General features: G+C 39.1%; 1 protein-coding gene across 2 annotated transcripts; it reads left to right on the forward strand.

Annotated features, from left to right (window-relative positions):
* The first annotated feature begins 17,541 nt into the window (after positions 1-17,541).
* LOC149195980 (transcription factor IIIB) lies at positions 17,542-103,701 on the forward strand. 2 transcript variants are annotated; one of them, XM_089405448.1, is made up of 5 exons: positions 17,542-17,872; positions 17,970-18,025; positions 20,458-20,578; positions 102,968-103,078; positions 103,178-103,701. In XM_089405448.1, exons 3-5 carry the CDS (start codon positions 20,462-20,464, stop codon positions 103,481-103,483), a joined length of 534 nt encoding a protein of 177 aa, XP_089261574.1. In that variant the 5' UTR covers positions 17,542-17,872; positions 17,970-18,025; positions 20,458-20,461; the 3' UTR covers positions 103,484-103,701. The 2 variants fall into 2 exon arrangements, with proteins under 2 accessions (XP_089261574.1, XP_089261575.1); XM_089405449.1 differs by having other exon boundaries at positions 17,975-18,025.
* Positions 103,702-144,179: the final 40,478 nt, after the last annotated feature.

Here is a 144,179-nt window from a genome sequence, read left to right on the forward strand (position 1 = left end):
TACTTATTAAATGCAACAAACTGCTAACTAGACATTTTAGAAACCTAAGACAATTAGGAGTCTAACTCCACATCATGCTGATAATAGCATTAATTACAATCAAATCTCATTCTCTGACAAGTGGTCTCCTTCAATTTAGCTGTGGTGGATGTTTGGAGTTCCTTACTGGTCCTTACTGTCTTATCCCTTTACTGCTGCTGAGAAGTAGGAAACTGCCCCTGTTTTTCTGCTTTTGGTTTCCTCAAAGATATTCGAAACCAATTAATCATGTTGATCTTCTTTAATTACCCAACAATCTATTGGAGTGCCATGTTCTTCATGTGTTGTAAGCCTTTCCCATATACATGTGTGATGACAAAAACTTTTCAAAGCTGATTGAAAAGTCATTTACAATACTAGCGGTGATCATTTGTATAACAAAAAGTTTAAAGTTCATATAACTTCCTTCCGCTTGTTTTGCCCTGGCTGGTTTCTTGCACATTGTAAATGGCCTTTTTCTGAGACTTCCTTTCAAAAATTTCCCCTCGGTCCCTCAAAATTGGTCGACTGAGTTTTAATTATGCAGCTACAGCAGTTTCGTAGTGCGCTACGAAACTGTTGTGCATTAGGCATCATCTTCAGCAGTTTCGTAGCGCGCTACGAAACTGCTGTGTAATCACCAAAACACAGTTTCAAGCCAAAATTTGACTGTCTTGGGTTTCTTTGTATTGACATTTCCTTTTCAGCTGCCCTAAAGCTATCCAAAATTGAACATGGTAAATCATCAAAATTTGGAACTTAACCTTACTTGCTGTGAGATTTTCCTTAGCTAAGGAAGTCTTTCCTGTTGGCCTAGTTGTATCTTCAGATCTTCAATTTTCTTTTTCATAACTCTGATTCCAGCTCCCAGTTTCGTGTTAACCCTTCTGATGAATATTGGTTCCTTTATTTCAGGGACTGTCCAGGTATAATATTGTGCATTATAGTCGACCACCTCGGGTATTTGAAATGTTTTGTCTTCCCACAGAGCTTGCATTTTGTCAAAATGAGCTTCCCTGATTGCATGCTTCCTAGAGGCTTTCTTCAATCTAGCAATTTCAAGATTTGCTAACCTCAACTTATTTTTCAATTCTTCAACACTATATTCCTCTTGCGGGATAATTGCCTTTCCTCTATCTTCTTTATGCAGCTGTGATGATGTTTCTAACGAAGTCACAAGTCTGTCATGAGTTTTTACGATCTCCTCTGTTTCACATGTTTCTGGCAGCATCTCCTGTATCTGTTTGAAATTCCTCGTCATGGGTCTTCTTGGCTTAAAGACAAATTGAAACTCATAAAATAAATAAATAGAATAGAACAACTTGGTACACTGTCAAGAAAAATGGAGACAAAAATTAAAATTAGATTAATTATAAAATAAGAATTATATTATTTTATTATAAAATCGGTGAAAATATCATCAAAGTAATATGTATTATTATTATATGATATTAAAATATTTATGCAAAAATTATAAAACAAGTTTAGAAGAAAGACTAATGATAATAAGTTGTATAAAATTTACAAGTAATATATATATATATATATATATATATATATATATATAGGGAAAAAATTACCAAAGAACGGATTAAAAAAAAAAAAGGAGTGGGAGGGGGAGGAAGAGACACTCAAGAAGAGAGAGCAGGAATCCAACTCCTACTTAATTTCCAACCATCATCCCTGTTGAGATTAACATCATTCTTTTCAATCTTGATGGCCTCCCTTAACTTCCTATGGTGGAAGTGATCAATCCTCGCTATGATCTTGGAATTCTCAATGCAAACCTGGTGTTTAGTTTTATCAGTATGTTTAGCTATAGATGAAGAACGAGAACGATTGTGCTTAATATGTGTTGCATGCTCTTGTATTCTTTTATTAATAGAGCGACCAGTTTCCTCAATATAGGGAATCCTAAAAGAACAAGGGATTGAGTAAACCCCTTACATGTCTTTAGGGTTAATTGGGTCCTTAACTGATCTAAGGGAATTTCTAATGGTATAAAGGGGTTTTAAGGTAGCAAAAATATTATTATTTTTAAGGATATGAGCAATCTTATCAGTGGTCCCATGGATGAATGGAAGTTGGACCTTGGAAACTTGTTCATCACGAGCATTTTTTATTCTCGGTTCTTTACTGAATACTGAATCTTTGAAAAGCTCTGAGACCCTGCTGCTTGCTATATTCATTCCTTGCGAAGACTTCCAAAATATGAGATTTCTCCTTTTCCAAGTGATTTTCATCAGAAATCCTTAAAGCATGGGCAGCTAGCATGTTAAGAACTCTGAATTCTTGCACCGGAAAATTGTGAGAATTGGCATGAAGATATTGTTATGTGTGAGAATTTTTATGAAAAACTTGGTGGGATACAGAACCATCTTCCATTCTATAGAGGATAATATCAAGGAAAGGAAGGCTATCGTCAACCTTAACCTCCATTGTGAATTTGATGGAGTTAGATTGGGAATTAAGATGGGGAAGAATCAAATCTAATTTCTCATGACCATGGGGCTAGACAACGCAAGTATCGTCAATGAACCTTTTCCATCGCTTAGGGCGGAATTGGGCAGAGGCCAATGCTTTGGTCTCAAATTCTTCCATGAATAAGTTAGCAACCATGTTGGAATTTCTAAGTCTAGCTGTTAGAAATCCTTCATGTACTTTCTGATTTATTTCTTCCTACTTGTTCTGTTAATTAACAAGTTATTTACCATGTAAATATTGAAAATAAATACAAATACATGCTCAACACATACATATCATTAACTGAAGGAAAACAAGAACATAAGTGACACTGTTATTTTTGGACTAATGTCCCTGAAAAAACCCAATGCGGGAAAACCTGTGCAACTATCTGAGGGTTTTATTATTAAGCAATTTCAGAATACAATATGGGTGCCAGAAATGGCTCACCCAATAGAGAATGCTCGCAGCAGTAGTACCTCTTAGTCGGAGACAGATATTCCGGCTAAAAACCCCAATGAATAATCCCATAGCTCTCAGCTCCAATCTGCCCCATGAAATCTCCTAATGTCTTCCTCTAGGTACTGCGTTAGCCACTCTGTACTAGCGTCAACCCAACTAGCCCTACGTCAACCTCTGGAGCCTTCGCGTCACCCACATTGGTTCTCTCCTCAGGCACTGCACAACTCCTGGCTACCTCTGCGTGGCCTCTAGTTGGCTCTATGTTCCTCTCTCTCGGCTTCTGCGTTGATGCTCCCTGTGCCCTTGCTGCCTCTCTGCTTCTTTATTCACTGCCCCTTGGTTGCAACTCTGATCACTCCTTCGATTTCCTCAGCAAGCCTTGCCCCAGAAAATCGAATTCTTGATCAACTCGGTGTGTTCTCCAAGTGACCCTCAAGCCTCCTCTTATACTTTTCTCATTGACAATTCAACGGCCAAGATTAAGACCCTAATCAACGGCTAAGATTAGATCTAACTTGATCCATGACTTTTGGACCATTCTAACTCAGTTTTATATTAATTCACATTAATATTTTATTTTCCCTAAGTTTAGACTTAGGGACTCCATTAAAAATATTAATTATTTTAATATATCCCAAACTGGTTAAATTCTGCCCAAATCATTTTTGGGTATTTGAGATCTCATGTGCTTTAGCCTCTCCACCAATTTTTGTGGCTAGAGCACATCGATGCTACTCTAAATCAACACTCCTAATCATCTGACATCGATCCTTATGTTGATGCTAGGCCTGTTGCCTAACATCCTCTGCACTGTTGCATCATGTACTGCTATCCATGGCCCTTCCACTCCCACTGTTGCATCTATACAACAACTCCCTTTACGATTGTGCTTCTGCCCATGGCCCTACCACTACCATTGTTGCATCTGCACTATAATTCCTCTCATCATGTTGTATCGTGCTACCCATAGCACTGCCACTACTAACTACTGCACTGCAACTCAGTTACTAAGAAGTAAGTAACTAATCTCCCAACTCTAACATCTCTGTCCATTCTGCTACTCCTCTTCTGGGCTCCCATAACAAGGTATAATCCAAGAGGTTGGGTACCTCGAGGATCCTGCCCCTCATCGCATGTTGTCCATCTGACTACAGCTCGATGTCTCCCCACTTCCTCTCACAAGGTGCATGAGCACTCATGGCATAATCATCATCTGTCTCCACTTCTCTCTCTGCTCTTGCTAGTGTAGCCTTGGTCTCAAAAGCCTCTCCCTTGCTCTTCTTCCTCAGACACTGGCTTGCATAATGACCCAGTTCCCCGCAGTGGAAGCATTTGACCTTGGAGAGGTCCTTCTTCTTTTGTTTCTCCTGCTTTACCTCATATGCTAGGGCAACATACTCCTCTTCCTCCTTCTTGATTCTGACCCCCTTACCATTGCTTCCTACCTTGGTTAGCCTTCTGATCTCTTCCTGACAAAAAGCCGCCCATAGTTCCTCCCAATCTAGAAGGTTCGATCTGCCTAGTATGCTTTGAAAAATACCCCCTAGTCCTCTGAGACTGCATTCAATATGGTCCTCACCATTAATTCCTGATCTGACGTGACCCCTATGGAAGTCAATTGATCCCATATCTCCTTCAATCGACCAAGGAAGATGTCGATCTATTCTCCTTTCTGCATCTGATATGACAGCAACTAATTTTCTAGTAGCATCTTCCTCTACACAGAAGTATGCTGATACAATTTCGTCAAGGCCTCCCACATCACATTTGTTGTGTCCTTTTCAGCAATATGTGGTACTACATGGTCCTTGACCCCGTCAAGGATGATGGTCTTGGCTCTTGCCATTGCCTCCTCATACTTATCATTCTCAATCAGGTCAACCGCGATCGCTATCGTTTTCAAGGCAAAGTCCTTGAGACGATTCCTGTCTAGAAGGAACAAGATCCCGGCCTTCCAGACTACGAAGTTTGAGGCTCTGTCCAGTCTGTCCTGATCTCTTACTTTGTTCACTGCCATCTCGCTACTCCTCTTTCGCCTCTTTTGAGTCCCTCTACTTCCCTCTTGGAAGTTCTCGGTGTGACTCCCTCTAAGCCTCGATTTCCCTCCTAGAAACCCCTCTGCCAATGTCAAGATGCACCCACTCTGATTGTTAGTGCATCTACACCACTGATCTGGATTTCTTGGCTAGAAATCCTCGGTAGCAACTCCCTCCTCGTTGGTCTTGCCCTATTAGCTATTTTTCTGACCAAAGTACTCCACTAGCTTCACTCTGCAACTTCTCCACAACCTCCTATGCCTCAACAAATTGAAGGTTAGAGCCTCTAGACTTTGCACAATCCCAACACTAGCAAAATCCTCACCTCCTGGCCACAGGTGTCAATCCTTCCTGACTGAGACAAATGACCGAGCACTGCATAGGTCAGGTTTTCTCCTTTCTACCACTGTGTTGATCCTTCTTCTGTCTCAAACTTGATGATGCAGGCACTACGTCACCCCTTCCTTGCTGCTTTTCCGGTAGGAACAACTTCTGTCACTCGGGACAACTATTTTTGTTGTTGCTGCTCTGCTCAGCTGATGCCCTCAGTTTTCCTATGATCTGCAACCATGCTCTGATACCATGTTGGAATTTCTAAGTATAGTTGTTAGAAATCCTTCATGTACTTTCTGATTTATTTCTTCCTACTTGTTTTGTTAATTAACACTTATTTACCATGTAAATAATGAAAATAAATACAAGTACATGCTCAACACATACAAAACATCAACTGGAGGAAAAACAAGAATAAAAGTGACACTATTATTTTTGGACTAATGTCCTCGGAAAAACCCAATGCGGGAAACCCGGTGCAGCTATCTGATGGTTTTATTATTAAGCAGTTTCAAAATACAATCTAGGTACCAGAAATGGCTCACCCAACAGAGAATTCTCTCGGCAGTAGTACCTCTCAGTCGGAGACAGATATTCTGGATAAAAACCCTGAATGAACAATCCCACAGCTCTCAGCTCCAATCTACCCCATGAAATCTCCCAACGTCTGCCGCTAGGGACTGCGTCAGCCTCTCTGGCCCAGTGTCAGCCCAACTAGCCCTGCGTCAGCCTCTAGATTCTCTGCATCACCCGCGTTGGCTCTCTCCTCAGGCACTGCGCAGCTCCTGACTGCCTGTGCGTGGCCTCTAGCTGGCTCTGTGTCCCTCTCTCTTGACTTCTGCGTCGATGCTCCCTGTACCCTCTCTACCTCTCTGCTTCATGCCTTCTCATACTTATCTAAGAATTATTAAGAAGGTTTCATGCCTTCTCACAATAGTTGCATTATCATCTATTAGGTCATGCATTTATTAACATTTCATTTACTAACCAAAACACGATGAGCTGCATAAATCATGTATGTCTGAAACCATGCTTATAACCAACATATAACCAAAGAAATATCAATGATGAAACAACCATTAAAGCCACACAACGACAAGTATAAATATTCATGATATACAATAGAAACTAGATCTCTTATTAACATATGCAAAATCAACCAAGTCAAGGACTTCCATGTACCACTCAACCATAGATTGGGATAAACCAAATCTCTCTTTTAGCCAATCACCCTCGTGCCATATTTCAAGTGTGGATGTGGGATCTCATGGAGTAAACCAAAAAAAATCCAAACTAGGGTTTCTAGAGGAAAAGCCACCTCAACCCTTAACCAACAAATCCACCTCACGGTCGGACATCACTAACCATAACCAGATCAATATCTACCTAAGTTGTCTAGGGCTCTAGAGCGTTTGTTCCAACCCGGCTCCAGGACTAGTAACTCAACCAACAAATGTTGTAGGGCACCGGAGCATTTTTCCAACCAAGGCTCTAGGACTAGTAACTCAACCCACCAAGGGCTCTAGAGCATTTGTCCAACCAAGGTTTCCAGAATTAGTAACTCATCTCAAGATGTTCCAAGGCTTCCAAAGCGCTTATCCAACCAAGGCTCTAGGAACTAATAACTCAACCCATAGCCATAAGGAACATAAGCATCAATCATAAAACAAATGGGAAAAACCCACAACACCATGGTTATCTAGGAAATGGAAAGGCTAGGCAAAACCATTGCCAATCCAAGCAATCCTCCATGCCAATGACAACTCATAACCAAGAAACCACATGCATGCCAAAACTAGCAAGGAAATCATACATGCAACTGATACTTGCAAAGCAATCTAGTTGTAGTTGTTGATCTCACTATTCCCTTGCTCTTTCTCGCTTTCCTTTTTCCTTCTTTCTCCAAATCCAATGTGCTCCAAGAATGCTCCAAGAAAACTCTAAGTGTGTAAGAGTATGATAGAATGAGAGAATAGAAGAGAGATCCATAAGTGAACTGACAAAAGCCATGAACTGGTCCTCATAAGCCTTTTTATCATTGAGGCCTCTATTTTCTTCACTTTCCTTCATTTTTTCTTCAATTTCCTCCTCATGCAAATATGTGACTTTTCACCTTCCTTTTCTCCTATTTTCCTTTATTTCATAAATAAAATACCAATTAATGCCTCTTTGCCTTTGTAAATGCCTTTTCCAATTTCCTTATCCATAATAAACCGAAAGTGACACCCACTAGCATGTTTTTTCCCACCATTCAGCTTGGAATATGTGTCCCGTGGACTTGGTCTTATTTTACCTTTATTAACTTTATTACACGGATTTTTAACCAATGCTGTTACAGTGGGATCGATAGATTAAAAAAGGGAAATGCATCCGGACATGACTCAAACATGGATCGCACACATAAATGCGATCAATACAAGCCAACGGAATGCACAGGACTCATGAACAACAATCACACCTTAAAACATCAACAAAGCGACACCTATTTCTAAGTGCAATAGTTGAAACAACATATTACAACACTTAGAACAAAAGTGACAATTGTGACAAAAGGTGTGTAAGTTGTAGGAAAGTGTCTAGCGCATATTATAATGATATTTAAGACCATGTAATGTAGGAGGGTGCACCATAACTAACTTTGGTGATACACAAAAGTGCGACACATGCAAGAGTGAAAACAACAAAAGTGACACTTGCGATAAGAGGAAAACATGAAGACGACACTTGCAAAATGCGAACGAACTTGAAAGAGACACATGTTAGAGTGAATAAAACATGAAAATGACACTTATTAAAATGAAAATGAGCAAAAGCGAAAATCATGAACATAAAAACAACACTTGCGAAAGCGAGGGTGTGGAAAAGAGGCAGTTAAGAACACTCAGCGAAATAGAAGTACAAACGCAACCAAAGTGAGGGAGAATTTCAATAGAAGTGTGCATTGATTATCGACATGGGTTGAACATCACATAGGCATTGTCTTGATGGATGGTGCTATGCATGTTCAAGCTTGCATAGAATAAGTGTTCTCATGAATTCAACCAGAATTGTGCATGCCTGAGCAAGTGACTTTGAAAAGTAAACATATCGCTAAACATCAATCGACCATGGAACAATAGATCGTGAGATCCTCAGTAGGCTCCAAAATTCAAGTATGAGCAAAATTTAGGAGTGTGTTGATTACAGTGATAAAAAAAAACACACACACAGATACATATGGCCTTACTCCCATCATTATAATCACACAATTACAATGTATATATACTTTGATTTAATACATTTCAAAAATTCAAATCAAAATATTACCCAAAAACTTATACCTTATATATTGTTACTATGCAACAAAAAAATTGAAAGTAGTGTTTCTTTAACTAATACATGAGTTGGTTGTGGTACTAATTTTAATTGCATTGAGAAACATAATGTACAATAGAAGAAGATAATAAAACCAACATAGACGCATCTTAACTCCAACTCTACCAAGCATCAAGAGGGATCAAATCTCTCAAGATGAAAACCTCTTGTTTCAATGAAAAACTCAAGGAAAGGTTTGCACCCTAAGAGATTTGATCCCTCTTGACACTTGATAGCTATAGGGTTAAGATGGATCTATATTTGTTCTCTTTCTTCCCATGAGAAAAAATCATTTTATTAAAAAAATGAACATACATGTTGCTTAGGCCAAGAATGCCTTCCAAAACTACTTACCTCATTGCAGACCTAAAATAGGCTTTCCTTAAAACATGAGAAACTTAAGAAACCCAAAACCCATAAGAATTATTACATACATACAAATATTTGTATGTTTTCCAACCTTCTTAAAAGAGTTGAATTCCGATTACATCCTCATACAACATTATTGTCAAAAGACAAAAAAAACAAAAATGAATAAAAAGAGCCATATCTTGATATCCACATCCTCTAAAACTTCACCATCAATGGATTCCCTCAGACTAAAGGAGCCTGCATGAAATGAAAAAGATTCCTTAGAGAGCTTATTCACTTGCTCATTCAATTCCCTGAAGACGTGTTTGAAAGATGTCCACTCAAAAAACCGTAGAGACTCTAGAATGATCTGAAGGAGGGTGCTAAGATCTAGGTAATATACTAAAATTCGTTTGTTTTCCCATTTGATAGCTAATTGGAAATCTCTAGGGACCTACATTTTTTTATTCCTTTGTCTTTTTCCACCTCCAACATTTGCAAAGGGTAAGGATATGAACCTTATTGTTTGATCCCCCACTAGGATCATATTGAATATTGATATAATTGTAACACTCCCTTCCACCCACTTGGTCTTCCCAGATTGATGGAAGGTGTTACTTTCAACTGACTTTACCTCCAAGGCCACACTATGAAGATGGGGTTACAAAAATTCTCCCTTTCCCAAAGATTGTGAAATTAACTTTGGACAACACCATTGCGTTTTGGCTCGTCGACAACTTTCCAACGATATAAATTTCACCAGCAATCCAATCTTTGGATTGAAAGTTATGCCCTTATAAGGATTTACCATTTAACCATTGCCACCTTAGCAAGTCATTGCCACCTACGTGACGCTACCATGTCACCCATGACCTTCTGTGGCATTTGTGTGACCTTAGTCATTCACTCGTGGTGATTGCCACTTCATCGTAACACGTGTGTCCCACCACACTCAACCCTTCGCGCAATGGATAGAATCCCTTTATATCCGACTACAGGAGATATCCGGGTGCACACAAAGTTTGCACTTGACAAACCTCCCAAACCCCTAAATCCCTGGATACATTCGGATCACCGATTTCCACAACCATATCCAGACCTAACCCACATATGGGGCTTCACACGTTAGTGCCTTATCCTGACCCCTAGATGTCTCAGATTCTTGGATACATCCGCCTCTTGCAAAGAAATATGACCTTGCACCAAACACTTATCCAACGGTCCCATTTCAAATTTCATTTGAAATTCACTTTGCAGGCAAACTCGACTTCAAGCTTTCAATCCCCGAATGGGTCTGACGTTGGATTTGACCTTTCCCCTTGCTTCCTTGCAAGTCATCTAGGTTATTTCTAAATTCAACGCTCTCACGAAAACACACCAATGCAAATTTACCGGATACCTAGACTCCTAAATACATCTGCTAGTCTTAAGATACATCCAACCCATATGCAAAATCTCACCAGCAGCACATTCGATGCCAGATACAAGTCCAATCCTCTGTAACACTTATACTTAGAACTTTGAGGATTTCAGGGACTTCACCCCAACTTTCCTTGGAGCCTAGTGTTGCTCAGAACACTAATACTCACAATAATGAATCCTTCATTCCACACTAACACTCTAGGCATAAACCATGGGCATAAAGCAGTAAATATATTCATGTACATGCCTACTATTAGGCATAAAAACTAGCTAAACCATAGCCAATAAGCTCTATGAATTCATTATAACAACACCATATTAAACCACATGATGAATCCCAAGCAGGGATATCAAATCTACTGATTAATCATACATTCAAATATTCATAGTCCTTTACCACAAAAGATAACCAATAGTCTTAACACAATCAAATATACATGGCCATGTTGGACAATGAAATCCACACTTTATAACAATTAATGGAACACATTCAACATTCATACAAGACCATGCAAATAACTTTGCAGTCCAGGAACATACCAACAAACACAGGCTCTGCAAGCCCTTCAAAATCATAAAACACATATCAATATTTCATTATAGGCAACCAGGAATGTCACATTCATCCATTAACAATGTTAATACATTCATTATTATCACACATCACAACATCATTCATTATTCGCAATGCAACATATATACAAGTAAATACACTTATCTACGTAGCTTAAATGACTAGCAACTGAGGGAGGGACTTCAACTCTCCACCTAACCATATGATCCAGGTGGATGTTGGTGGCCACCCACCTATCCCATTTGGACCCCCATGACTGTCTCTTTCAGTTTTTCAGTTTTCGTAATTGTAGCACAATTTACTATTTTTAGCAGTTTTTCGGGTCCTGAACTTTTGAAGCCGTTTTGAGGCCCTAAACGATGTTTTTTGGGAAATCTCGGAGCAATGTATGAACTAATGTTGTTCTTCCCAAAGTTATATTTCTTGGATAGATCTTTCTAACGAGCTATTGTACGCATCAAACAGAGATCAGGTGCCAAAGTTACGACCCTAGGAAATTGATGTACCAATTTACCCAAACGGGGCCCACAATTTGGCGTTTCATCTTCTAGGGTTAGGTTTTGGGACATTAAGGGTTTTCCATTGTTTCTCAACAATAAATAGGCCTTTGAGCCTCATTGTAACACAGTTCATAGGCATGTAGCCGTCACATCTCTTCTCAGAGATAAGCTACCATCGCCCTAGCTGGTTTATTTCCATTGTTGTTTGTAAGCATATTTCAGTATTCTACATTAATGAAATGAAATATTATTTTGCTGCATCTCTTTGTTTATGGTTATCTCTGTAATTTTTTGCATTCTTGTTTAAATTTGAATCAGTGGTATCAGAGTGGTATGCTTTTTCTTTGTTTTTCTTTGCATGTCCCCAACGAGGTCGGGATATAAGGAGTTAGGGCTTGAACTAGTCGAACCTTTGCAAGACCAGCCTCGCAAATCCTGATGGCCTCCCATGGCAGATGAAAAGAAAGATGAGGGGGCAGGATATCCTATCAAAATCTTGCTCGAAGAAGCCCTCAAGTGGCAAAGAAACGCGATGATGGATAGCTTTGCGCAGATCCTTCAGTGGCTACCCATAGACGCATCGGCTTCCAACAACTACTATGGAAACACCACACCATTTAAGGTACAAGTTAAGTTTGAAATCCCCATCTTCGAGGGTCAAATAGACGTAGATGCCGTAGATAAATAGTTAAATCTGCTAGATGGGTATTTTTTTGTTCATGAACTTTCGAGTCGGGAAAAGATTGTTTTTGCTCTTCTCAAAGCAGCCCCCCACGTCAAGTACTGGTGGCAAACCTACTGCGAGCAGAAGAATGAAAATACGAGCTCACTATTTTCAACTGCACCCACTTGGGATTCATTCCGGGGTGCCGTCAAGGAGCAATACTACCCTGTCAAAAGCTATGAGGACAAATACATCAAATGGACCACACTGCGGCAGGGAAGGGACCAAGATGTGCAGGAGTTCACAAACATTTTTCATACCCTCCGCACACAATTGGGTACAAGGACTTTGAGCTGCATTTGGTACTCAAATATCGCGGCTGCTTACATAGATACATACAGGAAGAGATGGAGTTCCTGAACATCTCTTTACTCGACACGGCGTACGGATATGCTGTCAAAATCGAGCAAAAGTTCAAACAGAAGAAGCGAGACTTTGGATTTGCGAATCAAAAGACCAAAGGACAAAGCCAAGGTGGGGTGACCCAAGACAACCCGTCAAAGCCACAAGACAAGAACAACACCACGAAGTCGAAGAAGGACACATGAAAGTGGTGTGAGTTCCACTCACAACACAAGTGAGTGTCGGACCAAGCAGTCGCTGGTGGCTGAGTTGAAGGCTTCAGAATCAAATGCATGTTCCAACCCTGAGTCAGAACCCAACAAGGGGAATGACAAAGGGAAGCAGATCATTGATGCGGAGCCCAGTGTCACTGTTGCCACCGCCAAGATCCAGAATAATGAGCTTGAAGATCTAGAGGAGGGGGAACGTCTTTTCCACTCACAGATGTGGGTGAAGGGTTCGCCGCTGCAATTCATTGTCGACAGTGGCAGCCAAAATAACCTCATTTTAGCAGAGGTTGTGAAGCGGTTGGGCCTACCGACTACACCACACCCGTAGCCATACAGTATCAAGTGGCTTCATGAAGGACGAGATCTCAAAGTTCGCCAACAATGTCGCCTTCCCTACAGCATCAAGCCCTTCACAAATGAGGTATTGTGTGATGTTAAACCTCTGGATGTTTGTGATGTATTATTAGGCATACTTGTGGAGGCGACATGTTGTGTATGAGTCAAGGCCTCGCGTCGTTATTATTTCATTGGGTGATTCATTATATAGGATACTGGAGGTAGCCCCAACTACCGCCACCTCTTTAATCACTGCTAAGAAAGGCAGCAAGCTCATCTCCCAGACTAGGAAATTCATTTTCTGTCTGGTTCGCTCCCAAATTAAGGGGAAGATCGTCACCACATCCATGACCCCTGCAAAGGGTTCCTCCACGTAGCAGTAGTAGCAAAGGAATACGGTCATGACAGAACACAAGAACAACTTCTCCTCACCCACAGGGGTACCACATAAGCTTCAGGTGGGCAACAAAGTCTAGTTGCATCTGCAGAAAGAACGCCTTACAAGAGCCCATCAGAAGCTCTGACCACGCGACATGGTCCTTACACCATTACTAAGGTTATGGGAAACAATGCTTTGGAGCACAACATTCCTCCATTCCTTCGCTTACATCGAGTGTTCAATGTGGAACACTCTCGACCATGCTTCCCACCATTACTGGACACATCAAAGATTGTAGAACAGCTCACTAAGGACCAAGTTCAACAGATGGAGGAACTCAATGCAATGGGGACCATTGCTTCCTAAGGGGGAGGAATGATCCTGGTGGATGTTGGTGGCCACCCACCTATCCCATTTGGACCCCCACGATTGTCTCTTTCATTTTTTCAGTTTTCGTAATTGTAGCACAATTTACTATTTTTAGCAGTTTTTCGGGTCCTGAACTTCCGGAGCCTTTTTGAGGCCCTAAACGACATTTTTTGGGAAATATGGGAACAATCCATGGATTGATGTTGCTCTTCCCAAAGTTATAGTTCTTGGATAGATCTTTCTAACGAGCTATTGTATGCATCAAACGGAGATCAGGTGCCAAAGTTACGACCCCGGGAAATTGATGTACCAATTTACCCAAACGGGGCCCACAATTTGGCGTTTCATCTTCTAGGGTTAGGTTTTGGGATGTTAAGGGTTTTCCATTGTTTCTCAACAATAAATAGGCCTTCGAGCCTCATTGTAACACAATTCAAAGGCATGTAGCCGCCACATCTCTTCTCAGAGATAAGCTACCATTGCCCTAGCTGGTTTATTTCCATTGCTATTTGTAAGCATATTTCAGTATTCTACATTAATGAAATGAAGTATTATTTTGTTGCATCTCTATGTTTATGGCTATCTCTGTAATTTTTTGCGTTCTTGTTTAAATTTGGATCACCATAGGCCAACTACATTGCAATCTTTCTTGCAACTAACCATCCCAAAGCTGGATTCAAAGTTTGAGGAGTTAAGTGCTCAAGGGATTTCGCTCTAGTATGAGTCACACAACTAATCAAGAACATGAGTCGATTGTCCAAGTGGTTTATCAATTGCCTCCTATAGCAAGCACCATAATGAACCTCCATTCCAATTCAGCGTATCAATAAGGAGAGGGGCCATTGTCCAAGTGGTTTATCAACTGCCTCCCATAGTAAGCACCATAATGACCCTCTACCCCAATGGAAATCAATCACAAGGATTCGTCCAAGGCTTAGTGAGATACAATTTAGTTCCAAGAGGATGAGTACACTATATAGGTGGCTTATCCGTTGGGTCTTCTAGGCAAGCACTGTAAGAGTAAAAAACACACTATCCAAGTGGTCTATCAACTTACTGATCAAGCACATAAGTGGTTTATTAGCCCCAAGACAAGCACTTAGTGGTTTATCAACTCCTTTTAGCAAGCACCCCAGTGGTTTATCAACCCTAAGGCAAGCACTGAGTGTTTCAACTCCAATGAACTCTCACTTGGAAACCGATTAACAAGCACACACCATTGACCTAATAAAACACAGGGAATGTTGTCCCAATATTTGAACACAAGCTAGAAAGAGTCATTTATTCCTGGGAGTTCCACGTCAGCCACCAATACTGTGCTCTGCATCCTCTCTCTCTATTACCATCTCTCTCTCTGTTACCATCCCCTATATCCATGCATAACTAAGCATAAATTAGCATACTTGCCCCCTATCTCTGGTTGGACTCCTTGCTTCACCTCCCCCCCTGCGTGTTGGGCACACCAACATGATCCACAAGGATAGGGATTGTATGGGCTAGTCCTTCACTCAAGCAACCCATACTTTTTCTTCAACGCTTACACCAACACTGTCATTAATTAGGGAGATAGGTGATGAAATAAATGCAATGGCTTGGGTTTACACTCAACACCAACAACTCCTCCTCCTTAGACCTTTGAAATCATGTCCACTCCTTAGCCTAGTCATTATTTACATTTCCTCAATATTTACATGAATTACCATTCATAATGATGTTTGCAAGAGGGGTAGCAAAAAGGGTTGTCACAATAATGAATTTGCGAAAGGAATAAAACAACATCAACATTGCATAGAGGGGGTTGGCACCAACTTGCTTGACAAAAAACCCCCAAGGGATGTCATTTTCTAGAGCTGACATAACCACACACCTAGGTTTTTTTACTTTTGGTTCTAACATAAAATTCCTTCGCCATTTTTAAGATAGATGCAGTTGTGACTTCATACAAAATGTCAAATTCTAAAAACACTAGAGTTCCTTGCCCACAAGATGAAAAACATGAAAATACAGGGAACACCTTCACACTAGGACACTGACTTGTTCATAAGCTAGGGCCTCAAACACTCATTTGGAGTGGCCTTGTCCCAAGAAGTATTCTACTGAAATTCACACTTGATTAAAGAGGACACCTGCATAGCATAAGAACAATTGAGAAAGAGATGTAGAGTTGATTCGTCACCAAATTTGCATAATGAGAAATGAGTTTGGCCTATCTAATCCCTCTTTTTGGAATTATCCCAAGACAATAACCTATTATTTAAGGCTAACCATAAACATATTTTACATTTTAGGGGAGCATGTAACTTCCACAATTGACTCCACCACCATTGAATGGCCTTTGTGAATTGATCTTCACTCTAACTTTTGTATCCCATCTTTACCATTTATTCACTACTGCTCACATTCTTAGACTAGCACAAGGTGTCTACGTCATCATCCCTTATTCAGATAAAATTGGAAGATAACTGGTCTATGTACTCCTTCTATTCCTTACCTCGTTTGCCTGATAAACCCAACACTTCTGAGGATTTCTGTTAAACCCAACCCAATAATTGTGGAGATAAGGCCTTAGTGTCGGCCAAAACAAATATACTAGTATTATTCAGAGCATGGACTAAATCCTATGAAACTCAAGCTCTTCAACTCCTAACTATGAATCCTCGCTAATTCTGACATTAACACCATTACTAGTTTTCCAAACGACCTAGTTTCCAGCTAGAGGAAAAGAATCCACCAACACTTTCCATACTACAAAGCCTTTCATTGACTTGTTTGGACTCCAAAACCAATTAACCATAGAGAGATTTTGTAGGTACTTGGATTGACTCTGCCCCAATGATCATCATTTTGGGCCAAGCTTGTACTTGCATACTCGCATGACATGGGGTCAATTCCAACTGCTGGCACTATAACCTTTGGGTGTAGTTTCACTACCAAAAAGGATGACACACAAGCCTATGCATAAAGGATTTGAACAAAGAACCTCATCACTCACATAAGTTTACATAATACAAGCTTGCCAAATGAACTACCCAAAAACCTATAAAATATCATAATTATGAATACGAATCATTGCTATTATTATTTTTTTAATATACATATCATAAATGGTGTTGTCTAAACATGCTATATTTTGAAGTTTTTGACCATAATCCAACAATTTTTTTGGGCCAAATAATAATTTTTGTCATTTAAAATGAGTTTTTGACTACATATGAATTCAACACCCCGAAAAACTTCGAGACACTCAAATTATAGAGAGTTTACAACTCAAACTTGTGTTTCCAAAAATTTCTTACCAAATTCTAAAAAACCTTCCAAAACATATAACAAACAAACTACCCCATTATAATTTTTTCCCACACTATTATTTATACTTTTAACATTTCTTACATTTCATTCCTATTGCTTAACCGTGCTTTGAAACAAAATAATAAAAAAAAATCCCAAATATTCAGAAAAATTGATACCAACGAATCATTCATTAATCAAATACACACCTATTGCTTTACAGTTCTAAGAAAATAACCATAAAAAAATCCCAAATATTCAGAAAAATTGATACCAACGAATCATTCATTAATCAAATACACACCTATTTCACTCCTATTGCTTTACAGTTCTAAGAAAATAACCATAAAAAAATTCCCCAAATATTCCGAAAAATTGATACCAATGAATCATTCATTAATCAAATACAAACCTATGGAGTTTTGCAGGGGTATGGACACAGCCCAAGCAATACGCATGAAATGAGTTGTCATTCAAATGCGCAGAGCATTGGTAGTGGGGGTTCGAACGAAGTCCACCCAAGGTTAAAACGCATTACAAAGGACGAGCCAACGATATACGACAAAGGAGAGCGTGCATTACAGACTCAGAAATAGTACACAGTTCAACAATCGGGGTTTGTAGGGACACACGTGGTCGAGATATAAGAATTGCTTATGCACAAAACTAAGCCAAGGTTGTGGGAGATTCGGTAAGAGAAACGCAGAACTAAGACAGGAAATATTTGAAAGAGTTGTTCTTCTACATTACATTATTATCATTTGTGTGTTTGTTATGGAGCTTCAAAGTGCAGAAACTAGCTAGCGGAATCCAGCGCGAAGTCAGGAAAGATATCATTTTTAAGGTACAATTTCGCTCTCAGTCAACGAGGATTGACTCGGTCTCTATGAAACATTGCTAGGTGCCGCCTCGAAAATTTTCGATTTAAAAAAATAAATCGAATCAAGTTATGCAATATTGTAAACCTTAGTCACAGTATGGCTAGGCTAGCTTATGTTTGGAATCCAGGGTTGCTTAGGCTTGGAATCCAGGATAATCATGTTTAGAGTTTTGTTAGGGTTTAGGATGCGATTAAATGTAAAGTTGGGATTTCATTTTAAAGAGAAATTGTGCTGTGGCTGGCTGGACCATAAGTATGTTCGATTACCTTGAATTTTTTAACTATCTTTTTAGTTGCAAATGGAAATTATGGGTGAGTGCAAAGCTGACGCAACCAACGGTGTGAATACCTTGCCTTCTTTTTCTTCTTGATATTGTGTGTACGAGACTTTGTACTGCGCAGCATCTATAAACAAATGCTGCTACTGTTAGTGATCCAATAGTCTTAGCTTCATGCTGCGTTTAGGAGGAATGATATTTAGCACTTTTGTGCAGACTCAATATTAAGCACTTTCTAAGTTCTATAAACAATGTGGCTGGAATGTCTTCCAGGTTGAGAAAAGCTGCATTGGATGATAAGAAACAGGGATATGTGATTGATAATCTAGCTACAAATCACATTTCTACTTGAACAGAGCGTCCCTTTCTTGTGTCTCAAATTTTGGAAACTTACGTTTTAAAAGTGGAAATTCGATCCCTTCATTTTTTTAAATGTTCTATAAACATCGTAGAACCTTGTTCCTGGGCTGGAACACCTGGCTCTAGTTTTTGGAAACTATTTTTGGCAACCTTTATCTTTGTGGGTTGTTTTGGCATTGAAACCATGCTTTTGGCAGTCTGATGTACAGAACCTTCGGCTGAATGGCTTTCTCAATGACTTAAATAGGTTCAACAAGGTTTTGAGATAGGTTGACAATAATGCACATATTTACTTATTCTGTTGCAAATAAAGCAGCTGGGGGCCTGACACAGAAAATTACCCAAATGCCCTGCAACCTTTTTCGATGCCACTCCACATGGGTATGGAAAGGGGATAGGGCAGTGAAGTGTATCATAAGTCTTAACATATCAAGCATCATACAGTAAGAAACCAGTGGGACTCGATTTGCAAATCCATGGGCCTCTGGTGGTCATTTTGATTAATACTATGGCAGTGACTTGAAACAGCAGGTATCCTGGTTGGAGAGGGAATTTGGAGCAAACCTTTCAGCCCACGTATAGTGCATCTAGTGAAGTACCCTATCGGAATATAATTCTCTTTAATACTGCAAGCATTGTAATAATGTTTTGGATTGATTAAAATCACTGAATTCAGTAGATCACGTCATGTTCATCTTCCGGAACAAACTTCCTAGCTTGAGCTGCTTCCATTGAATGTTACGAGTTGGACCTTCTCATTCTTGTGCTCTCGCCCCTTAAGATCATGTAGCTAGGCCCTCCCAGAGGGCATCATCTGACAGTGCATAGGGACCTTCACAGTGACTGATTACTCTGATGAGAAGAGGCTCTCCTCACTTGGCCTTGAGAGCTATTTCCAGCATGCATTGACATCCTCTCTTTTGTAATACACCTAGCTTTGATTTTTCGTATTTATCATGCACTTGTACCTTTTCTCATAGCTTCTTTTAGCTGATACTGGAGACCTTTATCTACTTTTGCACGTTTTCCTATAGCTTCTTTTTGCTAGATACTTAGATCTTTATCTTTATCTGCCTTTGATGGCATCTCCATTGAAGTTGCTTTTGCGTTCCACTATGTACCTACACTGGATGTACCTCTTTTAGTTGCCTTGACCTATTTATTGTGGTCATTCATTGTGCATTATTGAAATTATCTTATATATATTTGCATTGCCTACAATATGGAAATGAGCGTCTAATAGCTTCTTTGCTGTATTTGGACTCATCAAGGTAACTATGACATTTATATTTTGTTATTTATCTAGCTATTGGTTTATGTGTTAATTTTAAATGATCATTGTTGATTTAATGAACCCTAATATAACACCGCTAACTATGATGACTGAGTTCAATATGATATTTTCATTTTGTGTAAATGCCCCACTCTGAATGGCCATCCTTGTTTATTACAAGTCTATTGATCTTTAAAGCATAAGTGAGTTTTAACTTTTAACATCACCAATTGAAATGTGGGCTAGAGGTGCTGAAGAGAGTCAACATTATTTGACTGTGTCTCAGACCTTCTCATATCATCCTAAGTCTGTCAGTAATTTTTTGGTGCTTTATTGTAACATTGTTCCTTTCTTTAGCTACCATTTAATGCTGGTATACTTTTAAAATTTGAGAAATCACAAATTTCTATCTCAACGAATGGACATTCTGTAACTGAAATGCAATATCATTTCTAAGTTTCTAACTGATTTGTTGTATTGCTTAGGAATATGGATCGATTTCTAGGGTTTGGGAGACGATTATGGTTTGTGTGTAGAGTCATGCTTGGTATTGAGGAGAGAAGTATCCGAGCTCAAAATATAGAACTTCAAAAGAAGCTCATGCGGGTATGCTCTGTTTCAGTTTCTTTGTTTGTTTTTTAGAGAATGAATCATATTCTGTTCTGTTCGTGGGTTGGAGTTGTTAGCTGGGGTTAAAATTGTGTATAAACTAAACACACTTTCCATCCTAATAGATGGCTTTCCAATGTAGATGATGTTTATGAGCATGCTACATGACAGAAAGGATATTAATTTTTTCTGTTTTACTTCCTATTTGGGCAATTTTTATACCGGGATGAAGAATGCCTATGGATTGATTATGAAAAACCTGGGAATGATTAAAAATCATAAGTGACTACTTAGGAATCCTCTCAAGCTTTTATTGTGTATGAGGTTTTTAATAATCTAAGCTTTTAAATTGTCATGGTAACTTATGTTGTTGAATAAAGCATTGTGCCGAATTACTTAATTAAACACTTGAATAACAATGTTTTCCTTGGAAAATACACCCTCAGGATACCCAAGCACATCCCCTAATTCTGAGGATGTTAGCTAGTGTAAAGCAGGTCACATAGATTTTTGTATGCTGATCCATCAAGGACAACAAGTGAGGCCCACATATGCAGAGGCAGTCAGCCTGTGGACTTGATCCCAAGACCTCCTGCTTGCTATTCTCAGCTCTCAACCACTCGGGAGTCGAGCTAGCCCACTAGGCTTAACCAGTTGAATTCAGCTCGGGGATTTGATTCCGAGACCTCTTTCTTGTTATTCTCAACTCTCAACCACTCGGGAGTTGAGCTAGCCCATTGGGCTTAACTTGTTGAATAACTATGCAAACAGCTTGACCTATGGTTCTACTGGTAACTCCATTGGTAGTTCAACTAGCTATTTCATTGATTATTCCATTGAAAAGTGCCCTAATAATCTTATGGACTTGTTACCACAAAATCTAGCAGGCCTAGTGCAAAGCCTCACTAGGCAATCTAGGTCTTACGGGAACAAGAGATTGGCCACCATTGTCACCTTAGTGGCTTCTCTCCAACTATTTAGTGAATTAAATCCCAGAAGGGAGGCTTCTCTATAAAGATCACCTAAGGATATTCTATGAAGGACTTTGAGATGATGCAAGGTCTAATGATTTGAGGGATGGTACTAGCGGAGCCTAGAAAGGCTAATATACGATTTACCAAAGTCCAAGTACACTTTCCTAAGATCCTTTAGATATATTAGCAAGCTGTTATAAGTTAGTGTTTTAGAAATATTCAATAATATAGCATGCAATGTCATATAACAGCTAGAAGAAATACCCTTTTTAGCACAAATCAATGCAGGGGTAAGGCTACCAATTAGGTATGCAATTTTTAGTGTAGGCAAGTGAGTTTTATGGCTGAAACATGCATAAAACAACAATAAAAGAAATGATATCAGCCCTAATCATAGGTCTTTACCATGCAATTATTGCTAGATTTGCCTTATTTAAATTATTAAATGCAACCCCTATCAAGAGGGCAATTACACATCAAAATAAAATTGCTTTTATATGTGGTTTCAAGAGAACCCTAACCTCAACCCGAAATACCTAGATATTGGAGGAAAGAGAAAAAATAGATAAAATGATCAACTACTAGACTAGTGCCTTGATCCAATTGGGCAATGGAGTCCTTTAGGGAAAAATCTATGAAGAAGGTCTTGATGAAGAGGGTGAGAGAATGATTCTCTACTTAGAAACCCTAACAACTTCCTTAAATGGGAGATTTTAAGTTCAAGAGATGCATATATCAAAGTTCTCTTGAAGGATTCAAGGAAAGCAATTTTACATACCATGAAGAATCAAGATTTCAAGAATAATATTGCAATTTTAACATGGTACATATAGAAACTCTAATTCACATAATATAGCATGCAAAATGGAAGAAGATCAACAATAAACTTACAACATTCAATAAGAATATCTTCAATCAATCCCAAAGAAGTCTCCTCATGCAAAATTTCTCCTCAAAAGACAATTCGCTCCATAAAATTACATTTCGTTCAAGTAGAAAAGAGACCAATAGCTAATGCACACTTCTAAAGAGAGAATTGTGATGAATAAGTGAATGAGACTCCTCTATATTCGTATGAGGGAAACCAAGTCTCATTTCACTAATTTTACAAGCAAAAGCCCTAAAACAAGTTTATTTGAGCATTCAACTAGGTCAAAGGTCACAAATTGACCATGAAATAACTCTAAAACATAATAATAAGCCAAAAATAACCCACACATGTGGGAATAAATGCTCTCCACCATGACATCATCCTCAAAGAATGGTCAATAATGTGTCAAGTGATGAAATGGTCCAAGAGTGCTCCTCAATCCAAGAAATCCTCAAAGTGCATGTGTACATCTCCAAAGGCACCTCTTGTTGATTTTGTAGCCTCTGAAGGTCTTCTACATTGGCTTGGTGTCTTAGCATGTAGAAGATATTTGATTGTCCCTTCAGGTGGTTGCTTGGTGGAGTAAGTGATTTATGATTTCTTTGCTAAGGTCAACTTAGGAGAAGTATAATAATTATTCTAATTAATTATTGTGGACTATTAGGCCAAAGTTCTAAGGATAAATAATAAAATTATTTAAGTGACTTAGATATAATCTCAACTGTTGATCTCAAGTGAGGCTTAGGATTTAATCCTAGCCATTGATCATTTAGGAGATTAGGGTTAGGGATTTTGGCTTAATGAAATTATAAAATAAGCCTAAGGGAGAGTGAAGACACACCGTTTGGGAGAAAGTGATTTTCGCTAGAGCGAGAGGCTTGATTAGGCTGAAGGGAAGTGCAACAGGGAATGTTGGGAGAAATTCAGGGAGGCTAAGTTTAGGAAAGAGAGAGGTCGAGTTGCTGAAGAGGAGGTCCGAATTGTGGAAGAGGCTGAAATATCCAGAGAGGCTGATTTTTCAAGTGTGTTAGGGGCTGTACTAGGTGAGAAGAAAGGGGGGCAATTTGCTGGTGAGACATGTCTACTTCTGCAGGGCCGAGTTTCTTTAGGAGAGTCAAGTTCTTGAGGCTGATTTCCTTGAGGCCAATTTTCCTAGTGGGGCTGAGTTTCCAGGTTCCCAATAGTTGTATTTTTCTATGTATTTTGTGGGTTTAACCCAGAATTTTCGAAAGTTTAATAATATGAAGGAAGATTGTGTTGCGTACAAATTTATTGTTGTAGTGTGATTGTTCTCTCCATTTTATTGTTGTAATGTGATTGTTCTCTCCATTTTATTTTTGAGTTAATATACTAGTCTGTTTATTTTATCAACAATTTCAGAAATATTTAAAATGAATATTTTTTGGGTTTTTAATAAATTGTTGAAGTAAAGTAAATCATATCAGGTATAAAAGAATTTAACACCTCCTCCACCATGATGTCATCCATAAAGAGGCCTACATCACCCTTCCAAGGCATGTAGGAGTGACGTGGCACCATCCAAGACAAGTGTTGGCACTAACGAAGAATGTCCTAGCCCTCCCAAGTCACCTCAGTGACAAGCGTCCTCATTTGGGCTTTGGAACAAGGCATCGTCCATCAAGTAGGGTCAAGGCTAGCCTGGGGGCGTCTTGGGTCCGTTTGGGTACATCATCAAATAGTCCAACGCTCAAGCTCTCAAGCTTAGTGTTTCAACATCTGAAGACATATCAAGAGGTGTAGAGTCATGTAGAAGCTGCTCAAGGCCCAACGCTCATCTCTGGAGGGGCAACGCTGGGGACATAAGGTTATATCTACTCTCAGAATGGGGCAAAGTACCCTTTAGAAAGGTGTTGGAAAAAAGTCAAGCCATCCCTCAAGGGATATCTGTTGCATGTATGATACCACTTTAACAAACCTCTCAAGATCAAGTGAGATCAACATCATTAGGGATGTAAAACCATTAAAGCATAATAATGGACCATATCTAATTCTAGGGGCACAAAAATACTTCACACAAAACTTGTTGAAAATGTAACTATGTTCAGTCTTCAATAATGTACATGAGTCATCATGTAATGTACTTGTCAAAAGAATAAAGAAAATATTTATTATTATTATTTTTGTGGCTTATTAAAGCATGGGTTTCATGCTTGGGTCACCATGTTTTAGGTCAAAGTCCCCATTGAGGATTTCTAGGATTTATTTTGAGTCTATAGAGTTATTGTACATTTAAAGAGACCCTTCTTGGGCTTTTGAATCGTGTAAAAAGGTTAAGTATTAAGTCAAATATGAATTATGGAACCTCCACACCATGTTGGCCTAAGAGAAGATCAAGTCGGCCTAAGGACCCTATTCGACCCCACACGAAGCCTATAAATGGAAGGTGATCGAATTCATTTGGAGCATCATTCTCTCATCAAGTTCGAATTCTCTTGTAGCCGGGAAGAAGTGCGAAAATCTCTTGTTGCTGGGCATAAGTGCGAAGTTCTCTTGTAGTTGGGAAAAGGTGCGAAGTTTGTTGCCGGGAGGCCGAAGTGAATGTGAGTTTGGGGAAGTATAGGGAGACAAGGAAAATCGAAGTTTTAGTATCTCTTTCTCTCTGTTTCGTGTCCTGGATTGGGAGATCAAAGTCTTCCAAGTTTCATTGTTGCTGGAAGCTGCCAGTTGTCGTAATTTGCTGCATTGTCGAAGTTGTTGGGAAGAGGTCGAAACTCTGGGAGGCTGACTTGGTGTGGTGGGAAGGTCTGGTCTTGGTCTAGGGTGAAGAGTCTCAAAGAATACTATTGAAAGGAAGAATTATCTTGACTGAGTTTTCCCCTCGAGGGGGGTTTTTCGCTGGCATGTGCCTTCATCTGGTGTCTATTGTTTTACGTGTTGCCGCTTTTGGTAATTGCTTGATGAACTAAAGAAAGAAGATATAAAGAATCGTAATAATAAGAAACATCACCAGTAATTATCAAGATCAAGAAAATCTTTACTGCCTTTTTGATTTTCTAACAAAACTTACCTTCAAATGTCTAACTAGCTCAAGACTTGTAGACAAGTTACCTCACTTATGTTAGGGATGATTAGATCAACAACCCTATTAGTTATTTTCAACCCATAAAGGGGAGTGACATGTCCTAGTTAGACCCATCAATTCATAGTTCTGTGTGATAAGGTGGTCATGGAGTTAGAAAGACTTGATGGAAGATAACACCACAACCATGAAACTAGCTAATGGAGGTTCAACATCCTGAGTGTAATTATGCAAGGAGGGAGCAATCATGGAGGCATGAGTTACCTCTTTCCACGACCCTCTTTTCCAACCCTTTGGTGCACCTTTTGCTTCTATGTTTTATCTTTCTTTGGTGCATAACTTAGGAGCCTAAGCTTGCTTTGCACTTTTCTAATACCCCTTAAAGATATAGCAATTTCTTGCTCTTCGAGGTTGGGACATTGAAGAGTTCCTTTCTTTTAGATGAAGCAATAAATGCTTGATGAATTGGGTGATGGCTAATGAGGGGGGTAAAGCTCATGCTAGGATTTTGCCCACATGCTAAATAAGTCTTAACTATCTTTTGCATTTTACATTTTCTTTTGTTGGGGCATTGTTCTTTCAACTGCATCAACCTCAAGGGCCAAGTTTTTGGGCTCTAACTCAAGGATGTGGATATAGAGTGCCAATCCCAATGAACAAGGACAATCAACCCAAAGACTTGAGATGAATAATCAAGAAGGATGGAAAGTGGTATGTATGGATTACCTTGGACACGCTATATCAATCAGTGCGCCTCCCCAATAGTGCCCTTCATAAACCATAAGGCCTCAAAGCAGGTCCCACTGGACTAGAGTCAAAGGCTACCCCCTAGCTGCAGTGTGGGAACAAGGATACAATCAAGAGTGGTCAATCATCCAGTTTTCCTCATGATTCATATTAATACGCTTATAACATTAAAGGAAAGCACACTATTGCTTGAATGGTTAGAGTACATGTTGATAGATGACCCATTTTCCTTCAAGAAGAATGCTAGATGGGAGAGAGCACTGACTAGAGCAATAGGTGGAGAACTCTGGCATAATGCTATCTGAAGACCATCATAGGGTTGTTGGCTAGCAAGCTGTCAAATGAGGAGAAAAGTTCTCTCCTATGGGTTACCCACTTTTGGTGGGTAATAGGGCCATTCCATTGTGGCATCTTTTGTTTTAAGATTGGTTCACTTACAATGCAACAAGATCAATGTTACATTTATCATTATTGACAATTTATCATTGGGGGTCCGAAATTTAAATTATTGACAATATTTAGAAAAATATCGGGAAACTTAAAAAAATACGAAGTAATCAATTTTTTCAAAATTTTAAACTAATAAAGCAACATCAACATCAAACAAACACATTGCTACATAAATATGAACATAAAATTGATAGATAAGATGTATAATATGTCATAGTGGTACGTCAGATATCGATATTGAAATATGATATTTGTCCTTAGTTAGAAGTTTTGATAGGATGATCAAAATCACGTAAAAACAAAAATAAATGTATCTCATGAGATGAATCATGGCAATGAAAACCATGAATTTCCCTTTGTTTACTTGATTGTGAATGGTCACCATATCATAAGTAATGTTATCAAAATCAGACTGATTAACCCCAAAAACTTGATCCGGACAGGAACTGGGAAAAAAATAGACTAAATGGTCGGTTGAATGAAAAATGCATAAAATATTCATATTTTGACAAGAAAATCATATAATTCATGTGTATCCATACAAATTCAAACCATTATACATAAATATGCAAAGTTTCTCATGCATATAGCAAGGGTGCATATAAACAAAATAGGACAAGTGATCTGAATTGGATCATTATATTGTTTGTTATCCATCTCGATGCGTTTGGAGTGGAAAAAGTGGAGGAATCAGCGTAGGGGACCGTTTTTACCTGTGGGACTTCGTTTGCCGAAACGAGGTCTGAAACCTTCCGGGAGTGTTTTGAGGCATCAAACGATGTTTTTTGGGGGTAAAACTTTATTGCTCAAGCGCAACAACTTTTCATGTTATTCTACACAAAGAACTTTCCAACGGCGAAAGAATCACGTCAATTGGAGTCCGTATGCAAAAGTTATGCCACTCAGAATTTAACCTTCCTATTTTCACACCTATAGTTCGGGAGGATGCCACGTTAGCCCCCATTATTCATGGAAAAGGGGCTAGCCATGTGTTTGTGATGTAAAAGACTCTAGAAGAGTCTATTTGTAACTTTAGTTAAGAGTTGATGTAGTCAAACTTAACCACTAGTAGGCTATCGGGTTCCATAGCTGAGCAAAGATAGCCAGGAGAGATAGGAGATATAGCACATAGAGAGGATCTGTGCACTGTAGCACCCCATGGGCCACAAACATTACTTCTTTGTATCTGTAGGCATATTTCCAGACAGAGAAAGAGAGCGAAGTGACCTCACCTTCCAGCTGGGTTTTCTCCCGAAAGGGTTTCCCAGAGAGCATATCTCGTGTATTATGTGTGTGTGAGTTTATTTTGTCGTTCTCTACTTTTTTGCTTGATTTACTCTACATGCATGCACTAATTACAGTTAATTTTTACAGATCTAGAAGTTAAATAAAATTGTAATAATGTAGAATCTCAGATTTTTAATATAATATTATCATATATGTTGTGACAAATTGTCGAGTGGAATATCCACAGTAGTTTATGGATCATTTGGTATCAGAGCAAGTTTATTTGGGTATTTTGTGGAGATTGCAGGGATTTAGATTGATGAGGCCAAAAATCGTAAAACCCTAATCATAGGCAACGAATTTGTAAACGAACCTTGTGATCTTGCAGAGGTGAGGTTTTCGCGGCTCGAAAAACAAGTCGCGGATATAAACCGCAATGTGAACCTCCTCATGGTGGCCCTAAGCGATAAGCTGGGGATATTTGGAGAAGAAGCGGGTTCGAATGTAGGGCACTAATCAGAAGGGGGATTGGGAGATAGGGAAGACGCTAATAACTAGCCAAAGAAAGAACCCAGAAAAGATCAACCTAGTTCGAGTGTCGTGAACCAATCCCTGTTTAAAGTGGAAGCAAAAGTTGATATCAAGCCATACCACGACGAGATCGACGCTTTGAAGCTGAACCACTAGTTGCAGCAATTGGAAGTTTATTTCAGTGTCCATTAGATCGAGGAAGGGCAGAAGATCTTATTCGCACGGCTGAAATTGGAGGGACATGCACTGACTTGGTGGGAGAGCCACATGGAAGCCTGAGGTTGGAGGGAGAACCTCCAGTGACTAAGTGGGAGGATTTCAAAACCCTCATTAAGTCACATTTTTATCCCATTGGGTACGTGGAAGACTAATGGATCCGGTGGCATTACTTCAGTCAAAAGCCGGGCCAAAGTGTGCAAGAGTACACCACATAATTCAAAATGATGGCTATAATGTTGGGAATTTCTCCAAAGAACCTAGATGTACTCCTCAAGTATTTGGGGGGTCTGCACAACCATTTGCGTGAGCAAGTGATGTTGTTCAAGCCCAAAACAGTGGACGACGCTTGTGTACAGGCACAACCTAGAGAACATAGGCCTGAAAAGAGCGCAATCAAGTGGATCAAAGCAAAAAGAGCAACGAGACGCTTCTAAGGAGGGGAAGAAGAAGCAAAAAAGGGGAAAAGATAAAAAGATGACAACCACAACACACCAGTGCAAAGATCCTAGCAACCACTGCAACATTGATGGCCATACAGAGGAAAAGTGCTGGAAATTGCATCCAGAGCTAAACACAAAGAACAAGAAGAAAGATAATAAGAAGAAGAATCTCATTGCCACAGATTCGAGCAACCAAGTTGAAAGCAGCTTAGAGGTGGATGAGAAGATCGTCTGTACATTAGTGCAAAAGGAGGTGAACTTGAGTAGCCTTCAGCAATAGGAAGAGAAAGAAATGACCAAAATCTTCCATGTAAAGCTACAGGTCAAGAAGACGAAGATTGATGCTCTGTTTGACTCAGGATCGCAGGCAAATCACTTGCAGCAGATTTGGTCAAGAAGTTGGTGCTGAAAGTTCGTGACCATCCAAACCCATATCCGCTGGGATGGGTGCATAAGGATGCAGAGCTGAAGGTAACAAAACAATGTAAAATTAGATTTTCTATTAGTGCTGATTTTATTGAAGTAGATCTGGATGTGGTTCCCCTTTATGTATGTGGAGTCGTGTTTGGGAGTCCATACATGTACATGTGTGATGCAATATTCATGAGGAGAGCTAACCAGTATCGACTCATCAAGGATGGAAAATCATTCATCATCAACGCGCACAAAGGCAAGTCGAAAATTTCACTAGTAAGTGCCAACCAAGTCAAGAAATTGATTAGTTCTAGCAAGAAGTATGTTTTATTGTTTTTAAGGGAAAATTAGTATGTAGAGGAGTCAATAAGAGGCAAGGCATCCCTAGAGGGGTGTACTAAGAAACAAAAACAACAATTGGAGGAGTTGTTACAGGCATACAAGGACGTGTTCCGAGAGCCTAAAGGGCTACTCCCTAAGAGAGAAGTGGAGCATGAGATCTAGCTATTGCCAGACTCCCCATTGCCAAATATTGGGTTGTACAGACAATCTGATATAGAAGCAAGTGAGGTGAAGAAACAGTTGCAGCAGCTACTGGAACAAGGTGTCATTCGATCGAGTACATCACCATGTGGGTCATCCATCATCATTGTGCTAAAGAAAGATGGGAAGTGGTGGATGTGTATAGATTAAGGGCGTTGAATAAAATCACGCTCAAGAACAGATACCCCCTGCCAAGGATAGACGATTTGCTAGATCAGTTACAACAAGCAAAGTATTTCACCAAGCTGGACTTGGAGTCTGGATATCACCAGGTTCGAGTCAAAGAAGATACATGGAAGACCGTCTTCAAAACCAGGCAGGGTTTGTATGAATGGTTAGTTATGCCATTTAGGCTATGTCATGCACCAGCTACATTTATGAGATTAATGAATGATGTACTGCGCCCTTTTATAGATTCATTTGTTATTGTCTATTTGGATGATATACTGGTATATAGTGCTACTTGGGAGGAGCATATTTCACATTTGACGTAGGTGCTAGAAACATTGAAGAAGCACCAACTGCTAGCAAATCTTAAGAAGTGCGAGTTTGCGCAACAATCCTTGGTGTATTTGGGATATGTGATTGGTGGAGGAGAATTGAAGATAGATCCTTCCAAGATGGAGGCCATCATGAAATGGCTGGTGCCTACTAATGTTACTGAGGTTAGGAGTTTCATTGGAGCAACACAGTACTTGAGGAAATTCATAGCCTCGTTTTCAGTAGTAGCAGCATCGCTCCACACCATAACAACAAGTGGTAAGAGTTTCCAGTGGGGAAAAGGGCAGCAGAAGGCTTTCGATGAGTTAAAGAAGAAGATCAGTGAAGCACCAGTTTTGGCATTACCAAACTTGCAACGACCCTTTGAAGTGGAGATAGATGCGAGTGGGTATGCTATGGGAGCTGTCTTGATGCAAGGAGGAAGGCTCGTTTGCTACCATTTTGAAGTATTTCATGGGGCAGTTCTTAACTACCCTACCTACGATAAGGAGCTCTATGCCATGGTGCAAGCTGTGAAGAAGTGGAAGCACTATCTGATGGGAAAGGAGACAATAATCCACACGGATCACCAACTGTTATAGTACTTGCAGGCCCAGAATAAGCTACAACAGACCAGGCATTACAAGTGGATGGGGTTTTTACAACAGTTTCATTTGGTGATCAAGTATAAGAAGGGCAGCACAAACAAGTTGGCTGATATGCTTTCAAGGCCACCCACATCAAAGATTATAGCTTTGGGGACTCTTATGCACATGGAGTCATTCACCCATGATGCATACAGAGAGGCATATTCAGAAGATGAGGACTTCAAGGAGGTGTATCAATAGTTGTAGAGTCAGAGTCATGTGCATGATGGCGACAACACTGTTGACTACCATCTCTAGGATGGGTTACTCTACAGGCTGGATAAGCTATGTGTTCCTAAAGGTGAGCATTTGCAGCTGATTAGAGAGGCTCACACCTCCAAGGTTGTAGGGCACTTTGGTGTAGGGAAGACGTGGCTAACTTGCAGAGGTATATTGTGTTATCACTCAGGTTGTCCTTTTGATCAGCGCAAAAGGATACGGTCGAGGTAACCACAGACCAGTCTTTGGACTGCAGGTTCTAGCCCACCTGCAATCAGAGAGGGCTCTCTCTTTCTGATTTAGCTTTGTTGAAGATGATTTTAGGCTAGCTATTGAGTTCAAGGGGGTTTTGTTTAAGTTTTGGTGGGAAGGATGATACTTTCAGGTAAAGAGGCAGGGATAGCATGAAAGTTTTAGAACCATTGGGCGTGGAGTCAAGGAGTAGGACTGTTGGTGCGTTTTCTTGGTCGCCAGAAGGAAAATGGAGCAAGCTAGTTGTATATGAAACAATTATTTAAGGTAAAAGAGATGGATTAAAGGCTAAGGAATGAGGGGCAATTAAGAATCTCTCATTCAGATTAGCAGAAAGAAAACAAATGAGCCCTATCTAGGAGCAGTTAAGAATTCCTAGATAATAGTCATTCATATGTGAAAAAGATCAAACATGAGCCACAAAGGAATTCATGTTTATGCCTAAATCGAGAAGAAAACATTAAAAAGCCACAGAAACTGAGCATAGAGTGCAGCTAAGCAAATTCTAAACCAATCCTTTGTTCTGCAACTTGAGCTTATATGAAATTGAAATAACAGAGGTAAGAAGCACTTATTGATTCATACTGCAGCACAAGAATTCCACATTCAATTCTTCAGACCATTAGACACAGAGCAGACAGTCATTTCTCCAAAGCTTTTCAGCAATCTTTGATTAAGTAAAACATCTTAGATATCCCGTGCGAGTCTCTCCTCTAGATTATCAACCAACCAACCCTTAAAACAATCTAGAGGGTGGTATAAATAGGGAAAAAATATCCAAAATTGTCTATTACAACTTGACCTAAACAGGTCTGAAAGAAAATGATTACTTTAACCTAATCCTATCCAGAAATAAATGCAAGAAAATATCTTTGAGCTGCACTGAGGGCAGCCGTATCAAAACTGAGTTAATGTGTTGTCCTTGGTGGCTTGGTGCAGTGTTTCTGCAATAACTGTGCTTTGGGCTTTGATCCATTGCTGTTCGGCGGCTTTAAATGCTTTAACTGTGATTTGAGAGCTTTAATGGGCTTACACCGCTTTATTTGACTTTGTTGGAGGCCATTCAATGCTAAGCTGCCTTGGGAAATGAAGATTTTGATTAAAACATCCAACTGATACTCTTTGCCGCTCCATCTTTCCTCTGATACTCTTTCGCAGTTGAATCGGGCCGTTTCTCTCTTTCGCTGTGTATGAAATTGTCAAATCAATAGTTAATGGCCGCTGTTCGGCCCTTTGTTGCTTTAAAAACTGCGTTTGTCCCTTTCTAAATGCTTCGCGAAGAAAAATGGGTCATTCTGCGCCTTTCGGGCTTGTTGGGGGCTGCGCGATGAGGGTCTTTCCACTTTGGCCCATTTCTCGTAGCCATGCGCGATTAGTGCTAGGTGCTAATCGCGCATGAAAAACTGCCTCAGAATTTGAATCCGGGCTTCCTAAGCACGATTTTCGCCTTCGCGCCTTTTTTGCTGATGACGTCAGCAGGTGGGACCCAGTACGGCGGTGACGTGGCAGGGTGACGTCAGCATGTATGGCGGGTGATGTGGCGGTACACGGTGGCAGTGACGTGGCAATGGTGAGTTGGCAGTATGGTGGCAGGAGGCCGACGCAGGCAGATGACGCGGTAGGATGACGTCACTGGGCGGAGGACGTGGCACTGACGTCACCCAGGGGAGGGCGGTTTGGCGGTTTCGGGCGCACCGCCTTTGCACTGAAGCGGTTTGGGAGGAGGGGCTTCGCCACACCTAGGAGGGCGACGCGTGGCGGGAGTACGACGGTAAAACCGCCGAACTCCCGGACGCTAACCCTCGGGCTGTTGGCGCGAGAAAACACCCGCCCATCGTAGATCTTGGGCAGGCCAGATCTAACGGTCGACGGGACAGGTAAGGTGATGGAAGGTTAGGGCGGGGACCCGCCCGCTATATTTAATTTTTTGTATGGCGGGGGGGGGGTTTAAAACCTTAGGAAAGTGGGTTTTTGTGGGTTTTGCGCGCCGGGGTAGATATTTAGAGGCAAAACTTTAGAATAAAGGCGGAAAAATAGGTTTTCCAGGGTTAGGATTTAGGGGAACTGGTTGTTATTCTGACCAGATGTCAGAGTAACTCCAGGACACGGATGGGCTAATTAACAGCCCTAGATGGACTGTTATTTCCCAGAACTTATACAATAGGGCTATAGTGCCGGGAATGGGGAATATGTACATAGGGGAATTTTATACATAGTTTTAGTGGGGGAAGGGGGGATAGATACGGGAACTATATAATAGAATTAGTAGTTAATATGGAGGTGACCAGAAAGTGATAAGTATGTGACCTTAGGCTATTTTGGGGGAAAAGTGACTCATAGAGTGAAACAACAGGACTCCTAAGCAAAGAGGACCTTTACTCAGGCAAATATAATGGAAAATGATGAAACTAAGAGGAATCAAGCAGATCTTGACCTCTTCAGGGAAGTTAGTGAATGATTTGAGGATAAGGGAGAATGGGGAAGTTAGAGATATCCATCTTGAGCTCTTCCAGATGAAAACTGCCTTCAACTTGTGATCTGAATAAATATGACATTTGACAACATGAAATGGATCACAAGCCATGATTCTGCAACCACACAGCTACCTACCCAGCCTACCTTCCTAACATTTTTTCTTCTTTTTGGGTGGGTGCACTTAGACTTGCAGACCCTGCTTTACAATTTTTCTTTTGACTGCCCTCCTATCTAAGTCTACCCTTATTTCTGCCAAGGGCCCAGATTAAGCAGTTGGGCTCCTTTGATTCTCTACCTATCTACAAATCTGCCAAGATTAAGCTGTTTGGTCAGATATCAATTCTCTATATTCTAAAACAAGAAATTGAAACCTAGGGGGGCCAAGATTAAACTGTTTGGCCCTCCCTTTTATAGAACATTCTTCAAAAATGGTTAAGTCATCAAAATTGGAATACAGCAGTGGCACTTGGACTGGCACACTTTCATGGCCTTTTCTTTGGCCTCTTTTGGAAATATGGAACCTTGCAGCATGAAAGATGACATATTTGGCATGTAAAAATGTCAATCATGAAATATGAACACCTGTTGCAACAGGAGGCTAACAGTGGCTCCACTTGGGGATGGCTTTTCCTTGTGAAAAGCCAAGAACAACAGGTCAGACTGCCTTGATCTTCTGTTGTTGCTGTAGACTGGAAACACTTCTTTGTGCTGACTGTCAGATACTTGAAACTTTGGAATAAGAACAACACTTTCCCTCAACTGAATTTTTATGAACTGTATAGCATCGCCTGCTTTCTTCTGCGTGCTTGATATTATATAGAATGTTGCCTGAGCATTGCCTTTGCAAAACATAGACCAAAACTGATGTATTTCCTTTAGGCTTGGTCTAGAAACAGTTGCTGATGTGAAACTTAAGACTGCAAGACTACAAACAGCTTCTTTTTGCCATGAATTGCTGTGATGTGACAGTGCTACTCTTGTTGTTTTGTTGAGATTAGTGCAGAGACAGAGCTTTTTAAAATTGGAATACTTGCATTGGCTGTGTCTTCACAAGATTTACTGCTGCTCCTCTAACATTCGGAAAAATAAAACAAAGTGTTGATATATACAAATATTACTGTACAAAAGATATATACAAAGCTGCATTGTATCCCTTAAAAGGGATCATGGTAATGTTTCAGCATACGGCCATTAACAGGGCCTTCTTCAGTAGTGCTGCCCTCTATAGATTTGAGAAAATATGTGTTATTTCCCTGAACAGCAGAAATAACGAATGGCCCTTTCCATAAAAAATCAAACTTGGCATGTTTGCCCTTGTCTTCTCTTCGTGAATCCCACCTTAGAACTTTGTCACCAATGTAGAAATCCTCAGCCTTAACTCTCTTATCAAACATCTTTTTGAGCTTCTCTTGCAAAGTTTGAGCTCTGTCATAGACCTGTTCTCTGGTTTGCTGAAGATGAATGGTCTGATTGATTCTTCGTTGGATGTCATTTGGTTCAGCCTGAATCTCCTGTAACAATCTGATAGTAGGGATGCCCAAGGATGAAGGAAATCTGGCCTCCATGCCATATACTAGCTCATAAGGGCTCATCCCAATAGATCTCTTTGTTGAAAGTCTGTCTGCCCATAGGGCATTCACCAGCTTTTTGTGCCAGTTCTTCTTGTTTTCTTCTAGCACTTTCTTTATGATGTTGATGAGGGTTTTGTTGGATGATTCAGCCAAGCCATTACCTTGAGGGTAATAAGCTGTAGAGTGGCCCAAGGTAATATGAAATTGGTGGCAAAAATTGATCATCTTCTTGGATTTAAAAGCAGCGGCGTTATCAGTAATGATCTTTTCAGGGCAGCCAAATCTAGAAAGGATGTTGCACTCAAGGAATTGGATAATGATGGTGTCATTGGCCTGCCTACATGGGATGGCTTCAACCCACTTAGTGAAATAGTCGGTGGCTGTTAAAATCCACTTGTGCTGGCCTGAGGAAGAGGGATGGATTTCTCCAATGAAGTCAAGACCCCATTGTTGAAAAGGCTTTTTGGTTGAGATGGGTTTAAGGGGCAAGGGCAACAACTTTCTTTTGCCCTCAAAGATTTGGCATTTGTGACATGACATGGAAAACTTCTTTACATCTGCAAAAAGAGAGGGCCAATAGAAACCAGCCCTTAAAATTTTATCAGCAGTGGACTTCGAATATAGATGTCCTCCACAGTCACCTGCATGGAATTCTTTCATGACTTTGTCAGTTTCACTCAGGGTTAAACAATTAAGCAATATACCTTCATGATTTCTCCAAAATAATGCACCATCTATGACACAAAACTTTAAAGCCTTCATTTTCAAAAATCTTTTCTTGGTTCTGGACAATCCTGGGGGAGCAAACAGGTTTAACAGTACAAAACATATATCAGCATACCATGGGGATTGAAAAAAGGTTTCACTGATCTGTGGAGTTGCCAGCTCCTGTTCATTGTCCAGTTGGTTAATGTCCAAGGCTTGAAAGTTTGTTTCGGACATCAGTTTGGCTAAACCTTGTCCCTTTATCAGTTTGGTTGGTTTTATTTCTATGTCATACTCAAGGATGTTTGCAATCCATTTGCCTCTTTTGCCTTCTAATCCCTCTTGGGTTAGTATGTCTTTTACAACAACATTTGGGACATATGCAATCACATGTGAATATAAAATGTACACTCTGAAATCTTTGATGGCCTTGACAAGGGCGTAGGCCTGCTTTTCCATGATTGGGTATTTCAAAGGGGCATCTCTTAAGGCTCGGCTGAAAAATGCAATTGGCTTTTCAGCTCCCTGTTCATCCTTTTGCAAAAGGACAGCAGCTATAGTATGATCAGATGCAAAAGAAAATATGATAAAATCTTTGTCAAACTGCGGGCTGGTGAGGACAGGGGTTTGGGTTAAGGCAGATTTGATGCTCTCAAAGGCTTGCTTGGTCTCAAGAGACCATTTTACCTTGGCATCCTTTTTTAACATGTTGCTTAACAGTCTTATCAGCTCGGCTAGATTTGGGATAAATCTCCTTAGGAAATTGATCTTTCCAAGGAAAGCTTGCAGCTCCTTGATGTTTCTTGGATATGGGATTTGGAGGATGGCTTGAATTCTTTCAGGATCAATTCTAATCCCATCCTTTGATATGATGTGGCCAAGTAATTTGCCTTCTTCAAGGCCAAAAAGAGACTTCTTGGGATTCAAGGAAATGCCATATTTCCTACATGTCATGAATATTTGCCTCAAATGTTTTAGGTGCTCCTGATCAGATTTAGAAAATGGAGTCAAGTCGTCAAGGTAGACCACTAGGAAATCATGTATTTCCTTGGAAAATGCAATATCCATTGCTCTTTGAAAGGTAGCACCAGCGTTTTTAAGTCCGAATGGCATCTTTACATACTTAAATGTTCCCCACGGTGTGGTAAAGGCTGTCTTGTCTTGGTCATCCGGGTGAACAAGTATTTGATTGAAACCTGAAAAGCCATCTAGCAAAGAGATTCTAGATGACCCCACTACTCTTTGTAGGATGTGGTCCATCTTGGGCAAGGGATAGTGGTCTTTTAGGGAGACTTGGTTTAAATTTCTCAAATCTACACAAAGTCTAATCTCACCTGTCTTTTTTCTTGTGGGAACAAGATTGGACACCCATTCAGAAAATCTGATGGGTGCTATTATACCTGCTTCAAACATTCTCTTTACTTCCTTCTCAATCAGGGGAAGAAGCATAGGGTTGATTCTCCTCAGTTTCTGTTTGAAGGGTTTCTGGTTTGGTTTTAAGGGAATGGTGTGTTGGATTATTGAGGTGTCATAGGACTTCAAGTCCTCATAACTCCAAGCAAATACATCTTGGAATTCTTTAAATAAATCAATATACTTGGGCTTTTGATCAGGTGGCAAATTTTTGGATAGTTTGATCATTTTTGGCTTCTCTGCTGTCCCAATGTTGTGTTCCTCTATATCAGAATTCAATGGTTGCATTTTTGTTTTTTAGGAACATCATTTGCATCAAACATGTCTTCTAATGGAGTTAGGACTGCAGGCAAAAAGTTATCCTTTAAGTCAATGATCTCTGCCTCTGTTTTGGCAATTTCCTCCAAATGCATCTGTTTCAGCTCTTCTATGTTTGTATTGTCAAAAACAGTTGGGTTTAGGATTTGTTTGGCTGTTACAGCCTGCTGATTTTCATTTGTTTGCTGTTGTTCATCCGTCATAGCATCCATGTCAATGTTAATATTTGAAAACTCATGCTCAAGAGTAAGGAAATTGTTAATCTGGGCATCATTCTCGAATACTTGCCAATCTTTAACATTATTTGGGATAGCAGGCCTATGTTTTATCTCAGCAGTAAAGTAGTGGTTTGGCTCAAAGGGAAGCTTGCATGTACTAGCAAAAGTGGCTAGGCTGTGTGCATGAATGTTATGATCTCTTGAGATTTTGGCAAGCTTGGATTCAGTGAATGCATTGAGTATATTAGTGGCAGCAGTCCTATAGGCCCTCATTTTGTTGTCATTAACAAAGTTACCTTTCATCTGTTGTATGATTAAATCAGAGTCGCCTAGAATAGACACTTTTGCAGCTCCTAGAGCTTTGAGCAGTTTAAGGCCTAGAAGCAGAGCCTCATACTCTGCCATGTTGTTTGTGCATTTGAAATTTAGTCTGTAGGCATGGCCTTCTGCATGACTGTTATGTGTGTTGTGAATCCATACACCTGCCCCTGCTCCTAATTTGTTAACAGAGCCGTCAAACTCTAAATACCATGTGATTTCTTGCTTGTGGTTAGTACTAAGAGTTTCAGCCATTTCAGGATTGGGCAGATTTGAAATTTCTGTTTGGGGAGGTTCTTCTTGTAAATTGGTTGCCTTGATTGTTTTGACAGTTTTATCAGTATGGGCCACCGATTCTTCATTGATGTGTATGTCTTGTTCTAGAGCCAGCGGCTCATCATCAGTGGGAAGACCTGTTTCATTATTAAACAAAATAAAAGAATCCATATTGGAATGGATTGATTAAATGGGAAAATTTTCAGGCTTGCTCTCACTACTTACCACATATTTCATGAGTGTTTCTCTGTATAGTCTCTTTGGTTGCCCAAAGACTGAAATAGTGGCATAAGAGAGGTCTAATTGAAGGGATCCTTGGAGCTTTGCTCCCCATGATCTTGATAGGAGCATACCGTACTTTGGTGGGATGTCAGCCACCACCACATCCATGAGGATGGTCTTGTTGGGATATTGGACTAGGGAGACACACAAGTCTTTGATGAGGCCTAAACACTTGACTTGACTTGAGTCAAATGAGAATAAATCTTTGTAGGGCCTTGTGATATCAAGGTTCAACTTTTCCATAACTGCTTTGGGCAAAACTTTGTCATGTATAGCGTTGTGCAAAACTATACATGACAAGGCCCTACAAAGATTTATTCTCATTTGACTCAAGTCAAGTCAAGTGTTTAGGCCTCATCAAAGACTTGTGTGTCTCCCTAGTCCAATATCCCAACAAGACCATCCTCATGGATGTGGTGGTGGCTGACATCCCACCAAAGTACGGTATGCTCCTATCAAGATCATGGGGAGCAAAGCTGACATAAAAGGGTGAAATAGGTCCATATGTTGACTTTCCATTAACTTCTGGACCAAACAGCAGTTCAAGGGTATCATCTAAAACATTTACATCATCCTTGTTCTCTGGGATTTGAAGTGATCTTTGAATTTGTTGCCTATACACATCATGTTTGGCAAGTTCTGAGAGGGGGATGGATATCTTAAGTTTTCCAATCTCCGCCTCTAAATTAAATGGCTTTTCCAATGGAGTCTTGGTGTTGATAATGGGAGTTTTTTCTTCTTCATTTGAATTATCAGTGATTTGCTCTTGTTTATCAGCGTTATGGGAATTGATTGCTTGCGGTTTCTCTGTTTTAGGAGAGCTTTTTGGAACACTGGTCGAATTTTGCTCAGAGGAAGAAGGTGGCAGAGGTTGATCAATAGAAGGCTGCATTTCTGTTATGTCTTCTACAGTCACTTGATGCGGGTTTGGGACAGGTATATCAGCTGGTTCTGTTATAATAGCCTTCCCTTTAATCTTGTTGGGCTGTTTGCCATCCTTTAGTTTGCTAGGTTCAGAAATATCAATGGTCCTAGTTCTCAGCTTATATTGTTTGTGTACTTCATACACAACAGTATCATAACCTTGTTTAAAATCAAAAGACTCACCAGACTTAGTCTGAAATTGACTATAGTCATGCTCATTTTGGTCTTCTTGGCTCAGGAAAGTTTGATGCTCACCCTTTAGATCCATCAGATTCATTTGAGTGTCTTCTATGGGTTCACTAGAAGTGGATGCCTCAGCATAGTTTTCTTGGAAAGGGGGTCTTATGTCATGGTTTGGGCTTGACCTACCAGCATTTGTGTTCTGCGTTTTCCTAAAGTTTGGGTTCCTTATGGTATTGCACTGTTGTCCTTCCCATGATGATTTCCTCTCAACACTCTCTACTCTGTCTCTCAGCCTTTGCATGCCACTGATAATAGCATCAAGCTTTTGCTCTAAGGCTGAGGGTTCTTCCTTGAAGGTGGTTCTTCTTTCCATTCTATCTCTGTTTCTTTTGGCAATTAGGTTGGCCTCTACGCTAACAGCAACATTTTGCATGTCTGCAAGGGTTTGAGGGGCTCTTTCCTTTAACTGGTATGCCATATTCGGGTCGAATCCATCAGGGAATTAATACAAGGCAAGGTCAGGTGGTGGTCTTAAGTTCTGTGGTATTGCATTATAGAAATTATTGAACCTTGCACAGTACTCCAAAACGGTCTCTTGAGGACCTCTTTTAATTGTATCATATTCAACTAGTATGTGCAAGGGGTCTTTCTTTTTCTCCCATCTGTTGGTAAAGGATTGGTAAAGCTCATCCGGAGTGGTTATAGAATTTGCAGCAAGTGATCTGAACCAGGTTCTTACATCACCTGTTAAACTTTGAACAAAAATTTTCATTCTTACGCTGTCATCATCTATCTCGTAGTTCTCAAAATAGTCTTGCATCTTCTTGGTATGCTGTAGGGCTGTGCAAGGACCGGTACTATCAAAATATGTGATTTTAGTTTGGTAATCTTGTGGCAAAGCCCCAGGATTAGCAGGTAGTTGCAGGGGTGCATATCTATTGGCCATATTCACAGGGATAAGTGGAACAATAGGAACAACAGGGACAACTGGAACAGCTGTGACAACAGTAGTGGTAATAGGAGTATGTGCAGTGAATGAAGGTGTGGAAGGAGTGCTTTGAGATGTGGATGATGAACAAGGGGAAATAGGGGTTGAATGAAATAAAACCTTGACAGGAGTTGGAACACAGCTAGGGTGAATTGCTTCAGGGCTATTATCAGCAAAATCTTCTTGTCTTTCTTGCTTCCTAAGGATCTTTGGGATTAAGTTCAGATTTTCAAAAGCAGCTGGGGGATTTGGGTCTGGATTTGACCTAGTATAACGAGAATTCCTTTTGGGAGCCAGATTCTGAATTTGTTTTGGTATTTTGTGTGAATGTTTTTAGAATTAGCAAGGAACTGATCCGATTTTGGAATAGCTGTGTATAGTTTAAAACTAGCATGAAGATTGACTGAAGCAGCTTTTATTTACTTCTGTTAATGCAAAGCAAAAACAGTTTCAAAGGCTTCCTGGCTGATATTCAGGGTTCATCTGTAGTTTTAAGGAATATACAACAATTAGAAAATCGATTTATCCCTAGTGGATTTTTCCAACCTGTTTTATGAAATTAACTGAGGATGTTCCCCAACGGAGTCGCCATTATGTTATCACTCAGGTTGTCCTTTTGATCAGCGCAAAAGGATACGGCCGAGGTAACCACAGACCAGTCTTTGGACTGCAGGTTCTAGCCCACCTGCAATCAGAGAGGGCTCTCTCTTTCTGATTTAGCTTTGTTGAAGATGATTTTAGGCTAGCTATTGAGTTCAAGGGGGTTTTGTTTAAGTTTTGGTGGGAAGGATGATACTTTCAGGTAAAGAGGCAGGGATAGCATGAAAGTTTTAGAACCATTGGGCGTGGAGTCAAGGAGTAGGACTGCTGGTGCGTTTTCTTGGTCGCCAGAAGGAAAATGGAGCAAGCTAGCTGTATATGAAACAATTATTTAAGGTAAAAGAGATGGATTAAAGGCTAAGGAATGAGGGGCAATTAAGAATCTCTCATTCAGATTAGTAGAAAGAAAACAAATGAGCCCTATCTAGGAGCAGTTAAGAATTCCTAGATAACAGTCATTCATATGTGAAAAAGATCAAACATGAGCCACAAAGGAATTCATGTTTATGCCTAAATCGAGAAGAAAACATTAAAAAGCCACAGAAACTGAGCATAGAGTGCAACTAAGCAAATTCTAAACCAATCCTTCGTTCTGCAACTTGAGCTTATATGAAATTGAAATAACAGAGGTAAGAAGCACTTATTGATTCATACTGCAGCACAAGAATTCCACATTCAATTCTTCAGACCATTAGACACAGAGCAGACAATCATTTCTCCAAAGCTTTTCAGCAATCTTTGATTAAGTAAAACATCTCAGATATCCCGTGCGAGTCTCTCCTCTAGATTATCAACCAACCAACCCTTAAAACAATCTAGAGGGTGGTATAAATAGGGAAAAAATATCCAAAATTGTCTATTACAACTTGACCTAAACAGGTCTGAAAGAAAATGATTACTTTAACCTAATCCTATCCAGAAATAAATGCAAGAAAATATCTTTGAGCTGCGTTGAGGGCAGCCGTATCAAAACTGAGTTAATGTGTTGTCCTTGGTGGCTTGGTGCAGTGTTTCTGCAATAACTGTGCTTTGGGCTTTGATCCATTGCTGTTCGGCGGCTTTAAATGCTTTAACTGTGATTTGAGAGCTTTAATGGGCTTACACCGCTTTATTTGACTTTGTTGGAGGCCATTCAATGCTAAGCTGCCTTGGGAAATGAAGATTTTGATTAAAACATCCAACTGATACTCTTTGCCGCTCCATCTTTCCTCTGATACTCTTTCGCAGTTGAATCGGGCCGTTTCTCTCTTTCGTTGTGTATGAAATTGTCAAATCAATAGTTAATGGCCGCTGTTCGGTCCTCTGTTGTTTTAAAAACTGCGTTTGTCCCTTTCTAAATGCTTCGCGAAGAAAAACGTGTCATTCTGCGCCTTTCGGGCTTGCTGTGGGCTGCGCGATGAGGGTCTTTCCACTTTGGCCCATTTCCCGTAGCCATGCGTGATAATCGCGCATGAAAAACTGCCTCAAAATTTGAATCCGGGCTTCCTAAGCACGATTTTCGCCTTCGCGCCTTTTTGCTGATGATGTCAGCATGACGTCAGCAGGTGGGACCCAGTATGGCGGTGACGTGGCAGGGTGACGTCAGCATGTACGACGGGTGATGTGGCGGTACACGGTGGCAGTGACGTGGCAATGGTGAGTTGGCAGTATGGTGGCAGGAGGCCGACGCAGGCAGATGACGCGGTAGGATGACGTCACTGGGCGGAGGACGTGGCACTGACGTCACCCAGGGGAGGGCGGTTTGGCGGTTTCGGGCGCACCGCCTTTGCACTGAAGCGGTTTGGGAGGAGGGGGCTCCGCCACACCTGGGAGGGCGACGCGTGGCGGGAGTACGACGGTAAAACCGCCGAACTCCCGGACGCTAACCCTCGGGCTGTTGGCGCGAGAAAACACCCGCCCACCGTAGATCTTGGGCGGGCCAGATCTAACGGTCGACGGGACAGGTAAGGTGACGGAAGGTTAGGGCGGGGACCCGCCCGCTATATTTAATTTTTTGTATGGCGGGGGGGGGGTTTAAAACCTTAGGAAAGTGGGTTTTTGCGGGTTTTGCGCGCCGGGGTAGATATTTAGAGGCAAAACTTTAGAATAAAGGCGGAAAAATAGGTTTTTCAGGGTTAGGATTTAGGGGAACTGGTTGTTATTCTGACCAGATGTCAGAGTAACTCCAGGACACGGATGGGCTAATTAACAGCCCTAGATGGACTGTTATTTCCCAGAACTTATACAATAGGGCTATAGTGCCGGGGATGGAGAATATGTACACAGGGGAATTTTATACATAGTTTTAGTGGGGGAAGGGGGGATAGATAGGGAGCTATATAATATAATTAGTAGTTAATATGGAGGTGACCAGAAAGCGCTAAGTATGTGACCTTAGGCTATTTTGGGGGAAAAGTGACTCATAGAGTGAAACAACAGGACTCCTAAGCAAAGAGGACCTTTACTCAGGCAAATATAATGGAAAATGATGAAACTAAGAGGAATCATGCAGATCTTGACTTCTTCAGGGAAGTTAGTGAATGATTTGGGGATAAGGGAGAATGGGGAAGTTAGAGATATCCATCTTGAGCTCCTCCAGATGAAAACTGCCTTCAACTTGTGATTTGAATAAATATGACATTTGACAACATGAAATGGATCACAAGCCATGATTTTGCAACCACACAGCTACCTACCCAGCCTACCTTCTTAACATTTTTTCTTCTTTTTGGGTGGGTGCACTTAGACTTGCAGACCCTGCTTTACAATTTTTCTTTTGACTGCCCTCCTATCTAAGTCTACCCTTATTTCTGCCAAGGGCCTAGATTAAGCAGTTGGGCTCCTTTGATTCTCTACCTATCTACAAATCTGCCAAGATTAAGCTGTTTGGTCAGATATCAATTCTCTATATTCTAAAACAAGAAATTGAAACCTAGGGGGGCCAAGATTAAACTGTTTGGCCCTCCCTTTTATAGAACATTCTTCAAAAATGGTTAAGTCATCAAAATTGGAATACAGCAGTGGCACTTGGACTGGCTCACTTTCATGGCCTTTTCTTTGGCCTCTTTTGAAAATATGGAACCTTGCAGCATGAAAGATGGCATATTTGGCATGTAAAAATGTCAATCATGAAATATGAACACCTGTTGCAATAGGAGGCTAACATATTGATTGGCCCAAGATGCAAGAACAAGTAGCTAGGTTCATAAGAGGATGCATGCTTTATTGTACCAGCAAGCCTAACAACAGGAAACAGGGTCTGTATCATCCCTTACCTATACCTACTCGTCCTTGGGAAAGCATTTCCATGGACTTTGTGGGAGGTTTATCGACAAGCAGGAAGGGACATGACTACCTGTTCGTGGTAGTTGACAGGTTCAGCAAGATGTGTGTTCTGATGCCATGTAAAAAGACCATCAGCGGACAAGAAGCAACAAACTTGTTCTTTGGATAGGTCTGGGTACACTTTGGGATACCAAGGAGCATCATTTTAGACAGGGATACAAGATTTCTCAGTGCATTCTGGACTACATTGTGGGAGAAGATGGACACGAAGTTGAAGAGATCTACAACATTCCATCCATAGACAGATGGGCAGACAAAAGTAGTCAACAGGACTTTGGTGCAGCTTCTGAGGGGTTACAACCAAAAGCATCCGAAGACCTGGGATGAAAATCTGGTATATATACAACATTCTTATAACAGAGTGGTCCACACTTCTACAGGAAAGTCCCCATTTGAAACTTGTTTTGGATATTTTCCACCTTCACCTTTGGATATTGCATATGGGTAGCAAGGAGGAGTGAAGGAAGACATTACATGAGATGCTTTGAGGGCTGAAAAATTTATAGAGAAGATTAGGCAGATCCATCTACAGGTACAAGAAACACTACAGAAGTTGCAGGTGAAGTATAAGGCTAGGCATGATCAACACATAACAAATAAATCATTCAAGGTGGGAGACAGAGTATGGCTATAGTTGAACAAGGAGAGGCTGCAGGGGCCTGATAAGAAAATCAAGGCTTTAAGGTATGGTCCCTTTGAGATACTGGAAAAGGTGGGTGATAATGCCTATCGATTCAATTTACCACCATATATGCGCATTTACTCAGTTGTAAATGTAGAGAATTTGAAACTCTATGAGCCTTCCATGCTAGATCAGGAAGAGGAAGATGTCCTAACTTCTGTGAAGGATTTGGCACTAGACACTCAAGCAGAGTTGATAAAAGATACAGTTTTGTAGAAGAGGTCCAGAACTACAAGACAAGGGCAACAAGACCTTTAGTAAATTGGGTTGAAGGGACAACTTCCAAGCAAAGCAAAATGGTACTTCAGAGAGAAGGTGGAGGAAAATTTTCCTCACCTCATTCAGTAAAAGCTTTTGGGTACCAAAAGCCTCCCAAAATGGGGAGGCGTGATCTGAATTAGATCATTATATTTTTTGTCATCCATCTCGATGCATTTGGAGTGGAAAAAGTGGAGGAATCAGCTCATGGGACCATTTTTACCGGTGGGACCCAGTTTGGTGAAACGGGGTTTGAAAACTTTTGGGAGCGTTTTGAGGCATCAAACGACGTTTTTTGAGGTAAAACTTTGCCGATTAAGCGCAACATCTTTTCATGCTATTCTACACATAGAGAGCTGTTGATTTTTAATGTACCTTGGACAAGTGGTTTCCCATGGGTTAGTCTTTACCTATGGAAGAGTGTCCAAAATAATTCTTTTCCTAAGTGTGACTTTATAAAGTGAAAGTGACTTTATAAGTGGTAAAGTCAATGTTAAATTATAAAGTGAAAAGTGACTTTAGACATAAAGTACAATGTGGGTACTTTATTAAATGGGTGAGTTAAAAAATAGAAAGTGTGAATTAAATGCACATTTATTTTCATCCCTTGATCTAAATGAATCTAAGCCATTAGATCTTAGGGTTGCCCAAAAGTCATTTAGGAAAACAAAAGGGGGAAAAGAAAAAAGAGATTGCATTCATTCTTCATAAGCAGATTGGAGAAAGGATGCTGAGAGCTGGAGAAAAGTTCTGAAGGAGAAATTTGTTGCAGCGAGCTGAAGGAGTGATTTCTGGGCAATGCTGGGCATGAAAATCAAGGCTTAGAAGACAATAGAAGGTATAGTACGAACATCATTGAGTGCTGTGAGCTGCACGTCGTTCGAGAGAAGTTTTTGAAAAAAACCGTACAGTGTGTATAGCGGTACGGAAATTCGTACAGTCTGCATGGCACAATTTGTACAGTCGTATCCGTACAATACATATTTTCAACTTCAAGTGGGCATGGAAATCGAGGCAAAGTGGGCACGGTTTTCAAGGAGTTTTGGGCTGAAGAGATGAGTTGTATTTTGCTGTTTTGTTTTGTTTGCAAATGTATTTTTCCTGAACTTGAAAGATAAATAAATTTGAAGAGCTATCTAACAGGTTTTCCCTGGAGAAGATTGAAGGGGTTTTGCCTGGGTCTAAGTTGACCAAAAATTTGTGTGTATTTTTATGTTTGTTGTTGGTTCGATTATGTCCATATTTATTTTCAGCATGTGTTGACAGTCCCATGTGTTTTAATCTGAAAATTTCCTTTCCAGAATTCTATATGTTGAATGTATGTTTATGGGAAAGGGCATTTAATTGAATGGGAGTGATAAAGTGAAATTGAAACTGAGTTGGGATTGTTGGAAACTTTTTTGTCATCAAATTTCAACAAGAGCTTTCCAACGACAGAAGAATCGTATCAATTGGAGTCCATATGCAAAAGTTATGCCACTCAAAAGTTGACCTTCCTGTTTTCACACCTATAGTTCGGGAGGATGCCACATCAAGCCCCATTATTCATGGAAAAGGGGCTAGCCACGTGTTTGTGATGTAAAAGACTCTATAAGAGTCTATTTTGTAACTCTAAGTAAGAGTTGATGTAGTCAAACTTAACCGCTAGTAGGCTATTGGGCTGTGTTATAATCGGGCGACTAGGAGGAAGAGGCATTCCAGTCTTTCGAGAATATTTTGTTCCATAGCTAAGCAAAGATAGCCAGGAGAGATAGGAGGTATAGCACATAGAGAGGATCTGTGCACTGTAGTAGCCCACAGGCCATAGATATTACTTCTTTGTATCTGCAACCATATTTCCAGATAGAGAAAGAGAGCGAAGTGGCCTCACCTTCCAGCTGGGTTTTCTCCTGAAAGTGTTTTCCAGAGAGCATAACTTGTGTATAATGTGTGTGTGAGCTTATTTTGTCGTTCCCTACTTTTTTGTTTGATTTACTTTTACATGCATGCACTAATTACAATTAATTTTTGTAGATCTAGAAATTAAATAAAACTGTAATTGTGTAGAATCTCAGATTTTTAATATAATATTATCAGATCTGTTGTGACGAACGGTCGAGTGGAATATCCACGGAAGTTTACGGATCAACAAGTGCAATCCATCTTTGAACCAAAATACATCAACAAAGAGGCTCTAAATGGCATCTAGAGTTGAAAAAAAAATTATTCTTGAATAAATAGCTACATACCAGCCAAATCATCGCCTATATTAGGATCCTCCTCATCAATATCACCCTCTAAGCATTATAATAAGATAGGAAAAGCTTAACATGCCTATTGCTTGAGTAAAGGGTACTTTTTAACTAGGGTCATGAGAGAGGGGTTCAACAGTCAATGCCACTGACATTGAGGTACACAGAGGGCATGGTGCTCTTGATTAAATGTCAGTTCCATGTCCTCATACATCACAAATCTAGTGGAAACGTTGCAATCATGCCAATCCTAAAATTCTGAAAACCATTAAGTCGACTGAATTTTCAATGGGATCTAAATTTCAACTTTCTCCATATGAAATCCAATGAAGTTGGAACCACTCTCAAATATCTTACAATGATTAACAGTAATGTTAAAAATTTAAGTAAAAGGGTTTCATTTTCATCCTTTTCCATTAAAAATTTAATCTTACCATTAACTACTTGGATGTATCTTATGAGATGAATCATGGGAAATGAAAACAATAGATTTCCCCTTTTTCTCTTGATGGAAAATAGGCACAACATCCTCAAAGCTCAATCCCCTAACTCACTTTAAAAAAATGAGGCATAAATGACCAATAAATTGAATATAAGGTGATAATGATAGACAATATTAATTACCTAAATTATTGTGATAAATTGAAATTATCTCAGTAATTTCAAAAGGGAAAATTATCACGATATATAGCTCAAATATTATTGCCAAGGTTAGTTTGGGCGATATTATCGCAATCATTTCAATAATATCATGATAAGTGTAACAATGATTAAAATAACTGTTTGTAATGGATTATCTTGATTATGCTGCAACAAATAACAAACAGTAACCAAAGGGTTAGATCAACCACTTGTTGCCAATGTTGCTGGGAATTTGGCTAGTTCCATGCCAGCAGGTGCCAATCACCTCGTGTGATGTGCACTAATCTACACTGATGGGTTTACGAGGTATGCCATCTATGGATCTGGGAAGCAGTCCTTGGGGTTCCACTGCAATGTCTTCCTTGAAAGAAAAGAAACAAATAACCAACAATGGTTGGCTGATAGTTACAATTGTATAATTATAGATTAATAGCTTGGAATAATTACACAAAAAAAATTGTGGGAAGTTTTGTGAGTCAAGCAGTGTAATTATGAACAATGTTTGCCTGATTTCCTATTAGACATCCAATTTTGTTGCGTTTAAGAAAATAATTTATCCAATTCTAGTTCTTCTGCAAGTATACTGATGTGTTATTCTTTATTTTATTTTACTATGTGTGGATGAGATTCCAGGGTTGCCTAAAATGGAAGACTGAAAGAGGAATATGGAGAAAGAGGAAAGAGGAATATGGAGAAAATCAGAAGAAAATTCATGGGTTGTTAGATTGAGTAACCTTTTTGGGTATAAGTTATAACCCTATGATAATTCATTTCCATATGGGTTGGCCTAGGGGGTCTCCATGACCTTGAAGAAGGAATAACCATCCTTAAAACTTGGGTCAAACATTTTCTGACAAGCATTGGAATGAAGATGTAGAAAATTGGTTTTAAGCCCAACCCAGTTTCAAGTTCATGAAATCACATCAAGTTTAATGCCTAACCCAACATGTTTTATGTTGTTGTCATAAACATGAATATCTTTCAAATTTGGAAACACATGAGCTACTCTACTTTTTCACTTAGGCTGAGAATGATTTTTAGTCCAATGACCTTGGAAAAACCCCGAAGGGAAAACTAGTGACGGAGAGATATTTTATTTCTTATCAGAGAATCTATTACAGCGATAAATGACAACAAACAATCAACTTATCTCCTAGATTTCATGCTCAAAATTCCTTGGGAAAAGTGCTATAGCCGTTCCTTGAAAATTGTGTGAACAAACCCTTGATTTCATTGCTTGACAATCCTCATTTTCTATGCCAAATCTAGCCAAAGAAATTGTGCCAATCTCAACTTTGTCTATCCCTTGAAATTTGTGCTGTGCAGGCCTTGCTTTTTGTGCCTAGATCTACCTAGAATTTCATGTCTTTTAAAATTTTTTGTCAGCTGCATGAATTTCCTTGTTGAATTCCTCCACTGAAATCCATGTTGCGTCCCTTGAAACTGGCGTTGGTCTACAGCTCTGTCAGACTGCAATAAATGCGGTCTGACTGACAACAGTTAATGCGGCCTGGTGTTGAAAAATAGTGAGTGTAAGGTCTTCTTGACTCGTGCCTTAGTCAAGATGACCACAAACAATCTTCCTTTAGCATGCATGAGTTCCTATAAATTAGGACAAGTCATGGAGCAATTTGACTTAAGCGCAGGAGTTGGAGGCTCAATTCATTTGTTTCCTAGTGTGAGTTATCTTTGGAAAATGACAAGTTAGTGAGCTTCAATTTCTAATTGAGGCAGGACGAGTTAGAAGAGTCAGTTAGACTCAGTTAACTAGTCGATCACAAGTCCAAGTTCCAAAATTAACTTGCCTGATTTAGGATGATCGAAAAGCTTATAAGGAGGATGAAGGCACATCTTTGATCATTATTGTTTGCAGAAGGTTGTGTGAGCAAAGACTTTTAGTAAGAAGAGTGTGAGGAGAAGCCCATATGCAGGATTGAAGGGAGGAATTCTTGCCAGATTTGTGCTAGGAAATAGGGAGAATTCCCTATAAGATAGGAGCCATTATTGCGCTAGGAAATAGGGATTCCTGTGCTAGGAAATAGGGCTCAAGCTGCGCAACGATTCAAGGAGCAGATCAAGGCTACAAGCAGGGCGTTTCAAGCTTAGGTAAAGTGGGGAGAACAAGTGTGTTGTCTATTGAAACAAGATTGTTTTGTAAGAGATCTATTGCTCAAACTCCTTCAATAAAATTCTCGAGAAAAGAAGTGGGTTTTCGCAGTTGGGTTCCCAGGAAAAATTGTATTGTGTTCTTGTGTTCTTTATCTCTGCATATCTTTTATTTCTGTTGCTTATCTATGGTAGAGAAATTTTGTGTCTTAATGAAAAGAAACTAGTGTTTAGATTGTTCATTATAGCAGTTGCATAATTTCAAGGAAATTCTACACTTAGCTGTCTTGAAAATCATGCCTTGATTGCTGTTGACAAGCTCCTCAATTTTTGGTCCAGGCTTGCTGAGAAAACTTGTTGTTTGTGCCTCGAACTTCATGTCCGTTCTCTGCCTTGGAATTCTTGCTGCTTGACTGCTGTACTTGGCTGATGTACCTGCTGTACTTTGCCCATCTCTTGCTATGAATGACTCTCTCAGCCTCCTTTGGTCCTCTTCTCCAACTCTCACGAAGAATGCATGCAAATGGTGTCTTTTCCCCTTTGCTTTTTCCTTTTTGTTCTCTCATAATGAGAGAGAGATCTAACCCTAAAGATCTAATGGCTGAGATTAGATCTTAGCCATTTGGATCAAGGGTGGAGATTTAATTCCTCATTGACCCATGAGTCACTTTATCCCCTAAGGCCCCTTTTCATTGATAACTCAAAAAATACTTTATGATTACTAAGATTTTTTTCGGTGATAATCACATTAGGACGAATTTGCCGATGCGTTTCAAACCATCTAGTGTGGTTCATCATCAGGGCTAGATGGAGAATCAGATCTTGGCATTAAATTAAATAGAGAGATCTCTACATCGTTTTAGGAATGCCAGATTTGACTTCATCTTGGAAACTTGCAAGTGTGCCTGTTCAAAATGATGAACTTTAATCGCAATGGCCCTTATGTCTAAGGTCGTAATATCTGAATTTAGGCTTTTATGATCCATAACTTGATTACTAAGAAATTTTTCGGTGATAATCACATCATAACTAATTTGTCGATGCGTTTCGAACCATCCAGTGTGGTTCATCGTCAGGGCAAGATGGAGAATCAGATATTGGCATTAGATTAAATAGAGAGATCTTTACATCGTTTTAGGAATGCCAGATTTGACTTCATCTTAGAAACCTGCAAGCGTGCCTATTCAAAATGATGAACTTTGATCACAATGGCCCTTCCGTGCAGGGTTGTAATATCCGAATTTAAGCTTTTGTGATCCATAACTTGATTACTAAGAATTTTTTTGGTGATAATCACATGAGAACTAATTTTTCAACGCATTTCTAACTACCTAGTGTGGTCCATCGTTAGGGCAAGATGGAGAATTAGATTTCGACATTAGATTAAATAGAGAGAGATCTCTACATCATTTTAGGAATGCAAGATTTGACCTCATCTTGGAAACCTGCAAGCGTGCTCGTTCAAAATGATGAACATTAATCGCAATGGCCCTTTTGTGTAGGGTTGTAATATCTGAATTTAGGGTTCTGTGATCCGTAACTTGATTACTAAGAAATTTTTCGGTGATAATCACATCAGACTTAATTTGCTGAAGCGTTTCGAACCATCCAATGTGGTTATCACTGAAAAATTTCTTAGTAATCAAGTTATGGATCACAGAAGCCTAAATTTAGATATTACAACTTTGCATGAAAGGGCCATTGGGATTAAAGTTCATCATTTTGAATGGGCACGCTTGCAGGTTTCCAAGATGAAGTTAGATATGGCATTCCTAAAATGATATAGAGATCCCTCTAAATAATATAATGCCAAGATCTGATCCTCCCTCTTGACCCGACGATGAACCACACTGGATGGTTCGAAACGCGTCGATAAATTAGTTCTGATGTGATTATCACCGAAAAATTTCTTAGTAATCAAGTTATGGATCACAGAAGCCTAAATTTGGATATTACAACACTGCACGGAAGGGCCATTGCGATTAAAATTCATTATTTTTAATGGGCACGCTTGCAAGTTTCCAAGATGAAGTCAGATTTGGCATTCCTAAAATGATGTAGAGATTTCTCTATTTAATCTAATGCCAAGATCTAATTCTCCATCTTGCTCTGACAATGAACCACACTGGATGGTTCGAAACGCGTATGCAAATTAGTTTTGATGTGATTATCACCAGAAATTTTTTTGTAACCAAGTTATAGATCACAGAAGCCTAAATTCCGATATTACAACCCTGCACGGAAGGGCCATTGTGATTAAAGATCATCATTTTGAACGGGCATGCTTGTAGGTTTCCAAGATGAAGTCAGATCTGACATTCTTAAAACGATGTAGAGATCTCTTTATTTAATCTGATGCCAAGATCTGATTCTCCATCTTGCTCTAACGATGAACCACAGTAGATGGTTCGAAACGTGTCGACAAATTAGTTCTGATGTGATTATCACCGAAAAATTTCTTAGTAATCAAGTTATGGATCACAAAAGCATAAATTCAGATAGTACTTTATGAATTTATGTCTTATAAAGTCATTTTATGAATTTATCTCTCCTCAAGTCTCATTAAGTTTATTTCTCATAAATCGAAGTCAAGGAGGTCACATTAGGACACTTTTTCCTAGTCTAGACACTAAGCCATAGGAACACTTGTCCTTGGTACTCTTTTTCTAACACTCCCTTTTACCAAGGAAAGTGTTTCTCACCACTCTCATTGTCTATAAAATAGGCATACTTGTCCCTTGGCAAGGACTTTGTGAGAATATCAGCCACTTGCTCATTAGTAGATAAATACTCAAGTTGTACTGCCCCTCTTTGAATGTAGTCACAGATGAAAAACTAGATTTTCCGTGAGTTTAATGCAACTTTGATTATCATGGTAAATCACGGTAGGCCTCAACTATTTACCAAATAAACCCACCAATATATTGCGAAGCCAAATGGCCTCACAACTACCCTGACTAGCTGCCATATACTCTATCTCAACAGAACTCAGTGCCACTCGCTGTTGTTTTCGTTTGAACCTTGACACTACTGCCGAACCTAAACTGAAACAACACCCGGAAGTACTCTTCGTGTCACCAACACATCCTGCCCAATCTAAGTCTGTGTAGCCAGTCAATTTGACTCTATTCCCTTGAACATAGACCAGACCATAATCCACTATACCCTGCAAATATCAAAGCACATCTTTTGCAGCCGTCCAATGCACTCTTCTAGGCTCCACCATAAAATGACTGAGAATGTTCACTGCAAAACAAATGTCTACTCTAATGTTGACCAAATACATAAATGACCCTATCAATTGACGATACATCGTGGGATCAACCAACTCGGACTTAGAAGCGTGAAGCCTCTTCCAGTTGGTAATCATAGGCGTGGACATGGGCCTATAATCCTCTATATTAAATCTCATCAATATGTCTGCTGCATACTTGCCATGTCCCAAAAAATATATCCCTCCTCCTGTCACAACTCACACCTTTAATCTCAAGAAAGAATGCATCGGTCCAATGTTTGTCATCTCAAACTTTGAAGCAAGGTCATGCTTGCAAAACTCAATAGGTCTTTCTGCTTTTGTAATAAACAAATCATCCACATACAATACAAGAATGAGAGGATCCTCACCCATTACAATGTAGTGAAGGTTTGGATCCACATCACTCTTGTTGAAACCCATCTGTAGCAAGTGTCTATTCAAGAGTACCAAGCTCTCAGAACTTGCTTCAGGCCATATAACGTCTTCTTCAACCTGCACACATGGGACTTCCTTCCATGCACCTCAAAGCCCTGTGGCTACCTAATGTACACCTCCTCTTGAATAATACCATTTAGAAATGCAGTCTTCACATCCATCTGATGGATCTTCCAATCCTTCTCTACTGCTATAGGGACTACTTGTCTAATGGAAGTATATCGAACTATTGGGGTGAAGGTCTCCTCATAGTCAACTCCCTTTACTTGTGAGAACCCTCGTGCCACAAATCTAGTTTTGTACTTCTCAATGTTGCCATCTGCAGCATACTTGATCTTGTAGAGCCATTTGGAAGTCACCACTGACTTCCCCTCAGGCCTTGGCACTATCTCCCACAAATCATTCTTCATGATGGAAGCATACTCTGCTACCATGGCATCCAGCCAGAGTCTAGACTTGTTGCCCTGCAGTCTCCTCGTAGCTAGATAGCTTGGTCTGCACAATGCTACTCACCCTAGCCAAATAATCACCAAACGACTTTGGTGGTCTACTCTCCCTAATTGGCCACTTGGGCTTTCCCATTGACTCCTATGCTTCCTTCAAGGTATCACGAGGTCATTTTGGCTTCTTCTTCCCTAAAGTTGCCTCCTGTGTTGGGGTGGGAATACCCTCCTCTAAAGTCAGTACCCCTGACTATGATGCCCCTGTGGTTGGTAGTGAACCCGTACCTTGGGAACTTGTGCCTTGTGACCCTATAGCTTGTGGACCTGTCACCCCTAAAGCCTGTGATCCTCCAGACCCCTGTGAACCTGTCGCTTGTGGTCCCGTACCCTATGTTGGACTGTCCTGTTGAGGAGCCCGTTGTTCTACTTGATCCATGTCTCATGACCTCCTCAAGGCTCTCTCCTCCTCAAATCTCACAGAACGACCTTCCTCTTGGCAGGAATGTATATACAGTAGGCCTTGGAGGTCCTGCTATACCCCATAAAAATACCCTTCTGAGCTGTGGGTTCTAGCTTTGTCCTCTTCGCCTCAAGGACATGTGAATAAGTTAGGCACCCAAAAATATTGAAGTGCCCAATCTCAGGCTTCTTCCCAGAAAAAACCTTCTTAGGAGTCTTGCTTCGTAGAATTCTGTGTGGACTCCTATTCTACAGATTAATGTTGTTAAAATCGCGATATTATCCTTTTTTCACGATTTTTCAGCAAAACGATAAAATCACGAGTAGTACTCGGACTTTTTTTTTTTTTAATAGGTGATTTTTCGAAAAAATTGTGATTTTTTGGGAAAAAATCGTGGAATATTTTTGTTTGTTTGTTTGTTTGAGGAGGAGGTGACCCAAGCTACCCCTGTCACAAGTAGAGGACGTGGTCTACCTCCTGTAGCTCCTAGTCCTTCAGCTTCTAGAGCACAGCAGACTCTATAGTCTACTGCGCCCTGCCAACTCCACCGACATCTACATCTAGAGGGGCAAAGGAAATCAATATTATTAGACTTTAGTTATTTGGTTCATTTCATTGTATATGACATTATGACTCATGAATATGAGATACATTATTATATTTTTTGTTGATATTTTGAGGTTGAGTGGGGACTTAGGAGTTAGGATTTACTATTCAGGACATGATTCATTGTTATGTGTGATTTTAGCACTAGAAATGATATTAAACATCTTATATATTAGTCCTTTTATCATATTTATGTGTAAATGTATTTATTTTATGTTGTAGATGGTTTAGATATTAAAAAAATTGAAAAAAAATGAATGTTTTTGTACCAAATGATTTTTTTCCAATTATTATGATTTTTTCCGATTTTTTCCTCGCGCCGATATTATCCCGATAACGATTAGTGCAACATTGCTACAGATACACTGCAGTGTTACATGTCTTAGCTCAAATAAAGAAAGGTAGGCTCTGATCAAGAAGCATGGCATTCACTGCCCCAACTGTGGCCCTATTCTTCCTTTCTGCAACCCCATTCTGCTATGGGTTCTAAGGAACTGTCATTTCCTTCATGATGCCTGCCCTAACATAGAAGCCTTTCATCTCATTAGAGGTATATTCACCCCCATTGTTGGACCTCAACACCTTGGTCTTCTTCCCTGTTTGGTTCTCCACAAGACCTTTAAACTCTTGGAACCTCTTGAAGACCTCATCCTTGGTCTTCATGAAGAAAATCCAGGTCTTTCGGGAGTAGTCATCAATAAAAGTGACATAGTACTCATATCCGCTCAATAATAGCAAAGACATAGGACCACACATCAGAGTGAATTAAGTCAAGTATCACTGCTACCCTGCTATCACTGCTTGGGAAAGTAGTCTTGGTGTACTTTCCTAAAGCACACCCCCTGCACACATCCTGGTGCTCAATACTGAACTCTAGTAACGTGCTCAATAATACCGAAGACATAAGACCACACATCAGAGTGAATTAAGTCAAGTATCACTGCTACCCTGCTATCACTGCTTGGGAAAGTAGTCTTGGTGTACTTTCCTAAAGCACACCCCCTACACACATCCTGGTGCTCAATACTGAACTCTAGTAACCCTGTGGCGATCTTCCTCAATAAGCTCAGAGTCCCATGGTGCAAGTGGGCCATCCTCATGTGCTACAACTCGCATAGGTCGATTTTGTCGGTGGTCGAAACCAATGCTCTAGTAGGCTGAAACATGAACTTGTATAACTTCCCATGGTGGACTCCAATCACTCTAGTAGAAGTGATATTGGATCCCCTGGGATAGATAAGAACCTTTCCATCTCGAAACACCACCTCATATCCCTTGTTCTCAATAGTGGACACTAAAATCAGGTTCTTCTTCAACCCTGGAACATATAATACTTTCAACACATTGAAGGGAGGCTGTGACTCCCTTTGAAAGTAAACGGTCCCATTATTAGTTAGGGATTATTAAGGAAGGAATGGAATGAATATGGGAAGGTTGTGCAGGGGAAAATTTTTGAGGGGATGAATGTGAGGAAGAGGGTAGGAGGGAGAGGCTTAATAGGGTAAAAAGGTAAGGGGAAGAGGGAAATTGGTTTAGTCTTGGTTGTGAGCTCTAGGGACTTGAGTGAGTAAGGGGATCCAACTTCTGCATACTTCCAAACCCTCATCTCTATTAAGATTGTGAAGATGCTTTATAATCTCAAGGGCTTCTCAGATTTTTCGTTTATACTGATGCTTCTCTTTAGCGATTATCTTAGAGTCTTCAAGGAAAATATGGTGACATGTCTTTGCTGAGTGTTATGCAAGCACTGAAGACCTAGTTCTGCTATTTTTGATGTCAACGCCATGCTCTTTGAGTCTTATTTTGAAGGATCTTCCTGTCTCTCCAATGTAACAATCCCCACATGAACACACGACTTTATAAACACCTTTTTGTTGGAGGTGATCCAGATTGTCTTTAACTGATCTCATCTTATGTCTTATGGTTGACAAGGGTTTAAAAGAGGTTTCAATATCTTTCTTTCTGAGAACCTTGGCTAGTTTATTTGTGACTCCTTGAATGAATGGTAGATAAGCTTTATTGTTAGAAGCTTGTGAGCTTGTTGCAGGGGGTCTTACTCCATTTCTGGTTCTAGCTCTTTTGATGGTCTTAATGATGTCCTTATTTTTATACCCAATGCTTGCAAAGACCTTTCTTAAATACTCAATTTCTTCTTCAACATGATTAGTGTCTGATATTCTTAAAGCTCTAGTGAAGAGGGTTTTGAGCACTCCCATCTTTTGAGCTGGGTGATGGTGAGATTCTGCATGAAGGTAGTTATCAGTGTGTGCTTTCTTTTTGAACACCTTGTGTCCAAGTGATCCATCTTTATTTCTAAGGAGGAGAATGTCCAAGAACGAGATGCTGTTGTTTTCTTCTACTTCCATTGTGAATTTGATGTCATTAGATATACTGTTAAGGTGGTCTAGAAAGTTACTCAACTCCTTGTCCCCATGAGGCCAATTTACACTAGTGTCATCAACAAACCTGATCCAGAATTTAGGTTTCAGTAGAAAGGTGTTATGAATATAATTCATAACAAGTAAATAAATAAAATAACTGTAAATATTAAATAATAAAAAATTGATTATGTTAAATAGCCATTAAGTTAAGTGAAAAGGCATGTCATCATGAAAGGTCACTTGCTTAGGTATAAAAGCAGGGCCTCATTGTAACATTCATATAACTTATTCAGTTTTCTATATAATAAATTATTATTAAATACCTCTTGTGTATTTTTACATTCAAGTCTACAAGCTATCAATTTTTACGCTTCAGTGCCATGGTGCACAATATAATGATGCGAGTCTTTGAACATTGTTCGCAACACAATGTGCAATTACGTTCACGTCCTGAATGTGTTGAGCATTTTAGTAAAATTCAAGAAGCATTTCAGCGTTCAGAAAAATCATATGTAGAAGTTAAAGCATGTCGAAAGGAAATCGATAATAAGGAAGATAATAACGATAGTGAAGAAACGAAACTAGGTGAAGCAGGAGAAGAAGATGTTGATCAAAATGATGATAATGAAAATGAAAATGTAATAGATAATGATGAATATGTATCAAGGGCCATTCTTGACCATGATAAAGCATATGTTTTTCAAACTTTTGTTACTAATGAAATTGATAAAGACTTGAGTTCAACAATTAGAACTGAAGTTGTGGTAGATTATGAGAGGATAGATGGTATGATATTGGATAGGTCCAATGCAGGTCATCTCCTTCCAGTACAAGGTCAAGATGAGTGTAAGAACAAAGCTATTTTGGTGGATAATCAGAATGATAGACTTGACAGGGAAGACACCCAACTTAATTTTCATAAACAGATTGATCTTGAAGAGGAGGATTCTCGAGAAAATTTGAATGATGACTTTGGGATTACTAAGATCAAAACTGAAAATGTTGTGGGATCACCTGACAAATGTTTTCAGTGCAATATATTAGACAATGTATTGTGGCCTTCCATATTACGTCGCCTGAAACAAGTTGTGGAGAAACAACTTTCAAAAAAATATGAACATGTAATGTATTGCAAGTTGTCAAAAAGACAACCCAACCTTTATGAAGATCATATTGCAAGTTCAGAAACACAGGCATCTTTAGCCAGTGGCAACTTTCTTGGTCTCATTAATATTCTGATGCAGCTACATAAGTGTGTAATAATCCAGATTTGTTTGAAAGCATGGCGATTATAAGCTCATTTGATATTCTGGGACTCAGGCAACAAGTATGTTCAGATATTTGTTCCATACTCAAAGGTGTCCCATACTCATCTATTGATTTATTGGGAATGAATTTGGGTTTCTCTCAACTAGAAATTGTGATGAACTCGTTGGAGTATGATCACGTGTCAAAAGTTGCAACCCCCACCTCATTGATTCAGGAGGTTCGTAAGTTAAGAGATGAAGAATTAGGCCACCTTGTTCATGAGCAAGAACTAATGCACAGAAGAAACATCTTTGAGGAGATCCAACATGTTCTTCAAGAAGAGAGATTGAGGCAGGCAAAAGGAAGGGATGCAACCATAGCACTGTTGAACACACAACACCATTTCATTGTAGAAGAAATGGCGAAGGAAGGAACATCTGAAGAAGCCACTCGCGAGCCTGGAAATGGCAATAAATTCCAAGAATGACTGAAACCGGTAAAAATGAAGATGAAAAAAGCGGTTGGCCGCCAAACTCAAAGCACGACAACGACAACGTGGAGCAAATAGGTGTTGAGAAGACGAAGAGGAACATGGAATCAAAGTCGTTGGAATATTGGGTTCCAAAGCTCGGGCGAAGGTGGGATGTTACGTGCATTTTCGTAACGGCCCGGCTTCGGGAATGGAAACATCGGTGGCCAAAATAATAAAGCTGGAGCGCACCTCCATTCGAGGGGTGTACACTGTCCACGTCAGATGGTTTTACAAGCCAGAAGATACTCGTTGCGGAAGACAACCTTACCACAGGCACATGGAAGTCCTTTCCAATCATGTGATCGTGGAGTCATCGCCCTTCATAATTGAGCTCTATTGAGTATTCACCATCGACACATACATTTCGAAGAGGCTCACCAGCGCAGATAAGTGTAGCTACTACTGGCGCTTCCATTATGAGACTGCCCTAGGAAATTGTGTGCGCATCCTTGCGTATTACCTTAAGTGCGGATCCACTCTTGCTCCCGAGATCTTGACCTTGCAAGATCAAGAATCGTGCAACATTCCGGTTTTTCATTGCCCTCGTGCAATCCCACCGCGAGGCTAAAATAATCCAACACCGATCGGTTGATTTTATCTTTCCCTGTCCATGCTGCCCACCCGACTGCAGTCTACAGTTGTTGCACACTGTGCTTCGTTGTATCAAGCAGACAAACCTGCCACCGTGCAGCACAGACCAGGCCGTCGAACGAACGAGCAGGTTATCAATCCAAACGGTGGTGAAACGCGGTGGTCAACAGTCGTAACGAACGAGCAGGTTATCAATCCAAACGGTGGTGAAACGCGGTGGGTCAACAGTCGTGACCAGGACGGGTCAGCGTCAAACCATCACGACGTCATCATTTGCGTAAAATCAATTTAAACGATGTTAATTTAATTCAATTAAAACTATATATATCTATATATATAGATATATACACACACACATACATATAACAACTATATTATATAATGGTAATTTAATTAATTAATATATGTTAATTAAAAAAAATAATATTATTATATTAAAAAAATTGGACTTATTAAAAAAATTATTATTAAAAAAAATAAAAAAAAATTCCAAGGAAATATTAGTGATGACCTATAAGACGAGAGGATGGTCAGATTATAGACATCGAGACGACAAACACTAAGTGAAGAAAATCCACAATATTAAAGCTTTGAGGACAAAGCTTCCGAAGGAAGGGGCCATGTTATGAATATAATTCATAATAGGTAAATAAATAAAATAAATAAAATAAATGTAAATATTAAATAATCAAAAATTGATTATGTTAAATAGTTATTAAGTTAAGTGAAAAGGCATGTCTAAAAGACGTGCCTAATCATGAAAGGTCACTTGCTTAGGTATAAAAGCAAGGCTTCATTGTAACATTCATATCACTTATTCATTTTTATATATAATAAATTATTATTAAATACCTCTCGTGTATTTTTACATTCAAGTCTAAGAGCTATCAATTTTTATGCTTCAGAAGGTATCAAGGGATTTCTTTTCAAATTTCTCCATAAAGAGGTTGGCTACTATAGGGGATAGCGGGATCCCAGATTGGAATCCTTGATGACCTTTTTAACCATCCTAAGAATCTTGCAAATAGGGTTTTCCTTAAGTTTCTTGTAGTTGCTACTATTGTACAGGTGGTCTCTCATTTTGGTGATATATTCCTCTTTATCCATACTACCATTGCCCCTCCCTTGTCTGCTTACAAGATGACAATGTTATTGTTATTTCTCAAACTTCTTAGGGCCATTAATTGTCCACGGTTCAAATTATTCTTAAGAGGTTTTGCTTTTCTTACGATGACTGCACAATCTTGTCTGATTTGTTCTTTATCCTCTTCCCTTAGATTTTGCATCCCATCTTCAAGGCTGCAGATAATTTCTTCTATAGGTATATGGTTGGGAGCTATGGCAAAGTTTAGTCCTTTATTTAGACCTTTGATTCCTCATTTCTTAGTTCGTAAGAAGAAATGTTAACAACCTTTTTGTTAAACAAAGTCTTTCGGTAGAAATCACATGAGAGAATTTTTTGGCCGACGCGTTTCGAACCAACTAGTGTGGGCTTTTTGTTACTTAAATTATAAGAGGAGATGTGTGAGATTTCTTTTAAAGCATCTTTTATTACCTTTCGGCCTTCATTAGAGCCCACGAATGGAAAATCACCATTGTTACAACTTTTTTCTTCTATGTATGACTGCTGGCTACCAATGTTGGTCTCGTTGTTAGCCAAGATAATTGATTCTACTTCTATGCTGCTAATAGGATCCATACCAATGGCTGCGTTAAGTTCTATCTCCACTAGGTTAGAGCACAATGCTAGGGAGGCAATGACTATAGACACCATCATCATTGCCTCGCAAGGAACATACCACATCTAGATGCTCACCAAGTATTTCCTTTTAGGATTATTCTTCTCTTGGATGAACTATCCTCAAAGAATATCCTCTTCGAACACTCTTATCTTGGATACCTTGTCCAATCCTCAAAGAGTGTCGGTCCACAAAACTACTTCCAATCTTGGATTCCAAATCCTTAAGGAGTATCAGTCCCTAGATGCTTATCCAATCCTCCATTCTTCCTGCCAGTGCCTTCACTAAGACTTACGACTGTTAATCCTGGTCTAGTGCATGACACATGGAGAATGTAATGTCCCTCATCACTCCCTCTCAATTAGGGAGGTAATCCTTGCTCCCTCTTAACAAGGAAGACTTCAGCCATAAGCCTTGTTTGTTTTGTTCATCAACTTCATGTTCAGTCGTGGAGATATTTAACTTTTAAGTAGTAGTTGCAAGGCTCCTCCTTTTTGCATCTTCATATTGTTCCTGAGCTTCGACTTTTTGGCATGTTGTGGAGTCAAACTTTTATCTTTGTGACAGGGTCCTCGCCATTAACCTTACTTATCACTTTCAATCAACGATCATTTGCAGTGTCTTTTCTGCCTTTGTAGTGTACATATTTCTACTAATGCAAATCATGATGGCCTTTTTCGTCAAGATGTCAAATTCTGCTGCTTGCTTCCTCTGAGGTCATTATTCCTTCGCTTGGTCTATTATTGCAATAGGGCTCTGCTTCATGCCCTTCAAGTTTCGATCATCAATCTGGAACGAACTAGTCATTAAGCTTCAATATCGTAATCATTAGGATCTTTACAAATCCCTCTCTTCATCTGAGGTTAGCAAACTTTTTGCCATGTGATAGTCTTATGCTCCTTCCTTTACAGTCTTCATGCTATGCCACGTTCCTTCATGTCTTTTATCCAACTTTTAGATAGAACCTTTGGAGGAAGGTCGACTTCCTCTTAATCCTGGATGCTTTTATCAAAGCTTGTCTTCACATCATCATAATAACTGCCAATCTTAAGCACTAGGTTCCTTTTCCTTTCACAGTGAAAACAATCAGTTAGGGTTTCTATTTCTAGGGTTTCTCCTTATATTCCATACTTAGCTAGGGTTTAAAAACCCTAGATGCCAAGACTTGTCACTTGCAAACATAAAAGTTCTACAATTGCACAAAGGAGTTAGTTGCAAAATCCTAAATTCTTTAAGGTCATCAAGATTTGTCACAAAAGGAATTGTAAACCCTAGAAACTTCATAGTCATCAACATGTTGCAAAACCCTACTGTCATGCCATTTTTCGTTTTCATTAGATTTCAAGATCTAGTCTTCATATGCAACCTATTTACATGTTATTGTCTCTAACATTTATGCAAACCGTTCTCAAGATCGTCATCAGGATTTAACAGAAATTATACGTACCTCTTTGAAGTTTACTTGTGCTTTTATGTAGAGATTTGTTCTTGATTCTCAAGTCAACTTCATTCAAAAGAGACAACTTCAGGTCGACTTCATTGGTATCACCTTTTCTTGAACCAGGTCATCATGCTACTTGGAGATGATCCAATCTACTGTTCATCGACCATCATTGTCAATAATTGTCAAGCCATACAATACTGTTATTGTCATATGAAGGTGTTATGAATATAATTCATAACAATTAGCTAAATAAAATAAATATAAATATTAAATAATTAAATATTATTTAGGTTAATTAGTCATTAAATTAAGTGAAATGGCATGTCTAAAAGACATGCCCTTTCACGAAAGGTCACCTGTTGAAGTATAAAAGCGGGGCCTCATTGTACATTCAAATCATCTTGTATCTTATACAATTTTAATAATAAATTATTATATAAAATACCTTTTGTGTATTTTTAACAATTAAATTTTCAAGCTATCAGTCTTTGTGTTCTTCAACATAGTTTTTATGCTACAGTGGTATCAGAGCCATGGCACACGATGTAATCATGCGGGCCTTTGAACGTAGTTCGCCGCACAATGTGCCACTACGTTCACGTCGTGAACACGTCGAACATTTTAGTGAAATTCAAGAACTATTTCAGCATTTGAAAATATCAATTGCGGACGTTACAAATGGAGATTGTCGCGAGCAGGAAGATGACCTGCATCCATCTGAAAACTCTAAAGAGAAGGGACGTGTGGAAGAAGTCCAAACAACAGATGATCCAGAAGGAACGGAGTCGGTTAAAATGGGAATACCGATTCAAGATTCGGAGCATGAACCTTCAGTAGCCAAAACTGTACAACTTGATGAGGTTGCTGGTCAGAAATCAGTGGAAAATACGGCTCCAAGCAGTGAGAACGAAGATGAGCAAGATATTGCAAAAATTTGGCCTGAAACTAAAAGCTTGTCCATCGATACAAAAAGTGATAATTATGAGTCTGAATCCATTGAAGGACAGGCTGGAGATGATGTAAAACAAAATCAGGAAAGCTGCCACGATTTTGTTCTTGAACCTGTTAGCAGGCCGGAATCGGACAGTTCTGAACCTGCTAGCACGCCCAAACCAGGAAATTTGTTGGCCCTAAGAAACAACGAAGATCTTGATCCAGTTTCAGCAAGAAGGGGAGTATGGTTTGGAAAAGTTATGGAGGACACCCACAAGGCCTTCACAACGACTATCAAGATTGAAGGGGCGGGGGATTGCACTGTGGACGTCTCATTTTTCGGTGTATTTGATGGTCACGCTGGTGGCCAGGCTGCAGATTTTACTGCTGAAAATATTGGCAACAAGATTTTGGATGCTCTACTTCAGGCAATCAAAAATCAAGCAAATTCAGACATTGAATCTGCCAATAAAAATAATCTTCTTGAAAATAAAAATAATGTTCTTGAAAATAAAAATCTTCTTGATAATAAAATTCTTGAAAATGCAGTTAAAGCTGGGTACTTGAGAACAGACGAAGAATTTTTGAAGCTGGGTTTTCGCAGCGGTACTACCAGTGTGACTGCTCTCATTATCGATGGCAAATTGGTGGTTTCCAATGCCAGAGATTCTCGAGCAGTTGTCAGTAAAAGTGGCAAAGCCGAAGCCGTTATAGAGGATCGTAAAGCTGCAAGGAAGGACGAGCAAGAGCGCATACGAAAATTGGGCATTGGAATTAAAAGTGGGTACATACAAGTAGTAGGAATGGCTTCAAACGCTGTGGAGGAGGAGTTGGTGGAAATCTTCGAGAATGCGAAGAAAGCCACTGACAAAGCCTCTGTAGACGAATACAGAAAAGCTGATGAGCAACGCTGTGTGGATGCCCTGAAAGCCCTTCACGCTTTCCCGATAACTAACCAATTTCTTCTCGCTACTCAGCTTGGCAAACGCCTTCGGATTCTCACAAAGCATCCTCGAGAAAATATCCATACTGTAGCGTCTAAATTACTTGATGCCTGGAAGAAGGCTGCGACCGTTGAATTATCAGCAAAATTTAATCCAAAGGGCCCTCCAAAACTCCCAAGTACAGGTAAATATAATGAACCGTTGCGTACAAAGCCCGAAGAAAAGCAAGTCAAATCTGTTACACCTAAGGAAGAAGAAAATAAACGCAAGCTCGAATTATCAACATAATCTAATACAAACCATCCTCCAAAGTTCCCTATTGCTAAATGTAATGAACTGCCAAGAGGCATGTTGTCGCGCAAATTGACACGACAATGCTCAGACTGGGCGCTGTCACTCTGATCCCCGATCCCTCCGTTTAAGCCTGTCTCCCGCGGCTAAGGGGGGTAGTCCCTGTGAGATGATGAGGCCAACTGTCGACCAGTTGGTTGGGAGACACGAGACACGATCAAGATAAGCACTAAAATGATTTGATTAATTTAGCAGACCAGTGCCTTAAGAGATTATGGTTAAGATGATTACTTGTTAGATGATATAGAAACGTAAATCGTGAACAGCAATCATTTGTCATCGAAAGGTATCAGCTAAATCACATGACCAAAACGATATCCAGCAACTGAAAATTTTGAAGAGATAAATGCCTTAAAATACCACGTGAATCGTAAATCATTAACCAGATATAACATATTCGTATCTCGACTTGAAAATTTAGATCTCAGCATGAAAGATATAACAATGAAAACCACTGAATCTGGCAAAATAATTTTCCACGAAATTTTTATATTTTTTTTCGATTTTTTTTTTTTTTTTTTTTTTTTTTTTTTAAATCTAAAAATAAAAAACTAGAAATTATTCTAAAAAAACTAAACTATATTAAAAATAAAACTAAATCTAATTTTTATTTTTTTATATATTATAAAAATCTAAAAAGGAAAAAATCTAAAAATTATAAAATTCAAAATCTATTCTAAAACTAAATAAAACAAAACCTAAACTAATTTAAATAAATCCTTTTTATATATTTTTTATTTTCATAAAATAAAAATCCTAAAACAAAAAAAACAAAAGGATTTATTTTAAAAAATTAAAATCTACAAATTAAAATTTAACCAAAACTTAAATCCTAAACATAAAATAAAAAAAAACTATACAAAACTAAAAATTAAATTGAAATCCAAATTTCAATCTACGCTAACCTAAACGTAAATCAAAGAAAATACGCGGATATATACATAAACCCTAAAGAGATTAAATTAAGAAAATGCTATGATTAAAAGGAACTAACTATGCCTATCGAGATAAACCAAAAACGCAGGCATATGCATATCGTTACCTGCGGCGATGAATTGATTCTACCTGTGGTGATGAACTAAAACCTTCGACGGATAGCTGGATAGATTTCGACCTGTCGACGGCATGAAAAGACTCGATTCCAGCTTCGGTTCACCACGCACGCAGATATTTCAAATGTGTAACCAGGTGATATCTCCTTCTTACAGGGCGCTTGTGAAATGAGAATGTGACGTGGAAAGATAATCCCTCGACCGGGACAAGCTAGCGACAGCGGATCTTCACAGTCGACAGCGGTAAAATGCATGAATCGATTTTATATTATACCTGTTCGGCTTGCGTGCGAATGACGGAAGGGATTGTGACTAAGCTCAGGCACAAACGATGAACACATACTCAAACAATCTGAGCGATTCTTTCATTGAACGATTTCGGTTTTGGATCAGATTTGTTGACGGATCAAAATGATTGATTATGTCGAAAGCTGCCACTGCACCTCTTATCTGACTTTTTCACAAGTTATGCCAGGCATTTGCTTGCAGCAACCACTTTCACGTGAATCTTTTAATCAACCTGAAGCGTGCAGCTTCCAAGGGACTGACAGTGATGAGTAAAATGTGCGTCCAGAAATCTCCTCATGCAAACCCGTGAGCTGTTTGGAGATAAGCAGACGACTGATAGCAGATTATAATATTTTTAGAGCCTGCAGTTTCCAGACTCAGACGACGGATAATGATCTTGCAATCCCACGAAGATTTCTCAGATATGATGGCAAAAATTTTAAACCCTTGAGAGCCGAAACAGGGAACCTGCAAAAAATAAATTATCTAAGGCCTGCAATCTAAAATGATGAAATCTCCCAAAATAATATGTACATAAAACCAAAATCAAAACCCTAATGAAAAATTTGAAACCCTAGAACAGTTGATAAATGTATAGATTTGGCCCCTTAACAGCCAGATTCATCAATAAGCACAGAAAAATTTAGAGAACAAAAATTTCAGGTTTTCACTGTGAAGGACTTCAGAAAATCTCTCATGCAAATAAACAAAATAAACTGAATGATAAACCCAGGATCAAATCCAACTGGGCTCAGCAAAAAATGCTTGTGGGAGTTGGCTGGTTCAGCCGAGAACTTCCCTGAACGCCCACAAAATTCCTTCAGAAAATGTTTTCTGCACAACTCAGAGCAACCATCAGTAAAGAGGGCAAAAATGCTGCTAGATCTCAGAAAGTAATGGAGATACCTGCCATTACTTCAGAAACCCTAACATCACTCAAACCCTAGCAAGTGAACAAGATACCTGTGCTCACAATACTCTACAAAAAAGCTATTATTAATGGCTGAAAATAACATATGTAGAAAATTAAACAATCTCACAGCATTTCAAGAGAGTAACACCAGCAAGATATGGACCCCAAAGTCTTCTTTTATTAACCAGAAACAGATTTACAAGAGAGCTTCTTCAGTCTTAGACTCACAGATCAGATTATCTGAAATGACCCCCTAAGACCCTATATAAAGGAAATGATCCCAACGGCTAGTTCGAGTGATCCATGTCGAAATGATCTCGACCGTTGATGAGGATCAAGACATCTCTTGATCTCATCCGTCGATTTATTAAAAATAATATTTTGCATTCATTCACTTAAAATATTATTATTTTATTAGTTAGGGTTTTTTGCTCTATTTTTTAATTTTTTTTATTTTTTTTATTATTAGTCTTTTTTATTTATTTATTTATTATTTTTTTAATTCATTTTAAAATGGATCATCGAACTAAGCCTTCGGAAACATCACCTAGGACCTAGGACTTAGGACACATGAGGGGATTTAAAACATTTTTCGACCCTCAAGACACATTACATCATGACTTTTACAAATTTACATCTTAAGGGGACAAACCCACTTAATACAGACCCTCACAAATCACCCAGCTCTGCGACACACTTATAATCTAGCAGATCAAAACACTAGGATTCTCCTAAAATTCTAATGATAAAAATCCATCCCGGCTTTGGGGTCAGGTTTGAAGGAAAACTCTGCCGATCCATGGATCGGTGAGACGAAAAACCTTCCGGGACGTAGATTACCACTAGAAAGTTAGGTCCACCTAGGCAATTCACATACACGACTCATGTCTGCTAAGATTATTTACAATTCATACATGCAGACTGGGTTTACAATCAAAATGATTAAGCCGCTGATGACTGCAGGATGGCACGGACACGCTGGTCAGGTGCTGCCCCTTTTTGCAAAGAAAAGGGGGGGGGTACTGCATGGGTAGTTGACCGGTAGTGGTCAACATCTGGCTCTACTTGGGGACACGTTGCTGCTTGCAGGAATGTGAGAATCCAGAATCTGCATCCATACAACACAAAAATAAGTAGCGTCCATCCAAAATCATCATATACATTAAGCACAGGAAAGATAAAAGCTCTTCATTTATTAATTATCTAAAGTAGAAATAAAAATGCGGAAAAAACAAGGAGTAGGGTTAGAAATACGATACAAAGGATGCCCTACGGCATCAGATGTGTTCAATATAGTGCATACTGAGCATTTGCCTGCTTTCAGGCAAATCTGTGGGCTGCTTGTCGGATGTGCCATGTCCGATTTTGCATATGGTAGGACTCTTTCCTATCCGAAAATCAAGCTGCTCACGGCCGTCTGATGCATCAAATCTTCTTCTTATTTTCTTTCTCTTATGTTTTTTCTTTCTGGCAGGTTGAATTACTGATGACCTGGAACTTTCTGTTTCAAAACTATCAGATGAAGTATGCGTGATATGTCTTTCTTTAGCCTGCATCTGATCTTTATCATTCTTAAGTCTATCCGGATCACCTTCAATTAACCACCTAATGACCTCCTCATAATAAGATGGAACTTGTTGCGGCAAATGAGAAGGCTCCTGGTTTCTCTTATCATCTGACCATTGTTGAATCTTTTGGACTTGTATTCTAATGGCATCCATCTGACTAGAGCATTCATCCCTTATAGCACTGATTTGTATGGCATGGTGTTCTTGCATGTGTTTTATTACTTTATCATTCTTTTCCTTTATGTCCATCAAGCAATGTTGCATGAAATCTATTTCTTCTTTATGATTCGCTTGCATGTCAACCAACTGATTGTTATGATTGAACGTCATAGAGTCAATTTCCCTATCATGATCTGCTTTCATGGTCACCATATTTTCCTCTAAGACTGACATCTTGCTTTGCATGCTTCTAATTTCTGTTTCATATTTAATTTTCATGGCCTCAATTTCCTTAGCATGTTGATTTTGTGTGACCTCCAACTCCCTATTACGTTTTTCCAGGTGGGTGCATAAAGTTTTAACATCATTGATAAGACTAGTTTGATTGCTTTCCATATTTCTTACCAGCATCATTAGATCTTGTATAATTTGCTTTTGTTCTTCCCTTTCACTATTATTTGTCCCTGATTTTCCACTATGATGATCTGCAATATTTCCGGTTGATGACACATTCTGATCTTGAAAACTTTCTTCAACAGCTGGATTTTTTACAAGATTACTTTCTTTTGTTTGCACAATTTTAGAGGTAGAAGGCAAGCTGTTTGGACTATCATATCTATCTTTAAAAGCATTGAGAATGTCTTGTAAAGAAGTGAAAAAATCATTAGGAAAATTATTAAACCAATTCAAGGCATCACCCTCTAAAGAATGGACAAATAGACGCATCTTGAAATCTTCATGATTATATTGAGGAAATCTACAATATAAGATCATTACACAAGTAAACATGTTTAAATGGTGTCTAACAGCGACCGAATCACCACCCGAGAACTTAAATAATTTAGAAATGGCCTCTTTCGGAAGATCATGGAGATTATCAGTAAAATGACATGGTTTACATGAATAATCCATGATGAACAATAAGGGATCAAATGGATGATAGAAAGAGATTTCTGCTCAAGAAAATTAAGAGATGAAAGAAGTGGAGTCGCCACTTGAAAAATGAATCTGATTCTAGGATCCAAAAAGTAACCACAAGCAGATATGAGGAAAGCTTCTTGTCTGGGAAAAATGAGAAAGTGGAGTCGCCACCCAAACAAGAAACAAACCGAAGAGATGCTACTGATATGGCGAAAAATAAGGCAATAAAAGATCCAAATGATAACCCAAAAGGTTGAATTTGCCAGCTCAAAATGAGAGATGAGAAATATGAGAAGATGAATGTCGATGAAACTCCAGGAACAGAAAAACTCTTTCCCCGGCAACGGCGCCAAAAAATGTTGTCGCGCAAATTGACACGACAACGCTCAGACCGGGGGCTGTCACTCTGATCCCCGATCCCTCCGTTTAAGCCTGTCTCCCGCGGCTAAGGGGGGTAGTCCCTGTGAGATGATGAGGCCAACTGTCGACCGGTTGGTTGGGAGACACGAGACACGATCAAGATAAGCATTAAAATGATTTGATTAATTTAGCAGACCAGTGCCTTAAGAGATTATGGTTAAGATGATTACTTGTTAGATGATATAGAAACGTAAATCGTGAACAACAATCATTTGTCATCGAAAGGTATCAGCTAAATCACATGACCAAAACGATATCCAGCAACTGAAAATTTTGAAGAGATAAATGCCTTAAAATACCACGTGAATCGTAAATCATTAACCAGATATAACATATTCGTATCTCGACTTGAAAATTTAGATCTCAGCATGAAAGATATAACAATGAAAACCACTGAATCTGGCAAAATAATTTTCCACGAAATTTTTATATTTTTTTTCGAATTTTTATTTTATTTTATTATTTTTTTTTAAATCTAAAAATAAAAAACTAGAAATTATTCTAAAAAAACTAAACTATATTAAAAATAAAACTAAATCTAATTTTTTTTTTTTTTTTTTTTTTATTTTATAAAAATCTAAAAAGGAAAAAATCTAAAAATTATAAAATTCAAAATCTATTCTAAAACTAAATAAAACAAAACCTAAACTAATTTAAATAAATCCTTTTTATATATTTTTTATTTTCATAAAATAAAAATCCTAAAACAAAAAAAACAAAAGGATTTATTTTAAAAAATTAAAATCTACAAATTAAAATTTAACCAAAACTTAAATCCTAAACATAAAATAAAAAAAAATATACAAAACTAAAAATTAAATTGAAATCCAAATTTCAATCTACGCTAACCTAAACGTAAATCAAAGAAAATACGCGGATATATACATAAACCCTAAAGAGATTAAATTAAGAAAATGCTATGATTAAAAGGAACTAACTATGCCTATCGAGATAAACCAAAAACGCAGGCATATGCATATCGTTCCCTGCGGCGATGAATTGATTCTACCTGTGGTGATGAACTAAAACCTTCGACGAATAGCTGGATAGATTTCGACCTGTCGACGGCATGAAAAGACTCGATTCCAGCTTCGGTTCACCACGCACGCAGATATTTCAAATGTGTAACCAGGTGATATCTCCTTCTTACAGGGCGCTTGTGAAATGAGAATGTGACGTGGAAAGATAATCCCTCGACCGGGACAAGCTAGCGACAACGGATCTTCACAGTCGACGGCGGTAAAATGCATGAATCGATTTTATATTATACCTGTTCGGCTTGCGTGCGAATGACGGAAGGGATCGTGACTAAGCTCAGGCACAAACGATGAACACATACTCAAACAATCTGAGCGATTCTTTCATTGAACGATTTCGGTTTTGGATCAGATTTGTTGACGGATCAAAATGATTGATTATGTCGAAAGCTGCCACTGCACCTCTTATCTGACTTTTTCACAAGTTATGCTAGGCATTTGCTTGCAGCAACCACTTTCACGTGAATCTTTTAATCAACCTGAAGCATGCAGCTTCCAAGGGACTGACAGTGATGAGTAAAATGCGCGTCCAGAAATCTCCTCATGCAAACCCGTGAGCTGTTTGGAGATAAGCAGACGGCTGATAGCAGATTATAATATTTTTAGAGCCTGCAGTTTCTAGACTCAGACGACGGCTAATGATCTTGCAATCCCACGAAGATTTCTCAGATATGATGGCAAAAATTTTAAACCCTTGAGAGCCGAAACAGGGAACCTGCAAAAAATAAATTATCTAAGGCCTGCAATCTAAAATGATGAAATCTCCCAAAATAATATGTACATAAAACCAAAATCAAAACCCTAATGAAAAATTTGAAACCCTAGAACAGTTGATAAATGTACAGATTTGGCCCCTTAACAGCGAGATTCATCAATAAGCATAGAAAAATTTAGAGAACAGAAATTTCAGGTTTTCACTGTGAAGGACTTCAGAAAATCTCTCATGCAAATAAACAAAATAAACTGAATGATAAACCCAGGATCAAATCCAACTGGGCTCAGCAAAAAATGCTTGTGGGAGTTGGCTGGTTCAGTCGAGAACTTCCCCGAACGCCCACAAAATTCCTTCAGAAAATGTTTTCTGCACAACTCAGAGCAACCATCAGTAAAGAGGGCAAAAATGCTGCTAGATCTCAGAAAGTAATGGAGATACCTGCCATTACTTCAGAAACCCTAACAGCACTCAAACCCTAGCAAGTGAACAAGATACCTGTGCTCACAATACTCTACAAAAAAGCTATTATTAATGGCTGAAAATAACATATGTAGAAAATTAAACAATCTCACAGCATTTCAAGAGAGTAACACCAGCAAGATATGGACCCCAAAGTCATCTTTTATTAACCAGAAACTGATTTACAAGAGAGCTTCTTCAGTCTTAGACTCACAGATCAGATTATCTGAAATGACCCCCTAAGACCCTATATAAAGGAAATGATCCCAACGGCTAGTTCGAGTGATCCATGTCGAAATGATCTCGACCGTTGATGAGGATCAAGACATCTCTTGATCTCATCTGTCGATTTATTAAAAATAATATTTTGCATTCATTCACTTAAAATATTATTTTTTTATTAGTTAGGGTTTTTTGCTCTATTTTTTAATTTTTTATTTGTTTTATTATTTTATTATTATTGTCTTTTTTATTTATTTTTTTAATTCATTTTAAAATGGATCATCGAACTAAGCCTTCAGAAACATCACCTAGGACCTAGGACTTAGGACACATGAGGGGATTTAAAACATTTTTCGACCCTCAAGACGCATTACATCATGACTTTTACAAATTTACATCTTAAGGGGACAAACCCACTTAATACAGACCCTCACAAATCACCCAGCTCTGCGACACACTTATAATCTAGCAGATCAAAACACTAGGATTCTCCTAAAATTCTAATGATAAAAATCCATCCCGGCTTTGGGGTCAGGTTTGAAGGAAAACTCTGCCGATCCATGGATCGGTGAGACGAAAAACCTTCCGGGACGTAGATTACCACTAGAAAGTTAGGTCCACCTAGGCAATTCACATACACGACTCATGTCTGCTAAGATTATTTACAATTCATACATGCAGACTGGGTTTACAATCAAAATGATTAAGCTGCTGATGACTGCAGGATGGCACGGACACGCTGATCAGGTGCTGCCCCTTTTTGCAAAGAAAAGGGGGGGGGGGTACTGCATGGGTAGTTGACCGGTAGTGGTCAACAAGGCATAACCCTTCGATCGTGTCGTTGGTCATTTTGGTTCATATATATATAGTTATATATATATACGATATAGTTATTTATATATATCATAGTTATATAAAAATATTTATATATATAATTATTTATATATCACATGATTATATATTATATATATATTATAATTATAATTTAATTAATTAATATATTTCAATTAATTAAATTATTATAATTACTTAAAATATATATATATATATATCTGTGAAAAAAATAAAATAAAATATTATTTAAAAAAATTATTATATATATATATATATATATATATATAAAAAAAAAATAATAAAAAAATCCAAGGAAATAGTACTGATAAGCTACATGACGAATCAATGACCAAGTTGTATACATCGATAGCGACTAAGTGAAGAAAACCCTAGTACTAAAGCTTCGAGGACAAAGCTTCCGAAGGGAGAGGCTATGTTATGAATATAATTCATAACAATTAGCTAAATCAAATAAATATAAATATTAAATAATTAAATATTATTTAGGTTAATTAGTCATTAAATCAAGTGAAAAGGCATGTCTAAAAGACATGCCCTTTCACGAAAGGTCACCTGCTGAAGTATAAAAGTGGGGCCTCATTGTACATTCAAATCATCTTATATCTTATACAATTTCAATAATAAATTATTATATAAAATAACTTTCGTGTATTTTTAACAATTAAATTTTCAAGCTATCAGTCTTCGTGTTCTTCAGCATAGTTTTTATGCTACAGAAGGCCATCCGGTCACTGCCATATAGGTTACGATCCTGCCTTTGTCACATAAATTATAATCTTATTGTCATCGTGGATCATGGTTTTATTGTCATACAGAGTCACTAAAATGTCATTTGTGCAACTGTCATAGGACACAATTATCATAATCCTTCATATTCATATAAACCAAGGTCACTGTTCATGCAGAGTATAGTCAACCGTCACTCAGGAATAGTGTACGAGTCTTACAAATCTATAGGAATATGTAGGTAGTTCTTATTGAAAATCCTCACAGTTAGGTTGGTTTTCCACAATTGTCACTTGAATGAATATTACTGTCAAGTTATCGCTATCATTGTCATCAAGAGTAATTTTTCTCATTGTCGTCCAGTTCTCACGATCAATGTTATACAAACCACAATCTCACGGTCAAGGTACTGTCTTATTGCAATGGGTGCGAGTCATGGTATGAGCGATGCACTGTGTAACGATGCCAAGAGTGCTATCAAGGGCGATGTCACTGTGTGAAGATTATGAGAGTCATTTGAACATGCGTGATTTGTATAGTGCGATGTCAACGAATCAAAGGCGAGCCACTCATAGTGTAACAACTGTAATTGAGCCTAAGAGTATACGATACAATTCCACTGAGATATTGCGAGCCACAAGATTTGTCAACAAATCTTTAATGAACCACAAAGATGAGCGATACGCGAGTTTTTGACACAAATTCATTTACTGCTCTGTTTAGAAAATGCGAATTCCATAGAGTGTGAGCCATGCCATATACAGTGTATCACAAAGATCGAGCCACTGTTGTAGGTCAACACAAAGAGAGCCACCGTAAAATGTATAGAGCGAGTCACTGAGCATGGAGGAAAAAAACAAGCCACTGAAATCAAGAGATGTCATTATTGATGCCACCACAAGGTAGATTCCTTGGTGCCACTGTAGAAAAATGATGTTACCATAACCAAAGTATGGATAACGACGTTCACTGTAGACCACTGTTGTTGCCAAAGAGGGTATACAAACCACGCTTCAGAGTTTATATGAAGCTTGTCATAGAGATTATACAAACCATAACAGTTTGATGAACCATAGATAATATACGTGACACTCTGAAACATATGAGCCATATAACGTGTTGCAATCCCCAAAACATTGCAAGCCATCATTGTAACAAATACGAGTCTCAGAGTATTAAGGGAACCTCTGTAATAACAAACATGAGCAACAGAGAAAACCACTATAATGAAGAATGCGATCCCATTGTAACTAGAAATGTGGGCCTCTGAGTGTACATGAGTTGCAGGTGATTAGATGCCACTGTTGATTACAAGCACAGGAAACCATGTGTATATAACAAGCCCAGAACTTATATACTGAGCCACTGAAAACTTAAGGAGTAGACTTCTTAAACAAATGCAAGCCCATAAAAGTAAATCACTGTGAGATGTTTGAGCCATTGTGAAGAGAAACAATCCATAGCTGCAAGATACTAGTCATCGAACCAACGAACCATCAAACTACTATAATGCTGATCACTGAATTGTATTGACAAATGCAATGCTGCAGAGAATTTGAGATTAGAGTCTACTTTACATTACAGAGGTTAGGTTATTGTAACCACAGGAAACCCAAAATAAATCTAAAGAAGCTACAGTAATCCACATAAATTCGTCCTTTAAAAGCCACACAGAGAGAGATCCTTCACAAACTTCAATCTAGAAACCAACAAAGCGTGATCTTGAGGCCTCCTTCTTCAGACCTTAGCTCTGATACCATGTTGAGAAAAAGGGAGGTTGATGATTTAGATTAGATTTCTCTTTCTTTAATAACTGCTTGTGGATTTTGTTGGCTTCTTATTAATCTTTATTATGTTTCTTCATCAAACAATTATCAAAATATAAACATGAATATCACAAGAGAACAATGAACACAAGATATAGGCTACAAGCCAGGGCAAAACCCTCTAAGGGGTAAACCCAAAAATAATTCTCTTCTTATAGAATCAAATCAAAGTGAGATATCCAAGACCCAAGACCTAAAACCAATCTCTCCACAAGCATAAGTCAACCCTCCATTCTGTCCATAAGTGAATCTTCATAAATTCAGAAAGTATGTTGTCATTCTGGTAATGTTTCCATAGGATTACTGTCCCATTACTCCTCCATTAGCCTTTAGGAAACTCTCATCATCTTCTACAAGAAATTCATATCTTTTCAGAACTATTTCACAAGATAAACTCCAATCTCTAGCCTCATTAGGTTCGCATACCTTGCCACAAAAGAACAACGAAGTCTTGTTCAAATGGAGGAGCACACTTGCCAATATATAGTTATCTTCATGTCCGAAAGGGTGCCTCATGGGGCTGAGCCAATCGATCTCCTAGGAGGGCTGACTTGGTCTTGTGGAGAACAAATTAATTCTTTTGACTCAAAATAAAATTTTCTCTTACAAATAGTCCAAAAAATGTAACTAATGTCAGTAATGTATTTGTCAAAAGAAAGAAAAATAAATTTTATTATAAAAAAATTTACTTATTAAAGCATGGATTTCGTGCTTGGGTCTATGGTTCTTAGGTCAAAGCCTCCATTGTAGGCTTCTAGGGTTTATGTTAAGTGTCCTTGCCCATGTCATATTGTAAAAGACCCTTCTTGGGCTTTGTCAATCAAGAAAGAAATTTATTTTTATGTAAAATAGGTCATTTAGGCCTCCTCCACCAAGTCGGCCTTAACTTGGACAAGTCAACCTAATTGGGGAGGCAAAATCCACTATAAATGGGCAACAACTTGACTCATTTGGAGCAAATCAATCACAAGTTCGATTTGCAGTTGCTAGAGGCAGAAATGGTTGGGAAATTCAAGGAAGAGGAAGGAAACCCTAGCAGAAAAGAAGGAAGGCTTTGTCAAGCAAAAGGAATTCGAATTTTCTCTCTCTACTCTCACATGTGCGAAATTCTGAAGTTTTTGGGGAGGTCAAAATTTTGGATCTGCAATAGGGCCAAAATTCTGGTTGCTGGGGGCCGAAATTCTGGATTGTTGTTGGACTATGGCTGTTGGACAAGAAGAGACTACCGAAGTTGTTGAATCATATTGGAAGGCTGACTTGGTGGAGGAGGAAAGTATTTTGGTCAGGTCTAAGGTCTTGGTCTATCTCAATTTGATTAGTGAAAGAGTTTGACTGGGTTTTCTCCTAGGGAGGAGTTTTAGCCCTGGTTGAGTGCCTACATCTGGTGTCTTTGATCTTCATGCTTTGTTTTGATGATTGCTCGATGAAACAAAGATAAAAAAGAACATAAAGAGAAGATAATATGTCCACAAGAATATCACAAGTAATTATCAATATAAGAGAATCTTTTTTGACTTTTTGACTTTCTAACATGCTATTAGAGCTGAGGTGAAGAAGGAAGAAAAAGGCAGCTTGAAGATCTACTGAAAGGGTCAAAGCAAGGTTGCACGAAACGGGGAAACGAGTACGAGTTTCCGAAACGGGAAGCGATACGAAACGCGACCTCCCCAAATTTTGGAAACGAGGAAACGCGAATATATATATATATATATATATGGAATTTAAGAAATATGTGCAATCATAAAGCATATATGATACATTCTAATTTATTACATTATGATAAAATTGTCAATTGTCAATGCATAGACTATAAGTATCTAAATTTACATCACATTTACTCATGAATAATCACATAATGAAAATAGAAATATCCAAAATCAGCCACGAGAAATTTCTAATCTTTTGTCTCGTGGTTGATTGGGAGTCTCCTCCTACATAGTCGAATGACCTTAGTGCTCTTGATTAAATACAAGTTTCATACCCTAGTACCCTACATTCTCTTGATTATTGGGAGTCTCCCCTGCATAGAGGGCTTTGTTCTCTCGATTAAATACAAGTTCCATACCCTAGTACATGATAAAATCCAATGGAAACATTGAAATCCCCCCAATCCTGAAATCCTGAAAAACAAATAAGTCTGCTAGATTTTGAGTAAGATCTAAAATTCTACTTTCTCCATATGAAATCCAATGACGGCGAAACCACTCTCAAACATCCTGAGTCGTTTCATGGTAATGTTAAAAATTTAAGTAAAAGGATGAAAATGAAAAATAAAGGAGAATATCACTTTTACTTTAAGAATTTAACATTACCATGAACTGCATATCAACACTAGGGCAAACAAATGTAAGAGATCTACATTAGAAAAAAATAAATTAAAAAATAAATGTTTTTTTTGGGGAAACGTGGCCCGTACGGCCTGGAAACGCGTTTCCGGCCGTACGGCCACGTTTCTGTTTCGGGAAACATGGTCGTACGGCCGGAAACGCATTTCCAGGCCGTACGGTACGGGGAAACGCGTTTCGTTTCGTTTCCCCTGGCGAAACGCCCCCTAGGGCCACGTTTCCCGCAACTTAGGGTCAAAGGAAAGGATCATAGAAAAGGATAGATCTTATTCTTGCGAAGCATAAAGTTTTGGATCTTGTTCAAGGAAAAGTCAGGAAACCTACAAATGATGCAGGAAAGGATGAGTTAAGGGAAACTGACATCTTGGCCATGAATCTGATAGTAGATGGAGTAAAGGACAATCTAACCCCATAATATCCAACATAGATATGTATGATATATGAAGCCTTGTCCAAGTTGTTCACCATCAAGAATATTGGTCAGATAGATAGTCTCAAGAATGAACTAAGAACAATTAAGATGATGAAAGATGATACTGTTTCATCATATTTTGTAAGGATCTCTAGGATAAGAGATGAACTCCAAGCTATAGATGAAATTGTACTAGAGAAATAACTTGTGATTGCTGCACTACTAGGTCTACCAAAATCTTAGAGCTCCTTTGCATCAGGGATCAACAGTTGGAAAGATACTCCAACCTTTGAACAAATGTGGAATGCATGCAATCAAGAAGAAGCCCATATCTCGTTAGTGAGTGACAAAAAGGAGGATGAAGAAGACAACATTTCAAATACCTACACTGCTCAACACAATAAGAAGTGTTTATTCAAGATGTTTAAAGGACCTAGGAAGAAAGTTGACCTATCCAAGATTGAATGTTACAATTGTCATAAGATGGGTCATTACAAAAGTCATTATTTCGAAAATCCAAGGAATAAGAAGAGAGAAAGAGAACATGCGAATGTTGTTGATGAAGCTCCACCAAAGAAGAACAAGACAGAAGAATCTGAAGTCAAAGACTTATTTGCTAGAGACTCTTAGGGATACTATCCATTGCATATCCTACTTTATGTTTTGCAATGTTTTCTTTTATGTTTTGATTTTCATAGATTCAATATATATTTTATTAGAAATTCTTGAAGTTGTTTTGATAAGTTGTAGGTATCCCTTAGAAAGATTGGATTAAGAGGGAGCCTTCACCATTTTACCAAAAGATAAGTATCTTGTTCCTTGTTTCCTCTTTTATGTTTGGTTTCCTCCTCACATCGAGATTTGTTTGTATTGTATACTAATAACCTTTTCTTTATAATTTTCCTTGGTAGGAAAGCTTGTAGAATACATAAAGGCTATGAAGGAAACTTCAATGAAAAGACTTGAATCATGAAAGAAATCCAGTTGCAAAGGAAGTCCTTCAAGAACTAAAGTCCTACAAGGTTTGTTAAAGAACAACTCAAGGTATGTCTTATGACTACAAGTTTTGTTACAAGGTTCTCTTCATGCAAAAGGTATGATCATTCTCTTTTGAAATTTGCTTTACTAACATCTTTATGTCTAAGTTTTGAATCATAAAGATTTTTGTTAGGGTGATTAATCATTAGATTGAATCTACCCTCAGTGTACTATCTCTTGTCAGTGGACCATTCTTGTGAAACCCTAACCTTTAAGGTTCACTGTAAAACCCTAACCTCTTGTAGGTAAGGGTATGTTAATGTTGATTATGAAACCCTAGTCTTCATAGGGTTTGCTGATGAAGTCTAGAACATATGATGAAGTCCTATTCTTTTGAAGTTTAGGGTTTTGGTAATGTCATGGTAAAAACCCTAGTCCTTTAGGGTTTGATGTTAATGTCAAAATGAAACCCTAGATTTATAGGGTTTGGTAAATTAGGGTTTATGGGCAAAACCCTTGTAATATTTATAGTAAGATGCTAGGAATGAAACCCTAGGTGTATATTCGTCCATATAATAGAAACCCTAGCCTTGGTCAAAATTGTTGTATATCTATATTGATGTTTGTATGTTGGGTTTACCTTGTAGATATTGATGTGAAATGCTAGTGCATCCTAGATATGTATATGCGAGTATGTTAACTTAATTGTTGATACTCATGTTTTAGTTTGTGAAATCTAGGGTTTGTAACAAAACCCTAGTAGAGGTTGATATTCTAGGACATGATGATATTGTTTTCGATTATTGATGTGATTTAGTTTTGGGTTTGCAAATAAACCCTAGTAGAGTATGACATGTAATTCTAAAAGCATATTGTTGGAAACTTTAGATGTATAATACTATGATTGAATTGATACCTTGATTGAGTTTCTAATAACTTAGGCTTTGTGTCTCGAAGATGGAGTCTAGGGTTTGTGACAAAACCATAGCAAGGCGTTGAACTCTAGAATATATAAGATATGCCCCTTGCTGATTATGGACCTAACCAAGTTTAGGTATTTAATGTCCAAAGCTGATTATATTGATGCTTCCATTGTAATGATTTGATATAGTTGACTTCATGCTTTTGTATATTTGTATTTGGCTGTACTCGCTATTAATAGTTTTGCAGGTACATGATCTTCAAGATGTTGAAAATGTTCGTAATTGAAGATGATAATAATGATGAGCATGATGAAGGAAGCTATAAGAATGATGATGATCAAGATGACCTTGATGCCATGAGAAAGAATGAAGCCTTGAAAGGTTGAAGTTTCTCCGATGTTATAAAAGAAGGAAGCTGTTGATCTCCCTAAGTTGAGAGGGAGCTTGGATAGAAGAAAAGGTATATCTCCCTAGTTGAGAGGGAGGGCATATTATGATAGTCATAATGAATAACTTGAAGAAAGAATGAAACCAAAGAATGAATGAAAGTACTACAGATGAATTTGCAAACAAAATACTTGTGAAGTATTGGGGTTGTATTTGGTGCTATTGAAGAAATGAAAGAAGAAAGCTTGTGACAAAATTGTATTTGGATAACTTGATTGAGTACCCCGAAGGTTTGTGTTTACTTGTATATATATTTAAGGTTTGTCACTGATTGGGGTTGTGATTGTGCAAGATCTTTCTGTTAAAAGATTGAACGTTTGAAGCATGCTTGGAGTAGTGGATATATATATCTAATTTAGTTGATAAGGAGAGATGAAGCATCTTGTGGCAACAAGATGCTTGGGAGGACATCTGGCCAGCCTATGTGTTGATGTCTAGATACTGAAGTAGGGAGGGTCGCATTGGTCATTGAACACCGACCTTGGATACGCACCTAGATCCCTGGGATGGTGTTAGAGCTTAAAACCCTGGTGGTACCTAAAGTGGCTAAAGCTTGAGTACACCTTAGTCCCACCCAATTAGAGTACCTTGGTCAGGTATCTAATTTGTAGCACTGCATGTGCTGTGACTCTTCATAGAGTATATCATTTTGAGATCTTCCATGTACCTCTGTATATATGTAATTATGAATACCTCCCTAGTTAAGAGGGAGTGTTCAAAAATGTAACTAGTGTTGGTCTTCATAATTGTGTTTGAGTCATGATGTAATGTATTTATCAAAAGAAAGAAAGAAAATATTATTATAAAATAAATTGACTTATTAAAGCATGGGTTTCATGCTTGGGTCAATGGTTCTTAGGTCAAAGCCTCCATTGTAGGCTTCTAGGGTTTATGTCAAGTGTCCTTGTCCATGTCATATTGTGAAAGACCCTTCTTGGGCTTTGCCAATCAAGAAAGAAATTTATTTTTATGTAAAATAGTTCATTTAGGTCTCCTCCACCAAGTTGGCCTAATTAGGGAGGCAAAATCCACTATAAAAGGGCAACAACTCGACTCATTTGGAGCACATCAATCACAAGTTTGATCTGCAGTTGCTGGAGGTAGAAAAGGGTGCAAAATTCAAGGAAGAGGAAGGAAACCCTAGTGAAGAAGAAGGAAGGCTTTGTCAAGCAAAAGGAAGTCGGATTTTCTCTCTACTCTCACACGTTTGAAATTTGAAGTTGCTAGGGAGGTTGAAATTCTAGATCTGTAGTAGGGCCGAAATTCTGGTTGTTGGGGGCCGAAATTCTGGTTGCTGGGGGCCGAAATTCTGGATTGTTGTTGGACTGTAGCTGCTAAACAAGAAGAGACTATTGGAGTTTGTTGAATCATATTGGAAGGCTGACTTGGTGGAGGAGGAAAGTCTTTTGGTTAGCTCGAAGATCTTGGTATATCTCAATTTGATTAGTGGAGGAGTTTGACTGGGTTCCCCCCTAGGGAGGTGTTTTAGCCCTGGCTAAGTGCCTACATCTGGTGTCTTTGATCTTCATGTGTTGCTTTGATGATTGCTTGATGAAACAAAGATAAAAGAAGAACATTAACAGAAGATAATAAGTCCACAAGAATATCACAAGTAATTATCAATATAAGAGAATCTTTTTGTCTTTTTGATTTTCTAACAACTTTGACACATGAAATTTTTTTCTTTTGACTTGACAAACCCTAGAAGCATGAAGAACATGCTTGACCTAGAAACAAATTTGACTTAAGCATGAAACCCATGTTTGAAAAATAATATTTCTTTTTCTTTTGCTTTTTATATAAAATACCTGACAATATAAGTACAATGACAATTATGAAGTCTGAACCTAGTTACATTTTTCAACATAGTTTTGCAGGGGGTCCAGGGTGGGTGGTAACAACGTTTGAGCCCCCTTGGTCGAGGGTTCAGGGGCAACACCCCCAAAAGGAAATTTTTGAGAAATTTGCAGTGTAAAATATTGTAATTTTGTAGTCAATTTGGACCGCTCATTAGGCGAAAGATTTGACTGTAGAAGTTATGCTAAATTAGGGTTATTTGCCCTAGAAGGCAACCCTTCGTTTTAGTGAGGGAATTGTATCGTGACTGGGTATTATTCTATATCTATTCCTATCTTTTGCTAGCACTCGATCACACGTTTTGACTCATACAATTTATTTTCATCACATGGCATAATCTTGTAGAGATGCTTTCTTAGACAAGTATATGAACTAGTCTAGGTTGTTTTACAATGGGAGCATGTAAAATTTGTTGTTCCAACCCTTTTCCTTCTCACTAGCTTTGTCACAGATTTTTACACGAGTGTTGAATAGTAGAGTGATTTTTTTTTGCAAAGAAAAGCTAGGGAGCAAATTTTTTTTTGTGGGAGCGTGGTCCCGAAAATCGCTCCCAAATGGGAGCGATTCAAGAGTCCACTCCCAGGGTCACTCCCTAAGAGAGATATTTTATTTCTTATGAGAGAATTTATTACAACAATAAATGATAGCAAACAGTCAACTTATTTCCTAGATTTCATGCTCATAATTCCTTGGGAAAAGCGCTGTAGCTGTTCCTTGAAATTTGTGTCAGCAACCCCAATACTCATTTTTTGTGCCAAATATGCCCAGAAAATTGTGCCAATCTCAGCTGTCTGTCCCTCGAAATATGTGCTATGCAGGGCTTGTTTTTCATGTCTAGAGCTACCTAAAATGTTGTGCCTTAGCCTCAAAAGTTGTGCTAGTTGCATGAATTTCCTTGTTGAATTCCTCCCTTGAAATCCGTGTTGGGTCCCTTGAAATGCATGTTGGTTTGCAGCTCTGTTAGACTGCAATAAATGCAGTTTGACTGACAACAACTAATGCAACCTGGCTGTCTCAAAAATCGTGCCCTGATTGTTGTTTACAAGCTCCCCAATTTTTGGTCCAGGCTTGCTCAGAAAACTTGCTGTCTGTGCCTCAAATTCCATGCCTATTTTATGCCTTTGAATTTGTGCTGGCTGACTACTATACTTGGCTGCTGTACCTGCTGTACTTCTCCCTTCTTCTTCTGTGAATGACTCTCAACCTCCTTTGCACCTCTTCTCCAACTCTCATGAGGAATGCATGCAAATGGTGCCTTTTCCATTTTGTTCTCTCATAATGAAGAGAGACCTGACCCTAAGATCTAATGGCTGAGATTAGTTTGTAGCCATTAAGATCAGGGGTGGGGATTTAATTCCTAATTGACCCATGAGTCACTTTATCCCGTAAGCCCCCTTTTCATTAATAACTCAAAAAGTACTTTACGACTTTGCCTTATAAAGTCACCTTATGACATTATCTCTCCTAAAGTCTCATTAACTTTATTTGTCATAAAGTTAAGTCAAGTGGGTCACAGTAGGGCACTTTTTCCTAGGCTAGACACCAAGCCTTACGAACACTTGTCCTTGGTACTCTTTTTCTAATAGGAGACACGAGAGAGAGCAGTCTTAGATCCCTCCAAAAATATGTAAGAAAGTGGGAATGAGTATTGTTATATGGAATTTATGATTGCGGACAAAATTATCTTCCCTAGACCTAGTGGACTGGTCTAGAACAACAAAAATCAAAGAATATAGAGTTTTCCTTAGAGAAATTGAAGAACGGGAAAGAGGCTTACTTAGAATCTGTCGCAAGCTTTACTTTCCTCTTGCCCTGTAACCTCCAAATGTAGCTCCAAATTCTATAATTAGAACTTGCACATGCAACCAAAACAAGCCAAGAATCCACAACATTTATGTAGCATAATTCAATTACTCTATTCAATGAATCAACGAGACATTGAAATACATGAATGTAAATGTATACAACACTTATAGGAAAACAAGATACTCTTTGTATTAATAGGAATAGGAGAGAGTTTACAACCAAGAATAATAGTTGATCTTGTAGAGATCTCCCCAAGTTGACTTGTCCTTCCTTGTCACAAAGCACACCTCAATGTCACCCTAATATATGAAGATGATGATTATCTTAGATTCAAGGCAACAGTATGAGGGCATGCTCAATCTCCAAAAGCCAACCCTGACGTTATGGATAATATTAATTTTATAGGAGAGGGATGGTAGTTTAGGATTTACCATAGTGAGCTTGAGATCCACTTATGATGGGAGGATGAGCTCAAGGGATAAAAGGTGAAGTCTCCAAGGTAGGATTAGATAAGACTCGAGCTTCTTATCCATAGTAAATGGTTAAAACAAATCCCTGGAAGCTTTTGGAAGAGGAAGCTTCGGAAATCTTTTTAATTTTCCCAAATTTCTAGAATCGACACACCCCCAGCAAGGAGCAACTAGTGCTGATCAACACTGGTGAAGAAAGGAGCAACCAATGCTGAGCACATGGGGCTAAAGGTGCAGGGTGTTTTGTTGCTAAAAACACTGATTTTGAGCAGTTTGACCCAAAAACTCAGAGTTTTGGAATGGTCATGCATAGGGCTTTGTGTAGGGATGATGACAACATGTTCACGAATGTGGATTGATCCGGTTTGTAGGCCTATTGACTAGATGCGACAAAATGGCCTATAACAAGTATGAAACTAGACCCATCTAATGGGTGAGACACAAGGCTAATCATTTTGGGGGACAAGAATTTGTTGAACCCTTAATTGAATGAATATGAAAGTAATGTGAGGGGTGGACTATCATCTATTGTGTTGTTAATATACACTGAATTCAACTTGGAATGAAATTTGAATATGGCATATGGAAACCTCAGTCCCTTGGTATAAAAGAATGATTTAAAAGGAGGCAAAACAAAGAGATCAATTCCATGAGTAATAACACCTTTAACATAGGGAAAGTTAGATAATGTGATAATTTCTTCTGAAATCCTTTGTATACTTTACCAAATTTTGATTTGGATGAGGAGCACGTGGCTGGCAATTTTTAAAGCTTTAGAATTTGTGGAAGAAACAAGCTTGGTTTAGAAATTAGTACTGGAATAAAGGGAATTGTTACTTAAGGAAAAACTACCCTAGAATAACGCTTTCTAAATCTTGTTTATAAAACCTTGTTGACCACTACCGGTCAACTGCCCACAGCAGTACACCCCCTTTTTCTTTGCAAAAAGGGTAGCGCTTGATCGACATATCCATGCCATTCTACAGTCATCGACAGCTTCATCAATTTATGTTGTAAACCCAGTCTGCATGTATAAATTGTAAATAATCTTAGCAGATATGAGTCATGTCTGTCAATTGCCTAGGTGGACCTAATTTTCTAAGTGATAATCTTTGATACCAAAGGTACATAGAAACAAACTTGGTGCTAGAAGTCGTAAGTGTATCTTCCTGGGGTATTCAAACATCTCTAAAGCATACCGCCTCTATGATGAAGTAAATAAAAAGTTTGTTGTATCTAGAGATGTCATTTTTCTTGAATCATCCAAATCTGACAATATTGTTGAGCGGCAACTTGATCGCTTGGATAGATTCGCAAAAACGAAATCATTTCAAGAATTTGATAATCAGATTCCACATCTTGAAGGGGGGATTCCTATACTAGATCAACATGTGGAATCTTCTTCTGAAGAACAATCTCCCCTGCATGAAACTCCAACAACGGATGATGCTTTAAGTGATGTAATTGATAGAATTGGGAGACTCAATATTGATTCAATCCCAACTCAATCAACAGAGCAGCCTGGACCATCTCAGAAAGGTCCCCCAAAGTGGCTGACAAAGACACTTGAAAGTGTTCATCCTGATGAAATTGGAAAAACAGGAACCAGAAATTCAAACCGACAAAATGGAGGTGATGTAGATGACTCTAATTCACCTGTTGATATGGATGTTACTTATGATTGTGAATTGAACTTTCTACAGATTTTGAACCAACTTCCTTCAAAGAAGCTGCTTCTCATGATGAATGGAAAGAAGCGATGAAAAAGGAGTATGATGCCCTCATAAAGAATGGCACTTGGAAGCTGGTTGATCCTCCATTTGGAACCAAACCAATTGGCTGCAAGTGGGTCTACAAGAACAAGTACAAAGCTGATGGCTCACTTGACAAGCACAAAGCTAGGCTTGTGGAAAAAGGCTTTGCACAGAAGGAAGGGGTCGATTATGAGGAAATTTTTGCCCCCACAGCAAAATGGGCCACCATCCGGACACTCTTTGCACTAGCTGCTCAGAACGGTTGGAAAGTCCATCAAATGGATGTAAAAACTGCATTCTTGAATGGAGATCTAAAAGAAAATGTTTTTATGTCCCAGCCTGAAGGATTTGCTGTGAAAGGACATGAACATAAAGTATGCAAACTTGTGAAGTCCTTGTATGGCCTCAAACAAGCACCGCGAGCCTGGTATGAAAAACTAACTGAGCATCTTCTGAAACTCAACTTCAATCATTTTGATCTTGATGATGCAACTTTATTTGTCAAGAAAGTTGGCAAAACAATTGTGTATCTTGTGGTATATGTAGATGATCTTTTAATGACAGGGAACAATGAAAGCTACATTGCATCCATAAAGAAGGAATTAGGAAAAAGTTTTGAAATGACTGATTTGGGCTATGTTCATTACTATCTTGGCATTGAAGTAACCCAACATCCAAAATCCATATTTCTTTCTCAAAAGAAATACATTGGAGATTTTTTAAACAGATTTGGCATGACAGAGTGCAATCCTCTTTCTACTCCAATGGAACAAAACTGAAAGCTCACATCTATTGAAGGAAACGAATTTGAGGATGCAACAAAGTATAGACAGCTTGTAGGAAGTCTCATCTACCTCACTACTACCAGACCAGACATTTCATTTACTATTGGAATCCTCTCCAGGTTCATGCAAAAGCCTTGTGAGGGACATTGGTCTGCTGCAAAAAGAGTTCTAAGGTACTTGAAGGGAACTCAAGACCTTGGAATCAAGTATACACAGGTGGACGACTTCAGCTTGATTGGATACTCTGATTCAGACTTCGATGGAGACAAAGAAACTGGGGTATCTACTTCAGGATATGCTATGAGTCTTGGATCAGGAGCTGTCTCCTGGAGATCACGCAAACAATCAGTTCTAGCAGATTCCACAACTGAAGCAAAATACGTGGCAGCAGCTGAAGCAACGAAAGAAATTGTGTGGCTTAGGAAAATTCTTGAAGATTTGCAGGTAAAACAAGTACAATCAACTCCACTCATGATTGATAACACCTCTGCAATAAAGTTGGCGAAGAATCCAAAGTTCCATGATCGAACAAAGCATATCAATACTAAATATCATCTGATTCGACATCATGTTGAGGCCAAAACAATCCATCTCCGTCATTGTTCCACAAATGAGCAAGTTGCAGACATCTTCACCAAAGCACTTGGAAAGGAAAAGCTTGAACGATTCAGAATGATGCTTGTACTCACCAACATCCCTTCAGATTAAGGGGGGGGGAATGTTGACACCTAATCTTCATGATTGGGTAATTTGTAACATAAATAAATCAGGAATGTGAACAGTCATCGGAAGATGAACTGAACAATCACTCCTAATGTATAAAACAATAACATACCTATGAAATAGACACACCAATCAGTTTTTTTGCCCTTGGAGAGTTACTGCCTGGCCTGACACTGATTAACCTCTTCTGATCTTTGGTTGGACACTTAGTATCAATGGATTTGCTAGACACCCATTCCTTTAGAAGAGCTTTCTGATCAAAATCAACCATCTTCTTGATAGTAGGAATCACCTGACATTCCTTAACATCTTATGGGTGTCTCACGCATCATTGTTTCATTGAAACTTGAAAGTAGGTATCTTTGTCTTGCAATGTCTTGTGTTCACAATGGTTGCAACCTTAGGTTCTAGAGCATCAAAAACTTCACTAAGCAGGGCATCTTTTGAAGTGTTTCCTTCCTTTTTGCTTTTGTGTCATGATCAAGTGAAGTCTCTATTATGAATAAAATATATATAAAATAGTAAAAATAATATAAATAATAATAGACATAAACAATGATTAATTAACTAATAATTAATAGGGAAGATGCATGTCTCTACAGACATGACCGTTCGTGAAAGGGTACTTACCTGGCTATATATACAAGACCCTCACTCTCAATTGTATCATCATTCTTATTCATACATTTTAATATATATTCTTGTATCCTAAATGGAGATCTACATATTCCAAGTCTACTGGAATATTTAACTTGAAGAATGAACTTTGTTCATTCCATTTGGTATCAGAGCTGTAGGATCCTTTGGCTGCTTTACCATTGCACAGAGTTGTGTTCTTCGTTCCAGGTCCTTGGTTGTCAAAATTCGTCAATATTGTTGTTGTTGAAGCGTTTTGCTACCAAAATTTGGAGTTTTTCCATATTGCCATTTTGGCATTTGGCCATTTAAAAAAATTAAATTTAAAAAAAAGAAGAAAAGAAAAGAAAAGAAGGAAAGAATCTATATATATTGGAAAAGAAAAGCCAAATAAAAAAAATATTAAAAGGAAAAAAATAATAAGAGTAGTAAAAACTATAAAAAAGGTTTACATATCTTATATATATATATATTACAAAAAAGAATTAAAAAAAATGAAAAATAGAATTAAAAAAATAAAAAATAAAAATCAAATTATATAAAAAATTAAATGAAAAAAATCAAAGAAAATCAATAGCAAAAATAAAAATAAAAATAAATTAAATTAAATTATCTGTTGAGCAACGCTGCCCATTGAACTATTGGCGACGCCGCCCGTTGTAGGGGCCACTGCCAACCTCCACAACTCCATTAGACAATGAAATTTACCACCACATGATTCCGCTTGTAACCCGTGCTCCTTGCTGAGCTTGCTGCCACTCCTCCCTGACCGACCTCCCCCGTCTGCTGTCGCCTTCTCTCTCTTCTATCCTCCTTGTCCATATCCAACGAAAAAAAATAGCACCATTTTTCCGCTTGGGCCATCGATCAAACATCCACTTCAGCGTCTACTCATAGCTGCATGCTCCAACCACAATGGCCTCCTCCGCTTGCCAATTTTTCCATCGACCGCAACATTCACCAACCCATTGCACAACAATGCCGATCAACTTGTTCTCTGACCATTCCATAGCTGCCATCAACGTTGCCCAGCTGCCTGTCCCACCTGCTCCTAGTTGCTGACACCACAACCCATTTAGTTAGCCACCACGTATGACCTGGGAAAAAAATAACAATAAATCGTTTGCCTTCTACTACCACTGCCAACGCTAGACAACAACCTGATGTCCGTTAAAACTCAACACAGAATCTGACAACAACACAATCAAACTAATAGATCGCTGTAATCACCAAACCTTATAGCCATCAAATATCTTTGAACAGTTGCGACACACTTATCACAAGTGTCGCTAAGATCATTTTTCAAAACATGCTCATCAAAAAGACATGACCATATAGGGAAATACCTCAGTATAATTATCATTCATATTAAAAGGTTGTTTCGTACAACCGCTTATTTGGTTCTGATAGGATAGTTGACTCTTCCACGAAAAGTTGGGGTATTTTTCAAAAGGTTAAAATTAATATATTACTTTTAACATAAATAAAATAAAATAATATGTAATAGTAATCTTTAAATTTATAAGGGGTTATTTCAAAAGGAAAGTAAAGAAGTTAATACTTTAAAGGATACTTTAAAAAAAGGGTTATTTAAAAAAATCCTAAGTTCATCTAAACAAAGAAAAAAATGGAGATCAATGATGAAAAATTTCTTAAAACTTTTAGTATATGTGTCGGTGCACTATTTAAAATCAAAGGATCACTTGCGAGAAAGGATGTTACCATCTCTATCGATCCTACTCAAAATAATAATTATGTTAGTACTGGATGTGCTAATCAACTAGTGATTCCTGAAATGAATATAATTGAAACGGATTTTGTTGACACAAGTGACAAACAATACGCCATAAGCAATCTACAACTAAGTATTGGAGACTATACTTTTGTCTCACAATTCACCGTTAAAACCTTATTTTGTGACAATAGTGATATAATTTTGGGTTCGCCTTGGATGGAATCACTAGGGTCCTTCATCATAAATACAAAGGAGAAGTTTTTGACATTTTCTTACAAAAGAAAAAAATAACGCTACAAGATGTTACAGTGAAGACGAATTCAGTAATACCAGAAGACATACTAGATATCTCAAAAGTAATTTTTCAAGAAGGTAAAAAAGTACTACAAAATATGCAAAGAGAAGTTGACAAGATCACTACTGAAAAAAATGATGAAGTTTTGCGACTTAAAGACCATAGTGAAAAACCACTGATGAAAATTAAAAAGCTTAAAAAGGAGAAGAAGTCATTGGAAAACAAGGTACAATAGATTATCGAGAAGGAAGCATCGAATGTAGAAGTCCAAGTTGAAGAGAAATGAATAAACACTGATCCAGTGAATATCATGACTCAAGAAGGAGACAAACCGGTTGAAGAAAAGATGCACTTAGATGTTGCAGTTCAGATGATAAACATCCCAAGTGAAGGTTCTGTAACCAACTCAACAACATTGTCACCTGAAGTAAATCAAGATACCGCCACACACATGATAGGGGAAAGACAGACCAAAAGAACTCTTTATCTACATCCGAATCACAGGAACAAACATCTCAATCAATCTTCGAATTCGTATCTCTGAACATGAGCAACAAACTTATGTTTCGAAGACTACTAATGTCAGTACAATTCAGTCTTGTGATAATAGTTCACACGAAGTATCCAATAACCACAGATTCCACAGAAGATTAATTTAGGATGGTCAGATCCATTTTTAGTGCGACAATTTTGTTTATCATTTAGAGCATCATATCATCTTGTTTCGACGAAGATGATAGTTCCGAGACAAGAAGACATTCGAAACAGGAAAAAGAGATCAAGCCTTTCATCAGTAAGCTTTGAGGACAAAGCTTTTTGAGGAGGAAGGCACTGTTATGAATAAAATATATGTAAAAATAGTAAAAATAATATAAATAGTAATAGACATAAACAATGATTAATTAACTAATAATTAATAGGGAAGAGGTATGTTGTTAAAAATGGACACTAGGGCCAAACTCCATGTGAGTCATCTTATTTATGGCAACTGATATTTTTCTTGGATTCCTCTCGTCGAGAGGTGTAGGATTGATCTAACGATCATCCGATTCCGACATGTATTCATGGAGATGTGAATTTATTTGTATTTCTTGACGATTTGTCAAGGTCGGCCAACAAGTAAAGTTGTGTTGCACACCCCCAGCTAAACCCCAACGTCTCATATAAATAGAAGAGACCTTGAGGCATTAGTTCACTCATCTCATCCACACATCTCTTCTCTCTCCTTGTCTCTTGGGTATACGAAGGAAGGAAGACGCGACTCTCACGTGGGAAAAGAGGACACAGTAAGGGCATCATTGAGAGAGGACACAGTTAGGGAAACAAGGACGCAGGAAGGTGCAGCAAGTGGTTAAGAACTGCGTTGACCAGCATATAGGCAACATTGACTACGGATTTGTGTGGGCAGCCTCTCCTAGGCTAGCCGAAGCGCTGGACAAGCTTGCTTTGACTTGTTGGAGGGTACATTTGTGACAACGTTGACTGGTTAGGGCTGGTTGTAGTGTGCTGTAGCATTGACTGCTGTTTTGACCTTATTACATTGGCTGTTTTGGGGTTGTTATTACTGTTGTTGGGGACCGAGTTCTCCTAGGTTGTCTTGAGGACATTTTGGGAGCTGATTGATCACCCTTGCTATTGTTGTTCAATGGTTTCATTACTGTTGTTGTAAATCACAGATTTGTGATATTGTACTGTCTCTCTCTCTCTGCTGAATTATTGAAGAATATAGAAGAATTGATCAAAGGGTTTCCCCGCATTGGGGTTTGTCCCTAGCTAGCACCACATCTTGTGTCTCTTGTCTTGGCTTGCCTTCTGTTGTTTTCATTTATGTTCTATCAACATTTTACTTTCATGTTAATGTGATTGCTATATTGGAAATTGACATTGGGCTAATAAGAAGAATTTAAGTAAACTGCTCTTAAGCATAGAACATACCATAATTTAACATGGTATCAGAGGTGAGGTGAAGACAAAGCCCAAGCAAGAGCAAGAGCAATCACCAAAGACAATTGGAAAAAGTCAAAAGGATTCATGGGATCCTCATCACACTTCCCGCCGAAGACAAGCTTCGTGAGAAGTCTGACTATCACAGATGGAAGATGTCCCTTGATCTGACATTGGAAGAGTAGGAAGTGTTGGACTATGTGAGAGGCAGAATTACAAAGCTTCCATCAAATGCACCGGTTGCTACAAGGAACAAGTACACTAAGGGTGAAGTCAAAGCAAAGAAGATCATCCGGGACTCTATTGACAAGTGTCTGGAGGCCTACGTTTCCGAGTTGAACACCTCCAAGGAGATTTACGATAGGCTGGTAAGTTTGTTTAAAGTTAGTGATGCAAATCAAGTTTTGTTCCTCAAAGATGAGCTGAATGATATTAATAAGGGCAAGGATGAGGATATTTAATCCTACTTCATAAGGATCACTGAGATCAAGAATGATCTCCTATCGAACGGAGAAGTCATTGCTGACAGGGAACTATCACTACTCTTGGAGGGCTCCCATCCGAATGGTTATATTTAGAACCACTCTTCTCAACAACGATCGAATTCTGGGATTTGAGGAATTGATGGCAAGATGCATTCAAGAAGAGACAAGGATGGTGGAGCAAGAAATGCCTTCAAGCAAAGGCAACCCCACTGCTTTCTCCTCTCAAGCTAGAAGGAGAAATAATTCTGGGTCTAAAGGTCACTTCAAAGGAAAGACCAGATCGAAGGGTGGAAGGAAGGGAATATGCTTCGCTTGCAATAAATTTGACCACTATGCGAGGGAGTGTCCAAATAGGAAGGACACATTTCATGACGATGATCAAAATCACTCCCAGGGCAATTCCAACCACAATCAAAGGAATGGCAGGTTCAATGGCAAAGGAAAGAGGAATGCCAAAAATCAAGGAAGTTGTCAACCCTCCAAGAAAGCAAGGAACTTCAGGTATGAATCAAATGTTGTTAACAATAAGCAAGATGAATATTATCTGATATCGACCCTCTCCACTACTTTTCCTCTGGACTCGTTGGGAAATTGGCTTATTGATAGTGGTGCCTCAAGGCACTTCACTGGTTACAAGGAAGCTCTCTCTAATCTGATAGAGAAGGAGACAAACTTGGAGATTATTCTTGGAGACAATTCCACCTATCTCGTAAAGGGTGTAGGGAATGTTACTCTTCAATTAAATCAGGGTAACACAATTCATTCACAAGAAGTCCTATATGTATATGATCTCAAGAAGAACTTGGTGTCCATTTCAACAATGGAAGACAAAGGCTACAAGGTGGCCTTCATCGATGGCAAGGTACGTGTGTGGAAAAAGAATTTTAAATATGCTTTCCCTCTTGGGTTTCGAGTTGACTCTTTATATCAAGTTGGAGGAAGTCTGTTGGGAGTCATGTCTTGCAACACAACTCTACAGTCTGAACTATCGCACCGGAGGTTTGCCCACCTTCATTATAAGGCTCTACCTGATGTGAGACAGAGGGTGACAGGGATGCCTGAGTTTAAAGTAGAGCAAGAAGGTGTATGTCCAAGATGTGTCGAAGGAAAGCTCAAAAGGGGACCATTCCCCTCTAGCCATAGCAAGACCTCTGACATTTTGTAGTTGGTTCACTCCGACATATTTGGTATGATGCCTGTGAATTCTTTGGGAGGATATCTATATTATCTCACTTTTACAGATGATTATTCTCGCAAGACTTGGATGATGAAGTGTTCTCTTGGTTTCGTCACTTCAAAGCCTTGATCGAGAATCAAACCGAGAAGAGGATCAAGATCTTAACGTCTGATAATGGGACCAAGTATGAACCTAATGAGTTCCATGAATTTTGCAAGGAAGCTGGCATTAATAGGGAGACCACAACACCATACACTCTTGAGCAGAATGGTGTGGCAGGAAGGAAGAATCGTACGATTATGGAAGTTGTTCGTTCCATGATCCATGATCAAAGGCTTCCGAAGTTTCTATGGGCCAAAGCTGCAAATACCGCTGTATATGTTCAAAACCGATGCTCTCATCAAGCATTGGATTCCAAGTCCCTCGAAGAGATGTTCACTGGTAAGAAACCTGATGTCTCTCATTTTAGAATTTTTGGAAGTCCTGTATATTTTCATGTGCTGAAAGAGGAAAGAAACAAATTGGGTGCAACTCGAAAGAAGGGAATCTAAAGTTCTATAGCAAAAATTCGAAGGGCTATAGAATCTATGTGGCTGGTCAAAGGGAAGCCGTAATAAGTCATGATGTCAACTTTAACGAAGATATGGCTCTTAGCAAGGTTGACAATCTTCCTATTTTAAGGAAAGATAAAGAAGCTGACACCAGGAAGCTGGATGAGAAGGAAGATGAGACGATGCCCGATGTGGAAGAACCTATGGATCCTATTGATCCCCCTCCGCAAGAGCCTTCCTCTTCTAGGAAGAGGCCCTCATGGCTTAGGGGGACACTTGATGATGCCGAAGGACATATTGCACCTAGAGGGACTTTCCGTGAAAGTAAGAAGCCAACCAGGTATCAAGGATACTTGACCATTATGAGCACCATCATTCAAAATGAGCCTTCATTGTTCGAAGAAGCCGTGAAGCATCAAGTATGGAAGGATGCTATGAATGAGGAATACGAGTCCATCATGAAGAATGATGTCTGGGATGTGGTCCCCAAACCCTAGGACAAAACAGTTGTCACCTCGAAGTGGCTTTACAAAATAAAGCATGGAGCCGATGGGAGTGCTGAAAAGTATAAGGTTCGCTTTGTTGCTCGAGGCTTCTCTCAAAAGGAAGGTGTAGATTATGATGAGATATTTGCACCTGTTGCCCGGTACACCACTATCCGCTCGATCATAGCCCTTGTCGCTTTGTAAGGATGGAACCTACACCAGATGGATGTCAAGACCGTGTTCTTGCATGGTTCGATTAAAGAAGAATTCTATGTGGAATAACCCGAGGGGTTTGAGATTCATAATCGGGAATCTCACGTATGCAGGTTGAAGAAAGCTCTTTGTGGGCTGAAGCAAGCACCCCGAGAATGGTATGAGAGGATCGATAGCTACTTGATGAAGCTGGGATTCACTAGGAGTGAAGCTGATCCAAACCTTTACTTTAAGGTTGAGGATGATAAGCCTCTCATACTGGTGCTGTATGTTGACGACCTCTTTCTGACAGGTGCAGACTCTCTCATTCACAAATGTAAGAGAGAGTTGGCTTCCGAATTTAAGATGAAGGACCTAGGACTGATGCACTCTTTCCTAGGGCTAGAGGTTTGGCAAAAGCCAGGAGAGATTTTCCTATCTCAAGGAAAATACGTGGAGAAGATTTTGGAGAAATTTGGTATGGTGGACTGCAAGCCCGTGACTACCCCGATGGAGCTTAACTTCAAGAAGTTATGCGGTAGTGTTGCCGGACCTGCTTTGGGAAATGCTTCTAAGTTTCGTCAACTCATAGGAGCATTGATGTTCTTGGTGAAATCCCGTTCGGATATATATTTTGCAGTCAACACGTTGAGCCAATATATGGTGGAGCCTCATCACTCACATTGGATTGGTGCCAAGAATCTTCTGAGATATCTTCGAGGCACAATCACTCATGGGTTGAGATACACTGTCAGAGATGTGAGGCTACATGGATATTCTGATGCTGATTGGGCAGGCAGTGTGGTGGACTGAAATAGCACTTTCGGGTGCTGTTTTTCTTTGGCTTCTACCTCGATATCCTAGATGAGCAGGAAGCAGAAGTCGGTGGCTTTGAGCACCTTTGAGGCAGAGTACATTGCTATGAGTATGGCCTCCTGTGAGGCTGTCTGGTTGAGGAAGCTCTTCAATGAGCTGTTTGGACATACATTGGATACTACCGTGATCCTCTGCGACAACCAGAGTGGATTCGTCTGTCCAAGAATCCTGTATTTCATGATCGCTCCAAGCACATCGATATCGGGTACCACTTTATCTGGCATATGGTACAACGAGGAGAAATAAGGCTCCATCATATTGGCACTGATGAGCAAGTTGTTGACATTTTGACAAAGCCCCTGGGAAAGGTCAATTCTTGACTTTTCGAGAACGACTAGGAGTCGTGGAGAGACCCTCTTATGAGGGTCCTGTATGATGTATACTTTTAGCTCTGCAAGCTCCGGGGGGCTTGGGGTACTTGGAGCGACGAGTGACCATAGGGTGACTCACCGTCCCCCAGTGGTGCGCTATGTACAGGGTGAATGATTCAGCCTTCCCCTGTGATACCCTGTGGCAACATGTAGGCAGGATGAGTGGTTCATCTTTCTCCTGTCGAGACATCCTACCCATGCAGTCTGGGACTCATGGGAAGTACCTCTCATTTGGCCAATGAGTAGAGAAATGAGGATAGGGACCATAGTAGTACCGATGGATGCATCGTGTATCTACCGTACTCCCTATCCTAGGATGACATTGATCTGGGATCAATTGGAATTGACTTCGGGTCAATAAGAGTGGTATGACACATTCTCTTCATTGGGACTGAGTTCGGGTTAGTAAGAGTGGTATGACACACTCTCTTCATTGGGACTGACTTCAGGTCAGTAAGAGTGCTATAGGACTCTCTCTTTTATCTGAGACTGACTTCGGGTCAGTAAGAGTGATATAACTCACTCTCTTTTGGAACTGACTTCAGGTCAGTAAGAGTGGTATGACACACTCTCTTCATTGGGACTGACTTCGGGTCAGTAAGAGTGGTATGACACACTCTCTTCATTGGGATTGACTTCGGGTCAGTAAGAGTGCTATATGACACTCTCTTTTATCTGGCACTGACTTCAGGTTAGTAGAGGATGGTATGATACATTCTTGATCATTTCTTCTTCTTCATAGTTCAACAGAGTAGAGTAGAGCCGAGTAGTGCAGGGCAGTATATTTGATGGCAAAGATAGTACCGACAATCAGATGGATTAGCAGACGAGTTCTCCCTAGTTGAGGTGGAGTGTTAAAATTGGCAACTAGGGCCAAACTCCATGTTGGTCATCTTATTTATGGAAGTTGACATTTTTCTTGGATTCCTCTCATCGAGAGGTGTAGGATTGATGTAACAATCATATGATTCCGACATGTATTCATGGAGATATGAATTTATTTGTATTTCTTGACAATTTGTCAAGGTCGGCCAGCAAGTAAAGTTGTGTTGCACACCCCTAGCGTAACCCCAACATGGCATATAAATAGAAGAGACCTTGAGGCATTAGTTCACTCATCTTATCCACACATCTCTTCTCTCTCCATGTCTCTTGGGTATACGAAGGAAGGAGGACGCAGCTCTCACGTGGGAAAAGAGGACGCAGTTAGGGCAGCAAGGACGCAGGAAGGTGCAGCAAGTGGTTAAGGACTGTGTTGACCAGTGTATAGGCGGCACTGACTACGGATTTGTGTGGGCAGCCTCTCCTAGGCTAGCTGAAGTGCTGGACAAGCATGCGTTGACTTGTTGGAGGGTATATTTGTGACGGCGTTGACTTGTTAGGGCTGACTGCAGTATGCTGTAGCATTGACTGCTGTTTTGACCTTATTACATTGACTGTTTTGGGGCTGTTATTATTGCTGTTGGAGACCGAGTTCTCCTAGGTTGTCTTGAGGACATTTTGGGAGCTGATTGATCACCCTTGCTATTGCTGTTCAAGGGTTTCATTACTGCTGTTGTAAATCACAGATTTGTGATATTGTACTATCTCTCTCTCTCTGCTGAATTATTGAAGAATATAGAAGAATTGATCAAAGGGTTTCCCCGCATTGGGGTTTGTCCCTGGCTAGCGCCACATCTTGTGTCTCTTGTCTTGGCTTGTCTTCTGTTGTTTTCATTTATGTTCTATCAGCATTTTACTTTCATGTTAATGTGATTGCTATATTGGAAATTGACATTGGGCTAATAAGAAGAATTGAAGTAAACTGCTCTTAAGCATAGAACATACCATAATTTAACACGTCTCTACAAACCTGACTGTTCGTGAAAGGGTACTTACCTGGCTATATATACAGGACCCTCACTCTCAATTGTATCATCATTCTTATTCATTCATTTTAATATTTATTCTTGTATCCTAAATGGAAACTACATATTCCAGGTCTTCTGGAATATTTAACTTGAAGAACGAACTTTGTTTGTTCCAGTGTCCTCCAAAGAAGATGAATTTTCTATGCTATTGTCTGAACCATTTGTTTCTTGATTCTCTTTATCTACAAGTCAAATATGAGGATCTATATACACTCCCTCCATTCTTCATAATTGCCTTTTCAAAACTCCAACCAAATCTTTTTGATAATTCAACACTACCAAATTCCGTGACAAGCTCTTCTGTGGAACTGAAATCTCTAGCCCAAATAGGGGTTAAAGCCAACAAGTGCACCCCATGGATCTGATGTGCCTATCTGCTACTTCGAGGGTAATTACCTTCAAATCTCTCCCTACATTGCTTCACTGATGTCTCCAACAAGCCTTCAAGAAATGATGATTAAAATCATTCTAAAACTCCCTTGATTGGATCAACAAGACAACTGCATAAACTGTCAAATTAAGATGCTGTTATCACTTTTTAGGTCCTTGCTGTCATCATTCTTTGTTATGGCAGTGCCTTGTGTACTGAAGATGACCCACTAAAATCAGCACATCAATTCCTGTATTGCATGCTGAGCTTGCACAACAAGGGTAACATTCTGAACAGGGACCAATCATAGGTGAAAGCAGACAATCAAAGCACCCTCTTTTTATCCAACTTTGATATAGATCACTTAAAAAGGATGGCTTAGAACATTAATCATAAAAGCATTCTTTCCTATTGAAATCAGACTAACAATCTCAACAAAAATCCACTAGTTTGCCAACCAAGTAACCCGCTGAACTGAACTGGTGTGTGCATGTGTGGAAGCCCCACTAACATAGAACTAGTTATAATCTTCTAAAATAGCACTGACTGTGCTGCCCCCCTGGAAAACGCTGATCTCTAAGCCTGAAAGATTCATACACATCAACTCTGGAATAAAGATATGCACAAGGTAAGTATTAATTGATTCCAAATTCACCACTATGTCCACTCAATTATCCATCCTGACCCCAGTGGATTCACGTACATGTTGGAACTAAACACTCAAATTTCCATGAGAAAATCCAGTGTTAACAATCCCTATAAAACATTATGTACCCTTGTGGAGGTGACCAATAACAGTACCAGGTATAATGAATTATGATTATAATGGCATGCTCCTGAGAACCAGGAATAGTATTATAATTATACACTTAACACTTATTTAGTACTTTCAATGTGATCTCTTGTTAATCTTTGATTTGACAACAAACACTGATTAATTTTTGTCCCTTTCATGATTTGTTCAGATTCAGGGTTTCTTTGACAATAGCACTGAAAAGTTTGCCATACTGTAATATCTTGATAACATTCCATTATGCTAATATCATAACATGTAATGGCAGAATGGCATAATCACATAATGCACCAAGACAGTACTAGGCAATGACGTGGAAGACAATGAAGCATTCACATTTGTTGCTCATGGATCCGATTGATACGGGGGCTTTCAAGTTCACATATAGATAGTTAAAGAGTGGATTGTCTAGATTAGATTAAGTTGGTTTACTTTTTCCCTCTAGAATGCAGACTGATGGGATATTACCTTGGTTATCACAGCCTTGAGCTCGATAAATCAAACTCTAATAACATCACCTGCTGGTTGACCCAATATGAAACTGGTTGATATGCCAAATGTTTAGTGTTGATGAGACGATACTCGTTACTTGTTGAATCTCTTAAGTATATAAGTCGATCAATCTAATCCATATTGAAACTTCTGGTTGGTAACATGAGACAAGCCAACACAAGCCATGGGGATTGAGGGATATTCTATTACTGAGTTTGATTAATGTGCATGCTAAACATGAGCACTTGATGACATAATTGCGGCACACGGCTGATATTACTTGATTAAGGGATACTTTGAATTTTGTTGCATTGAATATTGGATATGTGTAAGGCTAGCCCGATTACAAGAGAATTTGCAAGTACTTGTTCAAACCTTGTAACCGTAGGGAAAATAGATCAGAAAATGTCTCATTTTCTTTATATGAATGAGAACTTTGGTGCCTTATTTTTTAAATTGTAGTCGCCTTGATTTGTTTTCAGATGCGTGAACGGAAGGCAGCCTTAGAAAGAGTACCAGAACAGATGATTTTGTCCGAAATTCGAAAGGTGGTTGAAGAGATGCAAAAATTGAATGAAAGTCTTGATAAAACGGTATGATATACCCATCAATATCTGTTTTGCTGCTTTATTTACTTGCAGCAAGTTGCAACTGATTGATTTGAAAAGTTATTTTTTTTTAAATTTATACAGGAAGAAGCTGTTCAAAAATTACTTGAACCAGTACGAAAGGAAGCACACTTAATCATGGAGGCACAACTTGAAAAAGAGGAAAATGTTATGCGAGAACTGATGCAGGCAACCTATCAGAATATGCCACAGGGAGGTGCTGCCCTGAGCAAGGAAGAGATCTTGCAACAAGCGATGCGAGCAACATATGAGGCAATGCCACAGGAGAAAGTTGAGCAGAACGAGGAAGGGACAGTTTCTAGTGATTTAAACTCTGTTTCACATAACAGGGAAGTGACCGTTGAGAAAGAGAAAAAACCACAAGAATAGTGAACATAATACCATTCATGTTATTTTTTTCTTTCTGTGAGTTTAATCTTCCAGCTACCCTAGTAAACATTGTGCATTCACAATGTAGAATATGGTTCAACATCATCTCATCTACAAATAAAGAGTTCAAAGAAAAACTGGCCTCAACTGGCCTCTTCTTAAACAACTAAATTGAAACTTGTTTTGTTCAAGTAGTGAAGATGGGATTCTTGCCTCCAGTGATTGCTTTGATCAGATTCCATCAAATTTTTCATGATACAGGTACACAATGGTAAATGATCTTATAGAGTGTTGCACGAGGACAGAGTGCAGCTGCTTCATCTTAACCAGATGACATATGGTCTTACCTTCATATTACCTTAAAGACCTAGAAAATATTAGAAAGCATGGTAACATTTTGGAATTTTTTCAAGAATATCTCATTGAATCACGAAATTGCATACAGGGATTATTCCTTTTATAATATGTCAGATGAGATCCCTCAGAAAGGCCTCATCACATAGATTATATAGGGAAACATCAGTCTTAGTCTTGGAAGACTTGGTCATAAGAGTATACACATGTAACACAAACTGAAAATTGGACATTTGTGACGTAGGTGACTTCTAATGGAACTTACTGTAATACAGAACAGTTTCGTCATAAGTGGTTACAGTCTTTTCTTTTGTAACTTCCTTACCTTGATTTGGTATGTCATTGAATCAGGAATTTGTAAACATGGCGTAGGTGAGGCTAATGCAAAACTTCCTTCACCATTTACTTAGGAAACTTGTGAGCAGTTGACTGGGAGTGGAGTTGTTCTATTAACTTTGAGTAACATTAGTCTTAGTCTTGGGAGACTCAGTCATAAAAGTATACTCTGGTGACACGAGCTGAAAAGCGGAAGGACATTTGCAACGTAGTTGACCATTACTTCAAATTGAACTTACTAGAATACAGAACAGTTTTGTCACGAAGTGGCGTTGGTATTTTATTTGTAGCCTCTTTACCTCGATTTTGTATTTCATTGGAATCTGAAATTTGTAAACATGACAGGTGAGGCTAATGTGAAACTTCCTTTACCATTTCAGTAGGGAACTCAGGAGAGGATGACTGGGAGTGGAGTTGTTCGATTCATTTTTAGCAAAATATTTTGGACAGTTGGTTACATGCAAGCGACTATGAAAACATGAGAAAGCCTATATTTGTGTTAAGTGTGGAAAGTTTATAATATACTTCTGTTTCTCTGAGTTTGGAAGTATCTTCTTAACATGTAAGAGAGATCCTTTTTAACAAATTTTAACGTTAGTGCTTCTGTAGGAGTTGCTTTCTCACTGGCTATTGAATTTAACACTTGAAACATGGTAAAGGAAATAGCAGGCTAAAACAAATAATAGAGAAATTACAGAAGGAAGTGGCCCACTACAAAGCAAAAGTGACCAGTGTGGTCGAGTTTGAAGCATTCACCTTTGAACTACGGGATGATTTCAACTACTACCCAAAGGCTAATTTACAGTTATATTCAAGAATATCAAAATTATGCCACTTAGTTCCTCACCTATTTGGACAATATAAATATTAAAAGGTAGTATTATATGGAGTCCAAATGTGTATGGATGAGTTAAAGAAGTGGCAGGAAGAACAAAAACATGCACTTGTTTATCTTCCTAGAATGGGTGAGGGGGAGAGCCAATACAACTATACAAATTGCCAATCCACAAACGCATCCATGGAGAAAGATATCATTGCCTCGGTGAATAATTGCTTGTTAAAAAAGTGGCAGGAAGAAGAAAAATATGCACTTGTTTATATTCCTAGAATGAGTGAGGAGAGCCAATACAACTATTCAGCTCTAACAAATTGCCTATCCACAAACTCATCCATGGAGAAAGATATCACTGCCTTGGTGAATAATTGTAAGTGCTTGCACTTAGTCGTTGAAAAAGTAATAGAAAGATGGTGTCACCCATTGTTTTTAAAACCGGAACCGGTGACCGGACCGGTCCACCTAATGAACTGGTTTACCGACCGGAACCGGTCTAACCGGCACTGGTTTGGTCTAAACGAACCGGTTTTAGAAAAATACATTAAATACTTAATTTTTAATGAAACAAAACTATTTTTAAGATCTAAAACCATGATTCCAAGCCAATAGAGACAAAATATGCAAAGTTTGCTCATTTATATACCATGTAAAGGTGAATATATCAAAATGGCACCAAGTGCAATACATATCATCGACAAAATAGCAAAATACATAAGCAATGAGGCTCTAAATGGCCTATAAAGTCCAAAAACAATGCTACAAGCCATGAGGCCATTGGCCTACTACAAGTCTACATTGTATATATGATCAATCATCAAGATCATCACCACTACTAGCCACAAGATCATCATCAGGAGCTACATAGAGATCATTTGGTTCAGAGTTTGAGGATGCCTCAGCCTGATCTGCAACCTCAGTATCAATGCCACCAATAACAATAGAAGTGGACCTAATGGAAGCACGAGTTTGTCGACCTGCATGACTAGTGCCTTCCATTGGTTCTTTGCCTTTCCTTGATGCCGCACATGATTCTAGTTTTGATGCCACCACATAATCTGCTTCATCCCCTGCTAAAGCCATGTCAATATCAAAATCAGCCTCAAACACAGGTTCTTCAGTCTCCTCCACCCATTCTGATGTTGGATCAATATCGTCCAACACAATGGGATCTAGATTAGGAGTTTTGCTCATCATTTGGAGCTCTGATTGCATTTATTGTTTACCCTGAAACCATGAAATCCTGAAAACCATTAAGTCTGCTGAATTTTGAGTGAAATCTAAAATTCTAGTTTCTCCATATGAAATCCAATGAGGTCGAAACCACTCTCAAACATCCTGAGTCATTTCATGGTAATGTTAAAAATTTAAGTAAAGGTGACATTTCCTTTAAAAATTGAAGGAAATGTCACATTTACTTTAAGAATTTAACATTACCATTAATTTCCAACATTATTAGGGTTGAAATGTGTCAGGCAAATGAGAGGGTAGGCATGTTTTTCTTGGAGGGACTATTTTTGGAGGAAAACAACCCCAAATTTCCCTCAAAATAACTTCAAACTCACAAAAATGCATTTTGTGGGGGTTATACTTGCCCTGGCAATAAACCGGCCGGGTTTGACCACAAACCGGCCGGTTCCGTCCTAAACCGGACAGTTAAGACCGGTTAGCTCCAATTTTTGGCCAAACAGGGTGTTTGACTGGTTTTTTTGACTGGTTCCAACCGGTGGGCCTGCTAACTGGCCAGTTAGACCGGTAACTGGTTAGCTGGGCCAGTTTTGAATACTATGGTGTCACCCCACACCTGGAAACGTGAACTCACCCCATCCTATAATTGGTGTTTCAAATGACCTATAGGAAATGTCAGAGGTAAAGGGATTACTATTGGAATAACTTCACAAAAGATATAAATTTGATGAATTCATATCTTACAACACTAAAGGGAGTTGTGGGACCCATGTCCAAAGAATTGATATTTTATGAAGTGGCTGTTGAGCAATTAATTTTTAGTCATATAATAGAATTTTCTTCCCAGCATGAGTTATGGTCAGCCTATCTGTAGATGCTAAGGCACATGGTCGGTTATGATTTCAGCTAAAGACAAATCCTTTGTGTAAAATATTGTTTTTGAGAAAAAACAATAAAAGAGCCAATGAAGCTGAAATGTCATAATTGCCATGAAGTTCAAGAGTTCACAAGGCAATGATGAGAAAAAATATAAAAAAGGATTGATTAGTTGGGAAAGCGACACTTGTTGTTGGAATTTTGTAAACTTAGAAGCCCTTGGGGCCAATTTTATAGAAGCTTGGATTCTAGTGATATGGGTTGAGAACTAGTTCTGGTGCTTGTTCTGTTACGAGGGCCACTGTAAGTCTGTATATTCCTATTATAAACTTTTTCTATGGATGATTTACATTCTGGGTTTGCTTTTTTATGAGATGTTTGCTTTGAGACGGTGGATGTGAGATTGTGAACAATAAATTCAAGAACATACTTCTCTACATTTCTTTTTGTTCATATAGATTCAGATGTTTCTGTTGTATTTCTTGAATAACTTTATGTTGTAGAAGTAATACGTATTCGCTAGTTAAGGTAAAATCCTAGCTAGGATAGGTAAATAGGTAGAATAACATTGTACTTTGCATATAGATTAGAAATATTCTACACTTTGCATTTCACCTTTCGTTTCACAATTACAATAGTAAAAATTGCTAGGCCAAAATTTGAATGGGTTCCCCATTTCAAATGGTGTGAGGTCTAATTGAGACTTCACGTTGGGGAGAACCCCCATTGTTGAACAAGGCACTTTCCCATGACAACAAAAATTGGTGCTAGGAGGGTTTGATTATGCTTGTGAGAAATACTCATTCTTCACATGTTCAATTGATCCAAGTGATCATTATATAATTTGTTTTCTATCTTGGTACTTTTTAGGTGGAAAAATTGGAGGAATTAGCTTGTAGGGTCCATTTTAGTGGCACACCCTAGTTTGGAGATTTGAAATCTAGAACCTTTCACAACCATTTTCAGGCATAAAATGATACTTTTTGGTGTCAAAACTTTATGAGCATAGTTTTAGCCCATTTATGCCATTAGACACATTGATATCTTTCCAATGGTGCAAAGATCATTTAAATCAGAGTAAGTATTTAGAAGTTATGCATCTTGCTAGTTGACCTACCTTGTTGACCACCATGGTATTGAGTGGATGCGTCATTAGCTCCCATGGTTTGCACATGTGAGGCTAGTCACCTATGGACTTTCAAGAAGATTCTAGAAGGTCCAAAACCTTATCACCTAAGTTGCACGGGTACTGCTCCCAGCCCTTGGAGATCATGTACCCCAAGCTCCGACGCTCCTGGGAGCTTGGGAGCTGGTACAAAATGCTCCAAAAGCAGGCAGAGCTTATTAAGGTATGGCGGAGCTTTTCGAGAGCGTGGCAGTGAGGGAATTCAAGTTTCCGGTATGAGTGTCAATTGGGAACGCCGGTCTGGAGCATGTCTAGGAGGAGCGGAGCATGTCTAGGCGCTCCTCGATGGATCAAAGCCTCCACATGCTCCAGATCAATGAGCATCCGACATCAAGTGAAACCCAAGGAGAAAACCCCGGGAAAAAATGGGTGTGAAATCTTTGGCGGCAAAAATATCTCTTCATTTAGCAGCAAAAATTGTTTCTCTACGTAATTTTCCCTATATAATCACTAACCCTCTCAAGAGTAAATCAAATCATCTTTCAACTTTGTGTTTCAAGTTTCAACATTCTTCTGTGTTCATTGTTCCTCATCGCTGGTTCATACGCTGGAGAGAGGAGAGGCGACTGTGTTAATTGGCAGCTTGGCAAGAGGCGGAGAGCTCAATCAAGCACTGCAATTTGCCACAGTTAAGGTATAAAGTCTTTATTATATATGCCCTCCATTATATTGGCATCACATTTCTGGATTTCAGTCATGAAGAAATGGGCTGACTGAATTTTTAATTTTAATTTTTATCAAGTGAATTTCAATTCCCTCACTGAGTTCCCTTCAATTCCGTCACTGCCACAGTCCCGAAAAGCTCCGCTGTAAAATTTTGAGAAGTGGCTGTAAAATAACTTTAGAACTATAGATGAGTAAAAATATTTTAACGGTGTAGAAGCGAGGAGGTAGAGGGAATTAGTGACCTGCTATGTAAATTTAATAGCTCTTTTTAGTGGCTATTGTTCATGGCTGAAAAAACTAATGTATATTGACAGTGAGCGAAGAGTTCATTTTGTTACTTAGTGCTTGCATTTGCAGTCTCAAGTCAAAGGATATTGTAAGAAAGTTAAAAAGTCATCTTGGCATCCTTTTTGGATCCTTTTTTCCGGCTATGCATTGTTTCCGATTCCAATATTTGCTAACGAGGATGCTTGACACTGTCATTGCAATATTTTGAAAACAAACTCTTCAGTTCTTTGGATTGCTCTGCTTGCAAGCATGCCATTTCAACATTTGTATAGGCATGCGATCATATCTGCTGTATAATAATGTTGAGACCAAAAATGTCTTTTTCTTAATGCAAGTGCGACTTGTATTTTCTATGTACATTTAATATTTAACTTTAATTAAATATATATATTTTTATATATATTAATTTTTAATTTTAATATATTATATTATTGCCGCTCCCAACTTGACATTTCCTGTAAATTTGGGTAAAGCTTCTAGCTGTACCGGATACGTGTTCCCACGTACCAGAAACTCATGCAACATAGCTTATCACTAATTGAGGGTTGAGTATGCAAAAACTCTAAATGACTATGAGACTATGTTAAATGCTAGGATGGAAAATGGTTCAATTTTTTAGCATTGTTGCTAATTTTAGTTAACTGTTGGAATTTCTATGTCTAACCCGTTCGAAACCCTTCATGTACTTTCTGATGTATTCCTAGCTACTTGTTTTGTTAATTAACAAATTGTTTACCATGTAAATACTATAAATAAATACAAGTGCATGCTCAACACATTACTGATCATCAACTGAAGGAAACAAAAAAAAGTACACAAGTGACACCATTATTTTTGGACTAATGTCCCCGGAAAAACCCAAAGGCGGGAAAACTGGTGCAGCGATCTGAGGGTTTGATTTATTAAGCAGTTTCAGAATACAATCTGGGTGTCAAATTCGTCTCATCCAACAAAGAAAAATCTCGGCAATAGTATCTCTCTACTCGGAAGCAGATATTCCGGTTGAAACCCCGGATAAACACTCCGACAGCTTCATAGCTCCAATCTGCCCCATGAAACCCCAACGAATGTTAGCCCAGTGTCACTCTGGCTTGTCCCGCGTCAGCCTCTGGAGGCACTGCGTCAGTCCTCTGGCCCTTTGCGTCACCCATGCTGGCCCTCTGAGGCACTGTGCAGCTCTTGACTGGCTCTGCGTGAACCCTTGGTTGCTTCTACGTACCTCTCTTCGCCTACTGTGTTGATCCTCCTGGTGCTATCTCTGTCTCTTTGCTTTTGTATTCACTGCCCCTCAACTGCAACTCTGATTACTCTCTCAACTTTCTCAGCAAACCCAACCTCAGAAAGTCGAAATCTTGATCTCTAGGTGTGTTCTCCAAGTGACCCTCAAGCCTCCTCTTATACTTTTTCGTTGACAAATCAACGATCAAGATTAAGTCCCTAATCAACGACTAAGATTAGATTTGGCTTGATCCATGACTTTTAGAGCATTTTAACATAGTTTTATATTAATTCACATTAATATTTTAATTTCCCTAAGATTAGACTTAGGGACTCGATTAAAAATATTAATTATTTTAATATCTCCCAAACTGTTTAGAATCCGCCCAAACCCGTTCTGAGTATTGGAGATGTCATGTGCCTTAGCTTCTCCACCAATTTTCGTGGCTAGAGCACATCTGATGCTACCCCAAATCAACATTAACAATGGTATGTTCTATGCTCTACACAATTACTTCAATGTTCTTTTAGCAACCCAATGACAATTTCCAATTTAGTTTCTAATAAAAATCACATTAACCATTAATGACATTGACAATAACCGTAGATAGAACATGAACAATAAAATGCAGAAGACAAGTCAAGACAAGTCAAGACAAGAGAACACCAGATTTGGCGAATGCTAGGGAAAATCCCCAAGATGGGGAAAACCCTTTGATAAATTCTTCTTATTATCAATATTAAATGTTCAATAGAGAGAGTACAATAAAGTCAAAATTGACTTGTCGAATGATGATGAAAGCAACCCTGTAACAACAGTCAACAACCCTAACTAGAAAGTCAACATTGGTCAAAGCAGCAACAAACAATCCACAATGTAGCTCGGCCATACCTAGTCAAAATCTGCCTTTTTACGCGGTCAAGGTCAGCGCAAAAAATTCATTAAGACAAAAGTCAAACTTGGTCAAAGTCTACACTTCAAGCCTGTGGTCAACCTAGTCAACATACCCAGAACACCTCAGTTTTTGTGCCAATTGATGCGGCCTAGTCAGAGTCAAACCCTCCAAAATTGTAGTCAAACTTGGTCAAACAGTTCCTGGTCAACATTGGTCAAACCTTGCTTCGTGATGAAATTCAACATCTGAAATTCGTCCTCTTTTCTAGCCACATGTGTGAGATGAAGAGCTACCCAATAAGATGTACGAACCAATCATATGAGGAGAGAGAAGAATGTGTGAGATGTGATGATGCCAAATGAGGTTTGAGGTCTCCCTTATTTATACAAGTTGTTGGGGTTTTAGTGACATGTCCATTGGGCTTCATGAGCTTACATGATGATGTGGCCGACCTTGACAATTTGCACGTGTGAGCTTGACCTCAAAACTATATTTCGCCTTGTCCAAATTTGATGATCTTTAGGTCGATTTTGGTCCTCTTAAAAATAGGAATTCAGTGCAATAATCATCTTCATAAAATGAGCTGTCTAAAGTGTAATTTGGCCCTAGTTGCCAATTTTAACACTGCCTCTCAACTAGGGAGAATTCCACCTGCCAATCATGATCCATCTCTGCATCTCGTCTCAATTCTGCTAAACACTGATGTAGATAATGGAGAAGAACCAATCGAGGGTGAGTCACAAGACCTTACCACTCTGCACTGACAAAAGTTAGTCCAGGGGTAGAACCTCAATCATACTTTATCCCAGATCAAGTTGTTGAACACCATGCATCCTAGACATAGGGAGTACGACAGTACACAATGTGTCCATCTGTAGTGCTATGGTCCCTATCCTCTTTTCCCAACTCATTGGCCAGATGGGAGGTACTTCCCAAGAGTCCCATACTACAAGGGTAGGATGTATGCTGGGGCATTCGCAGGAGAAGGTGAACCACTCATTCTACTCATATGCCATATGAGAAGGTGAACCACTCATCCTATGCATATATCATCAATGTAGGGGAAGATGAACCACACTTTACACACGTGTCAACCATCATGGGGTATCACAGGTGAATGAAAACTACTCACCCATACACAACACACCTATAGGGAAAGGTGAACCACTCACCCTATGGTTGCTCATAGCTCCAAGAAGTACTCCAAGCCCCCAGGAGCTTCCAGAGCTCAATGTCCAACTCATGCGAGACCCTCATGGGAGAGTCCTTCCATGACTCCAATTCTCTCTCGGAAGGCTAATAATTTGACCTTCCCCAAGGAATTTACGAGGATGTCTGCAACCTGCTCATCAATCTTGATGTATTGGAGCCTTATTGCTCCTTGTTGTACCATATCCCAGATAAAGTGGTACCTGATATCAATGTGCTTGGAGCAATCATGGAACACTTGATTCTCTGAAAGGTGAATCCCACTCTGGTTGTCGCAATAGATAATGGTGGTATCCAGAACGTGCTCAAATAACTCACTAAAGAGCTTCCTCAACCATATAGCTTCACAACAGGCCATACTAGCAACAACATATTCGGCCTTGGCGATGCTTAAAGCAACGGATTTCTACTTCTCGCTCATCCAAGAAATCGAAGCAGACCCCAATGAGAAGCAACATCCATACATGCTCTTTCTATCCATAACACTGCCAACCAAGTCAGCATCAGAATATCCATGTATCTCAACCCATAGTTGATTGTGCTATGAAGATATCTCAAGAGATTCTTAGCAGTAATCCAATGTATGTGATGAGGCTCAACCATAAATTGACTCAAAGTATTCATAGCAAAGCATATGTCCAGTCGGGAGTTTACCAAGAACATCAGGGCCCCCACAAGTTGTCGATACTCAGAAGGGTTTGCCAATTCGGGCCCAACAACACTTCCACATAGCTTCTTGAAGTTGAGTTCCATAAGAGTAGACACAGACTTGGAATTGACCATCCCACATCTCTCTAGTAGCTTCATAATGTATTTTCTTCGAGAAAGGAAAATCTTGCTTGGCCTTTTCTAGACCTCTAGGCCTAGGAAGTAGTGCATCAGTCCTAGGTCCTTCATCTCGAACTCAAAAGTCAACTCCCTCTTGCATTGATAAATGAAAGTGTCCGCACTAGTCATAAAGAGATCATCAACATAAAGGACCAAAATAAGAGGCATGTCCTTTTCAATCTTGAAGTATAGTTTTGGATCAACATAGCTCCTTGTAAATCCCAACTTCATGAGATAACTGTCAATCCTCTCATACCAAGCCATAGTGGCTTGCTTCAACACATAGAGAGCTTTCTTCAACTTGCATACATGTGTCCTTCAATCTTGTACTCAAACCCCTGCGGTTGTTTGAAGTAGACTTTCTCCTTAAGCGAGCCATGCAAGAATGCAGTTTTGACGCCCATCTGATGTAGGTTCCAACCTTGGTTGGCAATGAGAGCAATGTTAGATCGGATAGTGGTGTATTGAGAAATCAGTGCAAATATTTCATCATAGTCCACTCCTTCCTTTTGAGAGAAGCCACGAGCAATGAACTTGGCCATGTATTTTTTAGCACTTCCATCAACTTCATGTTTAATTTTGTAAAGCCATTTTGAGGTGATCACAAACTTGTCCTTAGGTCTAGGCACCACGTCCCAAACATCATTTTTCATGATGGATTCATATTCCTCATTCATCACATCTTTCCATGGTGCTTTATGGCTTCTTTGAATGTGCAAGGTTCAACTTGAACAATAGTACTCATAACAACCAAACATCCTTGATACTTGTTCAACTTCTTACTTTCGCGAAATGTTCCTCTTGGAGCAATATGTCTTTCAACATCTTCGAGAGTATCTTTGAGCCACAATGGTATTTTCCTTTGAATCATCAACATTAGGCATAGGCTCATCCATCGGAGGTTCATCTTGTTTTTCGGCAACATCATCATTGTCCTTCCTTGGAATAGGGAGATATTTGACTTTCCCAAGGGCAGTGTCTTCATCAAAGATAACATCACGACTCACTTCCACATCTCTTTGACCAGGTACATAGATCCTATGTGTTTTCGAATTTTCACTATAGGCAACGAATATACCTTTCTTCCTAGATGCTTCCAACTTGTTTCTTCATTAGGCACATGAAAGTACACAAAACAACCAAAGATTCTAAAATGAGAAACATCATGTTTCTTACCAGTGAAAACTTTCTCGGGTGTCTTGAAATCCAAGGCTTGATGCAGACACCTATTTTGAACATATATGACAGTGTTGGTAGCTTCTCCCCATAAGAACTTTAGTAGACCTTGATCATAAATCATGGCATGGGTGGCTTCCATAATCATTCGATTCTTCCTTTCAACAACGCCATTTTGCTTAGGAGTGTATGGAACAATTGTCTCCCTCTTAATGCCAACATATCTGCAAAATTCATTGAATTCATTTGATTCATATTCGGTTCGATTGTAGGTCTTCGATATCTTGATCTTCTTCTTTGTTTTATTTTCCACCAATGCTTTGAAAGAATGAAACCATTTGAACCTTTCATCATTCCTCTTCAAGAAATAGATCCATGTTTTGCGTGAGAAGTCATCTGCAAAGATTGCATAATATGAGCATCCCCCCAACGATGTTATGGGCAACATACCAGATAGGTTAGAATGGACCAATTGAAGAATATATGTAGTCTTGCTTTCACTAGAAGGGAATGGTCCCTTCGTATGTTTTCTAGCTGCACATCCTTGACAAACTCCTTCATGGTGAACTCGGGCATACCTGTGATTATCTTCCTTACCTCAGGTAAGGCTTTGTAATGTAAGTGGGAAAACCTCTGTTGCCATAATTCAAATTGAAGAGAAGTATCACTCGCCAAAGCTCCCAAAGGACTTTCTCCAACTTGATAGAGACCATCAACCCTAAATCCAAGAGTAAATGCATCTTTAGGGTTTCTTTTCCAAATACATACATTTCCATCAATGAATGCTACCTTGAAGCCTTTATATTCCATCGCTGAAATAGACACCAAGTTCTTCAAAGCGGGCACATACAATACTTCTTGTAAATGAATGGTTTGCCCTTGATTCAAGTGAAGAGTGACAATACCTATCCCTTTCACTAGGTAGGTGAAATTCTCTCCAAGTATGATCTTTAAATTAATTTTTTTTTCAACCAAATTTGAGAGGGCCTCCTTGTATCCAGTGAAGTGCCTTGAGGCTCCACTATCAATCAACCAATGATCCAATGTATCCGGAGGAGAGGCAATAGATAGAACGGAAATACGATAAAACTCATCTTGTTTTTCTACAACATTACTTTCATCATACCAAGCATTTCTTGTCCTTTTGGGAGGTTGACCATTTCCATTTCGAGTAATGGGAGTATTCCTCTTTCCTTTGTTGTTGAACCTGTTGCTCCTTTGACTGCCATTGCCAATGAAATTGTTGTTGTTGTTGTTGTTGTCATCATCCCTTGGAGTATTCTTCTTGTGAAGGCACTCTCTAGCATAATGGCCGAACCTGTTGCAATTGTAACACCTTCTTTTTCTTCTTCCTTTGAATCCCTTCTTGGATCCTTGACCCTATCTTCTCGAACTAGCATCGTTCTTCCTTTTTGCATGAGTGGAGAAAGTAGTAGGTTCATTTCCGTTTGAGGGCTTGTCTCTCTCCATCATCCTAGTTTCCTTTTGAGTGCATCTAGCCAATAACTCATCGAAACTTGGTATCTTGTCATTGTTGAGAATGGTGGTGGTAAATACATCCCATGGTCTTGAAAGACCTCCAAGTGCACTGAGAGTGAGCTCCCTGTCAACAATAATTTCTCTAATAGATAGTAGGTCATTCTTGATTTGTGTTATTCTCATGAAGTAGGATTGGATAGACTCCACTTTATCATCTTGATATCCTTCAAGTTGCTTTTGAGAAATAGGATTTGATTTGCATTGTTCACTTTGAACATCCCGACCAACTTATCATGTATATCCTTAGAAGTTCCCAAATCATAAATATAGAGAACCAAATGCTTTTGAATAGAGTCAATCAAAATTTCTTTCACTTTGACCTCACCTTTTCTGTACTTCATCTTAGCAACAAAGGGTGCATTTGAAGGAGGTTCCACCACTTTTCCCGGCACATAATGCTTCATGCTCCTCCAAAGTCAGGTCCAAAGTCATCTTCCATGCATGATAGTGAGATTTGTCATTGAACTTATTCTCGGACTTGAAGTATGATGTAGAAGCCATTGAGCCTTATCCAACAAATCTCTCTTAGTGATTTCTTTTCTCTCTCTTGTTTGGGCTTTCTCTTCACATGGGCTCTAATACCATGTTAGTTTTAGTTAAAAATGGTATGTTCTATGCTTTGCACAATTACTTAAATGTTCTTTTAGCATCCCAATGACAATTTCCAATAGCAATCACATTAACCATTAATCACATTGACAATAACTGTAGATAGAAAATGAACAATAAAATGCAGAAGACAAGCCAAGACAAGAGAACACCAGATTTGGCAAATGCCAAGGAAAAACTCCAAGATGGGGAAAAACCTTTGATCAATTCTTCTTATTATAAATGTTAAATGTTCAACAAAGAGAGAGTACAATAAAGTCAAAATTGACTTGCCAAATGATGATCAAAGCAACCCTGTCAAATATGTAATTTTCTTGCTTCCAGATAACAATAGTCAACAACCCTAACTAGAAAGTCAACGTTGGTCAAAGCAACAACAAATAGTCCACAATGCAACTCGGTCATGCCTAGTGAAATTTGACCTTCTTAGGTGGTCAAAGTCAACCCAAAACAATGATTAAAACAACAATGAAAATTGGTCAAAGGCTGCACTCCAAGCTTGCGGTCAACCCAGTGAAGATGCCCAAAACACCTCGGTTTTTGTGCCAATTAATGCGGCATGGTCAAACAGAGTCAAACCCTCCAAAATCGTAATGGAACTTGGTCAAATAGTCGTTGGTCAACACTGGTCAAAACCTGCCTCTGTCTTGAAATTCAATGCCTGAAATTCGTCCTCTTTTCCAGTCACACGTGTGAAATGAAGAGCTGCCCAATACGCTGTACGAACCAATCAGATGAGGAGATAGAATAATGTGTGAAATGTGATGATGCCAAATGAGGTTTGAGGTCTCTCTTATTTATACAAGTCGTTAGGGGTCAAGAGACATGTCCATTGGGGTTCATGAGCCTACATGATAATGTGGTCGACGTTGACAATTTGCACGTGTGGGCCTGACCTTGAAAAACATATTTCCCCTTGTCCAAATTTGATGATCTTTAGGTCGATTTTGGTCCTTTCAAAAAGAGGAATTCAACGCAATAATTATCTCCATCAAATGCGCTGTCCAAAGTGGAATTTGACCCTAATTGCCAATTTTAACAATTGTGTTTGTTCCATAGTTGAGTGGAACATCTAGGAGTGAGATTTGAGAGCGTCACAAAGAAGATGCTTATTTAGTGGCCATTTTAACCACAAAGTCAAAGATAACTCCATAGTGAGTGCCCATTTCTTTGTATTTGCATTTCCATAATTGAAGAAAATGGAGTAGAGCATATGCCTCACCTTCTAGTTGGGTTTTCTCCTATATTGGGTTTCACAAGATACATGTTGTGCTCATTTGTGTCGATGATGTGTTCATTTGTTTTCATATTTCAATTATTTTTATAAATTGGTGCAATAAACTAGCGTGAATAAATATGAGATCTAAGGAAATAAACCTACATAATAAAATAATTCAACATAATATAAGATATGTTGTGTTGAATTATTCTAATGGAATATCCATGACAATTTACATATCATATTGTTATCATAACATTTTTAATTGGGGTTATATATGGAAGTTGCAGGAGGCAAGAATTGGCTTAAGGAAGTTAAGAAACCCTAGTCATGGTGCATGAATCTGTTCATGACAACCCTTGTGATATAATGGTAGAAAGATTTGTGAGGTTGGAGAGTAAGTCATTGACATCTCTAGCAATAGGGCCCTCCTCATGGTGGCTCTAGCAGGTAAATTTGGATCTTTTAGGGAGGTTTAGTGGCTTTAACTTAAAAGTTGGACTAGATAAGAAACCAAGAGATAATGAAGATTCAAAAAAGGAGTTGAAAAAAGAACTTGAGAAAGAGCAACTAAGTTCCAGTTCCATCACTCCTTCACAACCCATGTTTAAAATGGAAGAGGAAGTGGACATCAAGCCATATTAAGGTGAGATTGATGTTGTTAAGTCGAATCACTAGTTACAACAATTAGATGCATATTTCAATGTCCATAATATAGATAAAGAGCAAAAAATTTCATTTTCCTCACTAAAACACGACGGTCATGTACTAACTTGTGGGAGAGCCACACAAACACTTGGGCTAGAGGGTGATCCATCAATAACTAAGTGGGAGGAATCTAAAACCCTCATCAAGTCTCGAATATACCCTATTGGTTATGTAGAGGGCTATTATATATGTTGGCATTACTTTAGGCAAAAGAAATGGTAAGTGTGCAATACTACACCATTGAATTCAAGTAGATGGCAACCATGTTGGATATCTCTCCTAAGAACCTAGATCTATTCCTCAAGTATTTGAGGGGCTTACATAGTCATTTGCGAAAGTAAGTGATGGTATTCAAACACAAAATTGTTGTTGAGGCTTGTGTGCAAGCACAATACTTGGAGAACATAGGTTCATAAGAAAGGATAGGTAAGTGGTTATGTTACCCACCACCTGTGGGTAGTGTATATAGGGGAAATGTTTTCTCCTAGATGGTCCTCATCTAGAAGCCAACAACCCCTTGCAACCACTAGATAGCATGATGTGCCATCTTCTCCACCACCTGAGCCAACCATGTGGTCCCACGCCCATTTGTCATGAATGTATGTTTGAAGGTGGGCGTTTGACCCCAAAATATGACTTTTCATCGGTTTAGCTGAGAAATTTGTTTACTTTTCATGGACACTTTTGGGCATGGATTGGTGGAGGGATTCGATGGAAAGAGTGGGCTAGGTCTGTGCTCATCTCCCATGCCCGATTTGGTGTTTAGGCTTGTATCCTAGTCTCATGGGATCTCCTTTATTGACCACTAGCTTTTGGGTTGGCACTACATGAGAAATCTCGATGTTGGCTGCGTGGTCCCGCTTCCCGACACCACATACATCACCCCTTTCCACTCATTTTGGCCCCATCCATTATTTTTCCCCTCCGGGTCCACATGTATCCACTGGATCCACACAGGGTTAGCCTCCCCCTCCCGTTGTCCACACGTTGGGTTGGGCCCAAACACCACATACATCGCCCATTTCTGCTCATTTTGGCCCCATCCTTTATTTTTCCCATTCGAGTCCACATGTGTCCATTGGGTCTACATAGGGTTAGCCTCCCCCTCCCCTTGTCCACAAGTTGGGTCAGGCCTGGGACGATGCCTTGGAGGTTGATGCAGCTAAAAGAAAAGAAAAAGCATAGTTTGGGCACTCCCAATAGGAAATGTACCACAAAATGCAAAAGATGGTCGAGACATACAAATTTAGCATGTGAGAAAAATCCAAACATGAGATCTACCCCTTATCCATGGCTATCACCCTAGTTCATATGGGCCCTAAATGAGTCCCCTCCATCATTAAGGAACCCATGATTGTCCTAACCATTGGTGGGCGATGAACCGCCGCACCTTAAGACAGTATCCACTGATATATACTACACATCATTTTCTCATCCCCTCGAGCCCCTAGTTGTTATGAAGAAAAAAAAATCGAAGGCAAAATGCATATGAAGAAGAGTGGAAAAACAAAGGCCGAGGTAACTCATGTACCGCGATTTGTTATCTCCTACACTCATATACCCAAGTGTGGGTTTCCCTTATTATAGCTAACCTTGTACCATAACATGTGATTTGGATAATTCCCCTGGTCCTCACTCTGTTCCATCACTTTATCGTTTGCGACCTACCACTTAAAGGATGTACCATGGACATGTCACCCACTTTAAAGGATGAAGCCACCTAATAGGATCTTTGGCTAAACCTCTTATTGAGCTTGGAGACACTTGTGCATGCCAAAGCCCACTATGGAAGGGCATGCCATCATGAAGTGCTCCATTGATTCCATGACTTGTAAGCTCTTTTACTTGATTATTCTAATGATTTTTTTTATTGGAGGGCAAGGGGACACATTGGACCTTATGCAGGATAACAGGTGGGTCTCCATTTGGGGCTTGGTCTCCCTATACGGGGTCTTAGCCCTTCTGAGTGCCACATGGGCACTTGTAGGGTGAGTGTTGACAGCCACGAGCCTCCACCATAGCAGATTACTTCATGGATCCCTAACAATGCTTGTTGATTGCTCGTGTTCCACCTTTTGGATGAGGATGATGCACCTGGTTCACGATGCCCAACCGACTCCACACTTGCACCATACACTTGGTAGATGTTCCAAGTTCCCGAGGATGTCTCCCTCTGTAGAGGGAGGGCTTACATCATCATCCTAGCCCTTACATATTGTCTATAGGCATTTTCGATCCACTTGGAGACCCATGAAGATGTCCTTGTGCCCCCACACCCACTTGGGAGCACCACATGTTCTTTTCATGCTAATTCTTGTTATTTACTTTGTCATATGAATGTTGATGGGATTTTCGCTATACAAGTCTAAAATTTACTGTTTCTCTATATGAAATTGTGAATTTTTTGTTCTTTTATAGTGTTGCATTATGTCATGGGCCATGTATGAATGGGTGAATGTTCCTAGAGATATTTTATGTTAATTACATCTCGATAAGTCATAATATATTGCAAATCAAAGTATAAAGTTTTGAAGCAGCTGCTGTCATGTCCTAATGCCATGCGAAGTTGTTTGAAAACCTCCTTGATTGGGTAAAACCTTTCTGAACATTAAAACCTCCTTGACTCCATCTCTCCCAATGGACATGGCACTAATCCTCCATAGGTGATCACTTTCAAAGCTTATTCCTTTCACCTCTCTTCTTTTTCTAGGCCTAGCCTCCATAGGTCACCTAGGGCATCACTTTCCTCATGATTTAGCCATCAAAAGAATTCGATTTCTTTGCCAAAATTGCATTGGTGTGTCCTCTAGAGGCCCTCCAATTTTCTCGAAATTTTGACGGTGGGATCTTGAGATATTTCAATCCCTAGCTCGAAGATCGATTCTCGCCCTTGGTTTCCCATTGGCTAGTGACCTCATTAGGATCATAACATCAAATCATCAAAAAGAGATTCTTTCTTTGATCCTCTTCCCTTCCCTAATTAGGTCAAGTACATCCTTGGTTGATTAACTCCATATCCTTGACCTAATTTTGGGTCTGCTTGGTCTCGTGTGGTTTCGCAACCTGACAACTCCAATTCCACAAACATCATACATAAACCAATTTTCCATAAGGATTTCTAGGCCGAGGAATCATCTTACAAGATATATTCCCAAAACCTAGTCTTGAGAATCCGTTTTAGCCCTTCCTAGAGAGCCCATCACCTTACTTTTCAAGCAAGAAAGCCACACAATTGAGTTTCTCTTGTGAATAGGCCTTAGGAATCACTCCTTATCCCCTAATTGACCTATTCATCTAGTGATTCCCCTTTATACTGGGTCTCCTCCCATCGGTGAAAGTCTGTAAAGAGCAGGGGCCTTAGCTGAGGTGGTAGTGGGCTATTGCTCCATTGTTTCCCTTTAGGATCCCCTCCTAGGGCCCCTGCTAGTTTGAGCGGTAACATTTTTGGTGCCGCTACCGGGGACACGAGATGTGTTTTTTTTTTCCTATATGACATATTGGCATATCATTATTAGCGACTCCATTGGAAGAACGAATCCCTAGTTCTTCATTGAACTTCAAGGCTAATGCTTGTAGGTTGAAGCAATCATCTATCAAGGCACTTTAACTCACCTTGGCGACTCCATTTTGATCCTAATGTGAAAAATCATGAAAAATGGACTATCATCAAAGAGAGATTAATCTTGGTCCTACATTTGCAAAACTCAATGACCAAGACCTTCAAGAATTGCAAAAGGATGTGGAAAAATATGCTAAGTTTTATCAGGGTTTATTGGAGGATATGGATAAGGAATTCATGTCTAGGTTTCATAGGTAACGCAAAAGCGACTCTACATAATGATGCGTGCCTATGAGAAGGATCCTATTTGTCTCCTTGACTTTGTTGGCCTGACCTGTGCTTTTAATATTCTAACTGACCTAATCAATGAAAAATATTATAGTCAGTCGCAAAGCCCTACAAAAGGTAATCAATTGGATGATATCCTAGTTGTCTACTTGACTTTGATGGCCTAACCCATGCTTTTAATATTTTGACTGACCTAATCAATGAAAAATATTATAGTCAGTCGCAAAGCCCCACAAAAGGTAATCAATTGGATGATCAAGGTGACAATGAAGAAAGTTCGAGTGTGAAGGATCATCATCAAAATGAGGAATATATGGAAGAATGGAATCAATATGAGGAAGTTGGAGAAGACCTTGGGAACCTAAATAATGACTAGGAAGATGAATTCTCGTTGGGTCCACATGATGAAGAGGATTATTTTGAGAACACGTGTTGGGAAGGACGAGTTTGTGAAAAGTGAAGTTGAGACTAACCTTATTTCTCTCAAGGATATTACTCCCCAGACTCTCCTTTTGAGAACCTTGAGGAAGGTGATCCCATTAGCCCCTTGAAAGATGACATTGGAGATTACTTTCACATTAAAAAGGAGAAATAGGAAATTGTTGGTCCTCAATTTGATTGTGCTCCCATTTATGACACCAACAAGGAGGATGAGGTTGAGATTGGTCTTCCCTTTCTCCTGGGCATTATTCATGATGACATATCCTTCGATACCCTTTGTAAGGAGAATTATTATTTTCCATTGCATGAAGAGGGGCAGTTGGAAGTAATCGATTCTCCTTTTAGGGGAGACCCAATATTTGATACTGATAATGATGAAGTCGATAAGGCTCCTACCTATTCTCCTTATGATTCTATGTTCAAATCATTTGAGCCTTTAAATTATGATTATGAGGAAAAAACCGTTGAATATGAGAATTCACCCTCCCCTTTGCCTTTTTCTCTCATTCATCATCTTGAGTTTTCCACAAGTGATTCCCTCACCCCCTTTTCTATGATCGTTAATGAACATGGGCCCTTTCACCTCCCTGGTTATGATGTTGAGGAAGAACCGTCCACTAGATGCATCCATCCTTCCCCCTCATACCCTCAAGGTTGTGAACACAATCACTCCATTGAGCAACCAATATGTTGTCCCCTTTCGTGTCCCAAGTCTCCTTTCTCTTCCCATCACGGCCTTCTGACATCTACAAAGCATAATATTATGAGCAACGATTCCGATAGGGAGTTATTAAGGGTGATAATTCATTCCACCATTCTGACGAAAAGCTCCACACTTTTGGATTGACTTATTTTCCTTCTCCTACGACTTCCTCTTACCTCACATGGAAATCATATTTTCCCACCTCCAACCCGCTTCATCCTCCATGTGATTGTGTCTGCATTCACGTTGGGATTTGCTACACAAGTAATCATATAGGCAAGCATGTGTATATTGATTTGATGATATGTTGGTTGAACTGACTTTATGATTACACTTAGCATTGACATGACACTATATGCATGTTAGGGTAGGATGCATTTCATGCTCATTTTCTCATTAGAACTAACATCATATAATATTTTCATGATAGATTAGTTGCATTTAGATTAAACTTTCATTTTACTTTCTTGTTGATTTTTATGGCCTAATACTAAGCATGGGTGATCAGAAGACACCACAAAAACATGCTGCCCCGTATGCTTGATCTTCGATATGTGCAGGTAACAAGTCTGCACTATAAAGAGATTTTTGGTGTTCTCATGACCTTCCGACCAAGTGGCTTCACACACCCTTCCGAGAGTTCATGTCTCAGTTGGAGCCAGATTTTACCCACCACCTGTGGGTAATGTATATAGGGGATTTTTTTATTATCCTAGATGATCTTTAGTTGGAAGCCAACAACCACTTGCAGCCACCAAATAGTTTGATGTGCCATTTTATCCACCACCTAAGCCAACCATATGGTCCCTCACGCATCTGTCATGAAAGTATGTTTGAAGGTGGGCCTTTCGACCCAAAAGGTATGAATTTTCATTGGTTTAGTTGAGTAATTTGTTTACTTTTCATGGATACTTTTGACCATGGATTAGTTGAGGGATTCGATAGAAAGAGTGGGCTAGGTCGATGTTCTTGTCTCCCATGCCTGATTTGGTGTTTAGCCTTGTAACCTAGCCCTGTTAGATCTCCTTTACTGGCCACTAGCTTTAGGCTTGGCTCTACATGAGAAATTCCGATGTTGGTTGCTTCGTATTGCTTCTCGACACCACATATACCACTCATTTTGGCCCCATCCATCATTTTTCCCATCTGGGTTCACATGTGTCCACCGTGCAACTAAAAGAAAATAAAAAGCATAATTTTGCCACTCTCAACAGGAAATGTACCACAAAATGAAAAAGATGGTCAGGGCATACAAATTTAGCACGTGGGCAAAATCCAAACATGAGATCTACCCCTTATCCATGGTAATCACCTTGATTCATATGGGCCCTAAATGAACCCCTCCATCATTAAGGAACCCATGATTGTGCCATCCCCTGGTGGGCGATGAATCGCCCCACCTTAAGGGAATATCCACTTCTATATACTACACATCATGCTCTCATCCCCTAGAGCCCCGAGCGATTATGAAGAAAAAACAATCAAATGCAAAACACATATGAAGAAGGGTGGAAAAACAAACGCCGGGGTAACTCATGTACCATGATTTTCTCCCTCCTACACTCATATACCCAGGTGTGGGCTTCCCTTATTATATATAACCTTGTACTATAACATGTGTTCTGGATGATTCCCTTGATCCCCACTCCATTCCATCACTTTATCATTTTCCACCTACCACTTAAAAGGATGTACCATGGACATGTCACCCCCTTTAAAGGATGAAACCACCTAATAGGATCCTCTGCTAAACCTCTTATTTAGCTTAGAGACACTTGTACATGCGAAAGCCCACTATGGAAGGGCATGCCATCATGAAGTGTCCCATTGATTCCATTTGTAAGCTCTTTTACTTGATTATTCTAATGATTTGTTGTATTGGAGGGCAATGGGACACATTGGATCTTATGCAAGATTGTAAGTGGGTCTCCATTTGGGGCTTGGTCTTCCTATACGGGGTCCTAACCCTCTAGAGTGCCGCATGGGCACTTGTGGCAACAAGGATAAGGAGTAGACTAGTGCTATTCCAGCAGGGAGGAAGGAAACTACATTGAAGTAATTGAATTCTACCGGCCCCTCCCTTATTTCTTAGGGCCAAGCAAGCTAGGGTGAACATTAAGCACCATGGGCCTCCAACATAGTAGATTACTTCATGAATCCGCAACACTGCTTGTTGATTGCTTGTGTGAGGATGATGCACTTGGTTCACTATGCCCAATTGACTCCACACTTGCACCATACACTTGACAGATGTTCCAGGTTTCCGAGGATTTCTCCCATTGTAAATGGAGGGCTTACATCATCATCCTAGCCCTTACAGATGGTCTATAGGAATTTTCGATCCACTTAGAGACCTATGAGGATGCCCTTGTGCCCCCACACCCACTTGGGAGCACCACAAGTTCTTTCTTGGAAAACAAGAGGCCAACCCCTTGTCCACTATGTTGGGAGTCTAGTTTCACATCATGGCACCCTTTGGACTTCATTAGGCCTCCTCAAAGGCCCAACGACACATTTTATTGATCATTCAACCCTCCTGAGAGGCTTATCTTCATATTATTAAGCTATTTGGTGGGCTCGTCACTAAAAGTATTATTATTATGCACATTATTTTATTTTAGGGGCATTATTAGTCCAAATTAGGCTATTTGAATTCATTATAGATTGTAGAAATTTATGAGAGATGATTCATTCTCTCATAATCACTTAGATTGGTTTATTAGCTCTTGTGAGATTTTCGCTGTCCCTTTTGGAGGACAAGTTTGGATGATATGGATGAATTTTGATGTTTGGATCTATTTATCTTGTCTTGGAGCTTCATTATTGGCATAATTTGATGTTTGGATATAATCTTTTGTACCTGTAAGTTCTCTTTTCATGCTAATTCTTGTTATTTACTGTCACATGAATGTTGTTGGGATTTCGCTATACAAGTTTGAACTTTACTGTTGCTCTATACGAAATTGTGGAATTTTTGTTCTTTTATAGCATTGCATCATGTCATGGGCCATGTATGAATAGGTGAATTATCCTAGAGATATTTTATGTTAAGTACATCTTGATAAGTCATCATTTCTTGCAAATTGAAGTATAAAGTTTCAAAGCAGCTGCTCTTATGCCTTAATGCCATGCAAAGCTCTTTGAAGACCTCTTTGATTGGGTAAAACCTTTGCGAACATTAAAACCTCATTGACTCCATCTCTCCCAAAGGACAAGGCACTAATCCTCCATAGGTGATCACTTTCAAAGATTATTCCTTTCACTTCTCCTCTCTTCCCAGGCCTAGCCTCCATAGGTCACATAGGGCATCATTTTCCTCACGATTCAACCATCAAAAGAATTCAATATGTTTCCCACAACTGCGATGGTGTGTCCTTTAGAGGCCCTCCAATTTTCACAAAATTTTTACTGTGGGATCTTGAGATATTTCAAGCCCTAGCTCGAATATTGATTCTTGCCCCTGGTTTCCCATTAGCTAGTTACCTCATTAGGATCATAACATCAAGTCATCAAAAGAAGATTCTTTCTTTGATCCTTTTCCCTTCCCGAATTGGGTGAAGTACATCATTGGTTGATCAAATCCATATCCTTGACCTAATTTTTGGTTTGCTTGGTCTTGTGTGGTCTTGCAACTTGACAACTCCAATTCCACAAAGATCATACAAATACTAATTTTCCATAAGGATTTCTACGCCTAGGAATCATCTTTACAAGATATATTCCCAAAAACTAGTCTTAAGAATGTTGAAGAATGTAGGGCAAGTGGGATTAATGTGATTCTTCTAGACTTGATAACAATTTGTGAAGTGATTTTGCAATTTATCTTAGCTTGATCTTCTTCTTATTAGTAGTGTGTGTGTTAGCTTCATCAAACTGCTACCAAAACAAAGAGACAAGAACACATGATGTTTCGCTTTATGCCAGGGCCAAAACCTCTCCCTCTTGGAGAGGAAAACCCGCACAAAATTCTTCTTATAGAGATTCTATTTGACAATTACCAAGACCATGACCCTTGACCTACCAATCCACTCCAAGAGCAACACACCAATCCTCTTCTTACTGCTGAGATCATCATCATCATTACTGCTTTACCAAGATCATTAATGTTGTACTTGACTGCTAATTGCGATCACCACTGTGCCTTTACTAATATCATCTTTGCACCTTCATCATGACCACCACCATAACAACAAGGTCCATATGTATGTATTCATGAGAGCTGTATTGAGAACTTTTACATGAGCAAGGATTTGTAACTATGTCTTTAACATATCCATGACAAACACTGAGACCATGACTAGGTCCAGATTATATGTCAAGTTAATGCATGTCACTATGGGATTATACCAAAACATGTCCCAGCGAGATTGAGAGTGCTACTCTAGGATCATCGAAGTCCTCTTCATCACAATTAAGCCGAGACTGTAACAATACCAAGATAGTATTATGAGAATGTAAATATGCCGAGACAACAACTGCAACTAGAGTGTTGAGGCAATGGTACTTATTCGAAAAATACGAAAGCTGCAATATGGACGGACTTCGACATTGCCTTCCTATGGCATACGAAACCCTTCCTATAACTGCCATCAGGAACTTCAGAGGGATGCGAGTTCTGGTCATGTTCTTTTGCGAAGACCCTAGCCGCATATATGTAGTGGTCAACCTATGCATTTGAGCCGACATGACAACGTGAACCATTGTGTCCTTTTATTGCGCTGACAAGACTATACTTATTAATTCATTTGTAGGCCGACATGCTTGCTAATTCATTTTTCTTGCTACCTTCTTCAAGGGGATGGTGCTTGTCTTGGAGAGCTTTGATCTAGATAGTAGGTTGACTCATTTACATTACATATAATCTCAAGAAGATCATGACATTGACTCTTTGACTTTCCTAGACCTAAGAAATGAGCAAGCAACTCACTCTTATAATTCACAAAAAATAATATTTCTCTTTCTTGACACGTACAAAGATCAAAATTACATTTGTAAATTCCGAACCTAGTTACACTTTTTTTAACACTTCCTTTTAACTAGGGAAGTTTTTACAATGGTACTTGGTTATTCTCAATCTTAATAATTTCTCATAAGAAGAATCAGATTGGTAATCCCATTTGCATAACATCATATCAATCAACATTGTCATAATGCAAGGCCTTGACTAACAACTCCATCTCTACACGAGACCATGAGCTACAATGCTGGCGAGACCAATGATTTATAGACACCTTCATCATTGTCTCTCAAGGTCTGTACCCACCCGGGTGTTCACTGAGTATGACCTTCTAGGACTATTCTTATCTTGGGTTTTCGACCCTCGAAGAATATCGATCCTCTTGCCTACTCTTATATTGGATGCCCTACACATCCTCAAAGAGTATCAGATGCTAAATGATTACCCAATCCTCCCATTCTTTCTTCCCAAGTGAAGACAATAATGTTGTGTCTATCATGTGTCTACATTTCCATTCATGGCCTTCATCTAGACTTACGAATGTTAGTCCTGGTCTAGTACATGACACATGACGTGGAAAAACACAATTGTCACTCCTTTGTAATCAGGGGTGATCTAATTCAAACTCCCTCTTGATCAGGGACCTGTCAGAGCTCCCTCTTAGCTAGAGACTCTTTTATACATCAACAACTTCTTCTTTGTGGGTTCTTCAGCTACTTGATCTTCTTCTTTCCTTGATGTCATGAAATTTAATTGAGCTTCTTCCTTTTAGGGCAACAACCATCGATCACTTTCCTTCTTATTCTGTCAAGTAATTCCTTTCTTCATGGAAAGTGGCTTTCTTGGTATACATCTGGAACTTTCTTTATATTTCTACTTCTTTTCTCTCCATGCTTCTTTCAGGAGTTTCCATCCATCGCATGAATGCTGGTTGTACTTGTAGTTACAAGTCTTGTTTTAGTAGCCCTACATGAACTTATCTAGATATTATTCAAGAAATCAAAACATCATATTACATTAAATCATACCTTACGAGATGGTTCTTCATCATGACATCTTCTTGTAGGTATCAGCATCCTGCACACTTGACATATCTCCCAAAGATATGCATTGTCAAGGGTCTTTATTTATTTCAAACTTTTATCAGAGTCTTTATATCTTTTTGGGAGATTTCCTAGTCAAATATTCTTGGTCTTTTTGATGTTGATTACCTTCATCATGGTTGCATATCTCACGATCTCTTCCTCCCTCACACATTCCATTTCCCAGAGATTTTAATCGGAGTTTTTTAGTCAACTACCTCATACTTCATGTGAGGACATATTAAGTTGATTTCATCTAGTGTGACTTACGCCTTGCATACTTCTAGAGGAGGATATCATTTTTCTCTTGATCATGCTTCTGAAGATATAAGCAATGACCCATGCTACCTGCAACCATATGACATGAAATTATAATATTAAACACAATCATACATACCTTATTTTACCTTTAGGTCATCGAGTTTTCTTCTAGAAACTTTCGTGATTGAAGAGATCTTCAATCCCTTGATCTGCATTATGTCATCACATCATTATCTCATGGATTCCATAAGTTGGAATTCTTGTTGAAACACGTGCTTCCTCTCTAGATTAGTGAACCCTTCGATGATGATTCCATCAGAGAATTTTGAGGATCTTGTATATCCCCAATTGGCATATGTTTCCTTTCTGAATTGATGTATGACGAGCCTTGTTCTAGATGACTCCTTCCTTTTCTTCAATGTCCACTGAGGTTCTCACGAGCTATATTCTTCATGCTTGTCTGCCATGGGTTTTGTCCTTCATGATCCCATGGTGATGTCACAAGCTCTTGTTTCTAATGCTTCCATGATGCCATGATTCATCTTATTATCTTGGCCATACCTATAACACAAGATTTAGGAGCTTATGATAGGATCCTTTTGTGAGGGATGCTATCTTACTCATAGGAGAGATTTGATACTCCCTCGTTCCTTGGCCCTTTTCTTTAACTTCCTCCATCTTTTAGTGATATGAGCTTCCAAAATCTCTGTATAACATTGAATCTTAACTATAATTATTTTTGTCTTTTCTTGGGGACCAACCTTTTCCTTTCTACACATGGTTGAATTCTTTTTTCCTTTAATACTATAGACTGCAACTTGTCTTTATCTATCTAGCATAGAGACCACGAATTTCCGGGTGAGGTAACCTTGTTTGTTCATTGATATTTGTTACCTTGCTCATCAATGATGACTACCTTCTCATCATAGATCTTCATGGAGTTATTCCTTCATTCTTTGATACCTTTACTATTGTGTAAGTCTAAGTGACCTTCTTTACTTTAATTTCTGAGAGTATATCTAGCATTTCATATGTCTCTCTTTATGTCTCCTCTTCTGCTATTTAGGTATGAGAGGACTTTTGAGTGATATCATATGAATCCTATGAATATTTTGATGGATTCAAACAATTCTTGACCTTCATATACCTTTTCATAGATATCAATGATTTCTCTTTTCTACGAGGATTATGACAATCCTACTTATTCTATGCAAGGAATTTTGATTATCTAACCGATTTATAAATCCCCTTGCAATCATGAAATCATTTAACCAAATCTGATTATAAAAGTGAAAGATACTTACTTAGTGTGTTAAGAGGAGACCTTCACCTTGATGCTTCTTTTGCTTGAGCTGCCCATTATTAGTATCCTTTCATCACGACTTCCTTGGAGGCCTTCTAGCACCATGATATCAATGGTCTTGACATCATCGAGACTGCTTCACGACCTTCCCAATTCATTTTTAAGGTACTTTTGACTTAAACATATTGTTGACATGTTAGTAATGCTATGTTCTGATCTAAGCACCATGCTATTGAGATCATAATCATAGACATAATTTGAGACTGTGACAAGTATATGGCACTGCACAGTGACGTCTATGTGCATTGCGTAGAGAGGCAATGTATTGAGAGCCCAAACTTGTCAATGAATAACATAACTAAACTGTGGATGGCACTATATAGATAGACTGTCTCATCGCCGAAACTGCCTTGATGTAATAATTATATTGAGACAGTGAGGTAATGATGGATTGTAAGAGGTATTCCTTGGATTACTTCTAATATATATATATATATATATATATATATATATATATATATATATATATATATATATATATATACTTAAGACCATCTTTTATGGCATGGAGAAAGTTCAATGATCAAGAAGTGAGGATCACTGATATAGTTCATCAAACTGAGCATGAGTTGAGTGCATGACTGTAATTACTAAAGTTGATACTCCATGACTGTTGTAGACCTACTTGTTGTATACTTTCTCCTTTAATCCTTTCAACTTGCTTTGATGTCCTTGAAGACAGACCCTTCTATGCCTCTTTTTCTGCCCTTCATTTGACTTCAACACCTTAGCTCTGATACCATGTTGAAGAATCTAGGGCAGTGGGATTAATGTGATTCTTCTAGACTTGATAACAATTTTTGAAGTGCTTTTTCAATTTATCTTAGCTTGATCTTCTCCTTATTAGTAGTGTGCGTGTTTGCTTCATCAAACTGCTACCAAAACAAAGAGACAAGAACACAAGATGTTTGGCTTTTTGCCAGGGACAAAACCTCTCCCTCTTGGAGAGGAAAACCCACAAAAAATTATTCTTATAGATATTCTAATTGACGACTACCAAGACCATGACCCTTGACCTATCAAGCCACTCCAAGAGAAAGACATCAATCCTCTTCTTACTTCTGAGATCATCATCATCATCACTGCTTTAGCAAGATCATTAATGTTGTACCTTGACTGCTCATTGAGATCACCACTGTGCCTTTACTGAGATCATCTCTGCACCTTCATCACGATCACCATCATAACAACGAGGTCCATATGTATGTATTCATGAGAACTGCACTGAGAACTTTTACATGATAAAGACTTTGTAACTATTTCTTCAACATATCCATGACAGAGACTAAGATCATGATTGCGTCTAGATTATATGTCAAGTTAATGCATGTCATTGTGGGATTATACCAAAAAATGTCACTGCAAGATTGAGAGTGCTATTGTAGGATCATCGAAGTCCTCTTCATCAAAATTAAGCTGAGATTGTAACAATATTGAGATAGTATTATGAGAGTGTAAATATGTCGAGGCAATAACTGCAACTAGGGTGCCGAGGCAGTTGTACTTATTCGAAAAATACACAAGCTGCAATATGGACAGACTTTGACATTACCTTCCTATGGCATACTAAACCCTTCCTGTAACTTCCATCCGAAACTTCAGAGGGATGCGAGTTCTGCTCCCGTTCTTTTGCGAAGACCCTAGTCGCATATATATAGTGGTCAACCTATGCATTTGATTCGACATGACAATGTGAATCGTTGTGTCCTTTTATTGAGTCGACATGGCTGTACTTGTGAATTCATTTGTAGGGCGACATGACTGTTAAATCATTTTGCTTGTTGCCTTCTTCAAGGGGATGGTGCTTGTCTTGGAGGGATTTGATCTAGACACTAGGTTGACTCATTTGCATTACATATAAGCTCAAGAAGAGCATGACATTGATTCTTTGACTTTCCTAGACCTAATAAATAAGCAAGAAACTCATTCTTATAATTCACAAAAAATAATATTTTTTTTCTTGACAAGTACAAAGATCAAAATTACATTTGTAAATTCTGAACCTAGCTACACTTTCTTCAATAAAGAATCCCCCTTATCCCTTACCAAAGAGGCCATCATCTTGCTTTTCAAGGAAGAAAACCACACAATTGAGTCTCCCTTGTGAATAGGCCTAGGAATCACTCCTTATCCCCTAATTGACATATTAATTTAGTGAGTCCCCTTTATATCGAGTCTCCTCCCATCGGTGAAAGTCCATAAAGTGCAGGGAGCCTTCGCTGAGGTGACAGTAGGCTATTGCTCCGTTGTTTCCCTTTAGGATCCCCTCCTAGGGCCCTTGCTAGTTTGAGCGGTAATAGGTTCCAGATAAAAGGATCACCAAGATACTTCTAAGGAGGGGAAGAAGAAGTGCAAGGAAAAATACAAGAAGATGGAAGCAACCACGCATCAGTGTAAGGAACCAAAAAATCACTGTAACCATTTCAATATTGATGGTCACACCAAAGATAATTGTTGGAAGCTACATCTAAACTTAAATCCAAAGAACCATAATAAGGATGCCAAGAAGAAGAACTTGCTAGGCATGGACTTGAGAAACTAGGTATAGAGTAGCTTAGATGTGGTATTAAGGGAATTTTGAGGTCTAAAATGGGTCTCCTAAGGAAAATAATAAACTAGTAGTTAAATCAATAAAATAAGAGTTATGAATTTTTAAAGAAAAAGAAAGTTATTTTTATTTTTATTTTTAAATTATATGTTTGGCTTACTTTTCGAAAATGGTTGTTATTGATGTCAAAGGATGTCCAAATGAAAGAGAAAATTACATAGTCAAATGACATATTTCAGGCCTCCTAGAAATTTGTTTTTGGATTTTTGATGCCCCATTTAGATACACTATTTTGAATGCATTTTTCATCCAATTACCTAGCTCAAAAGAGAGCATAATATATATGTTTTGGAAAGCTTATTCTGAGACCATTCCAATGGTATGTGGCACTCCCTCTAACTCCTTGTGGTTCATGAGAAACGATTTTTTGAATATTCATTATACAGTTTGCCAAGTCATCCCTGTTGAATTTTGTAGCTATGGTCGATCTTCATAATTAATGTTTTAGCTTGAAATTATATGTATGACATGTTCTTCACATCAGATTCAAAAGAGGGGGAAATGAATTTTTGAAATTTAAATTATTTTTGCCTTCAAAATGTAAAGTTGGCCCTCCAAGAAGTACAGGTCGACTTGCTCCTATAGACCCACCACTTGGGTTCATCCAATCACTACATATATGCCCATTCGACCTCATTAACTGACAAGCAATTTCAGATTACTTATTCTTCTGCTCATCCACTGTAAGACAAATTCTAGGAAGCTAACTTGGAGCTCTTCTTATCTTTTGTACACGTGGAAGGTTTTCTAAAGGCAACAGATTGAATTTATGGGTAGATTGATCATTAGATAAATTTTGATGTAAATAAAGGGTCTCAAACAAAAATATACAATCAAAATCAACTTTATAAGAACCAATAGGATTCAACATGATGATGTCAACCATGGGGAATGATTCACCATTTTGGAGTAAAAAAAGTAAAAATATGAAAAAAAAAATAAAAAAACTATTTTTTCAACTTGTATTTTCAACTTATCTCCCTATGGTGTTACTCAAATTTCGAGCGGATAAAAAATTTAATTCCTCATCCAAGGAGTACCCATGTTGCATACTTTCGATGGATCCTGCTACATGAAAAATGAGAAATACATGAAAAATGTGATTGCATCCTGCTCGAAATTTGAGTAAAACTATAGGGAGATAACTTATAAGTCGAAAATATGAGTTGAAAAAGTAGTTTTTATTTTTTCCCTCTGAAATTTGATGATGTAATCTAATCTTTTTTTATTGTTTTCACTATTATTTTATAATATTTCTTAGGAGGCCCATTTTAGACCTCAAAATATCTCTAATGTCTCTGAGGTAGAACGCTGAATCCCTGAGAAAGTAGATCTTATTCTCTGAGGAAAAAGGCCAAATTTTGAGGCAGGCAAGCCGAATTCTGAGGTAGGCAGAAGGCCAAACTTTGAACAAACGAGGCATAATTGTTTGGGCAGAAGATTGACTTGTTTAGAGGGTAGTTTGACTAGGTGTGATCAGGGCTATGTTATTAATCAGTATGAATTTATGTTTGACTTGAAGAATTAAATGTATATATATTGAATTGAATAATTTCTCTAAGGAAAAGGTTGTTGAGTTCCCCCCATGTGGGTTTTCCTAGGGTAAAATTCTTATGTCTCTTGTTTGACTGTCTCTTTATGATCCTACTAGCATTTTGTTTTTACTATTGAGATCTTCTATGTAATTGCTTTATGATGAATGTGAATGCAAGAAAGATTATTGTAAGAAACCATAAGAAGTAATTATCAGATTAGAAGATCCTTGAAAAATCAACATGCTTTAAGAGCATGGGCGAAAGAGCAGCTTTGCCAAGTCTTGAAGAAAACTAAGATCCTTAAGAAGAATCCATAGTTTACTAATGGTAGTTTTTCCTAGAAATAAACCAAGCTACTTGTCTGTTGGTCAAAGTAAATCCAAGATTCTATTGCTTCTTAAAGAAGGGACGAAAGTCCTAGATAGAAATGAGAGACCTCAAAATTCATGGTCAAAGAGGGATGAAAATATCCGAGGTAAGGTCTTAGTCCAAGCCAGAAGAGGCTGAAAAGGAGCTACAATCAATGAAACTCAAAAAGGACCAAGGGGTGATAGCAGAGAGGTCGATAAGTCTTAGAAGATGACCTAAAAGGGAATACGAAATAACCAATATTTAAAGAGACTAAGAAGCAACTCCATGATACAAATGAAAATTGAGTGTTTGGTTGACCACATATTTTAATCTATTCAGAGTCTGTGCTAGGTCACAGTGTTAATTCTATTGACCATTCTTCATTGGTTATCAGAGTGGTTGTATCTCTTCAAATATCCGGGAGGAGGTCATTTTAAAATCTCATTGATAATAGATTTTGTAGAAACTTCTACAAATATTCCACCTATATATCTACAGAAATATACTAATAAATTGGACATCAATAAACCAAATGTAGAAGTCTAGTTGCATTAATTTTCATCCGACCGTCTCATGAAATCTGTCAAGTTTTCCAAGTAGCCTTGAATCTCGCAAGGGGAAGATATGCGAATTCTCATACAAAACTAATCACAAATAGTCAACAAAGGCTATAAGATGTATATTCCAACTGCGAGGAGCCTAAAATATATCTGATTTCTTTGTCTGACATATGAAAGGGAAGAAGAGAATGCTCTTCCTCCAAAGAAGAGATTGACACAAGCTTCTAACCAGGAAAGGGGCCATTAAATGATAAATGAATTCTTCTCCTAAAATGCAGAATACCTCTAGGACTAATTTTGTAGAAATTATGTAGAATTAGCATCCAATATTAAGGAATGCCCAAACTATTGAAGGATCTTAAGAAAGGGAACATTGGAATTTTTTGCATAAAGTCCATTCATTAGAAAGTATTCTAGCATTTATGTGAGTTTATTATTCCATTGAGGTCAAAGTTTTTGGGCCATATAGTATGTGGCCTTGCTTGAACGTTATTGTAGGCATTATTATCATTACATATCAGCCATCCCCTCGTCTTCCTAGTGGTTTAATCTCTTGATTGAGGATTTGGAACATATATATTGAAATTTTGTTGAGTATGGTGATTATTTCATGATTTGTTAAGGTTGTTGATGAGGAAATCTGGCTCTGGGAACCAATCTTCGGAATATGAAAAGCCTCGCTCTTTTCTTGTTCTTGGAGATATTAATAACATGGTCAAAACTTATTCAAGGAATCTCATTAACACTTTTATTGTATTGGCTAGATCTTATTATGGAATACGCAACATTCATTCACGATTTAGGTCCTAGGCAAAAGCTCACATTCAGGCCTATTTGAGCAAGCTTAAAGGACCATTAATATGAAGTCTATTAGCAGTTGTATAGGATAATGGGTTTTTGATTGAAAAAATTTCATAAGGTTGAAATATTTTTAATATTTGTGAAAGACATTTTGAAGATTCTTTGCTGAAACAAGTTCCCTCGAAATACTTATGAGGAAATCATTAAAACATATTTTTTTGAATGACTCTATTCGACAAAGAAGTAGATGAAACATTCTTTGATAAACTAAAAACAACCTAATTATGTATTTAGAAGCATGGTACCACATGTCACATTCTTATCCTACTATGGTTTGGATGTTTTGTCTCATCTACATTAGCACATGACTAATTCGATGATCTGACATTTGTTTAGTATATGGAAGAGTTTTGATCAATGTGATTTGCTTGAAGAAAGAAAATTTTGAAAAGAAGAGTCATAACACTTGTGCTGTAAGACATTCTTGGAAGATATGATAGTCTTAGGGATTGTAAACCCTAGGTAATCTTGAAAATTATGAGTAAGAAAGCCCTAGGGTTTGTGGACAAAAACTTAACCCAAAATATCGAAAGATGAAAATTTCCGTTGAACAAAAAAATCGTAGCTCATGCAAAGTAACTGATGATGAAGACAAGGATGACAAGGTTGCACAAGATGATTTTTGCAATATGCTAAGGATCAGGGAGTTAACAATTCCCCTCAATCCTAAAAAATATAAGTACTTTATATCTCTCTTCCTTGATTTTTTTTTTTTTTTGCTATTACTTGGCCTCTTGTCTTTGTTTATTTTGCTAGGCTGTAATCATTATTCCATGGTCTCCTTGTGAAAATTGTAGGTACATAACGCTGCCAAGACTTTGGCAACAGATGGAAGTAGTGGAAGAATGAAGCAAAGTTGTGACAAAAGGAGTATCCCAAAATTAGTAATTTTGTTGAGAGATATTGTATTAGATGAGATCCAAGCTCAGAGGGAACATGCATATCAATAATTTTGAAGTATACCTTGATTGTGCCAAAGGGAAGTCAATGGTGACTTCCAAATAGATCTACAAGTCTAGTGTGCAGCGGATGACAACATAGAGTGAGATTTGAGACTAGCGAGTTCTCCTAGAAAGAGGGAGAGGATCATGAAATATAGTGTTGAGATTGCAACAAGATGATGGAGCTTAGTGAAAAGAGTCGCCTTCACTAAGTGGGCCCGCAGGCTATTTTTGGCGCAAGTCTATTTTTAGACTATGTCTATTTTTAGACATATGGATCATGTCTATGGATTGCAGGTTGCTGTTTATGGATGATTGGTCAAGTTGGGAAAAATAGATGGACTTCTATTTTTGATGAAAGTGTGAGTGATCACAGTGTGAGTGATCAAAGTCTATTTTTAGACTCGCTGTCAAAAATAGAAAAGTCAAATATTATTATCTCACAATAATATTTGGACTATAAACTTAATTTTATTCTCTTGGAGCACTTCAGTTTGAGCTACAGAGGTGGCACATGCAACTGTCAGAAGGAAATACGCTTTTCTTATGAGTCAGTTGAGTTGTTGCATGCATGACTTCAGTTAGAACTCATTCAGTTGAGTTTGGTGGAGTTGATTGTGGAGTTGTGTTCAGTTTAGCTTTGTTAAACTAGTTGTATTTAGTCTAACTGGCAAATAGACTAGAGATGAGTTGGGTGAATTAGTTATTAATTAATTCACAAGTTATTAACTCATAATACAACTAATGAATACATCAGTTAACTCAGTTGCATGTCAGTGCATGTTCAGTTCAACAGGGACAGGTGGTAGAGAATCAGATTGCTATCAGTTGTGACTATAGTTGTGCACCAGATCTTGCACAATCAAGGGATTGAGTATGCCAATGAGTTTGCTCACGTATTTGCCCACATTATAGCTTGTGCTCACGTCCAACAAAGTGTGAGTGACTATTTTGCAGGTGAAAAACGAGTTTGGTGAGCCATTCTCATCAGTTCTTGAGCAGGTATTGAGCAGTGGAGGCAGGCAAGCAGTGGAAGAGATTTGGAGATCAGATCTGAGCTGTATTGTGTGTAACAGAGGTGGAGATACTTGTGAGAAGTATTATGCTGTGTAATGTTACATGACTCAATCATTAATATATAGATAGTTGGGGTTTTTAGCGAGATGCTTTCCCCGGGATACATACTGTGTTAATGTGTGAATGCTCTTGATGTTTTATTGTTATTGATGCTGCTATATTGATGATCAACGTAGAGGAGCTTATGTATTGTGTATGTTTTCCGCAATAGTACATGATCATGATAATCTCCATTGAATATGTGTTAAATTATTCAAAATTTCTACATGGTATCAGAGCTAGATAATTGTAGAAAAATTTTCTACATGGTATCCGAGCTGTTGATCATCAGACCTACTATTCAGGAAGTGTTTACATTCTATTTCTTCAGGCAGAGTCTGTAATCGGGCCAGGTAGCCTCTGGATTCATCCTTCCTTTGGAAGGTGAGATATCCGGTGAATGCCCATATAGTCAATCTCTGTACGAGAAATATTGTGTTCTCACGAATTTTAGATCGGAGGCAGTTGAGTTTGGAGCTGGTGGAAATCGAATTTGCAGCAGTGTTGTTGAAATGTCTTTCAACGGATTGCAAATGTTATTCCAAAGCAAGAGCGACCTGGCGCTCAAGGATAAACTCAGTAACAATAAGTATGAGAATGGATCTTCATCAAAGGTATCTGATGAAGAGAATTGCGCTTTAGCTGCCAAAGCAAAGAAAGGGAAGAGCAAGAAAGCTTCTCAGTCTGGTGCGAAAGGCAAGAAGTAGGATCTATCCAAGGTGAAGTGTTTTCACTGTCACCAACACGGACACTATGCCACAAATTGTCCGCAGAAGAAGAAGAACAAGCAAGCTGCTGGATATGCAGGGGGAGAGGCCTTAGCTTCTCAGTTTGAGCTTGATTTTTCATTGATCACATGCTTGGTTTCAAGTGTGATGGGATCAGTGTGGTTCTTGGACAGTGGTGCGTCTTTTCACATGACGGGAGATAGAGAATTTGGAGGACAAAGATCTTGAAGTGCACATCGAGATGGGCGATGATGGTAGATACAGTGCGACCGATATCGGTACCATTTCCTTTGAGAGGGAGTCTGGTAAACCCTTTGTATTGAAGGAAGTCATGCATGTTCCAGGATTGAAGAAGAATCTCATCTCAGTGGCGATGTTAGAAGACAAGGGGTATGATGTTGTTTTCAGCGAGGGAAAGGCCTTCCTACGCAGCAAGACAACCGGTGAGACCCGGAAGATAGGGGTTCAAGTGAGGAACCTTTATCAGTTGCATGTAGATGGATGCGCAACAATGGCGGGCAAGGCAGAGGGATTGGTGAGCCGGGATGATGGCGAGTTGTGGCACAGGAGATTGGGTCACCTTCACCATGGAGCCTTGAAGATACTGCAACAGATCACTACAGGGCTTCCTAAAGGCACACTTGCGCAGTCAGATCAGTGCAAGGGGTGTACTTTGGGGAAGTTTGTGAAATCCACCTTTCACGAGAAGGATAGTCGCGCCACGATGATCCTTGAGAGAATTCACACAGACGTGTGTGGACCTTTCTCAGTTTCTTCGACAACAAAACACAGGTATTATGTGATTTTTGTTGATGATTTCTCTCGTAAGTGCTGGATCTTCTTCATGCAGAAGAAGAGCGAGACATATTCAAAGTTCTGTGAATTCAAAGCACTGGTCGAGAAGGAGTCGGGGAAGAAGGTGAAGGCTCTTAGGAGCGATAATGGTGGTGAATACATCTCGGACGAGTTCAAGGATTTCTGCAAGACAGAAGGGATTCGTAGAGAGCTCATAGCTCCCCATAACCCACAGCAAAACAGGGTAGCTGAGCGGAAGAACAGAACGATTGTGGGTTCTGCACGGGCAATGTTGCATGATCAGGGCCTACCCCTTCACTTGTGGGCGGAAGCATGCAATACAACAGTTTATGTGCAGAACCGTTGTCCTCATAGGATACTTGGCATGAGTACACCTGAGGAGACTTATTCTGGTAAGAAGCCTGATCTTTCTCATTTGAGGATTTTTGGTGCTAACGTTTACATGCATGTGACGAAGGATGCCAGGAAGAAGTTGGAGCCGACCGCAGAGGTTGGGATATTTGTGGGGTACACTGATACGCCCCACAACTATCGTGTGTATTTGCCAGACAGTGGTAAAACTGTTGTGCGACGGGATATAAAATTTCAGGAGGAGAAAGCCATGAAGTGTTCGCTTGAGAGGGAGCTACACTTGCATGCAGATGAGGAGCTATTAGTTCCTAAGGATGAGCTTCAGGACGTGGATCAGCCACAGGACGAGGTTCATGGAGTGGAAGAGACCACTCATGCAGCGCCAACCATCAGAGGGTGAAAGCGCTTGACAGAAGCTGAGCGACTGGCTCAAGATGCAGAGAAAGTTGAAGGACCACCTACAGCCCAACGCAGGCAGAGACAGTCACCTGATCGGTACACTGGATACATGGCTCTTATGAGCAAGTGTGTTGTGACTGAGCCATCCTCTTTCGAGGAAGCTGTGGAGGATCCCGCATGGGTAGACGCCATGGTGGAAGAGTATAATTCTATTGTCAGAAACAATGCATGGGAGATTGTTCCTAGACCGGAAGGGAAATCAGTGGTGGGTTCGAGATGGATCTACAAAGTTCAGCAGGCAGCTGACGGGAGTGTGGAGAAGTACAAGGCAAGATTTGTTGCCCGAGGCTTTTCACAGATTGAGGGGATTGATTATGAGGAGACCTTTGCACCTGTCGCAAGGTATTCTTCCATACGGACGATTCTTGCTCTCTCAGCGCAGATGGGATGGCACATTCATCAGATGGATGTGAAGACTGCGTTCCTCAACGGAGTCATTGAGGAGGAGCTGTACATTGAGCAACCCGAAGGCTTTGAAGTCTTCAGCAGCGAGTCGCATGTGTGCAGGCTCAAGAGAGCGCTGTATGGGTTGAAGCAAGCACCACGTGCTTGGTACACACGGATAGACAGCTATTTCACAGGACTTGGATTCTCCAAGAGCGAGGCGGATCCGAACCTATACCAGATTGTGGTGGAGGGTAAGTTGCTTATCATTGTACTGTATGTTGATGATTTGATTCTAACGGGTGATGAGTTGTTGATACTGTCATGCAAGAAGGATCTTGCTACAGAGTTTGAGATGAAGGATTTGGGCCTCCTTCACTATTTCCTGGGATTGGAAATATGGCAGCGCAGTGGTGGACTGTTTGTTTCTCAGGGCAAGTATGCTCGGGAGATACTGGAGAAGTTCAACATGCATGGCTGCAAGCCTGTTGATACTCCTCTTCCTGGAGGTTGGAGGAAGGAGGATGCCACTTCGGGAGAAGAAGTGGATGCCACTGTTTATCGACAGTTGGTGGGGTCGCTGATGTATTTGGTCAATACATGACCTGATATATGCTATGCAGTTAACCAGCTTTCACAAGCTATGGTTAAGCCTACCAAGCTCTTCTGGAAGGCGGGCAAGCATGTATTGCACTACTTGAGAGGCACATCGGGATATGGTTTGTGGTACAGACAGGAGGATGAGGTGAAGCTATGTGGCTTCACGGATGCAGATTGGGCAGGGAGCCCAACAGATAGAAAGAGAACATCAGGAGGGGTCTTCAGTATTGGATCAACAACAGTTTCTTGGTACAGTAGGAAACAGAGATCCGTGGCACTCAGTTCAGCGGAGGCCGAGTATATGGCAGCAAGTTTGGCTGCATGCAAGGCTATATGGATGAGGAAGATCCTAGTTGGTTTGTTCGGTTCTCATTTGGATCCTACTGTGATTTACTGTGATAACCAGAGTTGCGTTAAACTCTCGGCTAATCCTGTATTTCATGATAGATCTAAACATATTGACATCAGGTACCATCATATCAGAGATTGTGTGCAGCGGAGGATCATGTTACTTTCGTACATTCCAACGGATGATCAGGATGCTGATATTCTGACGAAGGCTCTCACCAGGAGCAAATTCGAGTACCACCGAGGCAGGATAGGGGTTGCTGATAATCCATATCTTGTCGAGAGGGAGTGTTGAGATTGCAACAAGATGATGGAGCTTAGTGAAAAGAGTCGCCTTCACTAAGTGGGCCCGCATGCTATTTTTGGCGCAAGTCTATTTTTAGACTATGTCTATTTTTAGACATATGGATCATGTCTATGGATTGCAGGTTGCTGTTTATGGATGATTGGTCAAGTTGGGAAAAATAGATGGACTTCTATTTTTGATGAAAGTGTGAGTGATCAAAGTCTATTTTTAGACTGGCTGTCAAAAATAGAAAAGTCAAATATTATTATCTCACAATAATATTTGGACTATAAACTTAATCTTATTCTCTTGGAGCACTTCAGTTTGAGCTACAGAGGTGGCACATGCAGCTGTCAGAAGGAAATACGCTTTTCTTATGAGTCAGTTGAGTTGTTGCATGCATGCCTTCAGTTAGAACTCAATCAGTTGAGTTTGGTGGAGTTGATTGTGGAGTTGATGGAGTTGTGTTCAGTTTAGCTTTGTTAAACTGGTTGTATTTAGTCTAACTGGCAAATAGACTAGAGATGAGTTGGGTGAATTAGTTATTAATTAATTCACAATTTATTAACTCATAATACAACTAATGAATACATCAGTTAACTCAGTTGCATGTCAGTGCATGTTCAGTTCAACAGGGACAGGTGGTAGAGAATCAGATTGCTATCAGTTGTGACTATAGTTGTGCACCAGATCTTGCACAATCAAGGGATTGAGTATGCCAATGAGTTTGCTCACGTATTTGCCCACATTATAGCTTGTGCTCATGTCCAACAAAGTGTGAGTGACTATTTTGTAGGTGAAAAACGAGTTTGGTGAGCCATTCTCATCAGTTCTTGAGCAGGTATTGAGCAGTGGAGGCAGGCAAGCAGTGGAAGAGATTTGGAGATCAGATCTGAGCTGTATTGTGTGTAACAGAGGTGGAGATACTTGTGAGAAGTATTATGCTGTGTAATGTTACATGACTCAATCA

Source organism: Pinus tabuliformis, chromosome 2_2 (genome assembly GCF_031772625.1).
Source record: "Pinus tabuliformis cultivar Carrire ecotype Pingquan chromosome 2_2, CPIR1, whole genome shotgun sequence".
Lineage (NCBI taxonomy): Eukaryota > Viridiplantae > Streptophyta > Pinopsida > Pinales > Pinaceae > Pinus > Pinus tabuliformis.

Excerpts from the sequence above, each read along its gene's own strand:
- LOC149195980 (XM_089405448.1), top strand. The coding sequence starts at position 20,462 with ATGGATCGATTTCTAGGGTTTGGGAGACGATTATGGTTTGTGTGTAGA. Across the intron at positions 20,579-102,967 it reads TTCAAAAGAAGCTCATGCGG|ATGCGTGAACGGAAGGCAGC; the intron begins GTATGCTCTGTT and ends ATTTGTTTTCAG. Across the intron at positions 103,079-103,177 it reads ATGAAAGTCTTGATAAAACG|GAAGAAGCTGTTCAAAAATT; the intron begins GTATGATATACC and ends AAATTTATACAG.